At 42.2% G+C, this 101,614-nt stretch overlaps 3 protein-coding genes across 14 annotated transcripts; 2 read left to right on the top strand and 1 right to left on the bottom strand.

Moving 5' to 3' along the window:
* Positions 1-10,021: 10,021 nt before the first annotated feature.
* Positions 10,022-43,655, bottom strand: PARP9 (poly(ADP-ribose) polymerase family member 9). Of its 5 annotated transcripts, none has more exons than XM_072812284.1 (12): positions 43,511-43,577; positions 43,184-43,341; positions 38,337-38,448; positions 37,518-37,551; positions 34,562-35,409; positions 31,706-31,933; positions 30,093-30,311; positions 26,638-26,698; positions 21,967-22,347; positions 17,647-17,783; positions 16,631-16,805; positions 10,022-10,844 (listed from the first exon to the last, which is right to left on the bottom strand). In XM_072812284.1, the coding sequence occupies exons 3-12, from the start codon at positions 38,358-38,360 to the stop codon at positions 10,465-10,467; spliced, it is 2,487 nt and encodes an 828-aa protein (XP_072668385.1). In that variant the 5' UTR covers positions 38,361-38,448; positions 43,184-43,341; positions 43,511-43,577; the 3' UTR covers positions 10,022-10,464. The 5 variants fall into 5 exon arrangements, with proteins under 5 accessions (XP_072668385.1, XP_072668388.1, XP_072668386.1 ...); XM_072812287.1 differs by having other exon boundaries at positions 38,346-38,448; XM_072812285.1 differs by lacking the exon at positions 43,184-43,341 and having other exon boundaries at positions 43,511-43,655.
* DTX3L (deltex E3 ubiquitin ligase 3L) lies at positions 43,241-51,097 on the top strand. 3 transcript variants are annotated; one of them, XM_072812291.1, is made up of 6 exons: positions 43,241-43,382; positions 45,280-45,479; positions 46,502-46,706; positions 47,381-48,925; positions 49,408-49,625; positions 50,703-51,097. In XM_072812291.1, the coding sequence occupies exons 4-6, from the start codon at positions 47,396-47,398 to the stop codon at positions 50,770-50,772; spliced, it is 1,818 nt and encodes a 605-aa protein (XP_072668392.1). In that variant the 5' UTR covers positions 43,241-43,382; positions 45,280-45,479; positions 46,502-46,706; positions 47,381-47,395; the 3' UTR covers positions 50,773-51,097. The 3 variants fall into 3 exon arrangements, with proteins under 3 accessions (XP_072668392.1, XP_072668391.1, XP_072668390.1); XM_072812290.1 differs by lacking the exon at positions 46,502-46,706; XM_072812289.1 differs by lacking the exons at positions 43,241-43,382; positions 46,502-46,706 and adding an exon at positions 43,602-43,819.
* A 5,120-nt stretch (positions 51,098-56,217) lies between these two features.
* Positions 56,218-101,352, top strand: LOC140625202 (protein mono-ADP-ribosyltransferase PARP15-like). 6 transcript variants are annotated; one of them, XM_072812513.1, is made up of 16 exons: positions 56,833-56,952; positions 65,905-65,987; positions 66,842-67,075; positions 73,674-73,899; positions 75,561-75,677; positions 78,895-79,131; positions 80,281-80,502; positions 81,896-81,974; positions 84,361-84,510; positions 87,639-87,701; positions 90,141-90,308; positions 93,192-93,398; positions 93,483-93,629; positions 97,338-97,471; positions 100,049-100,223; positions 100,531-101,352. In XM_072812513.1, the coding sequence occupies exons 4-16, from the start codon at positions 73,828-73,830 to the stop codon at positions 100,818-100,820; spliced, it is 2,061 nt and encodes a 686-aa protein (XP_072668614.1). In that variant the 5' UTR covers positions 56,833-56,952; positions 65,905-65,987; positions 66,842-67,075; positions 73,674-73,827; the 3' UTR covers positions 100,821-101,352. The 6 variants fall into 6 exon arrangements, with proteins under 6 accessions (XP_072668615.1, XP_072668618.1, XP_072668614.1 ...); XM_072812515.1 differs by lacking the exon at positions 56,833-56,952 and adding an exon at positions 73,398-73,507 and having other exon boundaries at positions 65,762-65,987; positions 73,674-75,008; positions 100,531-100,954; XM_072812512.1 differs by lacking the exon at positions 56,833-56,952 and having other exon boundaries at positions 65,762-65,987.
* The last annotated feature ends 262 nt before the right edge of the window (positions 101,353-101,614 follow it).

The raw sequence follows: 101,614 nt of genomic DNA, 5'->3' as shown, positions 1-101,614 counted from the left end.
CAGTAGGCCATTGCTGAAGCATAATCCTTATATATGTGTTATTTTTACAAAAATGTTATCATACAACACAATGTGTTTTATTAGTGAATATCTCTCTGACCTTGTCTTTCTGTAGTTTGAGAAAATTTAAAATTGTGCAATAGTTTTGCTGTTACAAAGAATGCTGCTATGAACTTTTTTGCACACGTTTTCGTGTATACAGGGAAACTGCTAGATCCTAGGATATTGCATCTTTAATTTCACTAGCTGTGGTATGCAGAATTTTAAGATGGTCCCCATGATCTTTGCCCCCTGGACTTGCCATATTGATCCCTACACCTCAAATGTGAGTGGGACCTTTGACTTAATTCTAGCCAATAAACTGTGGCAAAGGTAATGGGATGTCAGTCCCATGATTATATTTGTCTTAGTCGACTGGAGCTAGGCATGCTCCTGCTGGGCTTGAAGAAGTGAGCCATCATACAGTGAACTGCCTAAGGAGAGGGGCACCTGGCAGGGAACCACTGATGGCTTCTAGAACCTGAATGCCTCCAGCTGACAGCCAGTAAGAAACCAGGGCCCTCAGTCCTACAACCATGAGAAAATAAATTCTACCAACAACCAGGGACAGCTTGGGAGGTGACTCTTCCCCAGTCAAGCCACCAGATGAGAAGAGAAGCTGACTTATACCTTGATTGCAGCTCTGTGAGACCCTGAGCCAATGAACCAGTCAAGCTGTACCTAGACTCCTGGACTACAGAAACCGTGAGATAATATGTTTTAAGCTCCTAGGTTTCTAGTAATTTGTTACACAACATTAGTGAACTAGATATTGCTAAATGATTTCACAAATTGGTTGTACCAATTTATACTCCACATGCAATATATAAGATTCTTTTTTGTAAACATCCTTGCTAACATTTGGGAATGTCTGACTTTAAAAAAAACTGCCAATCTGATAGTTGTGAAAATAAATAATAATTATACACATATGTTATTACTTAAATTTAAAAACATGTATTTACTGGAAATTACATATTCTGTTATATTCTTTTCTGTTGCATTAATGCTATTACTTAAAATAGCAATAGGACTATCTGAAAATGGCAACTAGTAATAATACGTAGACTAATTATAATTAAGCAAATAATATATGTGAGAAAAATATAACATTTTTTTAAAGGAGAGAGGGGCAGAGGGAGAGAGAGAGAGAGAGAATCTTAAGCAGGCTCCAGGGATCCCTGGGTGGCGCAGCGGTTTGGCGCCTGCCTTTGGCCCAGGGCGCGATCCTGGAGACCCAGGATCGAATCCCACATCAGGCTCCCGGTGCATGGAGCCTGCTTCTCCCTCTGCCTGTGTCTCTGCCTCTCTCTCTCTCTCTCTGTGACTATCATAAATAAATAAAAATTAAAAAAAAAAAAATTAAGCAGGCTCCACACCCAGTGCAGACCCTGACATGGGACTTGATCTCACACACTGAGATCATGACCTGAGCTGAAATTAAGAGTTGGGCATTTAATTTTTTTCATTTTTAAAAAAGATTTTATTTATTTACTTGAGAGAGAGAGAAAGCATACACAAACACGAGTTGTGGTGAGTGGTAGAGGGAGAGGGAGAAGCAGATTCCCTGCTGAGCAAGGAGCCAGATGCAGGGCTCCATCCCAGGACCCTGAGATCATGAGCTGAGCCAAAGGCAGATATTAAACCAACTGAGCCACCCAGGCGCCCCAGTATTTTTATTCTGTCCTTTGGTACAGCAATTTTTTAAAACTATTTTAACTCTTTTTTTGCATATTTAAATTTTGTGGGTTATATTACTCTATATTCTTAAGATACATAAATGTAAGAATTTTTTAAAGGAGAATGTAAATACAGTAGAACTAATTAAACAGATGTTATCTACATTAAATAGAAAATAACACTGATATGTTTCTTTTATGTTCTATAATACAGTAGGAACTTTTTATTCTTTATTTCCTTTTCCATTAATACTTCTCTGAACTACCTGGAGCCTTTAGGACATCTTTCTTTTTTTTACATAATGATTAAAGTGAATATGTATTCTCTCAACAAAAGTGTTTGAGCACAGAATATTTAGAATTTTATTTACTACCACAGCACATTTCTGAATTTGTAGGGATTCATTTCCAGCTCTCCAAAGTGTCTACAGACTTGCTTTGGTAAGCCAGATATTTGTCGATTAAGCTCTTTGCATCTATAAATTAACCATGTAAACTCTTCCTATCTAAACTGCTCGTCATTTAAAAAACACTCTGAAGCACATTGTCATCATAAGTTAAACCTCTCTTCCCCTTTAAAAATGGTTTTAAAACACAAAAGTAATTTAAACCTGTGAAATTGGAGTTAGCTTCCAAGTAAGTTTACAGTTTTAGTAAAGAAATTCCAAAAGTTCTGCTTAATTTGGTTGCCTTTTTTTAAGATTTGTTTATTTTAAAAACGATGTTTGGACAAGATAGAACACCCTTTGTTTTGTGTGTTTATGGTTTCATTTAAAATCTTAATAAATATTAAGAAGCCAATTTGAAACTCCCATTTTTCAGGTCAAATTGCCTTAGGAGCTAAAGGGGAGGTTTTTTGTTTTTTGGGTTTTTTTTTTTTTTTTTTTAATCAAGAAATGTAACATCATTCAGTTCCATGGAGCAGTCAAAGGTACCATACAGTAATGAGCACTGCTTCACGTGATAGCCCAAGCTAAAGCTAATTCAGCAGCTGCTATTTTGGGTTGAGCATTGGTGTCTTTGAAAAACTAAAAAACTTTTGATAGATTCTGAAGTACTTGTCTCTCTTATCCCAGACTTGTTAAGATTCAGTCTCCATATGTGCTGGAGATATACTCTTCTCCATCCCAAATTCTTCTCTGCAAATTATGCAGTATGCTCTGTTTTTGTTATTTGCCTTCCTAATCCAGTTATATTATCTTCCATTGGTCATCAACATTACATAGTCATTTAGCTTTCTTTTGCAGTGATGTCTGGGTCATGCTGTTGGTAGTGTTATAACCATTCTCGTCTTTATTATCTCTTCTCTTATAAAATTTGGCCACCATATTCACAATGTTAAAAAAAATTCAACTTGTATGAGGCACAGCAGTTAACCCACAGGCAAAGGCAAAGATGGACTGCTAATGCTTCCGATTACAATGCACTTAACCTGCACACTTAACTCATATCCCTTAGAATGATGCGACAGTGGATGATGATTATTGTGAACTGCAAATCATGGTTACCAATATCAATGGCCAGAGGGAAGAAACACAGATAGTAACTACAGACATCAAAAAAATCTATGCTATATCTCTTTGACACGAAAAGCAGCATGGTTGCTTTCATCCCCTATTTTGGGGGCTGTCATATGGATGGGTTTTGTCTTTTCCCCCAATCTTCCATACCCATTGTAGACCAGGATTTTTTTGTGTGTCCTAGAAGGGTTTCCCAGGATGTGGGAATTTTGGCACCAAAACCTGGAAGGTCAGGCAAATCAGGACAATTGTCAGTCTTCCCTACCTGTACTGGCGGGGAAATGAAATGAATCTACTTCATCTATCCAGTATACCAATTCCCCAACCCGATGTGAGTGCTGGCAGATAACTTTCTACTGCCCCCTTCTCTGAAGAAGTACAGGCCTAACAGGAGCCAGCTTGCTAGACGGTGAAAAACTGACATCTCCTCAAAAGGCCAACTGTTGTTACAACATTCAACTTATTCTAACGGTATAGTTTGTGCCCCAAAGCTTTCCTTTGGAATTATACTGAAACTAGTCTTCAGCTGAGCCCATACTCCTGCTAGCTTTCCCCCTGCCCTATGCTGTCTTTATTTCCATATTCCTAAAAGGACTCACCCAATAAGTCAGTTGAACAAGAATCCCCAGCTTAGGCCCTGTCTAGACCTAGAACAAGATCCAAATTGATTATTTTCCATTTCCTTAGCCAGTTGCTTAAGACCATTTATTGAGATTGGTCCATTGTTTTCCCAGTGATCCACAGTTTCACCTCTGTCATTCATATATATATATATATATATACACACACACACACACACACACACACACACACACACACACACTTAGTGCTGTATACAGAGAAAAGTATGTATATAGTCACATGATACTCAGTGAATAAGAACTAGTGAGCAAAAATGCAAGCATCAAATAGCCAGTTTTGACTTGACATGGAAATTTGAATACAAATCAACTATATTCTTTATCACGTGAATTCTGGCTTTTAAATGGTACTTAGCTTCTAATTGCAAATATCTGCTGGAAAATTTTACAAATGTACCAAAAAATATTGACACCATATAATCTGCAATGTGAAAAGGTATGTCATAAATATTATAGAATATATAATTTTTATAGTATATAATAGTATATATAGTATATAATCTTTATAATACATAAACTTGAGGGATATATTTTTCAAATACACATGTTTATAAATTTATATGTATTTTTATATGTATTAGATTCATGTAGAGATACATATATATTTGAGATATATATATGTGTATGTATATATTCAAGATACATGTGTGAGTATGTATATACTCAAGATACATACATTATCAAGTTTCTACATTGGTATAGGTCTGTTTTGGGGCTTTGTATTCTATTCAGTTGGTTTGTTTGCCTATTCCTAAACCAATAACACACTATAATTACTATAGTTATATAGTAAGTCATATGTTATAGCCAAGTCACCGTTACTTTGTTTTTCTTCTTTAAAATTACCTTGGCTAGGGATCCCTGGGTGGCTCAGCGGTTGAGCGTCTGCCTTCGGCCCACGGCATGGTCCTGGAGACCCAGGATCGGGTCCTGCATCGGGCTCCCTACATGGAGCCTGCTCTTCCTTCTGCCTGTGTCTCTGCCTCTCTCTCTGTATCTCTCATGAATAAATAAATAAAATATTTTTTAAAATAAAATAAAATTACCTTGGCTTTACTTGGGCCTTTTTATTTAATATAAATTTGATAATTACTCCATCAATTCCTGTGAAGAAAATCTGTTATGATTTTGATTGACATTGTATTGATAAGATTTGTTTTTGGAGAATAGAGATATATTGAGCCTTCTTTTTGATGACGATATAGTGTATCTCTCCATTTATGTAGGTCTTCCCTAATGCCTTTGAATAACATTTTGTGATTTTTTTCATGAAGTTTTTATACATCTTTTGTTAAGCTTATTTACTTTAGTAACTATTTACTAATTATTTTTCTGGTGTTGCTATTGCAATGGTAAAAAAAAAACCATCATTATATTTATTCTCATGCATAAGAAGGAAATTGACTTATGTATAACTTCTATTGGGAACTTTGCAGAATGCTTTTACTCATTCTCATTATTTGTGTCCAGACTTTCTTGGACTTTCTATAGATAATCATGCTTCCTGTGATTAACAACATTTTTATTTCACCACCATTAGTCATGTTTTTCATTTTTTCTTCTTTACTGTGTTGGACAGGCATTCTAACTCACTGCAGAAGGTACATGGTGATAGAAAGCATCCATTGTCTCATTCTTGATTTTGTAGGGGAATCATTCTAATGTTTTAACATGAAATATGATGTTTGCTCTAGGTTTTTGATATCCTTTTATGAATTTATTAAGTAACTTTTCTCTTTTTTTTTGGAAATGAACATTTTAATATATTTATATGGTGAGTTACACTAATAGATTTTCTTAAATTATCCTAGCATTCTGAAATCAACCCAACTTGACCATGATTTATTTATTTATACAGAGCTGATTATACTTATTAGTAGTTTGATTAAGGTTTGTGCATCTATTTATATAAATTCAATCTGTATTTTTCCTATCTAAACTTGTCTATTTTTGGTATCAAAATTAAACTAGCCTTGAAAAATTTGTTGGGTAATATTCCCTCTTATTTAAGAAGTTCTCCAGAAGATTTTAATAAAATTGGAATTATCTGTTCTTTGAAGATTTAGTAGAACTCACTAATAAAATCACCTTAGCCTGTTGTATTTGTTTACTTGGTAGTTAAAACTTTAGCTGCTGATTCAACTTATTTAATAAATATTAGAAAATTCAGGATTTTCAGTTCTTCAATTATGGTAGATTATATTTTTATAACAAAATCTGTATTTTATATAAATATTCAACTTATTAGCACAAAATTGTTTCTCATATTACCTTGTTACTTTTAGATCTTTAATGTATTTTAGTCACATCCTCTTTTATTCCCCAAATTCTTTATTTGTACCTTTTGTTTTTTCTTTTATCAGCCTTACCAAGTATTTGTCTATTTTTTAAATCTTTACAAAGAAACAGCTAATGACTTTATTATTTCTCTCTGTTGTATGTTTTGGTGTCTATTTCATTATTTTCTGTTTTTATCCTTTCAGGTTTACTATGTTTTTCTTTTCTTACCTTTGGTTGGATGCTTAGCTGATAATTTTTGCCTTTTTTTTTTCTTAATATAAGATTTAAGGTTTAATTTCATTAGTTTATAAAAGCACTATTTTAGCTTTATGTCACAAGCTCACAGGTGTGTGACCATCTCAGCCCTCACATCCAGGCCCCATCCCAGCAAATAGTCACCCTTTAGCCATTCTTGATGCAGACTGTGGCATAGTCGACCCTCAGGAGAACAGACCCAAGAAAGAGGTTCAATTTGAGTCCTGGAAATAGACATGGAGCTGTTTAGGCAAGAAAATTGGGGGATTCCAGGTACTGACTAGGTGTTTAGAAGTGAAGTATGCAGGCTTCAAATGGATACATTGTCTTGACCCTATAGACTACTCACTTTTGTAAAGATGAGAAAACCTAGAGGAAGGCCAGAGTGGGGCCTTCTGAAACTAGAGGGCCAGATCAGGGTCTCTCCTGCCCATATCCAAAGACAGTACCATATGAGACAGAAAGCATGCTTCTTTCAAGAGGAAGAATGCTGCCACAGCAATCAGGCAAGAAAAAGAAATAAAAGGCATCCAAATTGGTAAGGAAGAGGTAGAACTCACTATTCACAGAATGACAGGATACTATATCTAGAAAACCCTAAAGACTCCACTAAAAAAACTATTAGAACTGCTAAATGAATTCAATAAGGTTGCAGGATATAAACTCAATATACAGAAATTCAGTGCATATATTCTATACAATAATAATGAAGTAGCAGAAAGAGAAATCAAGAAAATAATCCCATTTATACTTGCATCAAAAAGAGTAAAATACTTAGGAATAAACTTAACCTAGGATGTGAAAGACTTGTACTCTGAAAACTATAAAACACTGATGAAAGGAATTGAGGACAACACAAACAAATGAAAAGATATTCCATGCTCATGGACTGAAAGAACAAATATTGTTAAAATGTCCATACTATCCAAAGCAACCTACACATGTAATGCAATCCCTATCAAATTACCAATAGTATTTTGCATAGAACTTGAACACTTAATCCTAAAATTTGTATGGAACAACACAAGACCCGAATACCGAAAGCAATCTTGAAAGAAAAGAACAAAACTGGAGGTATCACAATCCCAGATTTCAAGATACATTACAAAGCTGTAGTAATCAAAACAATATGGTGCTGGTATGAGAACAGACACATAGACCAATGGAACAGATTAGAGAGCCCAGAAATAAACCCACAATTATATGGTCAATCTTCAACAAAGTAGGCAAGAATATACAATGGGGAAAAATCTCTTCAAGAAATGGTAGTGGAAATACTGGACATCAATGTGCAAAAGAATAAAACTAGACCACTTTCTTATACCATACACAAAAATAAGCTCAAAATGGATTAAATGTGAGACCCAAAAACCATAAAAATCAAGAAGAGAACACAGGCAGTAATTTCTCTGACACTAGCCATAGCAACATTTTTCTAGACATCTTCCCTCAGGCAAGGGAAACAAAGGCAAAAAATAATATATTGGGGCTACATCAGAATAAGAAGCTTCTAAGGAGCTAAGATGGTGGCATAGAAGAAGGACCCTATGCTCCTTTTGTTCCTAGAGCACAACCAGATAACGATCAAATCATTCTGATCAACCTGAGTACTGATGGAACAAACTGCACAACTAGAGGGAGAGAAGAGGCTACATCAAGGAAGGAAGTGCAGAGAAATGGTTTGGGAGAAAAACAAAATAAAAAGCTTCTGCACAGCAAAGGTAACAATTGACAATTAAAGGGCAATCTAAGAATGGGAGAAGATATTTGCAAATGACATATCTGATAAAGACTCAGTATCTAAAATATATAAAGTTGTATGTATATGCATGTGTGTGTGTGTGTGTGTGTGTGTGTGTATATACAACTAGTCAGCATATATATAACTCAACACCCAAATAATCCAATTTTAACATGGGCAGAAGTCATGAACGACATTTCTTTAAAGAAGACATACAAATGACCGACAGACACATGAAAAGGATGCTCAACATCACTAATAAGGGAAATGCAAATCAAAACCACAATGAGATCACACCTGTCAGAGTGGCTAAAATCAAAAACACAAGAAAGAATTATACGCCTGAAAATAATATTATACTATACCAACTGGAATTTAAATAAAAACTTAAAAAAAAATTTTAAACACCTAAAACAGCAAGTGTTGGCAAGGATGTGGGGAAAAGGTACCCTCCATTGCAAATTAATACAGCCACTGTGGAAAACAGTATGAAGACAAAAAAAATAGTATGGAGGTTCCTCAAAAAATTAAAAATAACGAAAAGATCCGGTAATTCTGCTATTGCCAAAGAACACAAAAACTAATCCAAAAAGATATATGCACCCCTGTGTTCTTTGCAGCATTATTTATATTAACCAAATTTTAGAAGTGTCCATTGATAGATGAATGGATAAAGAAGATGTGAGATATATATAGATCTAAATAGATCTATATATATAGATATATAGATATATATATATCGTGGAATATTATTCAGCCCCCCAAAATAATGAAATCTTGCCATTTGCAACAAGAGCTAAAGAGTATAATGCTAAGCAAAAAGAAGTCAGAGAAAGACAAAACCATGAGTTTACTCATATGTAGAATTTAAGAAACAAAGCCAAAAAAAAGAGAGAAACGAAGAAACAGACTCTTAACTGTAGAGAATAAACATGGTTATCAGAGGGGAGGTGGTGGGGGTGGTAAAATAGGTGAAGGGAATTTTTTAAAAAAGAATGCTGCTTACAGTGAGATGAGGTGGAAGAAATGTTCTGTGCAAGGATATGAGGGCCAGGAAATTGGGGGAGTATAGAGAAATATGGATTTCAGAATAGGCAAGAGATACATGGTAAGATTAGCTGGCCTCTACATTGCAGAACTCTGAAGTAAAATTTGGGCGAAGTCACAGTGGATTCAGCCTTTATAAGACCTATTCTCTCTGCATAAAATACTCTTCCAACTCTGTTCCTGATTTGCTGCATCCTTCATTCACCTAACTCTTATGAATGCTCTACACCTCAGCTTGAGTTTCACTTTCTCTAGAACGCCTTCCTCCCAACCTCTGATTAATTTATCCCTCTCCTTCTTAAATTTTTCCAAAGAATCTGTAATTCCTCTTTTGTTATACTCAATCACATAGCTGCCTTTCTGATTATTCAGGCTGAAAGCTTTCTGAAGACATTTGTCTTGTTCTGCATCGTATCTCCAGCACCCAGAAAATGACTGAAACACACCTGGGAATCAAGAAATATTTGGCAAATTAATAATTTGGCCTTGGGGCACCTGGGTGGTTCAGTCAGTTGAGTGTCCAACTTGATTTCGGCTCAGGTCTTGATCTCGTGGTCCTGGGACTGAGCCCCCCACATCAGGCTCTGCACTCAGTGGGGAGTCTGCTTGAGATTTTTTCCTTCTGCCCTCCCTCATGTGTGCTCTCTCTTTATCTCTAAAATAAATAAATCTTAAAAAAAATAAGTCATTTGGCCTCATGATGCTTGAGTGGCATTGCTTGATATGGCTGATTCCAAACAGGATATCAGTAGAATATCAGCCTTTTGATGTCCTTCCACTTTGAATAATGTCATTTTACATAAAACTTTTCAAAGCCAGTTACTCATACAAAGGTGCTTTATTTTGAAATCTCCAACAACATATAAGATTCTCTGGAAAATCAAAAATCATCAGGCTGCTACTCTATTATTTTAGAAAATAAAAAGGTTTAGATTATATAATAGAAAAACTTCTTCATTATATGTAAAACATTTTTGCTGTTACCTATAGTAAAAGAGATGAAAGAGCATCCTGAAGGAGAGGGAGTGGTTCTGAGAGTGTTTGGATTGGGATTTACCCATCCCAATAGAGATGAAGACAAAGATGAAGACAAAGATGAAAGAATTAAGATGCTAGTTTGTATTGGGTTCCTTCAATAACCTGATAGGTCCATATGGACAACCCATATGACATTTTCAAACCAGACTTTGACTCACTGATGATCATTATTTGGATAGTTCCTCCAAAGCAAGCAAATGTCAGTTGTTAAAATGATGTGGAGCCTAATTGACAGAGCTACCCCTTGAGAATCTTGCTCCAGACTGCTGTGAAGACAGCATCCTTAGTCCTGATGAGTGATCCTGTGGCCGTACATGATCCTGGGTGCAAGTCCACAAATACTGGGGCATAGCCTGAGTATCACTAAAAATCACAAAGGTTTCAGGGCTGGAGACATCATCAACCACACTGTCATGGATATCTATGTCTCCAGGACTCAACGGTGAGGGAAGAATATTTAACTGATGACCCTGACAGAAGGAGCCTGTGAGTACTTCAGCTTCAAACACATATATCAGTTCAGTTGTAGCAGATGTTTTCTTGACCTGGTCTGCTAGGTTTTTCAGGTTCTTGGTGAAGTATATACCAATTCCATATTTTAGGTCTGATAAAAGAAAACAAGTTAAAAGATTATTATGATTATTATGAACCATATTGCCTATGTGGGTATTAATACATATTCTCTCTCTAATCCTCCAAATAATCACCACCTCCTGGTCTCAAGTCTCTGTCTATTGCAAAAACACCTAAAGTCAATCTCTTCAGACAAATCATCATTGATGATGATCAGCATAATAATAGCTTACATTTAAATATACCCACCTTCCTTTTTACTCTCCTTCTTCCCTCCCTATTTTTTTTCTTTACATTTACTACAGATTTAATCGAATATTGTTGTAGGCTCAAGAGCAGCACTGAACCACAGAAGTAAGCCATATCTGCAACTTAAAATTTTCTAGTAGCTACATAAAAAGGTAAAAAGAATCAGGTAAAATTAATTTAATAGTTTTTATTTAACCTATTATATCCAATATGTTATTATTTCAACATATAGTCAATATGAAAAATTATTAAGGAGATATTTTACATTCTTTCCTTCAGGTAGTAATCTTTAAAATCAGTGTATAACATTTATAGGCCATCTCGATTCGGGGAACCACATTTTAAGTGTTCAATAGCCATGTGTGTGGCTGGTGGCTACCAACTGGACAATACAGCTCTAGGGCTTCAAAGAATGACTAGGACATGATCCCTATTCTCAAAAACTCACAAAGGGAGCTTCCCACATGTAAATGGTTAAAGCACAGCACAATTTTATGCGGAGAGAAAAGTATCTTGAGATAAAAATCAAAGATTTCTTTCCTAGAAAATTCTTCTTGATCTTGGTTCCTCCACCGAGTTCTTGCTACTTATTTATCTCTATATATCTCATATATAATTTTTTTAAGATTTATTTTAGAGGGATGCCTGGGTGGCTCAGTGGTTGGGCGTCTGCCTTTGGCTCAGGATGTGATCCCAGAGTCCCGGGATCAAGTCCCGCATTGGGCTTCCTGCCTAGAGCCTGCTTCTCCCTCTGCCTATGTCTCTGCCTCTTTCTCTGTGTCTCTCATCAATAAATAAATAAAATCTTTTAAATAAAAAAGATTTATTTTAGAGAGACAGTGCAAGCAGGGGGAGGGGCAGAAGGAAGGGGAGAGAGAGGCAGAGGAGAGTCCCTGCTGAGTGTGGCACATGACTCCAGGCTGGATCCCAGGATCCTGGGATCACGACCTGAGCCAAAACCAAGAGTCAGAGGCTGAACCAACTGAGCCACCCAGGCACCCAATATACCATATATAATTATTTTTAATCAAAGCATAGATTATGGTCTTGAAAGGTTTTCTGGGAGAGGAAAAGGGGTTTTTGAACCCTAAGTTCAAAAGCCTAAAGGAAGGATTCAGAGCATGGAGTTCATGCCATAGGTAACCGAAGAGAGAAGGATAAAATATTCTTAGAACAGTTTTCACACTTCCAATTAAATAAAAGTTCTGCCTGGTGGGAAGAGAAGAATCAGAGAGGACACGACTAGAACTCTTGGGGATTCTGAGAAGGGACTCACTTCGCCGCCCCACTCCCTCAAGAGAGCCCTCGGAGTTAAGATGGTGCAGAACAAGAATCTCAGAAAAATGGGAGGGAGAGACTTCCAGAGTAGAAGGGGCCATTCATTGCCCAACTCTAGTGGATGCAGGCTCTTCATCCAGCTGGTAGCTAAGTGGAAAGCAGCAGTGCCTGGGGATGATGTCCGGAACAGGTGAGGACTGCCACACAAGACCTTGCCCTTCACCTTGAAGGATGGGCACACTCAAAAATTTCCTGTGCTGCAGGAGGGGTACCAACCATGGTCAAGAGAGGAATAACCTCGGCATGAAAAACAGTGCCCTGTGTAGACCCTGAGAGCAAGGGGCACCATAAATTTAAGCATGGGAGGGTGCCAATGACCAAGCCCAGGGTGGTTTATCTAGCAGAGGACATTGGAAGCCAGAGAACAGACAGCTGCAGAACGAGACCTCCCTCCCCACAATGCCTGTCACATCATCTACAGCACTCTCAGAAGAGAAGGAGGGGAAAAAACTTGCAGGAACTGAATTTTAATCCCAAAGGGGCTGAGACAACTCTGAAAATGACTGAGTTCCTCTTGAACCACCAAGATGGGAGTCTTTCATGTTTGTAGACCTGGGAGCCTCAAAGGCAGGTGAAGTTCCATTTTAGAGCTGTGAAGAAGACAAGCCCCATACTGGATTTCTGGGGACCTGTGGAGTTTGTACTTTGACTTACAGATACAGTAACAAAGGAATGTAGGAAGCAGCCCCCTGGGCCTGCACGAGTGAGGGAGGGTGTCAGCCAGGAAATGCCATCTGAGCAACGTCTGGAAGAAGGAATAGGACTTTGCAGGGATAAAACGGGTAAGGAGGAAGGTATTCCACAGGAAAAGGCATAGAGGCATGAAATATCCCGCACATTTAGGAAACCCTAAGAAGTTCCTGGCTGAAGTGTGGTGGAGCACAGTGAGTGATGACGCTGAGGAGATAATGGGGCGGGGGGGGGGGGGGTGCGGGGGTAGGGCCTTACATGCTGGGCCAACCAGGCTGGAGTTCAACCCTGTAAGCAACTAGGAAGGCAGATAGTAAACAGGCACATGTGTTTTTAGCATGATAATTCTGGTAGCAGAGTAAAGGATAGGTCAACTAAAGGATAGGGCTGTGAGGCAAGGAAAGGACCTGGTCATCGTCTAGGCCCAAGGAAAGAACAGCAAAGGCAGAGGAACAGAGAGGTGAGGCTGGGCTGAGAATGACACTGAGAGGGAACCTAGAAGGACTGTGTTACTGCCTGGACCTGAGAGGAAGGATGGAACAGAAGATGGTAAAGTTTCCAGCTAGGAGACCCGGGAGATAGATAGTGATGGTATTAGCCAGGTTAGGGAGTATCAGTTGGGTGGGTGGGTGGGGCGGAATAAAAGTGCATATTTCTTAGGGAAAAGCATGGCCAAGGTAAGAGTTCAGTCTGAGGTGGCTATAGAACTTCCAGGCAGAAATAATCAAAAGACAATGGGAAATATGGACCTACAGGTCAGGAGAGAAGAAGGAGGTTAGAGATACAAATTTGTAAGTCATCCTAGAGGTAGGAGTTGAGGCTATAGGTATAGCCTCAATCACCCAGGGGGACATTGTAGAGTTAAAAAAAAAAACAGGGGGTGGGGTACCTGGGTGGCTCAGCAGTTGAGTGTCTGCCTTCACCGCAGGGTGTGATCCCAGGATCTGGGATCAAGTCCCACTTTGGGCTCCCTGTGGGGGGTCTGCTTCTCCCTCTGCCTGTGTCTCTGCCTCTCTCTCTCTCTCTCAGTCTGCGTCTCTCATGAATAAATGAATAAATCTTAAAAAAAAAAAAAAACAAGGCTTTCTTTAGAACTTCAGAAAATACCCAACAGATGGACTCACAGATTATAAAGGATAAGGGCAGGAACTCTGTGTGTTTTGTTTACTGTTGTATTCCTCCCACCTAGCACAGGGCCTGACTTATAGAATGCGCTCATTGTGGAATGAATGAATGAACCCAATAAAAAAAAAAACTGCAAGCATGGAGGCTCCTTCTTGCTACATTCAGCCTAGCCCTACAAGCAAGAGATGAAATCAGAACTGGCTGGAATGCAAGTCAAGATAGAAAAATATATATATAAAGATTTGTTAATAGAAGCCCCCTTTGCCTATAGTTGGCCATCTAAATTGACCAAGAGTCCCATAATTCGGAACCTTGCAGGGAACCCCCTGCAAAAAAAAGAAAAAAGAAAAAAGGCCAAGAGCCTTTGTACTCCAAATGAAAACTGAGTGAAAAAAAAAAAGAGTTGCAAAACAATTTCAGTGGTGATAAAATGTCTCCTGGGTTTCTCAAGCACCTTTGGTTAAGCCCACTCACCAGACACGTCAATGCAAGTCACATTATGGGCACTATCTCCCCAATGAGTCTATCATCTGAATTGCCTCAGGCAGTGGCTTTAAGCCTAGAGCTAGGGATGTGGACAGAGCACAGAGGCCAGTAGGTAAAAGACCAGGATCTTGAGGCTTAAAGACTAGATGGAGACAAGACCTTTGGCTGGGTTTTAAAGACAGAAACTTGACCAAAAGTAAACAGGCTTCATGCCTGCAGAGGTTTTAAAGGAACTGTATTGCTGAAGAAACTGCAAGCCTGGCTGTCAGTAGCCTGGGAGCATTCTGGTCCTGAGGCAATCCATGGACCCCTGGTAGGGAGCCGGCCTAGAAATGACCAACAGCACCAACGCATATGGAAGATTCTTCCCAGAGTGCAAAACAAGGAAACAAGGGTCTTAATCCACTCCCAGAATAGAGTCCTCACTATCCATGTCCAGCAGCAGGTGATTAGTGGTATGGACCAGTGACTTTCCTTCTCTCCTTTAGAAATGGGAGTTTTTATTGCACTTTTCCTGCTCCTTCTCCTGGCACTATATAATGAGTGGGTTGGGGCAATTACCTTGCTTTTATGCTTTAAGAGAGGACATTTTGGACTTGAGGCTGATGATGAGACAGGGTGAGACTTTGGGGCTGTCTTCCTTGGGAAGTGGTGTATGTGTCCTTTAGGAAGAAAGCTCTGTATAGATGTCAGGCAACTAGCAGCATCTGCCACAGGACCAGAAAGAAGGCACTAGAGGAGTTGAAAAACTAGTGATGGTCTTAGAGTAGTTTAAGTAGGGGCAGGGGGTGGGGAATGCAGGAAAGCCAGTTATGATGGGTTCAGGAGCAAATAGAAGTTGTGAATTTTTAAGACTTTGTCAATAACCCTCTTCAGGTTACACTCAAAGACTTCTTGGTAGGGATTCATTTACCTATTTTTGTCCCCAGGAATTTTCCATGTTCAATTTTTACTTCAGGTATTGCTTAAGTTCTTCTGTCTGGGGCAAAGAGATGAAGATTACCAGACCCTGTGCTTTCTAGAAATCAAGACTTGGAGTTGGCTTCACAGCAAGGATCATGCTATATAGTTTGAAAGGTAAAGGTTCTTGCTCTTTAGCAGGAACATAGTCAATGGATCAGGTAAAGCCACATTGCTAGGTATTCTCCATGATTATTACTAAATTTCTTAGCCTCCTTTGGAGAGATCTAAAGGGGACAAAATGGCCATTAAGTATGCACTATTGTTGTACAACTGAAAAAAGACACAGAAGCTACACATAGTAGAACTCCCATAGCTGAAGGATCTCAATATGTCATTCACTTCACCTGCCATAAGATATCTAATTCATTCACTAGCTGTCTATAGGAAATGAAGAAGATGAAAGAGAAAAGTGCAACTTAAAAAAAAAAAAAGATTTTATTTATTTATTTATTCATGAGAGACACAGAGAGAGGCAGAGACACTGAGCAGGGAGCCCAAAGCAGGACTGGATCCCAGGACCCTGGGATAACGCCCTGGGCCAAAGGCAGGTGCTCAACCACTGAGCCACCCAGGTGCCCCAGAAAAGAGCAACTTAATACTAAGTTCAGGAAAATGCCCTTTTAATTAAGGGATGAGGTTTGGTAGTGGTGATAATAATTTTATGGAGATAACAACAGCAACAAAAAGCTTCAAAGTGTTCTCTGCAGATAAAACACATAACCACAGAAAAAACCAGTGAACTGTAGATCTTACTGCTAACGTTTTCATCAACATTAAACCCATCAGCAACAAAACATATGAAGGACAAAAAATATGACCCTTCCCAAATAACTTTATCACTATATGCCAGCTGCAAGTGATTCCCCTCACCACAGCAACAGATACTATGCGTGGTGAGTCACTTGCTGAGGTCTGCTCACCCATCCCCACCTACGGAGGCCCTGAAGATGAGGGGCCGACACCTACCGCAGGGCACCGAGTACATTCTTTGAAAGCCAACTCTGCATACTGCTTCACAGAACTGGTAAGGAACTTGCTGAAACAACCTGCAGCTCACAGGTTTCCCATGTGTTCTCTCTTCCATCACTTTCTTCTTTTTTTGGAAGACAGCCATGAGAACGGAATTGTCTATTTTCTCCACCTATGACCCAAGGATATGAAAAACTGAAAAAAACTGGGAAAAAGTAAGAACCACTATTTACATTGCTTGATACCCTGCTTCACAGATAAAGGCTCGTATGTGCATATGGCTGCATGCAACTTGCATTTCATGTAGAGTGTTTTAAGAGTCTCTCCTGGCCCAACCCTCTCCTGCTTTGACTTGTCTCTTTAAAATTCCCTGTCCCTTCTTTGATAAATCCACTTAATAAAAATTCACTGAGCAGGAATGCCTGGGCTGCTCAGCGGTTGAGTGTCTGCCTTTGGGTAAGGCGTGATCCCAGGGTCCAGGATCGAGTCCACATCAGGCTCGCTGTGGGGAGCCTGCTTCTCCCTCTCCCTGTCTCTCCCTCTCTCTCTCTCTCTATGTCTCTCATGAAAAAATAAGTAAATCTTTCAAAAAAAAAAAAAACATTCAGTGAGCAGTCACTCCGTGCCAGGCACTGGTAATGAAATGGTCAACAGTGTAGACACAGTTGTTGCCTTCTTAAAAGCTCATAGTTTAGTGAGAGGTAAAACTAGGTAAACAATTATAATATGGTGTGATAAATGCTATTCCATTTCTTTCATTTTGCTTCAAGACAGGCAGATAGGTTTGCCCTGAATCTTGATTGGTGCTTCTGTACATCCTGGCATCATCTCTACCTCCTTTCCAACTACACCCTTTGTGCCTGCCCACACCCCTGCCCCACTTTCTGTCTTAATCCCAGGGTTTTGGGTCAACAAGTAGCTGGCTTAGAGTCATCAGCAGGTGAATTATTCTTTTGGCTACAGAACCAAGTGATAGCAAGACGAGTCAAATCTTTCCCTTAAATTAAGTATACCTTTATAACCTGCAAACCACAGTTTTCAAACAGTTTCTTCTGATCCTGAATTTCCTCAGCTGAAAGTTTTAGGCATCTCAGAAACTTATTCCTTTTCATTTCATCCTGATTTTTTGGTTGCCCATCAGTCCATTGTCCTAAAAATAAGTAACACAGCACTTTATCTCAATGCTCTGTGAGAGGACAGAGGGTTGTAAAGAAATTCAATAAAACAAATTATAGAAAGTTAAAGGGGTGGATTAACCAGTTTACATTGTGTGCCTTACATGTTCAGGACATGGTAGGAAAGTACAACCTAATGAGAAGTCATAGGCTAAAAGAGGGGGTTAATAAATTTGCCCTCACATGGTTTGGATTATGAGGCTGAAGGGTGAGAGAAAAAATATCATTAATGTATAATTCCCCCATCAATGTTGTAACAATGATATATAATTGTGTTGCTTATAGAAAATGTTTATATTTCTACCCAGGATGCTCATCAACAAAAAGATACAGGTATGACAAAACATTAAGGAGTGATGAAAAATAGCATGACATTTACATAAAACTTCAAGATTTTCAAAAAAGATCTCATATCTCAACTTCATTTGAACATCACAACACTGCCGCTGGAATAATTCACACACTTTTACCAATAAGGAAATTGAAACTCAGAGAAGTTAGGTGACTTGCCCAGAATCACACTGGGCTTTCGCCAGGGCTTTCTATAAGTGGCAAAGCAGAATGTTGGGTATATACATCACTCCTATGCCACCCAGCCAGAGAGAGGAGAATTTGGAGATTAAGAGTTTATGGTGTCCTTTCCTTCCTTTTTTTCCTTCTTTTGTTCCTTCTCTCTACTTTCCTACCTTCTTTTTTAAATTCAAGGGACACCTGTTATTGCCTAGCAACTCCTTATTGGAATAAATATACATATAGGTAGACAAACAGAAACCCCCAAAAGACTTATTTTCTTTCAGTTTTTCTTTTTCTTTTTTTTTTTTTAAGATTTTATTCATTTATGAGAGAGAGAGAGAGAGAACCTAGCAGGGAGGAAGGGACAGATGGAGAAGCAGACTCCCAGCTGAGCAGGAAGCCCCATGATGCCAGGCTGAATCCCAGGAACCTGAGATCATGACCTGAGCCAAAGGCAAACGCTTAACCAACTGAGCCACCCCAGGGGCCCCTCAGTTTATTTTCAGTTTGACTTAAGCCCAAGTATATGAACATGACTGATTCCTAGCACATTATTTAATTGAATGGGCTCAATTTAACCACAAAAAGCAGATAATAAATCCAAAGAATTTCTATAGGGGCCAAGTTATACATCTGGAATGCGGGAGGGACAAAATTCCATAGCAGAGAAACTCCAATGCCAGGACATTGCAAAGGAAGAGATTATAAATTAAACCTCGAGAGCAACAGCTGACATTCATAAAGTATAGTAACAGAGTTCAGTTTGCTTGAGTTCAGCAAACATTTACTGAGCTCTTATCACCTGCCTGGTGCTGGGTTGGGCATCAGAGACTCAAAAGATCCACAAACCGCTGCTGTCAGAAGCGCTCCTCAGGAAGCATTACAGTGGCAGCATCAAAGAGGAAATACCTAACTTCTTGTAATTTAAAATTTTATTCTGGTGGATAGTTGATGATCCTTGTAGTAAAAACTCATTACAAATCTATCCATTTTGTTAATGAAGGTCTTAATTTGATTGAGAAGAGGGTGTGTAGGAGACTGTGAAACACTGCTGTGGAAAGATATGCTTAGTCATCAGCTATCAAAAATGCCACCTTGCAGCAGAACAAGGGACTGACAGGACTAACTGCCAATAGCTGGGAGAAGGAGTCAACGGTATGAATGCAGTTAGTTTCAAGTAATGCCACAAGCTTCATAGACCAGTCTTGTCTCTCGTTCTCCTGGGGAGCATAGTGCGGTCAGTTTAAATACCCACAGTCCTTAAGTTTCAAAAGCTAAATAGAAATCATAATCTTTGGCCTCATCCTTATGTCTTATTTTTGTCGTTTTTTGCCCCCTGAATTTTTCTAAGGAATGGAGATACAATATTTATTGTAAACTCCAACTGACTTTGACCATGTCTGCCTGAATTATTTTTACAAACAAGGTGCAAGTAAGGTGTTCTTTGAAATTTTACATCTGAATTTTTGTGCCAAACTCATCAACATTTCAGTGATCTTTCTACAGTATGAAACTGACCTTATCTCTGCTAAAATCCTTCAAGGCTCCCCCTTGTTTCAAGAAAAACTGAAATCTCATGTGATTTACAAAGTCTTGCTTAATCTAGACCCTGGTCCGATTGCTTGGAGGTTTCTTTATCTTATTAATTGCTATTTATTCTTCACTCACCATTTGTGACACCTCCTCTGAGAAGGCTTCCCTTGACCTCCCACGTCTGGGTTAGGTGTCTTAATAGGTATGCTGAGACCCAATGCCAATGTCTGTGTGTAGGAGGGTTTCCCGTATACACAAGCAAGCAATTCTGCTGCTATCTACCCAAAGATAGCATCAGATTCCACAGGTTATGGGTTCAATCCTATAAGACTGCCCCCCAACACACATACACACACACCTCAGGCACCAGTCAAAAGCCAGGTTGTTACCTGTGCTTCTGGCTGACTAGCTACAAACTAGAGGTTCCAATGACCTTCTCCTTGGATTCCAGACACCAGTTGCAAGTTCCGATTGCTACCTGTACTTTTGACTGGCTGACTATAAATCAGAGAGGTTCCCATGAGCTCCTCCTTGGGTTCCACTAATTTGCTAGAGAAGCAACACCTGGGTGGCTCAGTGATTGAGCATCTGCCTTCGGCTCATGGCATGATCCTGGAGTCCTGGGCCTGTTTCTCCCTCTGCCTATGTCTCTGCCTCTCTCTCTGTGTCTCTCATGAATAAATAAAATCTTTAATTTTTTAAATAAAATCTTTAATTAAAAAAATTTGCTAGAGCAGCTCACAGAACTGAGGAACATGTTACTTACTGGATTGCTGGTTTATTGTACAGGTATATTACTCAGGAACAGCCAGACTGAAAAGTTGCATAAGGCAAGGAAGGAATGGGAAAAGGGGGCGGAGCTTCCATGCACTCTCCCAGCAAGCCACACTCCCTAGCTCTCCATGGGCTCACCAACCTGGAAGCTCTCTGAACCTGTCTTCCTGGTTTTTTTTTGGAGGTCTGTTACCTAGTCACGCTGATTAAATCATTGACCATTGGCAAATGATTCAGCCTCCAGCCCCTTCCTTAGATTGTTGGGCTGGGGGATACCAAAAGTTCCAATCCTCTAATCATAGATTGGATCTCCTGGTGACCAGTCTCCACCCTTAGGTGCTTTCCAAGGTCCCCTCCTATATGTAACAAAAGACACCTTTATCACTCTCAACACTTAGGAAATCCAAGGGTTATGAGAGCTGTAAGCCAGGAATGTGGACAAAGACCAAATATACATGACAAATATGTTTTGATCACCTGAATGACCAAATATACATTCTAAATGACAGCATCACAGTGCCTGTCTGAGGTGCTCTCATAGAGCACTTTCACCCTCTTTCATAATGAACCTGCTTGCATCTCAGTATCCTCAATTAGATTTTGGGTAGAAACAATGTCCATCTTATCACTGTATCTCCAGCAGCCACCAGGATGCTTGGCACATATCACAGATAAAATATACATAAGTCAAGTAAATAAATGAAATAAACCTCTGTTTCCCAAGGTGGCATTTACAACAGTATAATTTTCCTATTTAGCTCTTGGGTTATGTTAAAAGGATCTCTCCAGACCCAAATTCCCAGTCATCATGATGAATTTTGCCCCACTGAATGGGAGATCCTTGAGTGTACTTCACGGTACAAATGAATAATTTACTTTGGTGAGCTCAAAGTAATTTCAACTTTCCTAACGCTGCCAGCAACAAATACATAGCTGCAATAAAACTCAAAGAAATGAATTAATCAAATGGAATGTGTCCACATTTGAATGCTCCATTTGTAGAATTAGGGATGTATTCCTCACCCCCCCGCCCCCCAGCCTGGGCTTGCATTGCCTGAGGCTTTCCCATTTAATTGCCTCTCAGACAACCCATGTCCAGTAAATACAATCTTGCGTGTGTGCGTTGTGTGTGTGTGTGTGTGTGTGTGTGTGTGTGTGTGTTCATTTACCAAGTAACCTTGCTGGTAGAAAGAGAGTTATAAAAGTTTATGGCCTAACACAGAACCAGCATGTTTGCTCTCACCCCCATACTATCTCTGACCCACATACATAGAACAGATGCACTCACACCATAAGGAATAGTTGCAAGAGCTGACTTTCCGATTTAAAGTTACTCACCTGACAAGCTCCAAAGGGCTAGCTCCTTTTTTCTTGCCATTTCCTCTTGGACTTCACACAGCATATGTTCAATGTTCAGAACAACCTCAATAACATCAGCTTGGGTTCCTTTGATCTCTAAAATTGCCTTTTCCAGACTGATAATCTCTGAGATAGAGACCCTTAAGGTATTCTGAAGCTGAGTCAAAACGTCATGTTCCTTTTTCCCGAGGTAGAGGATATGATTATTCTCAATGATATGTGGATTCTGGGGGCTCAGTATCCTCTGGATCCACGCTTGGGCCTCCTTCATCTTTTCCAGGTTGGATCCCATCAGACTGATTGCAGGAGATTTAGGTTTGAGCCCATTTTCTCTTTTCTCCTCTCTGGTCAACTTGGGGACTGAAAAGAGTATCATAAACATCCACAGAAGGCAGGTGGGTTTTAAACCAGAGCAGAACAAAACACTAAAGCGAACATTTGTTTCGAGGATATTGTGACTGTTGCCAGCAGCAGCAGCTTCAATTACGTGCCTACCTCTGAGAGCTGGGCCAGATATGAAGGAAATCTAAATGTATGGTTTACAGCCTCCTTGAGAACAGAATTTAGCCTGTAAGGGGTCGGCTTTATCTTGCCTTGCCCCTGCTATGTTGCTTTTGTCAATTCACAGGTGAGTTCACCTTGTGATATCAGCCTAGATGTTAACCATCATAGTCATACCTCAGATCCGTAGATTGGGTTCCAGACCACTGCAATAAAGTGAATGTTGCAATCAAGCAAGTCAAATGAATGTTTTTTGGTTTTCCAATGCATATAAGAGTTATGTCTACACTATACTGTAGTCTACAAGTATGCAATAGCATTATGTCTAAAATAACACTGTACATAGTTTTTTTTTTTTTTGTACATAGTTTTAAAATACTTTGTTGGGGATCCCTGGGTGGCTCAGCCGTTTAGCGCCTGCCTTTGGCCCAGGGTGTGGTCCTGGAGTCCCAGGATTTAGTCCCACAGCGGGCTCCCTGCATGGAGCCTGCTTCTGCCTCTGCCTGTGTCTCTGCCTCTTTCTCTCTCTCTGTGTCTCTCATGAATAAATACATAAAATCTTTAAAAAAAAATACTTTGTTGCTAAAAAATGCTATCATCTGAGCTTTCCGTGAGCCATAATCAGGATCACAAATCACAACAAATATAACAATGAAAAAGTTTGAAATATTTCAAGAATCACCAAAATGTTATATAGAGATATGAAGTGAGCAAATGCGGCCGGAAAAATGGTACCAACTGACTTGCTTGGTGCAGTGTTGCCACAAACCTTCAATTTGTAAAAACAAAACAAAACAACTCCAAACACAAAACAGTATCTGAAGCACGATAAAACAAAGTACCATAAAATGAAGTATGCCTTTATGTTCCACTGAGATTTTCCTTAACCTCTGCTCCTACCAACTTCGAAATCAAACATCTCTGAAAGCCGTAGAGCTTAGAGAGTGAAAATTCTTTTAGAAAAATATGTATTTCTGATTATAAAAATAACACATTTATTTTTGAAAAATTAGAAAATTATCCAAGTATAATGAAGAAATACCCATAACTCTACTCTCTGGGGTTCCTCTTCATGTCTTATCTGTATGTAACAGGACATTTTACACCACAGAATTTGGAGCTTACCAGCTCCTGCTGCTTGACATGGTATATCCCAGCAGAAAATGTCAAGGAACTTGATTCCAACCCACTCATGTGTACCCCTCTCTATAACTCCCCTCCAAAAGGAGCAAAGATATATATAAAGAAGTAGAATCTCTGATGGACTAGAGTAATTCTCAACCCAAATAGAAAAAAAAAAGGTTAGAGGGCAATAGACTAGATGAGAGGAAATTCATAGGTGAGGCAGTATCTAGAATTATATATCGAGAATTCTCTCGGGCGCCTAGGTGGCTCAGTGGGTTGAGTGTCTGCCTTTGGCTCAGGTCATGATCCTGGGGTCCTGGGATCAAGTCCCCCATCTGGCTCCCTGCTCCACAGGGAGCCTGCTCCCCCTTCTCCCTCTGCCTGCCACTCCCCCTTCTTGTGCTCTCAGTCTCTGTGTCAAATAAATCTTTAAAAGAAAAAAAGAATTCCCTCAAATTATCAAGAAAAAGGAAGAACACAAATGGCCCATATATGTGTGAAAAGATGCTTATCTTCACTGGTAATCAGGGATATGAAAAATTATCCACCAGACTGGTGGCAAATTTGACAATATCAAGTGTTGGGAACACTTGATATAGAGCAACTGGAACTCCTGTATGTATCTATGATGAATGTAAAACTGGCACCACTACCCCCACAATTATATATTGTGTAAAGAGATTTTTGTACATGTGTTTCGGGAGGTATGTATAAGAAAGCTCACATTTTTGTTTCTAACAGCAAAAAACTGGAAATGACCCAGACGTCCTTCAATAATGGAATATTGTTATACCAATGAAAAGGAGTAAACTTGAGCTATTTGGTTGAATCTCAGAAGCATATTTTGAAGGGGAAAAGTAAATTGAGCACTTACTATGTTCTAGGCATCGTTCTAAGTGCTTCACATAAATTATTTTGTCCGCTTTTCACAATCTTATGATATAAGTACTATGAATAGCCCCATCTTGCAAATGAGGAAACTTATTCAGAGTTATTAAGTTACTTGCCCATGGTTATTAGGACTAATAAGTGGTGGCCATGGAGCTAGCAGGGGTGGGCACTCTGCCTCTAGCACTCATGTGATTCTGCTCCCCGTAAGCAATCTGAGGTTAGTAGTGGAAATTAGCATCCTTCCCCCTGATAGAACAGTTGGGGGGTATCGGGAACTGTGAAACAGTATCAGGAGAGACCTAGAAGTAAGAGAGGGTCTGAGAGAAAGAAAAAAAAAAAAAAAGCCAATGGTTTAGACAATAGAAATGACAAAGGGTTCTTAAATTGAAGGCATAGGGGTTTTGTTTGTTTTTAACCCTTCTTCTGCCCGGGAATTTATATTACTTTTTAGGAAAAAACTAGAAACAAAATATGGTGATACTTCATTTACCCATCATTACTGGGAAAAAAAGAATTGTTCTTCTGTGTAACTCATTCTTCAGATCACTAAAGGATACACTTCTAGCACCAAACACATTAGTTAAATATTTATTAGTTAAATAACTTTTTTAGTTTATTAGCTAAATATTTCTAATGAAAACACATTTCCCTGCCTTCCTAAATAGTTTAACTTTTCCTTGATAATCTGAGATCATCATCATTAACCGTTATTGTCAATTATTGTCCTATGCTATAATTACAATTCTTTTACAGGTGTCCTTAAAAATGACTGAAGTCAAAGGTAATGCCTGGCCCTATTATGCAGACCAGTCACATAGAGACATTTGTATGTTTCTTTTCCATATTATCCTCACCTAAAACTCCTATCTACCTTTTCTCCTAGATTCAGGGTGGTTCTCTACCCATGCACTGCATTTGTTAGCTGCTGTGGGTTTTCTTCACCTTCGGTGCCCCAACCCACCAGCTCTAGCCATTGAAAATCCGCCATCCTCAAAGCCCAACTTAGAACCACTTGTCCAGGAATTTACTCTTGATCCCTTCAGGTCTGAATCTCTCCCTCCTCTGGGCCCCGTGGGTCCTCTCATTCATTATTCTTTGGCCTTCATTTAATGCTTTGCAATTTACAGAACATTTTTACATACATAATCTCCAATTCTCCTCACAAAAGTCTGTTATTATCATTGTTCTACAGATAAACAGATTCATAAGAGGCACAGTCACAGACCACAGCTCTTCAAGTATCCTCCTCCTTCATATCTAGCACTGCTGGACCACTGCACATCCATAAGTGAAGTCTTCTATTAAAGGGTATAGCAAATCATTGGGATCCTAGTGGGAAATATCCTAGCAGTTTCTATTGCCGGTTGAATGTCTAGTGTTTTTAGAATGTTCTTAGAATATTGTAGAGTAAAAGACTATTATTTCAGAAGTATACATCCTAGTTGTCATGAGGTATTTCCAACTCCATGGACTCAAACTTCACTAAAGGATAGGAGTTATAAGACAAAGTTAATCTTTCTCCAACATCAATCAGGATTAGTTTAGTCCAGTGATCCCCAAACCTAGTTCAGCAGCAAAACTGATTAGGGAGCCACTGAAAAATATACATGCTTGACCCAGATGGAGAGCTCCCGAATCAAAATCTGTAGAGTTCGGGCCTATCCATATTTCTGTTTGTTTGTTTAAAGTTTCAGTTATGATCCCAGGGATTACTCAGGTATGGGTAGTGTCAGGTTAATCCACTTATTATTATCTGGTATTACTGAGATATGTTTTCTATCATGGCTAATGAGTAATCCTATTTAGATGTAACCTCATTTAGAGCAAAAAGAGTAACAGGCTTAGCTTACGGAGGGCAGAACTTAGAGAAAAATTATAGACCTCTATGAATGAACTACCCACACTGTGGATTACTCACTGTGGCTTAGCCTCTCTATTCATAACATGAGACTGGACTGGGCAAAAGTAGAATCACGTTCAGATACTGAGCCAGTTAGTATCTGAATAAAAGCACAGTGAGATATATTTGGCTTATTTCTTATTCTTGTCCCTTCCATTAGTTCAGATGATGAAAAATAGAATGAGACTCTGTTGGGTGGGCTCTACTTCCAAGCCCATGAATTTCTTACTCACCACTGTAATTATTGGAATGATGTGGCTTGGACTTATTCTTTGCCATTTCAGCGCTGAAAGTCTATCAGAAGCAAAAGAGAGCAGAGTCATAAGTGGGGATTTCAGGCAAAGTCAACAAAATCCCTCTTTCCACCTGCATATACCACACTTGGCCTTATCCACTCTGTCAATCCCCATCCCCACTGCCACAAATCTACAGCAGTCCTAGGGAACAGCAGTCACAGCATCAAATTACGCAGTACCACGAACTATTAGAACACCTAGGGGAAACGAGTATAGGAAAACCGGAAAGAAAACCAAAATCTGGTATAAAAGAAAAAAAGAATGCATATCCCAAGGCAAAATATAATCATTCACTCATTCCACAAATATCAATGCTCTGCTTATTACATATTAGACACTGAACCAAAGGTGTGGCTACGTCACTGAAGACAAAAATGGGCAGATGCTCTTGTAATTAATAAAACAGAGACTTATTTAAATAAGTTATGTGCATACCAAGCTTTGTCTGTAGATTGAATAAATGATCAATTCTTGTTAAGTGCCTAACAGTGAACCTGGCACATAGTAAGCATATGTGAGCTATTGTTGTAATTATTTTTTTACGGCAATCAACAGACAAAGATTGGTATGTGTTGCCATGCAGACCCTTTAACATAGAGTCCATTTGAAAAAACGAAATGTCTGCTAGGGTTTGGAATGACTATACCTACTAACTCTTTTGTTTAAAGTTGGTTCAGTTGGCAGTGATTATTTCATTGGAAAGATGGTAAATAACGAGGGGGAGGCTAGATTTTTCTACAGTTTCTCCTTAGCAGTGCCTGGCTGATGCAATACATGGCAGATGTTTTTATTATCAATGCCTAGGGGAGCTCTCAGATTGTGGGTGATCTTTATAATTTTTTGAATCGCCACATACATTTTTGTTTGTGTATTGAAGAGAACAGAACTTCTTTTCTAGATGCAGTTAATTTTCCCTTGTAGGAAGATGCCACTTCCTGAGCAGTTCAGGGATGTGCTCAGGGCATCTATCTGGGCCCATCAATAGTGCTTTGTTTTGTCTGGAAGGTGAGCTACTTTACTGGGTAGATTTTACAGGTAGGTCAGCGTGGATGAGACACAGTGGTGTCCTGGAGCTGGCTGACATTGGCTAATGAGAGCTCACCATGAACATCTCTTCCCAACTCCACCTTCAGTGATGTCACACTCACAGCTTGAAGTCAGCAATGAATTCCAGCAAACACTACAAACCTCCCTGGGTCTAGTCAAGCAGCAAAAGGAATAAGAACCTATACACTTGTTCCAGCAAAGAGCAAAAGCTAGAACAAGTATAAGTTCATTTTCTTGTAGGGAGAGATAAAAATGGCATCCACTGACCTCGAGACAGACTGAGAGGTGGAAGAGTGAGAAGTCAGAGGACTAGTGTTCAGAGCCACTCTCTCTGCCAGACACTGAGCAAGACCCCTTATATCCAAACCCCAGACATATGCCTGGAAAATTGTCCTAGCCCTTGGATGTTGCTACTGGCAGAACCAGAAATCTGTCTTGAAAACCTATTTTAAGCTGCTGTAACTTATTTCATTTCCTTTTTTTAGTCTTCCTTAACATCATGACAATCCCTTCTCAAAGTGCCAGCTAAGCAAGAAGAAAGCACAGAGATGGTACTTCAAAGGCAGGACAGCACAGCGCCACATACTCATTACGGGGAATATATCAGGGACCTTTTCACACGTTAGAAACTCAGCTTATGGGTGCCTGGGTGGCTTCGTGGTTGAGCATCTGCCTTTGGCTCAGGGTGTGATCCCAGGGTCCAGGGATCGAGTCCCACATCGGGCTCCCCGTGGGGAGCCTGCTTCTCCCTCTGCCTCTTTCTGTGTCTCTCATGAATAAATAAATAAAATCTTAAAAAAAGAAAGAAAGAAACTCTGCTTACTCTGCCCATTCTAAAACCAAAAGCTAAGATGAAGCAAAAACTAAAGAAGCTAGACACACAGACGTCTGCCCTCAGACACAGGGACCCACTCTCCTACACACAATCCCTCAAATTTGTATCAGACCACGATGGACTTCCCTCTGAGGTCACCTACAGAGAAGTTAAACAAGAGATTGAATTTGGGGACAGTACTGGGGACACAGCGAAAGTAGCCAAATGTACCTCTGCTGTGAAATAATCTAATTGGGAAGAAAAGATAACAAGTCACTTGGTTTCGTACTCAGGTCAGCATTCCGTGAATCACAGTTCATTACAGCTGATACAGTGGCTCCTCTTCACGGAGGGCTTACCTGTGGGCCACGTAACGTTGTAAGTGTTTTATGTGTATTAACTCATTTAATGCTCACAACAGCTCCATAGGATGGTGGTTATTATTACCACTTTACTTTTTTTTTTTTTGCAAATAAGCTCTGTGCCTAAAGCGAGGCTCGAACTCACGACCCCAAGATCAAAAGTTGCATGCTCTATGGACTGAGACAGCGAGGGGCCCCTCTTATCCCACTTTAAAGATGAGGAAACTGAAGCACAGAAAAGTATATTAACTTGCCCCAAGAAGTTGATTGATTGAAGAGGAGAAGACAAGGAATTTGTCTTAAATATGTTGGATTTAAGAGGACAATCAGATAACCAAGTGGAAATGAGGGAGGGTTAGGTATATGGGTCTGAAGGTGGCTCACAAAACAGAACTTTGCAGAATCTGTAAGAATACTTATATTGTCAGAGGGGAAGAGAAGAGAGAAGAGCAGAGAACCCCACATTGAAACTGGAAGGTTAAAAAAAAAAAGAAAAAAGAAACTGGAAGGTTGCTTACCTTTGAGGAGCAGAGTTGAGAATGAAGGCGGCCAACAAGGGAAAAGAGGGAAGTTAGGCAGCTGGGTAACATGGCTTCTTCTTCTTCTTCTTCTTTTTTAAAGATTTTTTATTTATTTATTCATGACAGACAGAGAGAGGCAGAGACACAGGTAGAGGGAGAAGCAGGCTCCATGCAGGGAGTCCAACGTGGGACTCGATCCTGGGTCTCCAGGATTACACCCCAGGCCGAAGGTGGCACCAAACTGCTGGGCCACCAGGGCTCCCCTCTTCTCCTTTTTTTTTTTTCAATTAAGATTTTATTTATTCATGAGAGACACAGAGAGAGAGGCAGAGACATAGGCAGAGATTCTGAGAAGCAGGCTCTCTGCAGGGAGCCTGAATCGGGACTAGATCCCAGAACCCCGGGATCACGACCTGAACCAAGGCAGATGCTCAACCACTGAGCCACCCAGGTGCCCCAACATGACTTCTTTACAGACATTCTTCACTAGGTTGGAGGTGGGCAATTTAAAAAAAAATTAAATTTACCAAGTTAGAACATCACTGTGCTGTAAAGTGCTTAGCTCACGTCTTAGGCTGGCGATATACATAGATGTTATCAAACGACGGAATGAATGAACCATAGGACATTTCTCAAATATTAACTGACCTTATAGGTCTCCAGTTCTTCTGGAAAGATCACAAAATTTACAGTTAATTGTTTTTTCAAATGGCGCTTGGCAAAATTTAAAACTTCACCAAACATGATCTTGGCTGCTACATAGTTCGGAATACCAATGTTTCCAGTCCCCAGGGCGGGGAAGGAAATAGAAGTTTTATTTAGTTCAAGGCATTTCTCCAAACATTCCTTCACCGCAATTCTCAGCACCTGGAGGAAAAACAGATGAGCCTTTGAGTCCAAATAAAACCTCCCTTGCCCCTTGGATCCTGCCCATACTTTGCAATGCCGACCTCTATTCTCCCTAACAGTCGTGTCCATGCCTCCTTAGAGAGCAGGGGAAGTTCCCCTCCATGGGAACCCACTGCAGACTTAGGTTAGATGATAAGCAACAGAAGTAATTTAGGGCTCTGTCTTATGCTCTTCAGGGTATTGGGGTCCGATGATTTCTCCCAGTTCATAAGGCCTTGCCCATCTCCCTGCGTCAGAGAGCCAACCATCAATTTATCGCCACTTACCGGCTGCTTCCAGGTTGAAACAAAGAGCTCTTGGAAAAGTTTAATAAAGGAGACAGAGGGTAAAGTAAGTAAGCAGCTCTATCCAGCATCTTTAAGATATGTCCGAATGTTCTATGTGATTGCTTCTCGAGAAGTGCTAACATATTTGGCAGACTTACACTTTGCATCAATGTTTCAACATCCAAACTGAATTCTAGTACAGGATGGTTGCCTGTGAAAGGGCCTTGGAAAACTCAGGGGCAGAGAGTGACTAGAGGGCCAGTGTGGGATTAGAGGGCTCTCAGTCAAAGGAGGGCCAGAAACGGTGGCAAAATAGAGAGAGACAAAGGTAGAGAAGGGGACTGTCTCCCTCTCTCCACATTTGAGTGGGTCCCCCCTACTCTTTTTCCGGCAAAGTTAGCCAGAAAGCCAATCTCTACCACAAGCATAGGTAGGAAGACACCCCAGGTAATAGATTTACCTGGAGTAACACTGGAAAGGGAATCCCAGGACCTCCTGGCATTTAACTGATGGAGGGAAATAGGGAGAGGTGAAATTCCAGGTCTGCTTAGGGAAAGGCCAACAGGGTCACAGAAGGGTGAGGTGAACAGGTGTGCAAGCTGAGGTAGCCCCCACCTTTCCAGGTCTATTTACAATATGCCGGCTTAAATTTTTTTTGAATTTTTATTATTTTTTAAAGATTCTATTTATTTATTCATGAGAGACACACAGAGAGAGAGAGAGAGAGAGAGGCAGAGACATGGGCGGAGGGAGAAGCAGGCTCCATGCAGGGAGCCTGATATGGGCTCTATCCCAGGACCCCGGGATCACGACCTGAGCCAAAGGCAGATGCTCAACTACTGGGTCACCTGGGTGCCCCCAGCTTACAATTTAGACATAAGTTAGGTAATATTGTAAGCTAACTTTCTTAAGATAATTTGGGACAACAACACTTTCTCTGCTTTTCAGAGTGGTAAAAAATGAGGACTAACCCACTTACCAACCTTTAAAGGTTGGTAAGTTAATAAATGTAATGACATGATGGGAACTCAGCAAAGACTACGCAGACGGTGGAACTACGTAAAGATACACTTATTTTGAACTTACCTGAGACTTTTTGAAACATCTTGAGTCCCACAACACATGGTATACACATTGACAGGACAATTTAAATCCTTTTGTGACCAGTACCAACTGAGAACCTTGATGTATCCCGGTAATTTTATTATTAAATTCCAGTTCTAGTTCATCTCCTGCTTGTTGTAGAATTGATTTCGACACAGGTCCTAATCTGAGACCATGTAGCGGATCTACAGAATTAACAATTACATCCGTCTGAAAAGGAAAAAAAGCAGAAAACAAAAAACAGATAGGATTCATTGTTAAATCACTTTTTCTTAAGTCTTTATTTTGCTGAGGAGCTTTGAAAACTACTTTTGAGGATCCTAAATTCACAAAACATCATTTGTTTGTTTTGCACAAAATATCATTTAACAGGAGATAGAAACTCATAATTCCAAGGAGGGACCATTTAATTGCCATGAGTCCATTTGGCCTATTCAGAAATTAGGTAAAGTATGTGGATGATACAATTCTGACTGCAAACGTCCGTGAGCCCCTTGCTGCTTAATACCCCCCCCCCCCATTCCAAGATTCTGAGCATTCCCTGGGATTTAACCTTTACCAATACATGGTTTCATTCCTTGCCCCACTGCCATCACTTTTGGCTATTTCTGTGTGAATTTTCTGTTTTGTTTTAAAGAGAGTGCAAATAAAATTTCTTGAGAAATTTCTACCTCCTAATTATTTTTCTTTTTAAAGAAAGCAGTACATGATTAAAGAAAGTACAAATGAGACAAAAAAAAAAAGTCTTCAGTGGAAATAGGCCTCCCTCTTGCTGGGTCCCTTGGATGCCCCACGCCCCCACCTGTCCTACAGGCAACTACTTTTACCAGTTCTTCATCTGTCCTTTCAGAAATAGACTGCATACACACGGGCTGTGTTTTCATTAATATTAGCTCCTCATTAGCTCTCAGCGCTGGGCTACAGGGAATGGTATCCTTCCACCACCACCCCCCTTCACCCTGCTCAAACCCCTATAAATCATCCTGATGGCTTCGGCTCCCTTTGCAGGCAACCCAGGTACTTCTTAATTTTTTTTTTTTAAGATTTTATTTATTTATTCATGAGAGCCACACAGAGAGAGGCAGAGACATAGGCAGAGGGAAAAGCAGGCTCCCTATGGGGAGCCCAGTGTAGGACTCGATCCCAGGAGCCCGGGATCATGTCCTGAGCCAGAGGGCAGACACTCAACCACTGAGCCACCCAGGTGCCCCAATCCAGGCACCAGGCACTGCTAATAGATGTTAATGAATACTTCACTTTGAAAGCGCAATCAGAATTTGCAATTTGGAAGCATTGGCACCCTTCAAACATTTTAAAGTTCCTAATGTTGCTGGCCATAAATAAATATAATAAAGGTTTAATTAAAGAGTAAGTTATTCAACTAGGATGTTTCTACTTTAATTTTAAAGTGGCATATTAATAATGACTTAGTGAATCAACGTTTCATCGTGTGGGGTCCTCTAGTCTTCTTTCCTAATTGTCTTGTAGAAAATAAGTGGTATTTTTTCACTTATAACTAAGTCTATTTGATTGTGGCCATAGGAGAAAATTAAGTGTGATATCACTGATCTAGGAATAAAAAGAATATATAACCTTATATGTTTTCTCATCCTCTGTTGCAGCCCTTCTTCCCACTGCCCCCTTCACTTTTTCATCAATAATTTGCGGAACACCTAGATGCGTGGCTAGACTGGGCCCTAGGGCTACAAAGATGAACAAGACATGATCTCCATCCTTAAGGTGCCTCTGCTGAGCTGGGGAGCTGCATCAACCCTGATTCCCTCTCAGGCTTGCCAGGGCCCTGGTCTTTGTGCCCAAGAAGCAGTGGATAAATGCCAAATTATCATTTGTATTCTCTACAACCCCTGACAGAGCAGTATATTAAGCACACAACTTACAGCTCCATCTAGATCCCCTGACTGGTCCAGTCTGTGATTTTCAGGCTGTCACCACTTTTGTGTGTCTCCGATCGAGTCCTTCTAAAGCCCACCCAGGCCGTGACTCCTGCCAGTTCATACCCATCATAACTTGAGATCAGATTCAAAACTCTTATCTTCTGAACTAATCTTTCTAGGTCCACGGCACCACCCTCTTGTCACAAATGTACATACTCTTAGATATTGTGAATTCATTTTGTATTAAGACTTTTTTTGTGGGCAGCCCGGGTGGCTCAGCGGCTTAGCGCCGCCTTCAGCCCAGGGCATGATCCCGGAGACCTGGGATCGAGTCCTACATCAGGCTCCCTGCATGGAGCCTCCTTCTCCCTCTGCCTGTGTCTCTGCCTCTCTCTCTCTCTCTCTCGAATAAATAAATAAAATTTTTTAAAAAGACTTTTTTGTTGTTGTTGACTATTGATAGGTTGCTTTAGAAACGTTCAGATGGGTTGTTTCCCCAATGAGATTTTTCAAATGGAGAATTTCTTCTTATATATAAAGAGTATCATAGATGTTAAGTTCCTTGGAATCAAAGAGTGTCTTACTTCCTCATAGTGCCTAAGAATAAATATCAATAATAATCATAAATAGTTATCACGTGCCGAGCTCTATTCTAAGTATTTTATGTGTATTGATTCCAGCTCTTTGATATAAGTGCTACAATTATTCTCATTTTATAGATGAGGAGACCAAGGTCCAAAAGATAACTCGATTCAGATCACCCAGTTAGCACACGACAAAGCTAGCATTCGAATCCAGATGGTCTGTCTCCGAAGTCCATACTCTTGGCTCTAACAAGATGCTTTCTAAATAGCATCTGAAATGGTACACATTTAAAAAATATTTGGTAGGTGGTAAGCAGTTCAGGGATCTCCTTTGGCAGTATGAGAGAACAAAGACTTACCTCCTGCAATTCAATGTAGCCCTGGACAATCTGGAGAGTCACATCATTCACAGTTAGCGTCTCAAAAGGAGAGGTGGCTTCTTGACTCATCCAGGATCCCAGTTTGTTCAGCCTTAGGGTTCCTTCCAAAGCATTTTTAAAGGCAACAACAGTAGGGTGCTCATTGCTTACCAGGTGAATTTCTTTCAAATTACTGTCCAGTTGCTTCCCTTGGTAATACAAATAGATAGTTTTCACAATGGTCTGTGTGCACAAGTCCAGAGGAAACTGGAAAATCCCAGAGCTAAGGGCTGGAATTGCTAGTGTCTTAATGTACGGAGAGGCAAAGGTGGCATAATCCAGAATATTTACAATGGCCTCCTGCAGCTTATAGATACATGCATCACAATCTGTCGCTGTCCACTGAGGCCCAACTGCATGAATAATGAATCTGCAGGGAAGTCTCCCTGCATTTGTGATAGCTATCTTACCAGTTGGTATTTTCCCAAATTGGGAAATGAATCTTCTGCTCTCCTCTTGGATTTCAGGGCCGCCAGCATTCACCAGGGCCCGGGCCAGCCCTCCTGCATGAATAAGGTCTCCATTGGCTGCATTCACCACAACATCAACAGCGTGCCTGGTGAGGTCATCCCACCAAACAGATAGCTCCAGCCCAGGAATGAGCATTTCTCTGAAGACTTGCTGAGGTCCACTGTTACCTTCCGGGGATGGCAAGACCAGGGTACAGACACAATCAAATTTATTCTGAAGGACTTCACACAGCTGACTCTCATTATTTTTTAAAATTGTGAAATGACTGTGATTAATGGGAGTTTGCCAACTGTGGCCTTCTTCAAGAGTGGCAGTTTCTGTAACAGGAGAGAAGATTTAAAAAAAGAAAGAAAGAAATGAGCAAAGGGTTCCTTTGAAAAGGATGTAATTCCACTTCACATCAGGAAACTGAGTTTCCCATGTGCAAAAAGTGAGATGAGCTTCCTCTCATCCCCTTCTGATGCTCTTTTTCAACCAGACACGTAATTAGACTAAGGATATACAAGAGTTTTTCGTGGTAGGTCACCTGTGAAGTGCCTAATTCTGTGCCTGGCACACAGTGAGCACTCAATAAATGGTAGCTGCTATGTTACAGAGATGGTGGTGAGAAAACTATGTGTATGGGGACTCTTGAGATTTTAAAAATTTGTATAAAAATGATGACTCTGAGAGCATCCATACTTAAGGCCCATGCATTGGAAATGACGGAATTATGAGTCAAACATGTATGGAGGCTTTCTTTTATTCATAACTTGTTTGCTTTGGTCAGTGTCTCAGTTTGGGGTTCTTTAAAAAGCAGACTCTGAGGTGACGATTTGAATGCAAGTTTACTTGGGAGGTGATTCTAGAAAACACCAGGGGTGGGTGCCAATGACCAGGGTGGAGTGGGAAAGTAAGACAGGACTAGGAAGGAAAGGAGTGTGTTATGGAGCAAAGGAAGCTGAACTCCACTAGGGGGCAGTGCAGCTCACGTGTCTCACAGTTACACCACTAGTGGAGGGGGAAATTTATCCCACTGCCTTGAGTCACTGGTTGAGGATGCTCCTGTGGGGGGCCGGGTCCAGCACGTGTGTGGAGCACTGATAGTGCCACAGTAAATAATCCTTCATCATACTCTAGTTTCATGGCACAATTCTGGTGGAATTAAAACCAGCTGAAAGTTATATTTATTGTAGGTGGCAGACAAAAAGAGGTGCTGCTCAGACACCCGCCCCCCCACGCTCCACCCCACGCTCAATGCAGTTATAAAGGGGCAATTTGGCTAGGCAACAGCTTCTAGCTGCTAGCCAATCAGGGTCCATTTCAGCTTTCCAGCCAAGGTCCACACTATCCTCAGGGTGGCACCCATCAATGGCTGAGCAAGGCCATTTATGCACAATGTGGGGTTCCTGCGAGGGGCAGAGCTTTGTCAGGTGTTCATTATCGTCTGATGGCTCCACCCACCCAATCTGGTTTCTCTTTTCCTTTCACAATAATTCCCGCGTACCTCTAACTCCATGTCAGTTTCTGCTTCCTAGAGAACCCCACCTGTGACGCTGTATTTCCTGGAACCTAAGGCATCATTATTATATGCCACTGAGAGAGGGGAAATGATGCCAATTAAACCATGGCACTTTAGTGACTGATAGGGAGTAGCCCTATTTCAGGGATGGGAAGAAATATGGGTCCTAAGATAGATAAAATGGGGTAATTAATTACATTTTACTTCAACTTCCATTTCTGATCTGAGCCACTTAGAAAGATCTCTGGTGGCCTTAAAGACCTAAAAGAAGCAGCACATGGGGGCCTGGGTGGCTTAGTCTGTTATGAATCTGCCTTCGGCTCAGGTCATGATCTCAGGGTCCTGGGATGGAACCCACATAGGACTCCCTGCTCAATGGGGGCCTGTCTTGTCCTCTCCCTCTGCCTGATGCTCCCCACCTTGCGTTCTCTCTCTCTGTCCCTTCCTCTGTCAAATAAATAAATAAAAACTTAAAAAAATAAAAATTTAAAATTAAAAAAATAAAAGAAGCAGCACATGAATAGACAAATCCAGTTGGCCTGTGCTTTGGTTGAAAATCGCAAGTTGGCCACTCCTATGATTAGGCAGGTTCCATTTGGCTCAAACAACCCTTGTTAAACAAAGGGACAATCAGTAGGTCACTTGGCCAATATCATCAGCTCTAGGGCCAAAGTTGGAAGATTCTCACATCTTGTGGGCAAAGGCAAGGATCAATGGGAGGGCTAAGAGAACATGTCTCTTGGTGTCACACTGCACCTGAGGCAGTCTCCCTGGCGAAGCATGTGCTGGGTGGCCACAGTGTCCTGCAATCACACACCTGAGCACCTGGGGAGGGGGGGAGACATTTTGCTTCTACATTCCCCTTTCTCCACAGTGGAAAGATCTGATCAGAGATCCTCTGAAACAAAAGTGAGGTGATCCTACCTGATTTCTCATTGGAAGCTGCTGCTCTGGAACCCTGCAATAAATAAAAGTGGTCTTAAAAAAAAAACGCAACTCAACAGACTGGAGACTACTGATGACAAACACAGTCTAATAAACACAAAGCAACAAAAACCCCACAAAAAACTATGAGGTTTGAAGGGGAAGGGGAATACGTGTTCGTTTGTTTAATCTTTGTACCTGACATACTTGAAATACTACACGTCCCAGCAAACCCTGACCTGGAGGCCAGTGCACTTCTAATTTGGGATGAGGTGAAGAGTGGAACATTTACACTTGCTTTTCAAGGCCCAAAGGTCACAGACCAAAATGATCCCCAACTCCCTCAAATCTCCAAAGGCTTGTGGGGTTTCTCCAGACAGAACAGGACACATGGGAACACGAACCTCACCAGTTACGCCTCCCCATCCACCAGTAAGGACCTAGTTTCAATTGCTTATTTCATGACACAAGCCCAAACATGGAATATTCAGTTTAAACAAATGAGGTGCCTTTTTCTCCGCTTCCTCCTCCATCCTCCTCCCCTCATCCTGCGAAGGCAGATTGTGGAATGAGTAGACAGAATCAAAATGACACTGAAGTGACATTAAAAAAAAAAAAATCACCCATCCTCATGTTGGTTCTGTTGCTTACATTAGCAAATTCTTAATTCCCCATCCCTCACGTGGTGCAAGATGAAAGCTTTCACTGGGCTATTAAACCCAAAGAAGAATTCCAAGTAAAACTAAAGACCTCAGGTTTCTAGCTGTTATAGGAAGAACTCTGTGTGCTGATCAAGGTTCATCATTTATATGTACTTACGTTTTTTACCTGGGAAAAGTCCATCCTCCAGGCTCCTGGAGTCTTCAAAGGTTTGTACTCTATTCTGCGTTTCCAGATATAAGCTGTTATGCCCAGATCTGGTTGCCCGCTTCTAGGAATGAAGAGAAAGGTTCCAGTAAGCACTGACTAGTGTCTTAGGGAATTTGGTAAGAATACACTGAACGAAGAGTAAACATGATTTCTGACCTTAAGTCGTTTTTGTGAGTTTTTTTTTTTTAAGATTTATTTATTTATTTATCCATGAGAGACAGAGAGAGGCAGAGACATAGCAGAGGGAGAAGCAGGTTCCCTGGGGAGCCCGATGTGGGACTCGATCCCGAAACCCCAGGATCACGCCCTGAGCCAAAGGCACCCAGGTGCCCCTCTTGAGTCGTTTATAATTTCGTTGGTGAAGATGCACACATTGTTTTTGCTGCTATTGTTGCCGTTCACCTTCCATCCTTACAGAGAGGTTCTAGTTGAAACTGTAAGGACAGTTCAGAGAAGGAAACCGTAAGGACAGTTCAGAGAACTAGTTCCCTGAACTACAGCAGGGAAAGCTTTGTGGAGGAGGTGAGGGCAAACCCATGCCTTGGCAGACCGAGCGAGCTTTGGCATTATCTAGAAGAGGAGGATGATACCAAGAGGTACTGAGCACAGCATTCAAAAAAAAAAAAAAAAAAAAAGAGGGAAAACTGGCCTTAAGAGTGAGTGAAGTCCCTGGAGGATATTATTTGAAGAAAGAGGGAACTGTGCTCATGCCAGTGGAAGGTGTGTGTCACCGAGTTTGTGATAAATATCCTTGATCAAATTATAAAGGAGAATATCTGGAGAAAAATCAGAAACTCTGTGAAAACATATCTTAAGATTATCCATCTAACAGGGAGGAATTAAAGATTGAATTTTTAGGAGAATGCTGATGAAAATGCTTAAACACACAGTTACCTTCCTTTGTTGCCCACACAGCTGCCTTGAGCCCTCTGAAATGGTTTCTAATGCCTTTGCTGTAGAAAACTTCTGGGGGGCGCCTGGGTGGCTCAGTCGGTTAGGCGGCTGCCTTGGGCTCAGGTCATGACCTCGAGGTCCTGGGAGCCCCACATAAGCCTCCCTGCTCAGCGGGGAGTCTGCTTCTCCTTCTCCCTCTGCTCCTCCGCCTTGCTCATTCTCTCTCTCTCAAATAAATAAATCTTTTTTATTTTTTTAAATTTTTTTTAGATTTTATTTATTTATTCATGAGAGAGAGAGAGAGACAGAAAGGCAGAGACACAGGCAGAGGGAGAAGCAGCCTCCCCATAAGGAGCCTGAGGTGGGACTTGATCCCAGACCCTGGGATCACACCCTGAGCCGAAGGCAGAGGCTCAACCGCTGAGCCACCCGGGCATCCCAAATAAATAAATCTTTTAAAGGAAAAAGGAAAAAAATAAAAAGCTTTGCTCTATCTACAGCAGCAGAGCACTATTATTCTTACAGGTCAGGAAAAGCAGCAATCCGACAGAATCCTAAAATGCAAGGACGGGATACATTTTTGCCACCAGAGGGCACTCCTGTTTTCACAAAGGAAGGATGACTTTTGTGTCGCCTTCGCTGGGGTCTTCCGGGGCTTTGCTTCAGAGGTTATGGCATTTGTTTTTTCCTTCAGACCTAGGGATGTTCCTTGAAGACCTAAGGATAGACTTGGCCGTGGGGGCGGCATTCATTTAACCCCAAAGAAATAAGAAAGAAAGAGCATGTTGCCCCATTCAGTCTCTTTCCATTTTTTTCTCTTTTTTGGGTGCAGGGGGAGAGAAAGCAAGCATAGGCATAGGAAGAGAAAGGGGCATAGGAAGAGGGAGAGAGAGAATCTGAAGCAGGGGCCATGCTCAGCTGGGCGCCCCACCTGGGTCTCCAGCTCCTGAGATTATGACCCTGAGATCATGACCTGAGCCGAAATCAGGAGTTGGACACTTAACCTGACTGAGCCACCCAGACACCCCAGTCTCTTTTGCGTTAAAAACAACAGAAATAAGAACAAACACCTTCCCAATTTTCCATCACCGGCTCTGATTCTTTCTGTCCGTGGGTAGCATGAAGGATTGACTCTCCTCACGCTCAGCACACGGTGGTCTGGCCCCTTGTCTCACCCCACTCCTCCATGGGGTTAATCCCAGCAGTCTATCTTCTGTCCTAACCTTTACTTGACTGCTTTCTACAACATTTCCTTCTTCGATTCCTACCTTCTTGGCTTCCACTATGCCCCTCCCGTGGGTTCTCACCTTGCCTTTAACCTTTTCCCTGGATTCACCTCCATGGTTTACTCCTTAATCGATTGCCCCAAGACTCTGTCTGAAAAGTACTTCTCTGCTTATTTGGCCCACCCTCCGAGGGTGATCTCATCCATCCTCAAAGCTCCAGCTCACCAGCTGCAAATATGATTCCCAAACTATCCTTAGGCTATACTTCTCCTGATCCCCAAGTTTCTTTTTTTTTTTTTAAATATTTTATTTATATATTTATGAGAGACACAGAGAGAGAGAGAGGCAGAGACATAGGCAGAGGGAGAAGCAGGCTCCATGCAGGGAGCCCAAGGTGGGACTCCATCCCGGGTCTCCAGGATCACACCCTGGGCTGAAGATGGCGCTAAACCGCTGAGCCACCCAGGGATCCCCTGATCCCCAATTTTCAACTCCATCTGGATGTCCCACAGTCCCCTTGCACATAGACTCTGCAAAACTGGACCCATAATCTATCTCCACTCCCTAACTCTCTACTCTCACCAACTCCTCCAAAATCCACACTTTATCTCCTGGATACCACAGTTTAGTAAACCGATAGACCAGTTACCCACTGAAGTCAGAAATCTAGAATCTTCTCCCTTGTGCCATATCCAACCCACATCATTGGGTCCTGACCAACTAAATCACTTTCTTTTTTCTGTTCTTTTTTTTTTTAGTAGCTCCATGCCCAGTGTGCAACCCAATGCAGGACTTGAACTCATGACCCTGAGATCAAGGCCTGAGCTGAGGGGTACCTGGGTGGCTCAGTTAGCTAAGCATATGACCCTTGGTTTTGGCTAAGGTCATGATCTCAGGGTTGTGAGATCAAGCCCTGCATTGGGCTCTATGGGCAGTGCAGAGTCTACTTGAGATTCTCTCTCTCTCAAATAAATAAATAAAATCTTTAAAAAAAATTTTTTTAAGGGACACCTGGGTGGCTCAGCAGTTGAGCATCTGCCTTTGGCTCAGGGAGTGATCCTGGAGTCCCAGGATCAAGTCCCACATTGGGCTTCCTGTAGGGAGCCTGCTTCTCCCTCTGCCTGTGTCTCTGCCTCTCTCTCTCTCTCTCTCTCTCTCTCTCTGTGTGTGTCTCGTGAATAAATAAAGTAATAAAGTATTTTTTAAAAATTTTTTAAAAGGGGTGCCTGGGTGGCTCCGTTGGTTAAGCATCTGCTTTCAGCTCATGTCATGATCTCAAGGTCCTGGAATCGAGCCCTGCATCGGGCTCTCTGCTCGGTGGGGAATCTGCTACTCCCTCTTCCTTCTCCCTCTGTGCTCTCTCTCACATACGTACTCTCTCTAATACATTAATTAAATTAAAAATTAAAAAAAAAGACCTGAGCTAAGACCAAGAGTTGAACACTTAACTGACTGAGCCACTCAGGCACCCCTAAATCACTTTCAAATATGCCCCTACCCTCCTTTCCTACTGACACCATTTCATTTCAGAGCTTCAGAGCCTCTTGCCTTGAGGCAATACATTCTTCTAAAGGATTGAAATATATTCAATTTTACATTTTACTGTTTGAATAGGTATAATATTTACTGGTTCAAATTTAAAAGAATGTGAAAGGCTCCCTCCTACCCACCTCACCACGTTTCCTTCCCAGAACTAATCAGTGTCAATAGCTCCTCCTGTATCCTTCCAGAGGCATTTCCCCCACACAGTAGCATCGTCTACACACTCTTCTGCATCTCACCCTTTTCATGTCATGTATCCTAGAGATCTTTCCGGGTTTGCACCTCAAGAGCTTCTTCATTCGTTTTAATGCTCTTTGCATCCCATTATATAGATGCCCGATAAGCTATTAAACCTCTAGGTCTCCCTACTTAGGGACATTTAAGGCGTTTCCAATGTTCTGCTGTTGTAATAAAAAGGGGGTGCAGGGGATCCCTGGGTGGCGCAGCGGTTTGGCGCCTGCCTTTGGCCCAGGGCGCGATCCTGGAAACCCGGGATCGAATCCCACATCGGGCTCCCGGTGCATGGAGTCTGCTTCTCCCTCTGCCTATGTCTCTGCCTCTCTCTCTCTCTCTGTGACTATCATAAATAAATAAAAATTAAAAAAAAAGGGGGGGGGTGCAGAACAACTTCGTGCATAGGCCACTTCCTGCAGGTGTTAACTGATCAATGGGCATATCCTTTCTAAACCGTGGCTTCTAAAACACTTGAAATTGCACCTATACCTCCCACTCTATCTATATTGGTCAGCACTGGTCTAGACCCTTCCCCCGTCCCAATTCATCTTCTCCAAGGCGGATCCCAATGCGCTTTGGGTCTCAGGGGTTCTAGTGCCTCAGATGCTCCCCACCTCTCACTCTTTTTAAGATTCTGCTTCAGGGACGGCTGGATGGCTCAGTGATTGAGCGTCTGCCCTGGGCTCGGGGCGTGACCCCAGGGTCCTGGGATCGAGTCCCACATGGGGCCACCCACAGGGAGCCTGCTTCCCCCTCTGCCTGTGCCTCTGCCTCTCTCTCTGGGTCTCTCATAAACAAACAAACAAATAAATAAATAAATAAATAAATAAATAAATAAGTAAATAAATAAATAAGTAAATAAATAAATCCTAAAAAAAAAAGTTTCTGCTTCAAACTTACTCTTGGAGGCCTTAAGAGACTTTGCTTCCTTACTCACTCAAGTCCGCCTGCCTTCACCAGCAGGGCCTCTGCGCTCATCTTCGCCCCCTGGCACCCGGGTGGGAGCCCCGAGCCCCATCACCGCTGCGGGGCCCGAGGGAGGTACCTGGCGCCCCGTCCTAACGCAGGTGAACGGATTCAAATGTCAGGAGACACGCAGGTAGGTTTTCCCCGGGAATTCGAGGGAGTCCCGGCCGCCGCAGGTGACAGTAACGAGGCACGAGCGGAGGAGCTCGGGGGCCTCACCTGCGGGCCGTCCCCCCACCTGCGGACCCCGAGCCGACCTACCTGCTCGCCGGGAAGGGCGCCCCAGGGAGGAGGGGGGCGGGGGGAGGGGAGGGAGCGCCCGGGCAGGGCTCGGGGAGGGACTTCCGAGAAGCGAAACTGAAACTTTGCGGCGGGCGCCGCGGACCCGAGCCATGGCCCTCCGCCCGCCGTCCCCGCTGCTCGTGCGGGTGCCCCAGGCCGGCCCGCGGACGCGCTGGAAGCTGGGGGTCTACTTCCAGAGCCGGAGCTCGGGCGGCGGCGAGTGCAGCGTGCAGCCCGCCCACCCCGGGGACCAGGTCACCTTCCAGGTGAAGTTCTTGGAAAGGGCAGGTGAGCGGCGGGTGCAGAGCGGGTGCAGAGCGGCCGGGCCCGCGGGGTCCCCCCACCCACCCGGTGCCCCCACCCACCCCCCCCAGCTCCGCTGACCTACACAGGATGGCACCCACTGCTGGGGACCCGAACCGGGGCCCCCGCTGCCTCCAGAGGGAGGCCGGAGCCCAGGAGGCCCAGCCAGGGATCTGCGCTGACCACATTTTAGAGGGGATGCTTTGCAGCATCTTCACCCGCACTCAGAGTTCTCAGCTCTGGGAAGAGCACCTTTCCCTCCTCCAGACACCTCTAAACTCCTGTCATTTAGGTATTCCACTTTATTTCTTTTTAATTTATTAATGGGGGGTGGGGGGTGGGCAGAGACCCAGGCAGAGGGAGAAGCAGGCTCCATGCAGGGAGCCCTATGTGGGACTTGACCCCGGGGTCTCCAGGATCAGGCCCTGGGCTGAAGGCAGGCGCTAAACCGCTGAGCACCCCCCCCCCACGCCCCGGGGTGCCCTAGGTATTCCACTTTATTTCTTTTTTATTTACTGAGACATACACACACACACACACAGAGAGAGACAGAGAGAGAGAGGCAGAGACCCAGGCAGAGGGAGAAGCAGGCTCCACGCAGGAAGCCCGATGTGGGACTCGATCCTGGGTATCCAGGATCGCGCCCTGGACTAAAGGCGGTGCTAAACCACTGAGCCACCGGGGCTGCCCTAGGTATTCCACTTTCATATTTTAATTATTCCATTGATTTGTTTTCCAAGAATTACAAATAGTCATATATGCTCACTGTAGAATAGAGAGAGAGAAAAGAATAAAGAAAACCACCCTGGAGCCGATCTGGTGCATTTCTTTGCAGCCCTTTTTTTCCTACGAATGTCAGGCCATCGACCTACATTTGCGAAATTCTGAGGCTGTATCTTTGATTCCTGCTCTTTTCGTTTGACTTTGTAGAATGAGTATTATTCCATATCATTGAAATGGGAAACTGGAGACAGTTTCGGAAGCCTGACTTTTAAAGAATGGACTTAATACCCTTATCATGAGCTTTTCATTTCTACAGTAACACGTAAGCTGGAGGTGCCCTGTGGCTCAGTCGGTTAAGTGTGTCTGCCTTCCTCAGGTCGTGATCTCAGGGTCCTGGGACCCAGAGCCCCAAGTCTGCTCCCGGCTCATCAGGGAGTCTGCTTCTCCCTCCCTGCCCCCTGCTCATGCGGGGCGCACATGCGTGCATTCTCTCTTTCTCCCTCCCCACCCCCTCTCAAATAAATAAATAAAATCTTTAAAAACAAACAAAAACATAACCTGCCCACTTTGGAGTTTGACAGTTCCCTGTCACCAACCCACCATTCCAGGATGCAGGGAGTGGCCTTCTTGGGAAGCTGTTGGGACAGGGTACAGATGCATGAATAAGAGGTTTATTTGAGTCTTACCCGTGTGTATGTGTGTGTATAATGTCTCCATTGAAGCTAAAGAGAGAGTCTTGAAGAAAGAAAAACATCAAATTATCGTTGACAACAAACTTCTGACTATTTTTCTGGAGCCCACTGAGAATCCAGTAGATTCTGGAATGTCTTCGCTGACACAGTCACAGAAAGAGGTGAGGTCTGATGAGAAGCATCCAGAGGGAGAAGGTATTCCTAATGCTATGGATTCCTGTCTCCAAAAGGTAAGGATTAAAAGAGGGGGCGGACAGATAGGTCCCTGTACCTTCCCCTCCGTTGGCCATTCCTTTCATTATTGATCCAACCACCACTTGCTGAGGACTTACTAGAAGGCAGGTACTCTTTTAGGCATTGGGACACAGAAGTGAACATAATAGACAAGATCCCTCTGGGTGGGGGGGGGGTACATAGAAAGACAATAAGCAAGTAAACAAAATAAATGAAACCATTTCAGGCAGTGAGTGATATGTACTGAGAAGATAATATGATAGGGTGTTGCCTTAGAGGGTGACAGAGCCAAAGTGAGGAAGGAGAAAGAGGTGGTGCTGCTTCTCACCAGAAGTCAGAAGCAACTTCTCTGAGGAGGAGACATTTGTCCTGAGACAATATCACCTGCTTATTGTGTGCCAGGCACTGTCACAGGAGCTGGGAATACAGCCAGGAGCATAGACCATGCTCTCAGAGACCTTACATTGTAGTGAGAGAAACAGATAATAGGAAAAATATATATATATGTAATAAAATATATATATAATATATATAAAATATATATATAAATACATAAAATTAAAAAAAAAAAATATATATATATATATATAAAATGTCTGCCAGAGGTGCTAGGAAGAAGAATATGATAGGATAGATGACAGATAATGACAGGCCATTATTTTAAACAAGATATCAGGGAAAACCTCTCACATGAGGTAATGTCTGGGTAGAGACATGAATGAAGTAAGGGAGCTACTAGCTAAATGAGGTAAGAATGTTCGAGGCCGGGGGAAGGGCAAGTACAAAGGCCCTGAGACAGGAGCTTCTATCCTGAGCCCCAGGATGGGTTCTAACCCCCAGTGTGGCTAGCAGGCAGTGGGCAAGGGAGAGAGTGAAAGGAGAGGAACTCGAAGAGGTAACCGAAAGTCAGATCCCTGGGGGATGAAGGTAGAAACTTTGGGTTTTAACTTCAGTCTTAGGGGATTCACCTGATGGCTTTGAGCCAGGGAGTGGGCTGATCTGGTTTACGTTTCTAAAGGCTCACTTTGGCTGCTGTGTGGAGGGCCGAGTGTAGGAAGGGGCCAGAGTGGAAGCAGAAGGTGAAGGGTTGCAGCAGGCCAGGAGTGAGATGACAACAGCTTGGACTCAGGGTGGCCCTGATGAAGGTGTGAGAAATGGCGAGATTTGGGCAACACCTTAAGGATGATCTGGACCAAGGATGTTACGTGCAGAGGAAGTAGCAGGTACAAAATCCTTGAGGGGAACAGAACAGAGAAACCTTGTTTTTGTATTACATTCAATTTGCATGTCCTTTTCTCAGCTTCAGCTGGTGTTTTTGTCCTATATTTGAGCTTCTCAAGGACAGAATTTAGAGGGCCCAGCAATACCTCATGCGGTTAGGTACTCAGTTTAAGAAAAAAAAATGGAGGAGAATTGAAGAAGAGAAAACACAGTGAATAGGGAAAAACATCCTCTTCAGATTTATGGCTCCTTTCCAAGCTCACAGACTCTTGTGAGAACCACAGCAACTTGCCCAGAAAGCGGAAGTGCCTTCCCTCCCCCCCACTCCCCAGTAGTGGAGATAGCAGAGGGCTCTAGAAGCCCAGCTTTTTGTCCACATCACTTTTTGAACATGCTTGTACCCAGGCTCTACATTTACAGTGGACTCTCTGGAGATGTCCCTGGGCCTTGGCTTGTTGGTTTGTTTCCTTTCCTTTTGTTTTGTTTTAATTCCCCCAAGTGATTCTAATGTGCAGACAGAGCTGAGAACCTCTGGGCGCAGCCTGCTACAACCTCTGCAAAAAGGATTTGAAAGAAGTCACCTTCTGGTGGTTTCTCTGGTCTTTAGGCGTTGTCCTGACAGGAGAGTGTAGGGCTGACATCTGAGAGATTTTATTTATTCCTTTTAAATTTTCAGATCTTTCTTTGTGTCATGGCTGACCTGAATTGTAACCTGTTCTCTAAAGAGCAGAGGGAACAGATAACCACTATCTGCCCCGAGGTCAAAAAGATGGAAGGGCATGATGGAATTGAGAAGGTGTGTGGCACCTTTGGAGATATTGAAAAAATACATCACTTCTTGAAAGAGCAACTCCAAGAAAGCGGGCACAGACATGAGTCTTCCCTTTGGACAGGGGAGAGGGAGCTGCGCCCTCAGCAGGACCAGAACAGCTGTGTTTCCCCCTCCCAACCAACAACCAGGGCAGAAGAAAAAAGCAGCCATCTTGAAATTCCCTTGCCTTTCTTTGAATACTTCCAATATATCTATCCTGATACAATAAACTCAATACAGAAAAGATTTGGTGTAAAAATAAGAGTTCAGGAGAGTTCTCTGAATACTGTCAATTTAGACTTCACCTCCAATCAATCAGGTGACCTCGAAGCTGCTAAAGAGTCTTTTTTCAGTGAATTTCAGAAAACTGCAGGACTGCTGGAGCAGGAATGCCTTGCTTTTGAAGACAGTAAGCAGGCAAATAAGATCAAACAGGAATTGAATCAACGGTTTACAAAGCTCCTTATAAAGGAGAAAGGAAGGGAATTAACTCTCCTTGGGACACAAGATGACATTTCTTCTGCCAGATATTTTTTTACCCTAAAAGACCCTGAAAATCTTGTCATGGGACCTGTGAAAATATCGGCTCTCACATGCCTGAATAATGGGATTGAAGTTGACACCGCTCAGTATAAGCTTGTAGAAGCTGAATTACTCCAGAAGGTGAAAGAGATAGAAGAAAAGTACAACACTCAATGTGAGATTTGTGGAAACATTAAGAAAATGCGCATTCTATTTGAACCTAAGGACAAGGAACTCGATCTGTCTGTCCATGCTTACGGAAGTTTCATCGAAGCCTATCAACATGTGTCAAGTCAGCTGGTAAGAGAAGTTCTTTCGCTGAAACATCTGGGCAGAGAGAGAAAGCTCTTACATGGGACCAAGTTCGCTGATGACTTTAGAACAATGCATCCAGACATACACTTCGTGCTAAATCAAGAGTCCATGACTCTGATTGGGTTGCCAAGTCACCTGGCAAAGGCCAAGCAGTATATCTGTAAAAAAGTGGAATTGTCCCTGTTGGCTGGAGATCAAGGGAATGAGGACCACGAAACACCCATGGACACTGACAGTAATGATTCAGAAATGGCTTCCCCAACACTCCAGCACTCTGTCAGTTCTGGGGGGTCAGGGGAGGACAAGGAAGAGGACAAATGTAGCATCTGCATGGACATCATCAGGAACAAACACGTGCTCTTGAAGTGCAAGCACGCATTCTGCACCCCTTGTATCGACAAAGCCTTGTCCTATAAGCCGGTCTGTCCCGTGTGCCAGACTTCCTATGGCATCCAGACAGGCAATCAGCCAGAGGGAACCATGACTTTCGCATTCCTAAAAGACTCACTTCCAGGTTATGAATCCTGCGGTTCCATTGTGATTGATTATAACATGAAAGGAGGCATACAAACAGTAAGTGTTTCTGAGGTACATGGGTTTCTTTCCAGGATGCTAGAATTATCAGAGGAAAAGAGACTCTCTTGTCTCTGGATTCCTGAGGAATTATTTCCATAAATGGAAAAATACATGGAATGTATTTTCATATATATTTCTATATTCAAGGGCCTTAAATAATAATAATAATAACAACAACAACAACAACAGTAATAAAGGTACCAATGTTTGCTGATAACTTAGGTATCTTTTGTGTCTGCTAAGGCAGAGAAGAAGTGGGTGGTGACTATGTGTTAGAATGGGGCAAGTCAGAAGATGGATAGTATTTCTGGCAAGAATTTAGGGAAAAAGAGAAATAGGAATTATTGCAAATATATGCAAACCTTCGGTATTTTTTTTTGTATTTACTCCATCTGCAAATGAGTACATCTATCTGTATAGTAAAATTCAGACTTGGGGAGTGTTTTCATGTGATATTTTTTTTTTTTGTCTTCACACAGAAAGAGCACCCAAACCCAGGAAAGAAATACTCTGGAGTACAACGAACAGCATACTTGCCTAATAATGAAGAAGGAAATAAGGTTTTGAGACTGCTTTGTAGAGCCTTTGAGCAAAAGCTGATTTTCACAGTGGGAGAGTCTCGAACACTAGGAGTCTCAGATGTCGTTACATGGAATGATATCCACCACAAAACGTCCCGTGTTGGAGGGCCACAAATGTGAGAACCTTCTGAAACATAATGATTGCTAAGCGGGATTTAGAGGTTGTAAAATATGGCAGTTTGAGGAGGTGGCTGTAAGGAGACTGTAGAGCAGTGGGATTGGATACAGTAAAGTATTTTTTTGAAATATAGTTGACATACAATGTTATATTAGTTTCAGTTGTACAACAGTTGATTTGACAATTCTACACATCGCCCAGTGCTGACTATGATAAGTGTAGTTACCGTCTGTCCTTTATTTTGCAACTGGTAGTTGCACCTCCTAGTCCATCTTTTGCCTACCCCCCACCCCATCCCTAGCCCCCTTCCCCCAGCAATCACCAGTTTCTTCTCTGTATTTATGAGACTGTTTCTGTGTGTGTGTGTGTGTGTGTGTGTGTGTTGTATTTTTGATTCCACATATAAGTGAAGTCCTATGGTATTTGTCTTTCTCTGATTTCACCCAACATAATAACCTCTAGGTCTATCTATGTTGTTGCGAATGGCAAGATTTCATCCTTTTTCGTGGCTGAGTAATATTTTATGTATTATTTACTTTGCCTTCTTTTAAAATCACCCTTTCTTTTACCCTCCCCTCCCGAATGGTCCACAGAGATCCTAAAATCAGTTGGCCAATAGTACTCTAGGAAAAGTCTCAGTTAGTAGTGGTGGAAGTTGTATCATCAGCAATCCAGTTGTTCTTTACTTGCCCTTTATGAAACCCAAATAGAATGCCTCAGACCCTTTAGTGTTCAAAAGGGAATGCATCCTAAGCTTTTCAAAAATGTCCCAAATTTGAAAATTCTTCTGTAGAATATGGTTGCCCTCCATAAAAATGTAGTGTAGTTATTAGACTTTAGGAGAGTCACTGCTTACCGTGAGCTGAAAATAAAAAGTCTTGTTCAAGGCCAATCCTGGGCAGACAGCTAGGCTCACTTACCAGGCAGAGCACTTACATCTGCACACTTACAAGTGATTATCAGTCATCTGTCTTCAGGATTGTTTTTGAATGTTTGCAACACTACATGTTAATCTACTGTACAGATTTTTTTAAGACCATTTGTGAAGAAGTTAAGGACCTTTTTCCTTCTGCAGGTATGGCTACCCTGATCCCGATTATCTGAAACGTGTCAAACAGGAGCTGAAAGATAAAGGAATTGAGTAAGAAGACTGCAGGAAGGATGTCTTGAGCCAAGCTATCAAAAGACACAGTTGAAGAAACATCTTTTTAAACTTTTCATCTCCGAAAAAAAAAAAAAACTTTTCCTCTCCGGACGCCTGGGTGGCTCAGCGGTTGGGCATCTGCCTTTGGCTCATGATGTGATCCTGGGGTCTCAGAATCAAATCCCGCATTGGGCTTGCTGCCTGGAGCCTGCTTCTCCCTCTGCCTGTGTCTCTGCCTCTCTCTCTCTCTCATGAATAAATAAAATCTTTTAAAAAATAAATAAAAATTTTAAAAATAAATAAAATAAAATTTTTCATTTCAAGAAGTCGTAGATGTAAGAGTAAGAATCTCCTAGTCTGTCATTTCTGGAGTGTTACTTTTTACGGAAGATAAAAGCTCCAAATATCTGTGTAATTTTATATGTATTGTGCCTCATTCTTGGGTCATCTTTGGGGGAGCAGGGGGTGGAGTGTCGTGAGTCTGAAATCATCTTCTGTGTTCTTCAGTTGAAATAGTAGCTGACAAGTGATACTCTTTTTTAAAAAATTTTAAATATATTTTATTTATTTATTCATGAGAGTCACAGAGCGAGAGGCAGAAACACAAGCAGAGGGAGAAACACAAGCAGAGGGAGAAGCAGGGAGCCCAATGTGGGACTCGATCCCAGGACTCGGGGATCATGCCCTGAGCCGAAGGCAGACGCTCAACCGCTGAGCCACCCAGGCGTCCCTGTCAATTGATACTCTTTTTTATTGCCATTTCTGAGGTAGCCTTTTGTTTCTTTGTTTGCTCCTTAAGTACCCTGTAAGTAAAATCCTAGTGTGGATGGGGGTGGGGAGGAAGGCTTTGATTATGGAAAATTAGAGACCCACATTCCCCACCACCACCACCCTCACCATGGCCAGAAAAGGGGCCAGAAGCAGAGATTGGGCAACCTCTGGTAATAAATGGAATAAGGCTATTTTTCACAACACAGAGCTTGATACACAGTTGGTGCTTCATAATTTTTTGCTGCCTGACTCAGGTTACTAATAGCCCAGCATAGGGATTATGTTCCCTACATCTCTGACAGAGGCAAGTAAGGAAGCCATTTCTGGAGACCTCACCACTGATTAGGAAAACTGAGTTTCTTACTCCACAACACTTAGCCTCTGAACTCTGGCCTCTGAACAGGCCTCTAATTTGGTCCTTGCTCCCTCCTGATTCTTAAAATCTGCCATATGGGGTGCATTTACCCCGTCATTATAATACTACATGTTTCTGAACACTCTTCCTCTGGATATTACTGTACTTTTTTAAGTGTACCCTGCTTCCAGTGTAACAGATAAATAACCTTATTTTAGTTTCCATAGACATCACTTTCTCAGTAGTATAGCCCCCACCATAGCAGTTTTTCCATTCTTTTATTAAGTCCCACCAAGTCCTATTTTCTCCCTCATAATCTTTCTCCGTGGTGCTCTCTCTGGACAGAGACAAGGTAAGTTGGATCTACTATAAGAAATATATGGCATGGCAAAACGTGCTTTTAAATTTTAAATTTTCTGAAGAAAATTATACTAGCCAATTATCTGGTTATCCACGTCCCAGCCTCTCTCCGAAACAGATGAACAAGAGGTCTTTTTCTTTTCCTAAAAATACACATATATATGGGTATACATTTGTTAATCAGATGGCAATAGCTAATATTTATTATGGATGTATTTTATCCTCTTGATTAAGGGCTTTGCTTCTATGATTGAGACTATTAATGCTATCCCCATTTTATAAATGAGAAACTGATGCATAGAGAGAAGAACATTGACAAAAGTCACATAGTTTATAAATAGAAGTGCTGGGATCCGAAGAAGGTAGTCGGGCCTTAGGGCTTCCACACCCCCAGGCTACCTTGCCTCCTGCAGGAGACTTCTCCAAGGAGCAGGCTGAGGAGTTCCCATTATCCTGGGCTTCTCTCAGAAATGGATTCCTGCACAGTGCTCAAAGTAGATTTCCTCCAAGGATGATGTCCTATTTGAAGAACTTAAAAACCCAGGATCTTTTCCTTTATCCAAGAGTTAAGAAAGCTTAAGTGATAGGTCTTTTCTTAAAAATCAGATTATTCATTTAGTTTTTGATGATTCATGAAAGTCTTTACTGTTATGATTGTTGGGTCAGCTAAATTTGCTTCAAGAAAGCAAAACTGGGTCCTGCTAAGTTCTGGATCCTAGCCTTTGGATTACTGCTCTTGTTCTGTGGAAGGTATTATCATCTGTATCTGCTTTAAATAAAGTTATATCCAGGGGCGCCTGGGTGGCTGAGTCAGTTAAGTGTCTGACTCTGGATTTCGGCTCAGGTCATGATCTCTGGGTCCTGGGATGGAGCCCTGCATGGGGTTCCAAGCTCAATGTGGAGTCTGCTTGTCCATCTCCCTCTGCCCCTTTCCCCACGCTCTCAAGCACGTGTGCTCGATCTCTCAAATAAATCAATCAATAGTATCTTAAAAATTAATAAAGTTTTGGGATCCCTGGGTGGCGCAGTGGTTTAGCTCCTGCCTTTGGCCCAGGGCGCGATCCTGGAGACCAGGGATCGAATCCCACGTCGGGCTCCCAGTGCATGGAGCCTGCTTCTCCCTCTGCCTGTGTCTCTGCCTCTCTCTCTCTCTCTCTCTGTGACTATCATAAATAAATAAAAATTTTTAAAAAATTAATAAAGTTTTATCCATATTAGGAACATATTTTCTGTGTTCCTCTCCTGCTCCTTTTTTCTCTTCCCTTAGGATGAGATTCTGGGAGTTCTTTACAACACCAGCAGTGTAGAGGTATATCATGTGCTGTACAGATGTCTGCAGCTGATTTTGTGTGTAGCTATTTGCTAAATAACATCACAGCAAAATGGAACAGGACTGACTTCACTGTTGCCACTTTGGGTGGTGGAAATCACATTGCTTAGTATTGTTTCTCCTTAACACAGAGGTTATTACAAAGATAAAAGTAGGCTACCAGCTTCATCTCTTCTCTCCTAGGGAAAGCGGATGTCATACCCTATCAAACCACACTTGCCCCCTCTTTGCTCCTACAGTTTCTTTTTCACCTTTCCAGCATCAGTGTTGGATTACCCAGATGCTTCACTGGGTACCAGCATATCAGGTCACCTTCTCTCCAAAGGAAAAAAAAGAATTGAAGCTGGTATTAAGAGGGGCGCCCTGGGTGGCTCAGTCGGTTAAGCATCTGCCTTTGGCTCAGATCATGATCCCAGAGTCCAAGGATCGAGCCCTGCATCAGGCTCCCTGCTCAGCAGACAGCCTGCTTCTCCCTCTTCTCTGCTGCTCCCGTACTTGTGCGTGCTCTCTCTCTCTGTCAAATAAATAAATAAAATCTTTAAAAAAAGAGAGAAAATAGTATTAAGATATTTGATGTTTTCTAAAGATAGAAAGCTTCTGCACCCAATTCCCATGTGTGGGCCTCCATACATCCAAGCAATTCTCTAACATCGGTTGGGTGTCCTATACTTCAACTCAATTCTGACACTACCAGGCCAGGTTACCACCCTGGCCACACAGAGCCTTGCAAAGATCTATCCTATCACTCAGAAGCTTCATTCACTTGACATATGGATTGAAAGAGAGTGTAAAAACCATTTCGTTTAAATGTCTTATTTCATAGAGGAGAAAACTCAGTTTTACTTCCTGGGAAAACAACAGACAATGTAAGATCTATTACATTTATAGCACATTAAAATGTGGCCTTAGTGGCACCTTTGACTTCTCCCCATCCTGTTTCCTGCATATCCATCATCACCAGCCCTGCCTCTCCTTCACTTCAACTCTCACTGTCTACCTGGCATGTCCATAGTTCTCTCACCAGAATGAATAAAATACCCTCTAAAGACTCTCTGTCTCCACCCCCCTCTCCTCATGTCACTTCAAACTGCCTTTTAAAAAACAATAGCTCTGGGGTGCCTGGGTGGCACAGTAGGGTAAGCATCAGACTCTCGGTTTGGTTTCAGCCCAGGTTGTGATCTCAGGGTCGTGAGATTGAGCCCTGCGTCAGTCTCTGTGCTGGGCATGGAGTGTGCTTCAGATTCTCTCTCCTTCTCCCTCTGTTCCTCCCACTCATGCTCTTTCTCTCTCTAAAATAAATCAATGAATCTTAAAAATATATTTTTAAAAAAACAATAGCTCTGATCTCATTATTCCTCTGAAATACACCTTCAGTAACTCCCTGATGCCTAGAGCAAACTTGATCTTGGATCAGAATCACTGGAGGTGTCAATAAAACACTGATTGCTAAGACACCCCCCCCCCCAAGAGTTTCTGACCCTATAGATGTGAGATTGGGCCCCAGAGTTTGCATTTCTGATAAGTTCCAGGTGATTCTGTTGCTGCTGATCGGGGCATCACATTTTGAGGACCACTGGCCTAGAACATAGAGTTCAGATGCCACAGCATGGCCGTCAGGGATTTCTCATTGTTTTGCTTACCTCATGCCCCTTCCTCTCTCCCAAGCCCCCACTCCCCACTCCCAAGCCCCCACTCACAGCAGACTATCAGCTTTTCCAAGCCACGATCTATACTTTGCTTCTTCTGGCCTTTGCTCTGTTCTCTCTGGAATGCCCCTCTGCGTCATTCTCCACTTAGAAATGTCCTACTCTTCATTCCAAGTCTCACCCAAATGCCACTACTGTGGAAACTTTCCTTCAATCTTGTCTTAAAATTATGAATCCTTTATTTACTTGTGCTCCTAATACTTTGTACATATCTTTTTAAAATGCAGATGTGATATCAAAATCCACTGCCTGGGGTGCATCAGCTCCATTCTGTGCCCTGATGGCGGGCTGAGTTCAGCAACGCAAAGTACCAGCAAGAGACAGGAAGGTAGGAGGACTCAGTGGGAACTGATTTGGGAAACGTGCTTCCCTTGCTGAGTCCAGAACGCAGCCAGGGCTCCCAGGCAGGGCTCTCTCCTGTAGGTGTATGGCTCTTACCAGGTTTGGAGCTGCCGCCTCCACCCCTCCCGCCAATCTAGTAGTCTTCAAGTTTTAGCAAGCACCTTTAGGCCACATAATTGATTAAACCTTTCTTTGCGCATCTATATCATGCATTGTTTCCTAGAAAGAATGGGGAGGGAGGGGGGGTGCAGGGGGGGACCAATACACAACCTCTCTGCACCCAATATGGTAATAACATCACACCTGTAGCTGGCACCATTTAAGTCTCCATGAAATTAAGAAGTGTTGCAGACCACTGTGCTCCCCCTTTTTGCTGATTAACTGCTTTTTTGATTGATTTTCTTTAAAAAGAAATATTTAAGCTGGTTTTTAGATAGGAGTCTGCTTTTTCCCCAGGTGGCCGGCCCCTTGGATAAAGCTCATACTCCTTTCCACCCCAAACCCTTCCCTTGAGCATTGGCCATTCTAGCAAAGGACAGCTGGACTTGCCTTGGGGTAACACGTTCAGTCCGCACCTACCCGGGCCCCTCCAGGCCGGATGGTAAGGGCGAGGGGAGGGAAGGGAAGGGGAAGTGAGGGGAGGAGAGGGAAGGGGAGGGGAGAGGGAGGCTGCTTTGCCATTTCTCACTGATTTCCCTTAACCCTTTGCCTCCACCCAGAAAGATAATTCTTCTACTAAACCCTCTTCAATTACCCGTGGTGCGTACACAGGTTGCCCCAAAACTCCTTTTCAAAAGGAGGTTTTCGTGCCAGGCCGACAGTAGTACTTGTTTTCAGTAACGGAAAGAAATCCGAGGAGTATTTCTCTTCTATTTGCCTCCTTTAGTCCCCACGATAACCTGAAGCCTCTCAGCACAGATTCCACCGACTGGGGTCACACACCTGGGAACCGCAGAGCCCAGAATTTGGACCCCAAAGTGGTCTGACACGAACATCTGTCCCAGAGGGGTGATACAACCTAGAGGCGGCTGTCTGCGCCCCAGGCAGCTGTGGTTTTCAGAGAAAAGAAAGTGAAAGAGGAGGCCCGGGCCCGGGGGCGGTCGGGCGGCGCGAGCGGAGCAGCCGAGGCAACCGGAGGGCCGCGCCCCGTCCCCATCCCCGTCCCGGTCCCCGTCCCCGTCCCCGCGCCCCGCGCCCAGACGCCCGCTGCCCCGACCTTCGCGCGCCCACTCGCGGCCGGGAGGCTGCGTGACCCGAGCCCGAGGCCGCCGGGGAGCGGGGGAGCCGGACTGGAGGCGCGCCCGCGCCGGGAGGATGGTGAGGGGCGCGCGGGCGGCGGGGCGGGGGCTCTAAGCGCGGGGGCGCGCGGGGGGGGCGCAGGGGGGCGGGGCGGAGCGCGGCGGGGCTCTAAGCCCGGGGTGGGGGGGGTCGGGGCAGAGCACAGCGGGGCTCTAAGCCCGGGGGGCGGGGGGCTCCAAGCCCAGGGCCCGCGGGGCTCTAAGCTGGGGGGGGGGGGTGGGTCGGGGGTCGGGGTGGAGCACTGCAGGGCTTTAAGCCCAGGGGGCGGGGGGGGGGGGCTCCAAGCCCGGGGCAGCGGGGTTCTAAGCCCGGGGGGTGGGGGGGGTCGGGGGTCGGGGCAGAGCGCGGCGGGGCTCCAAGCCCGGGGCAGCGGGGCTCTAAGCGCGGGGGGCGGGGGGGCTCTAAGCCCGGGGCAGCGGGGTTCTAAGCCCGGGGGGGGGGGGGGTCGGGGGTTGGGGTGGAGCGCGGCGGGGCTCTAAGCCCAGGGGGCGGGGGGTGGGCTCCAAGCCCTGGTCAGCGGGGTTCTAAGCCCAGGGGCAGAGGGCTCTAAACCCTGGCGGTGGAGATCCAAGCCCGGGGTGGGGGTAGGGGCGGAGCGCAGTAGGGCGCTAAGCCCAGGGCCAGCGGGGCTCTAAGCCCGGGGGCCGAGGGCTCTAAGCCCGGTGTGGAGGGCTCTAAGCCCGGGGGCTCTAAACCTGGGGCAGCGGGTCTCCAAGCCCGGTAGAGGGGTCGGGGCGGAGCGCAGCGGGGCTCTAAGACCGGGGGCGGTGGGGCTCTAAGACCGAGGGCAGAGGGCTCTAACCCTGTGGCAGCGGGGCTCTAACCCCGGGGCAGTGGGGCTCTAACCCCCGGGCAGTGGGGCTCTAACCCCGGGCGGCAGGCAGACCCAGCCCCGCGCCTCCGTCCCTACAAGGCGGCTTCGTACTCCCCAACTTGCCCGGAAGACAGTGCAGTGTGGGGCATCCTTGTCCGGGCAAATCTTTGGTCTCTTTTCCCTCAATTTTTGAAAGTTCCTTGTAAATCAGGGATCTTAATCTTTTATCTGTGATATATGTTTAGGCTGTTTCCTCTCAATTTGTCGTTTGTCTTCTCAGTTTGCTTATGGTGGCTTCCCACCCCCTCCGCCAACCCCCACCCCCACCCCCCACCCCCGCCCTGTGTGAACGGTTTTTATTTTTATAGTGAAATCGATCAATTGTTTATTTTACTGTATTGGGGATTTTGGTCATGTTTTAAAAGCTTTCCCCATCACTGAGGTTACAGTCACCCATTTTATTTGTAATGCTTTCTTTTTTACTTTTAGATCTTTGATACATGTGGAATTTATTCTTTATGATCTGAGGAATGGATAAAATGTTATGTTTTTTTTCCAAATGATTATCCAGTTGTCCCAACACTATTTATTAAAGAGATTAGCACTGCCTTAGTACTTGAGATACCACCGTTATCATATACAGACTAGATTTTTAGATGTACTTTGTTTCTGGAACAGAGAAGCTTTGTTAAATTTTTTAATGTCAGGGCTACTTCCCCTAAGAGCTCTGCCTTCCCACCATTTTCCTAGCTATTCCTGTGTGCTTATCTTTACTTAGGAACTTTAGGGTTGACTTCCAGTTTATGATCTGTGTCCAAAAAAAAAGTTCATTGGGATTTGTATTGGATTTGCCCTAAACTTATAAATTGCAGACAGCTGACACCTTGACATGGTGTTGAGATACTGTAACCAAGAACAAAGAATGTCGCTTCTTTGTTCAGGTTTAGTTTTGTGTCTTTAAAGAGTGTTTGTAGTTTCCTTACATAGAATAGCTCCAGTTATGTTTGTTTCTAAACATTTTTTTTTGCTATTGTACATGAGGTTTTTTCATTCACTGTATCTTCCAATCATGTACACTATTTGTGTATATGAATGCTATGGACTTTCTTTCATTTTAAAAATTAAGGTATAATTTATATACAGCAAATTCATACTTTTTAGTTTACAGTTCTGTAAGTTTTGACACATGAATACAATCGTGTAACAACCACAAAATATAAAAAATACAAAGATATAAAAAAGTTTCATCACCCCCCAAAATTCCCACCAGTTCTTTTTTTTTTTTTTTAAGATTTTTATTTATTTATTTATTCATAGAGACAGAGAGAGAGGCAGAGACACAGGCAGAGGGAGAAGCAGGCATCATATAGAGAGCCTGACGTTGGACTCGATCCAGGGTCTCCAGGATCACGCCCTGGGCTGCAGGCGGCCCTAAACCGCTGCACCACTGGGGCTGCCCTGGCCAGTTCTTTTGTAACCAACTTCTTCACTCAAAGTGAGTCTCTGTCAAATACTGGTCATATTTTGGTTCCCATAGTTCCAGAATGTCATAGAAATGGAACCATACAGCACATGGTCTTTTGTGCCTTGCTTCTCTCACTTAGCATAATGCAACTGAATTTCATGTATGTAATTGGACCTATTGCTAATTTGCTATTACTTTCTAATTTAATTCCACAATGATTAGAGAACATGCTTTGTGTTATTTGAATACTTTGAAATTTACAAACTGAGATTTGTTTTCTGGACAGAATATGGTCTTTTTTTTTTCTTAAAGATTTAAAAAATTTATTTATTCATGAGAGAGAGAGAGAGAGAGAGTGAGGCCAAGACATAGGAAGAGGGAGAAGCAGGCTCCTCAAGGGGAGCCCGACCTGGGATTCCATCCCAGGATTCCTGGACCACACCCTGAGCTGAAGGCAGACACTCAAACTGCTCAACAGCTGAGTCACCCAGGCGTCCCCAGAATATGGTCTATCTTGATAAATTCCCATGGACACTTCAAAACAAAGTGTGTTCTTTTGTTGTTCAGTGAAGTGTTCTGTCAACATCAGTTAGATTAAGTTGGTTGAAAGTGTTGTTCAAGTCCTCGTATCCGTACTGATGTTATGGCTAGTTGTACCATCAACTACCGAAAAAGGATGCCGAAATCCCCAAGTATAACTGTAGACTTATATCTCCTTGGAGTTCTATAAATTTGGACTTCATATATTTTGAAAGCCTGTTATTGGGCGCATAAATATTTAGGATTGTTAATTCCCCTCAAGGAACCTATTCAGTTGTCATTCCAAAAGAAGTTGAATAAAAGTCGTTATATTTATAAGAATTTATAAATATATCAACGTAGAATGTATACTGATATACAGAAATTTATAATATTATGTATTATAAAAATTTACAGAAATACAGAACTTCTATTATTTTTGTAGGGTCTTTTTTTTTTTTGAGAGAGACAGAGAGAGAGAAAGAGAGAGAGCATGAGCAGTGGGGAAGGGGCAGAGAGAGAGGGAAAGAGAAAATCCTAGGCTGGCTCAATGTTCAGCAGAGCCCCACATGGGGCTTGACCTCACAACCCTGAGAGCATGACCTGAGCCAAAATCAAGAGTTGGGTGCTTAACTGCCTGACCACCCAGGTGTCTCTGCCTTTGGAGTGTTTAAAGTTAACATTTTTAACCCATCTAGGGTTAATATTATTGTGGTTAGGTGTTGATTATGAGGTGTGAATTTATATCTAATTTTCTTCATAATGAAAACTAACATTCCCAACAATATTTATTAAATTATCATTCATCTCTTCACTTTCTTATTCCCCTTAATACTTCATGTTAGGCTTTTTGATGGATTAAGGTTTATATCTGGAATTTTTGTTGTACTTTTGTCATATCATCTATTCTTAATTTAGAACTATTAGGTTTATAATTACTACTTAATGATGCATTTTAAAAAATTGGGTGGAAGGTACAGAAGGTTCCCATATACCACCTCCTCCCCACCAACTCCTCTATTGTCAACATCTCACACCAGAATGGTACATTTGTTAGAATTGGTGAATCTACATCGATGCATTATTATCACTCAAAGTTCATAGTTTACATTAGAGTTTAATCTCAGTGTTGTACGTTCAATGAGTTTTGACAAATGTTTAATAACATGTATCCACCATTACAGCATCCTGCAGAACAGTTTCACTGCCCTAGAAATCCTGGGCTCTGCTGTTCATCCTTCCCTCTCCTCTATTCCTTGGTACCCACTGATCTTTTTACTGTCTCCATAGTTTTTTGCCTTTTCCAGAATGTCATATAGTTGGAATCATACGTTAGCCTTTTGAGATTGGCTTGTTCCTCTTAGTGATATACATACAAGTTTCCTCCATGTTTTTTAATGGCTTGAGAGTTCATTTATTTTTAGCATCGAATAATATTCCATGTCTGAATGTACCATATACTTATCTATTTATCTGTTGTAGAACATCTTAGTCGCCTCCAAATTTTGGCAGTTATGAATAAAGCTGCTATAATCAACCATGTGTAGGTTTTTGTGTAGACATAAATTTTCAACTCTTTTGGGTAACTACCAAGCAGCATGATTCCTGCTTTGGGTAACTTCCCAAGCAGCTTGGGAAGAAACCATCAAACTGTCCTGCAAAGTGAATATCATTTTCATTCCTACCAGCTACATAAGAGAGTACCTATTGCTCTACATCCCTTGCCTGCATTTGGTATTATCATTCCACTAGGTGTGTAGTGGTAGCTCATTGTTATTCTAATTTGCATTTCCCCAAAGGCTTAAGATGTTGAGCATCTTTTCATATGCTTATTTACCATCTGTATATTTTCTCGGTGAGGTGTCTGTTGAGATATTTTGCCCACTTTAAAATCAGGTTGTTGAGGAATCCCTGGGTGGTGCAGAGGTTTGGCGCCTGCCTGAGGCCCAGGGCGCGATCCTGGAGACCCGGGATTGAATCCCACGTCGGGCTCCCGGTGCATGGAGCCTGCTTCTCCCTCTGCCTGTGTCTCTGCCTCTCCCTCTCTCTGTGTGACTATCATACATAAATAAAAATAAAAATAAATAAAATCAGGTTGTTTTCTTATTGTTGGATTGTAAGAATTCTTTATATTTTCAGATAACAGTTTTGGTGTGTGTGTTTGTTTGTTTGTTTTTTATCAGTTATGTCTTTTCAAATATTTTCTACTAGTCTGTGGAAGACTGCATTTTAAAGTGTAGCATGCTGAAGGGCGTCGGTGGCTCAGTCGGTTAAGCATCTGCTTTTGTCTTGGGTCAGATCCCAGGGTCCCAGATCAAGCTCCCAGCTCAGTGGGAAGTCTGCTTCTCCTTCTGCCCTTCACTCTGCTCATGCTCTCACTCTCACATACACTCTCTCTCTCTCAAATAAATAAAATCTTTTAAAAATAAAAAATTATATATATATATATATATATATATATATATATATATATATAAAATGAAGTATAACATGCCAAGTCCCTTATCATTTCATTTGGTATTGCCTTTTTTTAAAAAATACATTTTGCTTTCATTTTGTCAAATTTTATTTTTTAAAAGGATTTTGTTTATTTATTTGAGAGAGGGAATGAGCGAGGGAGAGAGAGAGAGACAGTGCACATGAGCAGGGAGAGGAAGAAGCAGACTCCCCGCTGAGCAGAGAGCAAGAGGCAGGGCTCTTGCTCCCAGGACTTCCTATCATGACTGAGCCACCAGGCACCCCTCATTTTGTCAAATTTTATAAATTACCATGTTGTATCTTAACTGGACTTGAATTAAGAGATTTTGTATATCTATAACTTGGAGAGTATTGTCATTTGTAATGTATTTATGCAAAGGCAGAGAATATCGAGACTTTATTTTTGCCACTGATATTTAGTAATTCTCTTAAAGTGATCTCATATGTTCTTATCTACATTTTCTCTAAGAATTGATTTATTGATTCTTGTTTTTTAATAAGAGTTTTATTGAGATATCTTACATGCCATAAAATTCACTCTTTAAAAGGGTACAATTCAGTGGTTTTTTAGTATATTCACATTGTTTACCATTACCTATTTTTATTTTTATTATTTTTTTTTAAAGATTTTATTTATTTATTCATGAGAGACACAGAGAGAGAGGCAGAGACACAGGCAGAGGGAGAAGCAGGCTCCATGCAGGGAGCCCGATGAGGGACTCGATCCTGGGACTCCAGGATCACGCCCTGGGCCAAAGGCAGGCACTAAACCGCTGAGCCATCCAGGGATCCCCCCATTATCTATTTTTAGAAATTTTTATCATCCCAAAGAAACTCCAACGTGCATTTGCAGTCATTCCCCTTTCTCTCCTCCCCACAGACCCTGGTAACTACTAATATACTTCAGTCTTTGTGACATTAATTATTTTGGACATTTCATATAGATAGGATCATATAGTATGTGGCCTTTTGCCACTGATTTCTTTTACTTAACATGTTTTCAAGGTTATCAATGTTGATGAACATATCAAAACTAAAAAAAAAAATATCAAAACTTTGTTACTTTTCATTGTCAGATAATATGCCATTGTATGGATATACTACTTTTTATTTATCCATTGGTCAATTGATAGACATTTGGTTATTTCTACTTTTTATTTTTTATTTTATTTTTATTTTTTTATAATATTTAATTTATTTATTTATTCATGAGAGACACAAAGAGAGAGAGAGAGAGAGGCAGAGACACAGGCAGAGGGAGAAGCAGGCTCCATGCAGGGAGCCCAATGTGGGACTTGATTCCAGGACTCCAGGATCATGGCCCAGGCCAAAGGCGACGCTAAACCGCTGAGCCACCAGGGCTGCCCATATTTCTACTTTTTGACTATTATGAATAATGCTACTGTAAACATTTGTTGTCTCAGTCAAGTGGGCTGCTAGAACAAATACCATAGACTGGGTGACTTAACACTTATTTCTCATAGTCTGGAGGCTGGAAGTGTGAGGTCAGGATGTCAGCATGATAGTGTTCTTGGTGAGGACCCTCTTCCTGATTTGCAGATGACTCCCTCTTGCTATTTTCTCACATGGCAAAAAGAGAGCTCTGGTCTTTTCATCTTCTTATAAGGACACTAATCCTTTCACATAGGTTCCACTTTCATGACCTCATCTAAACCTAATTAGTTCCCATCTGACCCCATCTCCAGATACCATCAATCACCTAAGAATTAGGACTTGAACACCTGAATTTTGGGGGTACACAAACATTCTGTCCATATCATTTGTGAACAATTTTTTTGTGGACATACGTTTCACGTCTCTTGGGTATATTCATATTTGGGTGTAAAACATATGGGTCATATGGTAACTCTCACTTTTTGAAAAATTGCAAAACTGTTTTCCTAAGTAGTTGTACCATTTTATATTCCCACCAGCAAGATAGGAGGATTCCAATTTCTCCATATCCTTGCCAACACTTGTTATCGTCCAGCTCTTAAAATTTTACTTACTCTAGTAGATGTGACGTGATATCTCATTGTGATTTTGATTTGCATTTTCTAAATGACTAATGATGTTCAACACTTTATTATGTACTGGCCATGTGTTTATCATCCTTGGAGAGGTGTCTATTCAAATCCTTTGCTTATTTTTAAATTGGATTATTTGCTTCTTTGTTGTTGTTGAGTTGTAAGAGTTCTTTATATATTCTAGATATAAGTCCTTTATCAACTATGATTTGCAAATCTTTTCTCCCATTCTGTGAGTTGTCTTTTTACCATCTTTTTTTCCCCTAAGATTTTATTTATTTCTTTGAGATAAAGAGAGAGGGAGCATGAGCAGACTGAAGGACAGAGGCAGAGGAAGAAGCAGATGCCCCACTGAGCACAGAGTCCAATGCAGAGTCCATCCCAGTACCCTGGGATCATGACCTGAGCCACAAAGCAGATACCCAACCACCTGAGCTACTGAGGCACCCATGTCTTTTCACTTACTTGATGGTGTTGATGATTTCAAAAAATGTTCACAGTATGTGGGTGTAGTATTTGTAAAGAATGACTTTTTTGGGGCAGCCCGGGTGGCTCAGTGGTTTAGCCCCGCCTTCAGCCCAGGGTGAGATCCTGGAGACCCGGGATCCTGGAGTCCAGCTCCCTGCATGGAGCCTGCTTCTCCTTCTGCCTGTGTCTCTTCCTCTCTCTCTCTGTGTCCCTCATGAATAAATAAATAAAATCTTAAAAAAAAAAAAAAGAATGACTTTTTTGGTATCTTTTCCATTTCTAAATTTATCCTCATTTCTTTTGGCCACCTTATTTTTATGACCCAGAAGAATTCTGAAAAATATGTGAAATAGAAATTATAACAGAGTACATTTTTAGTTTTAGTTTTTTTTTTTTCATTACTTCTAAGGAAAGTGACTGACCTGTTTCTTCACTGTAAATACTGTTAACTTCTGAGTTCAAAGTAAGCTTCTTTATCATGCTTAAAGTTTCTTTAGTTTTCTTCCAAGGGTTAAAAACAATGAAAAATTAAAATAATAATCTCTATTTTCCCCATAAATGGCTACCCCATACCCAATCTTCTTTGTGAAAATGCAGCGTTTTTTATTTTGGTTATCTGTAGAATGCCCTTTCATTATATAGTAACAGAAACTTCTTTCTTTTCAGTAATAAGTTGTGGCTCTAGAAATTTATGTCAGTGGATGAGTGTTATCATTTATTGTCATGTTTGTTATTTTTTTCCCCTGTGATTTGGTGGGTAAACTTGATTTTACAAAGAATAATGTTTAACTTTATACTATCATTTAGCCAGAATTATGATTTTTTTCTCCTTTCTTTCTTTCTTTCTTTCTTTCTTTCTTTCTTTCTTTCTTTCTTTCTTTCATAGGGCAATGAGTTAAATCTCTTTCCTTCCAAAGCATTTAAAACATCAGAAAGTAATATAAAGGCCAAATCTTTTCAGATCTTAAAGCAGATATGAAAACTAACATCTTAAGTATTTCTGTCTCTAAAAATTGCTAAGTTGGAAGACCTCAGTACAAAAGTAATACTTTTCAGAAGAGTGGATCAAATGGATGAATTGGAAGTGGATGAAATAGATGAATTTTCAAAAGACCATTCACAAGCATCCCTTTTGGTTGTATTTCACAATATCCAAGACCCCATGACTGAGAATGTACTTTCCTTGCTTGTGGAGTCAGTGACCTGTCAGAAGCCAATGGTGACTTCAGGGTGGAATGACCAATACTCAAGTTGCTGTCATGACTTTTCTTGAAAAATACTGGTAAGACAGACATTATCTATTAACCTTTCATTTGCAAATTGTGGTTGTATCCTACTTTGAGATTCCAGGCATCCCACAGTGGGTTTTGATTAAAAGTTGCGCTCTCTCAGTAAGACAATTGCCAAGGGATTACATATTATTACTTTCAGTACTACTAATACCTAACATTTATCAAGTGCCTTGCTCTATGCTAAGCACTATGCTAAGCTTTTACTTACTTCATCTCAAGTAGCACTATGAGACAGTACATTATTATCCCTGTTTTACAGATGAAGAAATCTAGGTTTAGAGAAAATTAAATGACTTGGTCACGGTCACACAGCTAGTAAGTATTTGAATCAGAATTCCAAATTAGATATTCTTACTTCTGAGTGTATTTTCTTAACCACTGTGAATGTGCCCCCAAATCTCCTGTGAGCTTAATAGTTATAGGAGTTTATTTGTATGACAATGACATGTCCAAAGAGACTGAGATAAGGTGAAATAAGGTAGGGGGGAAGAGAGAAATTAGATTTAGAAAACAATATTGTTTTATAATCATCATCATCATCATTATTATCAGCTTAAAGTGGCTGCACATATCTGATTTCATTTAGAAAGGTAGCTGTTGATCCATGTTCCCAAAATGGTCTTAACTGGAGGCCACCATTAATGAGAGCTGTGTACTCATGCACTCCCAGTAAGCCATGTGGGATAGGTTGAAGTTGTCACCGTGAAATGTAAATTTATGTAGAAATATAGTATATAAATTTTAGTTCTTAGTTATAGCCTCTAAATCAAATTATTTCTTAAAATCTGTTTTCTTTTGCCATGAAATGAAATTATAGTACCAATAAACTGATTTTTATTTGTAGATGTCAGGACATCTGTTAACGTTTGTGTTGGACACAATAGAGTTCAGCAATTTCAGATTTTCCCAAGACTTCTGGAACTGAACGAACCATTAGGGTTGAAAATCTGCTGCCTCATGTGGATAACAGTTACATAACAATTTTTTGAAAACCCCACAAATGGAAGAGAAAGGGTAACCGATGTGCAGCTTTTCCCAGAAGAGAGGTCATCCCTGGTTGAGTTTTCTAACTACAAAGGTAATCAATTTCTCTTCTTTCTTGACCTTTACAGTTATTATTAACCATTTCATGCATAAATGAAGTTAAAGTAGAGACCACACAAGTGTTTAGGAAATCCATCAAAGCTACTCATTCTTACTGGAATATACCATGATTTAACTCAAGGCTTTGAACAGGTCTCTGAAGACCCAGCCAAAAGAATAGTTTTTGTGCAGTAACAAAAAAACGTACAACAAAACTTCTCTTGATCTTAATTTCTCTGTAGTTACTGGTTCATGTCTTTGTTTACCTTTGCAGGAAAATTTCTCAAAAAATTTGTCATTACTCATCCCCATTTCCTCTCTTCTTACTCTCTTAAATCGATTTGTCTAGAAGAGGCTTTTACCTCCATCATTCCATCAAAATTGCTCTTGTCAAGATCACCAATGGCCTCTATGTTGCTAAACTCACTAACCACTTTTCAATCCTCATTTTACTCGATCTCTTAGTAGCATCCGACAAAGTGATCAATGTCTCCTTCTAAATGCACTTTCTTCACTTGCTGCTAGGATGCCACATTTTGGTTTTGCTTCTACCTTAGTAGCTGCTCATTCCTATTCTTTCATTTACCTTCTTTTCTTCAACTCTTAATGCAGAGCTCAGTTCTCTTCTCCTTTTTATCTTCACTCAATTCCTTGGAAATCTAGTGGCTTTATATACTATGTATCCACGCCTCTTAATTCATATCTGCAGTCAAGACTGTCTCATGAACTCCCATGTCTATACTTACTGCCTCCTAGACTTCTTCATCTGATTGTCTAAAAGTATATGACATAAATATAACATGTTCAAGACAAAACTCCCCGTCCTCCTCACCCTACACCACCATCTGCATTATCCACAGGCTTTCCCATTTCAGTAGATGGCAACTCCATCCTCCCAGTTGCTCAGTTCAAAACCCGGGAGTTTCTCATATCCCATACCCAGTCCTTTAAGAAACCCTGTTCATTCTACCTTCAAGATGTATTTAGAATCTCATTACTCCTCAAAGAACACAATAAGAATTTAGAAAATTAAATGAACCATTTTAATGGTGGTAACAATCTCCCAAAGAACCTATACCACAAAAACAGTTTATATTTTAGATAATATGACCAAATAAATACCGTTTTTAATGGCCATACTTCACCCGCACATCTCCTCTCCCAACTTTGATCCTTAGGAAGTGTTGATGAAGCCAAAAAGTCTCCCTGAAACTCTTGGTGGGGATAGAAGACTGGGGGGGAGGAGGGGGGGAATGAATGAAGTCTAGAGAAGAGAGGCAGAAATTAGGATCTTCCTCTTAGAGCTTCGAAGGAAACCAGTCAGGAAAGCTAGAAATTGAGATGCTCTCTGGAGAGAAAAGGAGTTCAGCTTTCAGTAGTGGTTTAAGAAGCTAATAGTGTTAGGACCAGGCTGAAATAATATCTGATTCTTCATACAGCAAGGAATAGATACTACTGGACATTTTTAATTGGTATTTTGTGAGAAGCCAAACATTTGGTAGTAGACTTCTACATTTAAAACTATCATTCTTAGGACTTATACCAACCTCCCAAAGCTGCAAAATATCTCTCGCTTACTTGTCACCCAGTCTTTAATGCTAGTGTTGACATATGAAGAGCTATTTTTTAAAAACAGTTTGTTATGGTTATACTCTGGTAAGTAGTTAATGTCTAAGCATACATATTCAGTGTCTCTGGAGATAACATGTGCAGGGTGGGATAGCTAAGAGCCTCAGCCTGCACTCCATCCATTGTGAGCTAAAGGAGCCAGCAGTGGAGGCAGAGTGATATAGAGTACAATGAAAGTTTACAAACTTTTTGTAAACCACAGTGTACCATAAAAAATATATTTTATATCTCAACCCATACCTTATATAAAAAACAAAAACATTTGTTGCAGTTTGGAAAAAAAGTTTTGCTACAACACTTATTTCTTGCTAAGGAGCTGACACACTCTATTCTATTTTGGTTTTGTTTGGTTAGGTTTTGAGGGGGTTTTTTTGTTTGTTTTGCTTTTTGTTTTTAATTTTTTGTTAAGGCCTTAAAAATGTATATTCCTGGCATAGTCATTAGAGGTTGGCTTTCAGCAATGACTTTGACACAAAGGGTTAGGAAACAGGGGTTTTAACCTTGTCGCCACTATCTCCACCAGCCTGCCCTTCAAGCCATCCAAAATAAGCATAGAATCTGTGTTAGTTTTCTATTGCAGCATACCAAATTTAGTATGCTTTACATAGCAAACGTTTGCTGTCTCATACTTTCTGAAGGCCAGTAATTTGGGGGCAGCCTAATTGGGTGATTCTGGTCGAGGATCTCTCCTGAGGTTACAACCTGTTCACTGGGGCTGCAGTCATCTGAAGGCTTGATGAGAACTGGAGAGTTTCTTCTAAGTCCACTCACATAACTGCCGCCTCAGTTCCTTGCCTTGAGGGCCTCTCCATATGGCTGTTCACGACTTGGCAGCTGGCTGCCCCCAGACTGAGTTATCTGAGGGGGAGGAGAGGGCTGCAGTGCCTTTTTTGTCTAGCCGCAGAAGTGCTGTGGTATCACTTGTGCCATATTTTGTTGGTCACAGAGACCAACTCTGATACAATATGGAAGGAAAATATTCAAAGGTGCGATTACCAGGAGGTAGGGATCATTAGCTGCCCTCTTACTTACACAATCCAAGAAAATGCAGCTTCAAGACAAGTTCCATTTACTCTTTGCTTCTAGTCAGATTGTCACACCTAAGCCTTCTATATAGAAATAGAGGACCACTGGCCTTTAGAATCCCGAAGGTATGTGTGTGTGTGTGTGTGTGTGTGTGTGTGTGTATATATTTTAAAGATTTTATTTATTTATTTATTTATTTATTTATTTATTTATTTATTTGAGACAGAGAGTAAGTGAATGAGCAGGGAGGGGGATAGAGAAATAGAGGGAGAGAATGACCTTGAGCAGGCTCCATGGGCGTGGAGCCCAATACAGGACTCAATTTCATGACCCTGAGATCATGACCTGAGCAGAAATTAAGAGTCAAATCCTTAACCGACTGAGCCAGCCAGGCACCCTCCAAAGATATAGATTTAAATCCTCTAATTTACTAGCTGGATAGTGTGGCAATGTTACTTCCTTGTTCCTGTTTCCTCACTTTAAAAAGTGGAGATAAAATCTATCTCACAGGGTCACTGTGAAGGTTAAATTAAGTAAGATAATATTTGTAAACTGACATATAATGAATGGGTATTCAAGCAGTAAAGCTATAATTATCAAAATAAGAAAGAATGGAAAACACAAATTACTAATTTGGTGATAAATACTCGATGTGAATCATGCTTTCCATAGCTATATGTCTCAGCGGCTACAGGGGAAAGTGTTATTATTAAGTGGTGTTTGAATAATAGTTCAGTGCCCTCATTTTGATACTGTTACGACTTCTGACATAAAAGGATTATAATAAACTATTTCTGCTGGATAACATGAATTTGAAAATAGGCTAGTGAATTTAATTTAGAAAAAAAAACCTCCCCCTGCTCCCCCAAAGCAAAATAGTTGGCTTAGATGTAAAACCAGACTACTAAGTCTGCTTGGCTGCAAACTCAATGTCCCCCAAGTTGATCCATTCCACCTTAGGGCAGTTCTAATCACAAAAAAAAAAAAAAAAAAAAAAAGAAATTTAGCAATGTATGAAGCCCAAACATGTTTTACTTATTATCTTGTTCTTCCTTATAGAGTTGTAGAAATAAATCCTTTATAAGATAGTCCTTTGGATGTTTAAGGACAACTATTATGTGTAGCTCCCTGCATTCCATCCTACCTATTATTTGGACTTCTGCAAATTATTTTTTTTTTATTTTTTTTTATTTTATTTATTTATTTATTTATTTTTTTATTTATTTATGATAGGCACACAGTGAGAGAGAGAGAGGCAGAGACACAGGCAGAGGGAGAAGCAGGCTCCATGCAGGGAGCCCGATGTGAGACTCGATCCCAGGCCCGCAGGATCACACCCTGGGCCCAAGGCAGGTGCTAAACTGCTGAGCCACCCGGGGATCCCCTACTTCTGCAAATTATAGATTCAGTTCCTTTTATATATCCTCATGTGATGCGGTTTGGAGTCCTTTCACAGCTTCACTTTTCCTCTCCTGAACACCATAGCTATTTTCATAATCCCTTTGCAAAGTTTTGTACCTTGAACAAAATACAATACCCCAGGCATTGCCGGTTTTCACCAGTGAAAAGTAGAATAGGATTATTATTCATTATGCATATTCTCGTTATCATGTTTTTCTTCTTATAGCCCCAAATCTCATTACTACCTTTTTAAAAATGAATGACTATTTTTAGAGCAGTTTCAGGTTTACAGAACAATTGAGCGGGAAGTAAGGAGAATTCCTTCTACCCACAGTTTTCCCTCATACTAACCTCTTGCATTAGTGTGGTACCTTTGTTACAACTGATGAAAAAGTATTGCTACATTATTATTAACTAAAGTCCATTATATTAGAGTTCACTCTGGTTGAATGATTCTCTGGGTTCTGACAATGCATGACGTCATGTGTCCTCAAAGACTGGAATAATTTCAGTGCCCTGAAAATCCCCGGTGCTTCACCGATTTATCCCTCCTCCCCTCCCTCCTCCAAACTGCAGGCAGCCACTGATTTTTTTTTAATATTTTTATTTATTTATTCATGATAGTCACAGAGAGAGAGAGAGAGAGGCAGAGACACAGGCAGAGGAGAAGCAGGCTCCCTGCAGGGAGCCCAATGTGGGATTCGATCCCGGGTCTCCAGGATCACGCCCTGGGCCAAAGGCAGGCGCCAAACCACTGCACCACCCAGGGATCCCTGATGTTTTTTACTGTTTCCAGAGTTTTGCCTTTTTCAAAATGCCATGCGGTTGGACTCCTAGAACATGTACCCTTTCAGATGGGCTCCTTTGCTTAGTAATAGGCATTTGGTAGCTTGATGACTCATTTCTTTTATCTCTGGATAATATTCTATTTTATGGAGGCATCACGCCCATTATTTTCCATTCACTTATTGAAGGACATCTTGGTTGCTTCCAAATTTTGGCAATTATGAATTAAGCTATATGGCTGCTATAAACACTCATGTGCAGGTTTTGTGTGGACATAAATTTTCGACTCATTTAGGTAAATACCACAAAGCACAGGCGCTGGATCATATAGTAAGAGTATGTTTAGTTTTATAAGAAACTGCCAAAAATAAAAGAAAAAAAAACCTGCCGGACTCTCTTCCAAAGTGGCTGTACCGTTTTGCATTCCCACCAGCAGTGAATGAGAGTTCCTGTAGCTCCTTCTTCTTCCCAGCGTTTGGTGACCTTTATTTTTTTCTTCTTAAATAGCTACATCACTGTTGACTTATACAGAATTTATCATCCATCAAAATTCCTTAGATATTTCTCTATGACTTAGCTACTGTGCCACATACTCTTTCTCTCAAACTTGTGCAGTTACTCTTTGGACCTCCTTGAGTGTCTTTCCTTTCCTTTGATGCTTCTCCAGATGTCCCAGGGCCTCTTTTATTTATTAGGTTCACCCATAATCCAACTGCTAAAGTATAGCTGGGAAAGACTCACACTTACAACCTTCTCCAGAGGGATTGTCTTCAAGAGACTAGCGGTCTGGAGACTGGAGGTGCCTGGGAATTTACATTCATCACCCAACCAGGATGACCCACAGACAGATAACCGGCTGGTGGGGAGGTATAAAATCCCAGCTCCCCGTCTCAAGGTTGGGACAACAATGTGATGCAATTTATGTACTCCAGAGTCCCTTGCAGGATCGGTCAGAAGCCAGCTTTAACCTGAACCCCATTCTCTGTCTTTATTTCTTACTTCCTACGTGTTTCTCCTGAGGGTACAACTTTAGCAATTCAGTTGCACATGAATCCTTATCTCAAGCTCTGCTTCTGGGAATCAGACCTAATTTTATTACTTTTTTTTTGGTTACAGCACACAATTGTTTTTAATGTCTTTTACTATTATAACTCTTCCTTTTAAAAAATTGTATTTACTTCTTTTTTTTTAATTAATTTATTTATTTTGTATGAGAGAGTGCAGGGGGAGGGGCAGAGGGAAAGAATCTCAAGCAGACTCCTTGCTGAATGTTGAGCCTGACACACGGCTCCATCTCATAAGCCTGAGATCATGACCTGAGCCAAAATCAAGAGTCAGACGCCCAACTGACTGAACTACCCAGATACCCCAATGTCGTATTTACTTTTAACAGTTAGCTTTTAATTGCTCATGCATAATTGTGTGCATTTATTGAATCTTTAAGAACCAGAGTCTTGTTTTTCTCTTTTTTCCAGAAAAAATATCACCTCTCCAATAATATAATGAATGTTAATGGGAAAATCAGATTACTTGTACAAACCTTCACTGCAAAGTAAACATTATTGGGATAGATCTATTCCATTAGGTGAGGATTAACTCCATTGCATTCATGAATATCACATCTTTCATTGAGCTGCCTGACAGTGGTACTATTTTAGGCAGACATTCTACATTTCAGAGTCTCATTAGTTTCAGGACTTCTTTTTATACTAAAGATTTTGTCTGAATCCTTACCTTTTACTTTATTTTAGTGGTGGACACCTACTTGGCCAAAGAGCTTGTCTTCAATGAAAGGCCCATCTCTGTGTTTCCATATTATGTGACTTTGGGCCTAGCCTTGCACAGAAAGGAGAAGCCCCTGAGAAAGTTGGCTGCACCATTTCTAGTGGCTCTGGATCCTCTCATATGGAAGATCTTGCAGAAGAAGCATCACCTGATTGGAATGATAAATTACAAAAGGGAAAGTGTCACTGTGAGGTAACATGGCCCCAAGTCAGCTGAAAGGGAGCTAGAGGTAACATTCAGATCTGTGGCGACTGAACCCAAGGAAAGACAAAGATCAATGTCATCAAGACTTGGAATGGGGACTTTTCTAAAAACTTCTGCCATATAATTTCTAAATATCAAATCACCAAATTGAATGTGAAGCCAACAGCATGGGAAGACATAAAAAACAACATAGATTGTTTTTTATTTTGATTGAGTCTGATATATTCAAGGAGATGATCATAATAACAGGTTGTTTGGAGGATGTGAAAAGAGTCCAATTAAAGACACCAACCATAACACTGAAAATGAAAAAACAAAATTTGACAGAGAATGTGGCTGGTTCTTCTAGAAGGTTTTCTGGTCTTTATATCAGTGCTTTGAGAGAGTCTATACCCAAGGATTTCTCAGGATGGGAGGCCATTAATAATGCTTGCACCAAACATACCAGAGTACATGCAGGAGAGTATAGGGAAAAGGACTGCTCAAGGAGCCCATTCCCGGTCCTTCTGGGGTTTTCTATTTGTTATAGAGAGTAGAGTGTGGAAAATTCTCTAAGATTTTTTTTTTTTTTAAGATTTTATTTATTTATTCATGAGAGACACAGAGAGTGAGAGAGGCAGAGACACAGGCAGAGGGAGAAGCAGGCCCCATGCAGGAAGCCCGATGTGGAACTTGATCCTGGGTCTCCAGGATCACGCCCTGGGCCGAAGGCAGGCGCTAAACCGCTGAGCCACCCGCAGATCCCTCTAAGACTGTTTTAAGCAAAGAAAATTCATAACCCTTTTGAGTTAGATCAGTCATGAAAAATACATTTCATTTCATGGGTTACTTCTGATCAAACAATAGTTGTTGCCTGGAGCTCTATGTTGAGCAAGGTTCTGAACCTCTACTTGGATTGACTGAAAAAGAGTGTTGATACCAATTAATGTCTGTCATGGGTGTGGATGATGAGGTATATGGGCAGGGGGAGGTGATGTGCGCCATGTTTTTACCACTGGGTTTAAGTGTGAGATGACCATCAGGAAGATCAGCTTGTCTTCCTAGAGTCTGTGCAGATTCACAGATGGTGCCTTTCTCAGCTGATATTTTGACTTTGAGTAAGTGGTTTCATCTCTTTGTACCTGGGTTTTGGTTTTGGCTTGGTTTTGGTTTTAAAATTCTTTGGCTGATTAATAGTCAAACTACAAATGCTTTATTGTGGAGAACTGAGGGGTGTGTCTTAGTTTGAGTTTCCCCAGGAGAGTACTTGAGACAGGATTCAAGTGCAAATGATCTAAATAGGGAAGTAAAAGATACTGATAGGGTGTGTTATTAAATCAGTTACCACTTACTCCCACTGGGGAAACGTAGAGTGAGTCCTACCTGGGAGGCAAGGGTGATGGGTGGTTTTACTTATTCCCCTCAGCAGGGTCTACTAATCTAGAATTCTTGGGGGGCATAAGTAAAAAGAGCTCACTGGCATATGGAGTATTAAATACAGTTGGTACTCAAAAATTGTGATAATAAATTATTTGCTTTTGAATCTTAGGGTGGGATTATGAGTTGAGTTAGAGAGGTGTGGAATCTACTAGTTATTTTCTGTTTGGGCACCTGTGAGTAAGGCTCCAGATAGCATTGACTGGTCAATACTTTTACTGTTTTCTCCACAGTCAAGAGACCAAGTCAGCTGGATGAATTGTCTTTCAAACAGAAATGTGATAACCTCAACCCAAACCAAAGAAGGTCTAAACCTCGTGTTGATAAGTGGAGATGTTATTTGTTTCCAGGTAAGTGGTGCTATTTAGTAAATCCGATAAGAAACAGTGGGGTCTAGTTCACTGGTTCTGTGATTTGAGGTCAAAGATTAAGATCCTATAAATTTGAGGAGCTGAACCTACCTGAGGTTCAAGCAGGCTATACTTAACTTTCCCCTGTATTCCACATGTTCTCATGTGAAGAAGTTGACCAAGTTGACCACAAACCCGGGCGTGGCATCTACCTCTTTTATTTCTCTGTAACTCATCTTGACCTACTTTCAACCCAGTTCTGTTCCAATCAGCATTTATGGGGAGGAGATTTGTACATAACTTTGTAATATCACCCTTTACAAAAGTACCCCGTTGCTCCTGTCTGAGCACTTTCTGAGACACAGGCAGAATGAGAAAGGAGAAATATTACCAGAGTGGGTACTAAAAGCTCAGCTTGGCTTTTGCCTGCCTTCACTCCTATTGCATTTCCCCTCGTGGAATCACCAGTTAGCAGGAGATACAGGCCCTGTATTCCATCTAGAGTTAACATCCATGGTATTCAGTCCTGGCTGCACGTCGGAACCATCTGAGAAGCTTTTAAAAATACAGGTGCCCAGGGACACCTGGGTGGCTCAGCGGTTGAGCATCTGCCTTTGGGTCAGGGCGTGGTCCTGGGGTCCAGGGATGGAGTCCCACATCGGGCTCCCCGCAGGGAGCCTGCTTTTTCCTCTGCTTATGTCTCTGCCTCTCTCTCCTTCTCTCTTGCCCCCCCTCACCCCGTGTCTCTCATGAATAAATAAAATCTTAAAAAAAAATGCAAATGCCCAGACCCCACCCCTAGAAAATCTGATTTTAATTGACCAGGTATGTGGTCTAGGGGGTCAGTAGTTTTTGAAAGAATTCCAAGTGATTCTAATATGCAGCTAAGGCTGAGAATTACTGATGTGAATTCTTCTTCGGAATTCTGTAGTTTCCACCATTTTGACACTTGGTGTTTACCTTCAGATGGCATACACTCAAGATCAATGGAAAGAGAATTCTTCTGAGAAATTTAGAGACTCATGGCTTATGAGCCACTGGAAATATTCTTTGCCGTTGCTGCAGCTAGTGAGATAGCAGGAGGGAGGCATCCAACCACTTTCTTCATGTTCTTAGAATGGCTAGAATCCTTAAGCTCCTTTGTTACATGGTTTCAGGGCCTAGTTCTCAAATCTTCAAGTTGAAAAGTTGAATCTTCTAGTACTAGCCAGACTTAAACTGGCACTAATCAAACTCAAAAGACTTATTTATGAAATTGGAATTGTAATTCTTTAATTTGCAACAAGGAAGCCAAGTGCCATGGCTACGGGCCATGGAGGGCCCTGTAGCTGCCTATCAGGAGATTGCTTGGTGAGCGAACTCAGACCAGAAAAGAACTGGGTAACATCCAAGTACAGTAAGTTTCTTTGTCACTTTAGGAGTAGACGCAGTGTGGTGGTTACACAGACCAACTCCAAAGCTCGTTCAGACAGAGTTCAAATCCTACTCTACCACTGACCAGCCGTTCACCTTGGTCAACACCCCCTGTGACTCATCCTTATCTACAACTATGGATGATGATGATATTAGGGTTGTTGTGAGGTTTAAATAAAATAATCCACATAAAACATTTAGCACCTCCCTGGCACATAGTGAAAACTCAAAAAAAAAAAAAAAAAAAAAAAGGTATCTATCATTGTTATCCACTTAAAACAGACCACTTCAAATTTTACCCTTCACCCAAGTTGTGTTACAATCTAGTTGAGATAGATTTTCTGTACCCTCATCTTGTAGACGAGGAAAAAAAGACGAGGTCTTTTTACTACATAGTCTGTTATTAAACTCGTGTCAACCCTGTCAAGGTACCTATTCTCAGGGGCTCCCTGCAGCCTGTAGCATAAAGTCTGAAAAAAAGTGTGAGCTTTTGGAGCCTTCCATCATTTGACCCCAAATTTCTTTCCAGCCCCGTCTCTCACCATTTAGCTAACACGCTCTGTTAGCTAAAGTGGGCTGATTTCTGACCTTTCTCAAGTCTTTGTGTTTTCTTAAATATTCACCTACCTAGAATGCTTACTGCCTTCTTTCTCCTTGTCCCAGCTTCATGCCTTATCCTCTTTGTAAAGACTTTACTCACCAGTCCAGCCTAAAGGCTTCCTGCCTTTTAAAAAATTCTATAGCAATTACTAATTGTATTTTTAACACAGAGTTTCTTTTTATCATCTTGAACTGATTTAAACATTCAGAATATTTCACTGTTTTACATGTTAATATATTACTTCTCCAAACTGTGTCGGAATCAGTAAGCAGAGAGTGGGATGAAAGTGGGCTGGATCTTGGTTTTTTGGCAGGCTCACTGACTTTTGTCCCTGCAGGGAACTTCTCAGGTCCTGAGATTAGTTTATGTTAACTAATCTCCTGTAAGATGGAGATGGACCCATGAGAGTGAGAAATAGAACTGTTATGTGGCCCAAAGACATAGATACCTTTTAATTTACAATGAAGAAGGGCTGCCTAAGGAACCAGGATACTCAAAATTCACATGATCAAAGCATTCTCCTCTCCAAATTTGAATATGAAATCCGAGTAAGTGGAATTGGATGAATTGAATATTACTATCTACTGGCCTCAAGTCATGACGGCATCTCACCAAGAGATGGCCTCGGCAGGCATTGGAGAACTCTTGATACCACTGGACAGGCTTGAATGTAGGCAGTCCTACATTCACCTCAGTGACCTTCCTTTGTCAGGGCCTTCCGTGCTGACCAGATGCCACCCATCCTGCAGATGGACTCATTCTTTCTATAGGGATGTTCATAAAGTCTGAACAATTACTCTCAGTGCCAGCCTAAAAGCAACTTTCTCCCTCTTCCTCGGTCTCTCTCCAAGGTCTGTGTTTTTGTCTCATCTGGCTAACTTTCTTTTTCTGCTTCTACCTTTCATTCTGACTTTCCTTCTTTGCCGGTGGTCTCTGGTTTGCTCATTTTCATAGCCCTAGTCTGAGTCATTACATTACAATAACGGGTGATGTATTTCCTTAATTTCTAAGTTTTGGAGCTCAACTCACTGTGGTATTTAAGTACTAACAACAGATCGTAAGCTCCTTGAGGGTAGGGCTGGCAGGTCAGTATAATAGACAAAACACATCTTATGCCTTACCCCACAATACTTGGCAAGTCATAATTGGTTAATCATGATTCATTGATTCAATCTCTAACAAATTGTTGCTGTTTTCCTCAAGGCCGATGTCATTGTCAACACCGTTCCCATGAATCTTCAACTTGGAGGCGGACCATTATCTCAGGCTCTTCTGCAGAAAGCTGGCCCAAAGCTCCAGAAAGAGTTATATGCCACCAGGCAGGGAACAGAGGAGGAAGTAGGTAGCATATTCATGACAAGTGGCTGCAATCTGAACTGCAAAGCCGTTCTCCATGTCGTGGCACCACACTGGGATAATGGAGCAGGGTCTTCTCAGCAGGTAGAGAAAATCCTTAGTTCTCTACTTCATTGGTAGCTTTGGTAATCTTCGGGCACGGTAGAGATCTGTGGTTCTCAAAAAAAGGGAATCTATTCCCCAGGGGACATTTGGCTTGTTGCCACAGTTACTGATAACTAGGAAGTGGAGACCAGGGATGCTGCTAAGCATCCTTCAAAGCATGCATCAGCCTCCACAACACAGACTTTTCTGGCCAAAGTTGAGAAAGCCTAGTATTGATCAAACTTTGTCTGTTTATTGAAATATTTGTTGCATTCCACGAACAGTCCATGATAGCTACCAGTTATTTCAGAATAATTGACCCTCGGAAGTAGTAACAATCCTTGGGGTTCTCCAGGGATGATACCTGAAGATTAGTGTAATAATCTTTCAGTAGAACAAAGAGAGGCAGCCAGAGCTGTGGTGGAGAATGGGGGTCATTGCTCTTCTTTTTTTTTTTTTTTTTTTAAAGATTTTAATTATTTATTCATGATAGACACACAGAGAGAGAGAGAGGCAGAGACACAGGCAGAGGGAGAAGCAGCTCCATGCAGGGAGCACAACGTGCGACTTGATCCCGGGACTCCAGGGTCACACCCTGGGCCGAAGGCAGGCGCTCAAACCACTGAGCCACCCGGACTGCCCGGTCATCGCTCTTCTTGTGATGACTTCTTACCTCTACTCCCAACTTTTTTTTTTTTTTTCAGAATACAGAAGTAATACATGGTATATTACAGACTACAGAAACTATAAAGACTAAAATAAAAATTATAATCCAGCCGCCTAGAGATAAATTTGGTTAACATTGTATTATATTCTCTTCAAGTCCATTTTATACGTACTTGTTTCTTAGTTGAGATTCTCTTCCCCTTTTTATTTTTTTCCCTTCCCCTTTTTAATCCTTTTTTTTTTTAACTTGATACAAACATCTCCCCAATGTCCATAAACATGGCTTTTGATTGCCATAAGACACCATTGTTTATATAGCCATTCCCATACTATTGGAGACTCCTTCCTGCATGGGTTGGAATCTCTCTGGAATGTTCTCTCCCCTCTGTTTCCTCTTTCTAACTCTCTCAACCCAGACAATAGCCAACAATAGCAGAGGAAACCTCAGCCCTAACTTATACAAGTGTATTTTATACATTTCAGATCATGGCAAATATAATCAAGAAATGTTTGACAACTGTAGAGGAGTTCTCTTTTTCATCAATCACATTTCCCATGATTGGAACAGGAAGTTTGAGTTTTCCCAAAGCTATTTTTGCCGAACTAATCCTTTCGGAAGTGTTCAGATTTAGTAGCAGTCTATGGCAGAAAAGCTTACAAGAAGTTCACTTTCTGGTATATCCAGGTGATGACGAAACCCTTCAGGTATGGTGACATGTCTCTTCTAGTCATTCTGGCAAGTGAACCTAAGTGCAACCAGATGTCTTTATAGATCCGTAAATAATAATGTTTTCACTTCTCTGTCCATAAGTATTGATTGCTGTTGAGGGGTTTTATATGATTCTATGAGATAACACTGACGACTGACACAGTCCTTCCTAGACAGTTTAGCCAGAGACAAGGTACTGTGTACTTAATAAATTCTTAGGAAGAAGCAGAAAGTTAGTGGCATAAAAGTGGCCCAGGTATTTTAACACTGAATGAAAGCCAAATCATGGCTTTATTTATAGGGAAAAGACCAGATAAGAGAAACCTCAAGACTTTAGGTGTTGTTTTTTTGATATAGAATAAAACCAGTCTATCCAAGACTATGAGGGTCTAAAGCTAGAAATAGCAGTACAATATTCAGTAGTAGAGAAGCAGCCAAAGTACATGTACTAAGCACTTAACCACTGACATCGCCCTGGTAAAGTGCACCCATTCCTAGAGATGCAGTTCTTAGTTGGTTGGCCCAGTCTGAGTGCCAAAATCTGTTTCTAATTCTTGAAAAGTTATGTTGACTTTACATAAATTGTGCATGGTTATAGCAAAACCACAAACAATATAAAAGTACAAAGAAGAAAGGTACAGCTTGGTTTGAATTTCAGTTTTGCCATTTATTTTTTTTTAAGATTTTATTTATTTATTCATGAGAGACACACACACACACAGAGGCAGAGACACAGGCAGAGGGAGAAGCAGGCTCCATGCAGGGAGCCCGACGTGGGACTCGATCCCGGGTCTCCAGGATCAGGCCCTGGGCCAAAGGCGGCGCTAAACCGCTGAGCCACCAGGCCTGCCCTCAGTTTTGCCACTTAAAGGTTGAGGGAGGCCATTTCTCTGAATTTCAGTTTTATCACATGTCAAGTGAATGTGACAAGAACACTCCTCAGAGTTGCTGTGAGACTTCAAAGAGGATGTATTTGAAGTGTTTTTGCATGGTGTCTAGCACATAGCACACCTCAAAACTGGTTGCAGGAGTAGTTATTATTACCTTTTTGTTACCTGGCTTTAAGGGCTATTGCTACAAGGTACTAACATTAGCACTTTAACAAGATATCAACTATAATGTTCTTTCCTAAGTTCTTAGTTACTCTCAGGCATTTGGGATAGAATTGTGGCCTTTCCACAAAATAAACTAAATCAGCCCTGGAGTTCATTGAGAAAATTCCTAGTTTGAACTGCAATCATATAATTAAAAAGTCTCTGGCCAAGAGAGAAATATAGGGAGAACTATTGTTCCTAATATGATGTCTGGTGATCATTGCTCCAAAGAATTGGATTAATATATTTATAGAACATTGTTATAGTCGGTAACCATATTTCTTTCTATTTCCAGGCATTTTTAGATAAGTTCACTACATGGTCAAGTGTTAATCCCAATGAGGACAAGAATCTCATGGCTGGAGGTAGCCAAGGTCTGGCAAAGTTGTTCTGCTGAGAAATATTTCCCTCTGTTTAGTGGCTCTTCAGTGGTAGCTGAAGTCCAATAGAAGGAGACAAAGCGAATTCACATGAGGCACAAATCAGTGATGAAGGAGGTGGTGGGGCATGTTCCATTGTCTGAGCACACAAAGAATAAATTATATGGATGTTGTGCTGCTGCACCCCAGCAGACTCTAGGGTGGGCCATGGTCTGGTGAGGCCAAAGAAAAGACCCAAAGACACTGATCGAGGTATAGGTTTATTGCGGGAACTTGTACAGGGAGTCCAGAGCGGCCGGGTGGATGAAGCCTCCACTGCCAGGATCCACATGCAGCAATTTTTTTTTTTTTGCAATTTTTTATATCATAACAACGTACCCTAGCAGCTGTCCCTGGCCCCTCCCCTCCTTGCATGGCCAGCGTTTCCAAGATCAAGGCCTGCCATGGGGACAGTCTTCATTATAAGAGAGACATACAGGGTTGGTCAGCCCCCCACGCTCAGCCCCTGACCTTGAACACTGACCAACATGCTCTTCTGCACATTCCACTTGGTGGGAATAAGAGGCAGGACAGGATCTCTACGTTTTCAAGATAGTGATTAACAGGGGCACCGAGGCTCTGCTTGGCCAAACTAGCCATCCAGCAGGCATCATACCAGATGTGAACAAAATCTGGTAACAAGGCCAGAGTTTCTAAGAAATGGCCATTAAAGATAACTGAGGATGGAGGAGTGAGGCAGTGGCCAGGGGTGGGACCAGTGACCGCCCTGTGGCCCCCTTCATCGTCCCCCTGCACTGCTTCACCTGCCGCAAGGTCCTTGTAACAAGCAGAAGGCCTACCTGGGGCTGCTGTGGGCCGAGTAGATGGAGGGGGATGCCCTGGCCATTCTGGGCCCGAAGCACTGCTGTTGCCTCCACATGCTGTTGGCTCACATGGATCTGATCAAGAAGCTGTGCCCCTGGAGAAGTGACTGTGCCGGAGCCCATCCACCATGCTGACCACAGGCAGCCAGTGTCTCACCAGGAGTCATTCTATGGAGGTGTGGGTAGCTGGGAGCAGAGCCCAACCACAGCTTCCTGGGTGTGTGTCCTCCCATTCTGAAGGGATTATCCAGAAAAGGTCTTTGAAGACCCACACACATGCACATAGATAAATGAAATGTGGCTGACACTAAACTTCACCGATTGCTTTCATATATATATATTATTTAATCTATACAGTGGCCTCCTAGGCACGTGGCTCTGTTGCCACTGCTTCATGTGGAAAGGGAGGCCGAAGGAGCTTAAGGGATCAGTAGAAATAGCACAGCTGCGTTGTAAAGCCCCAGAGCGTAGAGTGGACAGCAATGTTATACACCAGGTAAGGGTGATTTCCTCAGAGCAGCCTTCCTACTGCTGCCCCAGTGAGATGGGAAGCTACAGGAAAAGCTCATATTTGGAGTTAGTGAGCTGTTATTTAACGTTGGACAGGGGCGCACAGGTGGCTCAGTCAGGTGAGCGTCTGACTCTTGATTTCGGCTCAGGTCATGATCTCAGAGTCGTGAGGTCGAGCCCCACGTCGGGCTCCACGCTCAGCGCGGAGTCTGCTTGAGATCCTCTCCCTCTGCCCCTCCCCCTGCTCCAACGCGCTCGCTCTCTCTCAAATAAATAAATAAAATAGATCTTCCCCCCCCAAATTGGACAAATGACCTAGTCACTGCGACCATCTCTGTTTCTGTAAGATAGTAATTAAAGAGTCACCTGGAGGCACAAACTTCCCATCACAAGATGGATCCAGTCTGGAGACCAAGCATACAACATGGGGCTGGGGTTCATAAGAGTGTTTCGTATTCTTGAAGTTCACTAAGAGAGGCGATCTCGGGTGTTCCCACCAGGCCCGTGTGCGTGTGCATCCACACACTCCCACACACAAAATGGTGACTCTGGGGGGCGATGGCTGTGCTGGTAGTTCAACTGGAGAATCATTTCGCAGTGCATGTGGAAGTCAAGACATCACGCTGTACATCTTAAATATTTACCATTGTCCCGTGTCCTACTTCAACAAAGCTTGAAACAGAAGTCTCCCAGCGATGCCGGCGTGCCTTGCCCTCTGTCCTTCCTCACGCCTTCCCCAGGACTCCACAGCAACCTGTGCAGACGAGCGGACGGTCCAATGAGATGTTTTGGCCTCATCCTGTTTTACTGAGAAATGGATACTCTTCCTGCCACAAAGCATTATTTTCTAATTTCCTTAAAAAAGGAAACCCAGCGACTTGGCAGGCGGGGAGGCATGGCACTGTTTGGTTTATGGAGGCAGAAAGCCAGAGGACTGGGAAGAGAGGGGGGCACACTCTTTTCGTTCTTTCTCCAGCTCCTCTTTCCTTCGCTTGCTTTCTCTCCAGGTATGTTCACGATGGTCTCCAGCCCTGGGTTCGCGACATATGAAATGAAAATTGGTGCAGTTACTTTCCAGATTGCTACTGGAGATATTACCAAAGAAAAGGCAGACGTGATTGTAAACTCAACCACAAGGACATTTAATCTGAAATCAGGTATTTTATTTAAGCACTACGCGTGATTGTCACTATTAGCGTGACTCACTCATTTCTGGGAGGGAAATCGTGGCTAATGTTGCCTGGGTCTAGAGGCAAAGTGTTGCAGAATGGAAGCGGGCCCTGGAATCAGAAAGACCTGGGTCTGAATCCCAGCTACGCCACTTAACCTTTGTGTGGCCTTGGAACCATCACTTATCCTTTCTGAGCCTCAGTTTCTCTGCCTGTCAAATGTTGATTTCTCAGAGTCATGAGGTCGTGAGGTTAGGTGGGGTGTAGCAATGTCAAGGCACGATGCATCGGGCTTCGTCTATGTTACCTCATCCCCTTGTTAGCACTGAACTGTCAAAATTGCACACTTCTAATTTACAAAGCTTAAGTTTTGTTTTTATTTCCCTTTTTATGGAACTCAGTGGGCACTCGTATCTCACTTCTTGTAACTGTCCCCTATGTTACCCTGACCCAGAAATGAAATTCAGACCCTTTTTCTTGTTATTTTATTTTATTTTTTTCTGAAATGTCTGACCACCTCCATCAATGGAGCACCTTAGGGCATGCCTCCCCACATGTCTATTTGTGTATAACTTGCACACATATACTCTTACGTTAATATATTTTTCATTACAAAGCATTAAATTTTGAAGTAAAAGCATAAGATAAAACATAAATAGAAGTTTAAATATTTTCTAAGCTGCAAGATATTGTGGAACTCACTATGTAGAAGTAAATATGTAGAATTACCATCCAATGTATCAGTTCTTTAAAATGCAGACATAAAGAACATCCAATTATGTAAAATGTGGTACATTGAACATATGTATTTGTCCCTGCCTGCCTTTAAAATTCCATTAAAGCAACAGGAAAGGAAATAAATAAACCCACAAGGAAAAAGAGAGTTGGAGGGAAACCAATCATGAGCAAGAGGCAGCAGTGTATTTTTAGAATATGAGAAGCAGCTAGCCAGTGGTGAAAACTTCGTATAGCAGGCGAGAACAGTAATCCCTAGAGACGCAAGAGTTGGAGGCAGCAGGCACCTGGGAAGGGAGGGCACAGGTAAAGGGATGAACGTAGAATCAGATGCAGTTCTGTAGGAGGAGCTCTTATACCCATTTCTTCGTCCTCCATCCATCCAATGCACTAATAACTTCCCTTGCTCTTCCCTGGCCAGAGATGGGAGGCTCATTCTGTACAGAAACCACGCAGAGATTCTGGACTTAGAGCAGCAGGCCCGGTGAGATGAGGGTAGGAGCTAGACCGTGTTCCAGGGACAGTTTCTGTACTCAACAGTGAGTGCCCAGCCCCCGTCCCTGTGGAGCTCCCAGAACAGAAGGGGCCCTATGCCCTCCAAGACAGGAGATTGGAGGAGCCTGCTGGAGAGAACCCAACTGCCCTGAAGTCTAGTATTTACCACCTGCTTACCTCACACTAAAGTCTGCTGATCAAATTGAACACCAATACAAAATATATTTATAAAAAATAAAAAATAAATAGAGTCTGCTGGTCAGTGAGCTTCCCTTACGTGGTGCTCCCAAACTCCCTCTAAATGTGGATGGACTAAAAATAATTAATTAATTAATTAAAAATGTGGATGGACCGATGAAGATCATCTGATATTTGAGGAAAACCTCTATTATTGCAAAGTCAGACATCATAACAAACAAAAAGGGATTTTTTTTTTTAAAAGAGACAATTTGGCTTCTAACTCCCTTATAAAAAAAAGTGAATAAATAAAAGAGACGATTCACAGCACACACATAATCAAGGAGACACAGGTGGGTAGATGGATGATAGAGGACAGATAGATCCTTATAATGAAAAAATAACTAATAATTATTCAATCCCTCTGTGGGCCAGATTCTATGCTAAGCCTCTTTTATCCACTCTTTTAATGTTCAGATAACCCTGTGAGGGAAGTACCGTGCTACCCCCTGTGTAATAGTTGGGGAGCTGACCAGGCCTGTGTTAGCCAGTGAGCGGCGGGGGCCACCCTAGGCCAGGCTGCCCGAATCATGGTCTGTGCCTTCAACCCCGCCACTGAGCTGCATCAGCAGTGACCAAAGTGGTGAAGCTACAGCCTCGATTGGAAGGCAGCCAACTGTCTGTCTACCTGTGAAAAACAAAACATTAAAACCAAAGAACTTGGGACGCCCGGGTGGCTCAGCGGTTGAGCGTCTACCTTTGGCTCAGATGAGCCTGGGGTACCGGGATCGAGTTCCGCATCGGGCTCCCTGCATGGAGCCTGCTTCTCCCTCTGCCTGTGTCTCTGCCCCTCTGTGTGTCTCTCATGAATAAATAAATAAATAAAATCTTAAAAAAAAAAAACAAAACCAAAGAACGTAAGTAGAATGCTCAATTTTATTTCAGTTTTGAGATCCATGCTTCTCATTAATATCAGAACTTTCATTTTTATGGTTTTCCATTTTATAAAGTAATCAGGGTAGAATGCAGAAAAAAATTCAAATACCTGCAAAAATATCTCTGTACAAATGGAGTCTGTAAAGCTGCAGACACCGGCCTGTCAGCTGTTGGGCGGTGCCGTCACGCAGCAGCTCAGTGTTGATTATTCAGCTACTGAATGAAGGTTGCTGTAGAAAGTTGAGAAGAAGGTAAACCATAAGAGACACTGAACTCCAGGAAGCAAACTGAGGGTTTGCTGGAGGGGGGTGGGTGGGAGGAGAGGGAAACTGGGTGATGCGCAGTAAGGACGGCACATGATGTAGTGAGCACTGGGTGTTGTATGCGACTGATGAATCACTAAATTCTGCTTCTGAAACTAATTTCAAAAGGTGGGCATTTCTGTGGGGGGCATCAATGAGTTGTGCTTAAAGGGATGAGCTGAACAAAAGTAATGTATAAAAGCTATAATCATGCATTGACTTTTTTTTTTAAGATTTATTTATTTATTTATTTATTCATGAGAGACACAGAGAGAGAGAGAGGCAGAGACACAGGCAGAGGGAGAAGCAGGCTCCATGCAGGGAGCCCGATGTGGGACTCGATCCCGGGTCTCCAGGATCACACCCTGGGCTGAAGACGGCGCTAAACTGCTGAGCCACCCGGACTACCCAATGCATTGACTTTTAACTAATGTTTTTTACCACTAACATGTCTTAACATGTCTTATTTAGGGGTATCTAAAGCAGTTTTAGAAGGTGCTGGACCGGCTGTGGAAAATGAATGCGCTGTACGAGGTATGACCACCTGTTACTTTCGGCTACAACCTATTGCAGATCAGAAGGGCCGAGAATACTATCTCACAGGGCCTATGGGGGTGAAAGTGGTGAGCGCTTTGGGAAAAGGTTGATTCCCTGGGAGAGCAGATACGGGTGCTGTGACTTTGTGGCCATGGGGAGGTGGTCCTTTTCCCCCCCACCTTCCCACCTATTAAAAAGAAACTAGGCCTGGGTCCTAATTGCCCAGGCTCTGCCACTTAGAGTCGATCCTACTCTAGTAGAGTAGGAGGGATCCTGGGCATGCCGTCTAATCTACAAGAGCTTTGTTTCTCTTATCTGTTAGACAGTTCTAGACTCTACTAACAAGGGAGGAGTATGGGAAGGCTGTCTCACAGGTGGTTTTGACGATCAGGACAATGAATGTGAAAAGCTCTGTAAAGTGCTGTATAAATTATCTTTCACTTTTCCCAACCTTGTTCTACTTGCTATAGCACCTCATCTACTGACACGAGTAAATGTGGAGCCTTGGTGGGTCTGAGGTGTTTTCTGACACCCAGCAATTCTTCATTTCTAACACTATCTACCTGTAGAAATAACACTCGATCCCATAGGTTAAAGGGCTCCAGTCCCACTTCAAATGCCAGGCACAAGTCCCAGCGGCCACCTGTACTACTGACCCATCTCCTATAAATTGGGTCATTCACAAAACCCTTTCTCAGGTTTGACAATACCCTAGGATGACTCTTAGAACATCAGGAAAACACTTGTCTTACATTTACCAGTTTATTATGAAGGATACACCTCAGGAGCCGCCACATGGAAGAGATGCAAAGGGGAAGAGATGGAAGCCCCATGCCCTCTCCAGATGCTCCACCCTCCCAACACCTAGGTATATTTACCAACCTGAAGATTCCCAAATCCAGTTATTTAGGAGTTTTTATGGAGGTTTTATTGTGGGGGCGGGATTAATGAAATCATTAGATTTGTGGTTTAGGTACCCGGAGGCCAGGGGCTGGGGCTCAAAGTTCCAATCCTCTACCCTTGGCGCGGCCCTTCTGGAGAGCAGCATCCATTCCGAAATTATCCAGCCCACAACCCTCAAGAACCATCTCATTCGCTCATGAATGACACTCTCATCACTCAGGAGATTCCAGAGTTCTTGGAACTCTGAGCTCAGAACCAAGGACAAACATCAAATCCTTATTTTTTATTATATCACAGTGAGGGAACCTGTAAGAGTGATTGTAAACTCTTTATCCTCCAAAACCGGGACTCCTGCCTTGCCCGGCAGACAGTCAGCTAGGAGGGTGATTTAAAGAAGTCACAGGTCCCATGCTTGACAAACAACTGACCTGCTTTTGCCGGAAAGTCCTATCTTGATGGCTCTCCTCTGATCGAGACATTGTCTCCCCAGTCTATTCCTGGAGAGGGATCAGGGGAAGTAATTCTGATCACCAACATGAGGACGTTCGCTGGAATTTATGGGCTGCAGAGCTGGCCGTGCCTTGGAAGGCAGAAGCAGGGAATGACGTGAGGTTGGACAAGCTGCCAAAGCCTGTGACGCTACCTGGGAGGGGGCGGCAGGGAGGGCCCGGGCAGGGTGGGTGGCTGGGCCCACTCTCCTGAGTTGGCTGGAGCCCTGCCTTCCTCAGGGGCCTACTGGGCGCCTTAAAACAAGCCCTGGTCATTTCCATGTGCTCGAGAGCTCCGAGCGTCCTAAGAGAGGGAGGAGTTTTCACCCTTTCGTGTCTCCACACCACCGGATGCATCACTTTTCTCTCCTTGAAAAATTAATCTATAGCATATGAATTGCTCTTCTGGACAGCAGCTTGGGGGGGTGGGGTAAGAGCTCTGGACACTGACTGCTTGGGTTCAAATCCCAGGCAGTCTTTGCTACTAACCTTATATCTCTGAGCCTCTGTTTAACCTGTGAAGTGGAGGAAATAGTACCTGCCTGCTAGCCTTGTTTTGAGGATTGGGTGAATTAGAGCAGGTTAGAGTGCTTTTGAGTAGCACCCCGAATATTCATCAGTGTAGGTGTTGAGTTAGAGAATCCTGGTCATGGGACATCTGGGTGGCCCAGCGGTTGGGCACCTGCCTTCAGGCTAGGGTGTGACCCAGGGGTCCTGGGATCGAGTCCTGCATCGGGCTCCCTGCAGGGAGCCTGCTTCTCCCTCTGCCTGGGTCTCTGCCTCTCTCTCTCTCTCTCTCTGTGTCTCTCATGAATAAATAAATGAAACCTTTAAAAAAATAAAAAATAAATAAAGAATCCTGCTCATAAAGAAACTGAGCCTTGTCACAGTCCCCGTGGGTGAAGCCAGCGAGATGGAGGGACGCTGGACTTGGTCAGGAATCATCACAGGCTTTCCTGGGGTCGCTCTTTTCATTTCTCGGTGGTCGCCTTGTTGCTTCCTGTGAGTAATGTGCTGTGTTTTCCTTTTCTTCCTTCTGTTCTAGCTGCACAGCCTCACGGAGAGTTTATAATTACACAAGGTGGCTACTTAATGTGCAAGATAATCATTCATGTTCTTGGGGACAATGATGTCAGGAAAACTGTCTCCGCTGTCCTAGAAGAATGTGAGCAGAGGAAGTACACGTCTGTTGCCCTTCCAGCCATCGGAACAGGTTTGCAGCCTCTCACCACTCAGCTTCTGGATAATCCAGATTCCTTGAGGCTTAGCCTCACGGCTGGGCCCTCGGTGCTGAGTGCAGGCAGGGGCAGTGATGTGTCTCAGGCAACCCAGCAGCCCCTGGGGGCCCTGTGTGGGGCCCAGGCCTCTGTCAGGCATCTCTGTTCTTTACTGTATGGTCTCCAGGTATCTCTCCACGTTTGGCCCTTAATACCATGGTTTTCTTGCATTTCTCTCGGGGCGTGCTCCGTTTCAGCCTGCCCTCTGGTTTCCAAACCCTCACGACCTCCCCCTGGGGTTTACTGCCGCGTCTCCCACTGGCCCCTCATTTGTGCATTCCTTAGATGGAAATGCTGTTTCCCAGGCCCACCGCGAGTTCCTGGGCATGAAATCCTTAGTAGGATGCAGTCGCTGTGCTTAAGCAACAAGCTCACGTCTAGGGGCGCCTGGGTGGCTCAGGCCGTTACGTGCCTGCCTTCAGCTCAGATCGTGATCCCAGGGGCCTGGGATCGAATCCCACATCCAGCTCCCTGCTCAGCGTGGTGTCTGCTTCTCCCTCTGCCCTTCCCACCACTCCTCACCCCTCCCCACAGCTCCTGCACACGCTAGCTCGTGCTCTCTCTCCCTCTCTCTCCCTCTCTCTCTGGCAAAAAGAAATAAATAAAAATCTTTAAAAATACATGAAACTGTCAGAATCCAACTCCGAGTTTCTAGGAACACTTTCCTCCTCATCTCTATCCTAGTGTACAATAATTTGCTCTTACTTGAAGGTGATACTAATGACCCGCTCCCTGATTCATTCACACTCAATTGCACAGGCTTTTTAAAAGGGCCTGGAGGGCAGCTTGAGGCGGGGGGGGGGGGGGGTGGGGGGGGTGGGGGGGGGCGTTGCTCAGCGGTTTAGCGCTGCCTGTGATCCTGGAGACCCTGGATCGAGTCCCACGTAGGGCTCACTGCAGGGAGCCTGCTTCTCCCTCTGCCTGTGTTTCTGCCTCTCTCTCTCTGTGTCTCTCATGAATAAATAAATAAAATTAAAATAAAAGGGCCTGGGAGGGCCTTAATAATGCCGTCACATGATTATATGGTGTAGTAAAGCTTCAAGAGCAAGATATTTTAACCACTGTGGGTTCGAGTCACTGTTTCTTCCCACTTTGACTTCTCAGACTTTTCCTGGCACTGAGCATTGGAGAGACTGCAAGTATTTTTAGAACACAGCTAAGGAAACTTGATTTGGGAATATGATTTTCAAAATCTCAAATTTTATGCTTAACTGTGATTTTTTTTGATCAATGTTTGCTTTTACATGTAACTTTATATTTTTATTTTGTATTCTTTTTCTGAGATGCATACATTTCAAACCCTACAAAATCTAGACCTGCTCCTGACTCTTAGTTTCCCCATTTTGCAGATAGGAATTCGAGGTTTTAAGTACAAGGTGATATAGCTAGTAAGCAACATTCAAACCCAGGCAGCCTGGTCTGCACATTTCAACCATTACATTTTTTTTTTTAATGTTATGTGGTTTTGGTTGCCATTATGCTCTTAATTACTATGTTCTTAGCTGCCACATTCTTATCTCTATTAGCTATTACCTTCTATTATCACCCCCGTTTTATAGCTGAGGAAATTGAAGTTTGGAGGTACTGTGGGCTGAGTTGTATTCCCCTGCCAAAATCGAGTGTTGAAACCCTAACCCCCAGTACCTCAGAATGTGACTGTATCTAATGAGAGGGTCTTTTAAAAGGTAATTAGGTTAGGGGCACCTGGGTGGCTCAGTGGTTGAGCATCTGACTTTCACTCAGGTTGTGATCTTGGGGAACTGGGATTGAGTCCCGCATCAGGCTCCCTGCTTCTCCCTCTGCCTATGTCTCTGCCTCTCTCTGTGTTTCACATGAAAAAAATAAAATCTTTTTTTAAAAAAGAGGTAATTAAGTTAAAATGAGGCCTAGTGAGTGGGCTCTAATCCAATATGACCAGGGTCCTTGTTAGTTAGGAGATTAGAACATCCGTAGGTACAGAGAGAAGGCCATGAGAAGACACAGGGAGAAGACAGCCATATACAAGTCTCAGAGAGAGTCCTCAAAAGAAACCAATCTGTCCAACACCTGGATCTCAGACTTCTAGTCTCCAGAATTGTGAGAAAATAATTTCTGTTGCTTGAGCCAACAGTCATGGCATCCCTAGCAAACTAATATAAGAGGAATCAAATGATTTACCCAAGATCACACAGCTAATCAGTGGAGAGTCAGGACACGAACCCAGATCTTCTGCACCAGGTCACATGCTCTTTTCTCTGTGCTGCCAGCATCCTTCAGTTAAAGACCAGCAGGAACACATGGTATGAGGAACTATGCAGCATCTCACCAAGAGGTCTTTAAGGACTTATTAATGGATTTGAGCTTGCGCTGGGTGGCTTTGTGGTGGTCTCAAGCAAGTTGGGGCTTTGCTCTGGCTTGGATACTTTGAGGAAGCAGACATGGTTCTATGGTTGGGCATCTTACCTGGAAGGGGAGAAGAGTATGGCTGATGCTGTGATTATGAATGAAGCCGCAATTGCTCCTATTAGCCAGGATGGGGAAGGTTGGGCCATTTTTGTGGTGTGGATAGTGTTCATGTTTTTGGCTGTGGTCAGACATGGCTATTCAGTAGTTGTGTTTGACTTAATTGATCCCAGCCACAGAGTGGTTGCATCGGATGACGTCCTATGACTTTGTGTTCAACCAGCGTACACGGAGACCCAGCTCTGAGTGCCGGACCCGCTTCTGGCCACCGGCTGCTTTCCTCTTTCTCAGCACCAAAAACTGCATTTGCCAAATCTCATCACTTGCCTAATACCTGCAAAAGCTTCTTTTGAGCGCTTTAAGTTTTTCTTTTTCAGGCAGTGCTGGAAAAAACCCAACCATCGTCGCTGATGACATGATCAGTGCTGTTGTAGACTTCTCATGGAAACACTCCACCCCATCATTAAAAAAAGTTAAAGTTGTCATCTTTCTATCTGATTTGCTAAATGTATTCCATGACAACATGAAAAAGAGAGAAAATTCTACATCACCTTTCTTTCAATCCACATGCTTCGAGAGTGCACGTAAGATGATCTTTAAAAAATCATGTGGTTATTGCTCAGATTACTGGGCAGATGTTTAGATATTAATGGTCACTGTTTTATCAGTTTTAGGATTCAACAGACAGCCTCCTATAATATGTGGGAGAAGTACAGGAACTATGCAGCCCAGGCTCCCGTCCACCGATTATTCTTCTGAAAGGCAAAATCACTCCTGGGAAACAGGAATTGCGAAGGAACAAGAAGAGAATAGAAGTAAGGATGCAGAAAGAGGGGGATAGGCTTTGAAAATCCTAGCCAGTTATCTCTTTATGTACTTATGGATTAGCATCGATCCTCAGTGCCCCTCGTAGCTGTGAACTGGCTGACCGATACTGGTTTATTGATTATCCACCGCTAGACAAGTTAGCCCAGGAATAGAAGCAGATGGAAGAAGGGAGTGGTCAGAGTCATCCTGCTGTACTACTTCATGAGCAAGCAGAGTCCCAGTTGCTTCTCTGTACGATGTGTGGTTATGCATTATTTTTAAGTGTCTATATTGACCTGCTCCTCTTTCCCCCATTTTGTGGCTTCTGTACTGCTGTGAAAGTAACTAGAAAAGCAGCCTCCTCTTTGCAATCACTGTTCTTGCCCATTTTGAGCACTCACTCATAGAGCACTATGGGTTTTACTAGTGATAAGGTGTGCCTGTCATCAGAAGCCTGTCTAAACTGGAAATTGTTGTCTGAACCTGCCAGTGGGAATTTTGGTTCTCTCTACACTTATTTCCTGACAACCATTCTTGTCAATGTGTGTTCATACACAGCACATATAAGAGCTACGCGAATACACACACACAGTAAAGAAAATTGAAGATAATAGTTGGATCTGTTAATGCTCTTGCAATAGCAAATAATAGAAAATCCAGTTTAAACTGGCTTATAGAAAAAATTGAAGTTGACTCACATAACTATAAAGTCCTAGGCATATGTGGCTTCAGGTCCAATTTGATCCAGGTACTCATATTATATAATCTAGACCCTGGCTTTCTTCATCTCTCACTCTCTTCTCAGCTGTGTTGCCTTTATCTTCAGGTTTCACATGGTGGAAGAGGGCTGCCAGCAGTATCAGGCACATATCTCCCAGCAGTATCAGGGTGGGTTCAACAGGAAAGGGTATATCCAGGGGCAACGTATACTTACCATCAGGAACATGATGCCTGGGAACAGAGGTGTTCACATAAGGCTGAAATTCCTTCTGATTGAATCAGCTTAGCTCATCATTGCAGTTAGGGAACTGGAATTTTGTGTGTGTGTGTGTGTGTGCTGTATCCTTGAACCGAAGGAGATCACTCTCTGAAGCAATGGGGAAGAGTTGTTCATCCAAGGAAATTCAGGAAAGAAAAAGGGAAAAGGCTGCTGGAGAGTTAAAAATAATACATATCTACTAGAGTACCTCAGGGTATATAAATTAACATTTTTCCCCCTTTGGTCTTTGTAGAGGAAAATTTTATTTGAATTTAAGAGCAATAAGTCATTATAAGTAAAGTGAAAAATTAACTTAAACTGGTTCATCTACTCCGTGTATACACCAAGGATTTAAAATGACTTATGAAATTTTAAAAATAGGAAGGGGTGCCTGGGTGGCTCAGTCAGTTAAGCATTCAACTCTTGATTTCGGGTCAGGTCATAATTTCAGGGTTGTGAGATCGAGTCCCTTGTAGGGCTTCACACTGGGCGTGGAGTCTGCTTAAAAGTCTCTGCCTTCTTCCCCCTCTGTCTGTCCCTCCCCTTCCCATTTCTCTTTCTAAACAAACAAACAAACAAACAAACAAAAAAAATATATATATATAAACAAACAAACATCGGAGACAAACAAAAGATAACTAAAATGAGCAGACCAGTGACCCAATGGCACTTGGGGCAAAAATAAACAATAAAACTGCCTTACATAATCTTTGTTAGTAGATGAAAGTAATAATGCAGATGAAATGTTAGATAAAAGGACATTTGTTGGCAGAGATAAACTTGAATTTTAGTAAGAATTTATCATGTGGACTTCCTTAAAAGAGAACCGAGTTTCATTTGAGCCGATGATACACAGTTGCTTTTCCAAACTATTCATTGATTCAGAGTGCTTTTACTGAGCATGGATTGAATATCAGACCCCAGCAACAAGATTGGGAGCCATGTAAGGAGGTGGGAGTTAAAGCCATTGAGTGTGGATCTGATTATCCATGCAGACTGTGGAGGTAGAGAAGGTCAAGACTGAAGGCAGAGACAGGATTTGTGGTGCGTCATCCCACCTCTACTTGTAGAAAGGAAACTGAGGCAGGGTGCACAAGTAGAGGTGCAGGAGGGCATTCATCCAGAACATCAGGAATGGGAAAATAAGGACACCTGGGTGTCTCAGTGGTTGAGCATCTGCCTTCAGCTCAGGGCGTGATCCCGGGATCCTGGGATCGAGTCCCACATTGGGCTCCCCAGAGGGAACCTGCTTCTCCCTCGACCTGTGTCTCTGCCTCTCTCTGTGTGTCTCTCATGAATAAATAAACAAAATCCTTAAAAAAAAAAAAAGGAATGGGAAAGTAGAGTGACATTTATCTTTTAAAAGAGATTTTTAGGAAAAGCACTCAGGAAAGTGCCTGGTACATGGTAAACACTTGAAGAAAGATTGCCATCTCGTGTTACCTCCCAGGAAACTCTGGGCTGTGAGGCACTAGAGCACAATTCTTTTCCTTCTTTGGACAGTGGCCTTTCATGTAACGTTGGATGTGTGAATACTTAGCCTTCCTGGGACTTGGTTTTCTCATTGCTAAATTGTCCAGCCAAGGGTCACCTTTTGTCCACAGGCAGAGTAAGTAGCACAATTCGGTGTGGCTTAAGGGTGTGATTTAAGTTGTTCCTCTCAAGAAAATACCATTGTCTTTAAGCTTTACTCCCTCTTTATTTATTTTTAAGATTTATTCATTTTCTTTTAGGGAGAGAAAGAGAAAGAGAGTATGGGTGACGAGGGGGCAGAGAGAGAATCTCAAGCAGACTCTACACTGAACACAGAGCATGCCAGGGGGCTCGATCACACAACCCCAAGATCGTGACCTCAGCTGAAATCAAGAGCCAGACGCCCAACTCTCAGGCTCCCTGCTCAGCAGGAGTCTGCTTCTCCCTCTGCCCTTGCTCGTATGCTCTCTCTCTCTCTCTCTCTCAAATAAATAAAGTCTTTTTTTTTTAATTTTTTTTTAATTTTCTTATTTACTTATGATAGTCACAGAGAGAGAGAGACAGAGAGAGAGAGAGAGAGAGAGAGATAGGCAGAGACACAGGCAGAGGGAGAAGCAGGCTCCATGCACCGGGAGCCCGACATGGGATTTGATCCCAGGTCTCCAGGATCACGCCCTGGACCAAAGGCAGGCGCCAAACTGCTGCGCCACCCAGGGATCCCAAATAAATAAAGTCTTAAAAAAAAAAAAGAACCACACTAAATAAAACTGATAAACATGAAAACATCAATAAATCAGTTTTCATATTTATACATCAGTTTTTTTTTTAAGTAGGCTTCACACCCACTGTGGAGCCCGTCATGGGACTTGAACTTATGACCCTGAGATCAAGACCTGAGCTGAAATCAAGAGTCAGTTGCTCAACCAATTGAGCCACCCAGGCACTCCCACACATCAGTTTCTAATGGAATTAATTCCATTAAGTTTTCTGGGGAAATTCTCATTTCAAGCTACAGTGAACCTAAGTATACCTAAATATTTTAGCTAGGCCATTACTATAGGTCATACTAGCATCAGAGCTATTCATTTCGTCATTGTTTACCAAATTGAGGATGACAAAAGAAGCAGTTGTGAAATGTGTAGCTTTTTGGTTTTTTTCAAAGACCGAGATTAGATGACTGTGAAGCAAGAGCATAGGAAGTGCCTTGATTTTCAGAGGTCCCTGGAAATGGATATTGTGTTTTCACCAAATGCTGACTTCCCAGATAATATTCCTGAACACTGGACCAACATGAATCAGCAGCTGTCTTGTGTGATTGAGCTACATCCTGGACAATCAGAATATGATTCCGTAAGGGCCTTGTTCTCTGAGACCTGTTTCTTCTACAAAATAGAGAAGGTAAAATTGTGTTAAAAAATCGCTTCTTTTAACTATCGAAGAGCTAACATGAAAGCCATCTGTTTTATAACAACTCTTCCTTCTTTTATGCCTTACTGTATTTATTTTAATTAGACTTACTCAAGCTTCATAGACTTTGAATCTCATGGCTCATTCATTAGCAATAATGAAGGAGATTCCCAAAAGTAGCATATATATGTCTGGATGCTTTCCCTTACAATTTACAAATAAACCTATTCAAACTGATTAAACAGGAAGAAATGTATTAGAAATTAATGGAAAGTTCAGAAGTAGGATGGTTTTTGGAACAGTTGGATCCACTGGCTTGATGACATCATGGATCTAGTTTCTCTGGCTTTGCCATCCACAGGGTCAGCTTCATCTGAAGGCTGGACTCGCTTCATAATTGTAGGGTAGCTCCTGGTGGCAATCAGGGGGTCTCCGCTTCCTCCATTCACATCCCATGGAAGAAACACATCCACTGGATGAGAGTCTCAGGCTTTGTGTTGAGCGGACCACTCCAGCCGGGCTGTGTCAGGAGAGTACTATATGCTGATTGACTTCGACCTGGACTGTCAAATGCCATCATTTTGTGATCCTATCATGAGACGACCCTGATTGGTTAAACCCTATGAGTCTCCCCACTGAGAACTAAACATGAGTCCAACTCCACCCAAACCAGCAGTTGCTGTACAACAGAGATGAAGTGGAATAGATGTTCAGGGATTCCCACAATGTCCACCATGCTGCATAAAAAATTTTAGTCAGTAAAGTATAGGAGTTTAGTAGAAGGTCATTATCATACCAGGTATATCAGAGCAGGGTGCGACATCCTAGTCCTTTAAAAATCAACCACATTATAGCACTTAAGAAATTGTGCTTTCATAAGCTTCCACATGGCTGACTCACTCTTGAGCAGTGGGCTTCTTAAGGTAGCAGTTGGATTCCTAGTACCTAGCACGGTTCCTCCCATATCATAGGACATAATACCTATTGAGTGAGCTTACTTCCTGAGAAAGGAATCAGAAGACAGAGACTCCTGCAGAAAGGACAGAATTTAAAGGAGGGGATGCTTCATGGATGTTCAACACTGTTGAGAGTACGAGAACCTTCCTTGTTCAGTTGTGTTTTACAGTATCCGTAACTTTCTTGGCTCTTATCCTTCTAGTATAACCATTTTGAAACACCTCATTTTTGGATTAATTCCATAATATACTTTCTTTCCTGCTGCCTCTAGATAAAATCATTATTAATTCATGGCCCCCAGCCTCTGCTGGACTCTCCAGATGCCTGGAATCCTTTATTGCTTCCTCCAGTCAGTTCCCTCATGCATTCCCCATTGCAAAATTTCAACACTCTGCTTGAGGTCTTCATCTCTCTCAAAACAACTTTCCCTCCTTCTTTTATGTCTCGGCTTCTCCTCAACTTCTGCTACAGGTAACCACTTCGTTCTTCTTATTTATGTATTTATTTTTAATAAATAAGATTTTTTCTTTTTAAATTTATTATTATTATTAATTATTATTATTATTATTATTATTATTATTAAAGTTGGCTTCATGCCCGGCATGGGGCCCAACACTGGGCTTGAACTCACAATCTGTCAGTGGCTATTTGACTCTTGGTTTTGGCTCAGGTTGTGGTCTCATGCTTGTGAGATTAAGCCTGCCTCTGGCTCTGTGCTCAGCATGGAGTCCACTTGAGATGCTCTCTCCCTCTCACTTTGCCCCTCCTGCTTGTGCTCTCTCTCTCTCTAAAATAAATAAATAAATCTTTAAAAAAAATAAAAAAGAGTTGGATGCTTAATTGACTGAGCCATCCAGGCACTGCTTATTTATTTGTTTGTTTTAGAGAGAGACAGAAAAAGGGAGGTAGGTGCAGAGGGAGAGGGAGACAGGGAATTTTAAGCAGGCTCCATTCCAGTTTGGAGCATGACATGGGGCTCGATTTTACAACCTGTGCCAAAATGAGATCATTGTGCCAAAATCCAGAGTTGCATGCTTAACCAATGGAACCACCTAGGTGTTCCTTGAGTAACAATTTTTTGTTTTAAGATTGTATTTATTTATTCATGAGAGACACACAGAGAGGCAGAGACATAGGCAGAGGGAGAAGCAGGCTCCATGCAGGGAGCCCAATGTGGGACTCGATCCCTGGGATCACGACCTGAGCCAAAGGCAGACGCTCAACCACTGAGCCACCCAGGCGTCCCTTGAGTAAGAATTTGAATATGAGTGAATCTCCAGGGATTCCAGGGAACACACACACACACACACACACACATATAATATTTACATATATAGGTAAATATTTTTATATAAATTATAATTTCTGTCTTATAAACTATAGTAAGCACTATTACAAAGTATAGATACTCTTAACCTAGCCTTTTTCTAAAGGCAGAAAACTACCTATTCTCGGAATTTGCTGTTTATTTGCAATTTTTTTCCTTCTCCTTCTCCTCCTCCTTCAGTCCTCCTCCCTCTCCTCCAAACTGCTATTTTACAATCCACAACAAGCACAATATACTGATCTCTAAAGTCATTTTCAAAATGTTTTGCTTTGTGTCATTTGCAGATTGAGAGGATACAGAATGTGTGCCTCTGGCAGAGCTACCAGATAAAGAAAAAGCACATGGACATCAAGAATGGCTATAGAGATAATGAGAGAGTCCTGTTCCATGGGACAGATGCAGACTCTGTGCCGTATGTCAATCAGCATGGCTTTAACCGCAGTTATGCTGGGAAGAATGGTAAGGAAGCAAGCAATCCGGTTGACCAGAAGGTAGCTCTGGGGTTGGCTCTCCACACCCAAGCAGTGTAGAACCATAGATGGCAGCTGTCTGGTCATTGCCAGGGTAGGGGTCTTTGTGCTTCATCAGAAAGGAGGTTGGCAACTTTCTGAGGCTAGAGGGAGTAGATTTTGGAAGTGATGACAAGTGGCTTTGGTGGGCAAGAACTGCATGAAAAAAAAAAAAACTTGTGTCAGGTTTTGGTCATGGTTCTACACACTGTGATGATTTTATGTTCTTAGGAAGGTTTCTATCTTTCTCTTTACAGCTGCAGCTTATGGAAAAGGAACCTATTTTGCTGTTGATGCCAGATATTCTGCAAATGATATATATTCCAGACCAGACAGCAATGGGAGAAAACATATTTATGTTGTACGAGTACTTACGGGAGTCTACACACTGGGACATGCAGGATTAGTTACCCCTCCATCAAAGAACCCTCACAATCCCACAGATCTGTTTGACTCTGTCACAAACGATACACAACATCCAAACCTGTTTGTGGTATTCTCTGATAATCAAGCTTACCCAGAATATCTCATAACTTTCAGGTCTTAAAAAATAGGGTTTTTTTTTCAATCTCAAAGAGACGATTTAGTTGTCTATTTATGAGAACAATTTATAGAGTTTTTGTCTTTGCCTTTGGCTTGTTTAGTAGATAAAAATCTGTTAGACCCCAAAATGCTGAAAACAGCCTTTTGAAGATGCTCTATTGCCATTTGTAGCATACGTCTTTTCTCAGCATATTGATGAGTAGAAGTTAAGAAATGTAGATGACATAATTATAGCTACAACTATTTACAGACACCAAATCTGTAGGAGAACAAAAAACACATTGCTTTTTTCTAGCAGAGAAGAAATAAGATGAATCACTTTAAAACCAAGATGTCATTGTTCTTACAGAACATGTTAAGACATCAAACTGTGTTGAGCTCAACTGTACTGTTAAATAACGAGGCTGCTATTGTGCATCTGTAACAGCTGGGAATTTTGCTTCCTGAAGAAATACTTATTAGCTATAGCTCAGCTTGAATGACTGAATCAAAAGGTATCACCTCAAATCTGTTGTGAAATAAATCAGGAAAAAATGTGTTGTGTCACTGTCTAATGCTACATAACAAATTCCTACAAAATTGAGTGGCTTTGTGGGTAAGGAATTCAGGCATGGCTTAGTTGGTCATTCGGATTTAGGGTCTCTCTCATGAAGTTGAGTAAAGGTGGTGGCAGGGGATGCGGTCTTCTGAAGGCTTGACTGAGGCTGGGAGATCTGCTTCCAAGGTGGATCACTCAAATAGCTAAAAAGTTTTTGCTGGTTGGCAGGAGTCCTCAGTTTTCCCTCCACATGATCCTCT

Source organism: Canis lupus, chromosome 35 (assembly GCF_048164855.1).
Source record: "Canis lupus baileyi chromosome 35, mCanLup2.hap1, whole genome shotgun sequence".
Classification (NCBI taxonomy): Eukaryota; Metazoa; Chordata; class Mammalia; order Carnivora; family Canidae; genus Canis; species Canis lupus.
This window is presented reverse-complemented; position numbering and strand designations above follow the sequence as displayed.

Excerpts from the sequence above, each read along its gene's own strand:
- PARP9 (XM_072812285.1), bottom strand. The coding sequence starts at position 38,360 with ATGGACTTTTCCCAGGTAAAAAAC. Across the intron at positions 31,934-34,561 it reads GCTACATTGAATTGCAGGAG|ACGGATGTAATTGTTAATTC; the intron begins GTAAGTCTTTGT and ends TTTCCTTTTCAG. Across the intron at positions 26,699-30,092 it reads AAGAACTGGAGACCTATAAG|ACTTTCAGCGCTGAAATGGC; the intron begins GTCAGTTAATAT and ends TGCTTCTGATAG.
- DTX3L (XM_072812289.1), top strand. The coding sequence starts at position 43,642 with ATGGCCCTCCGCCCGCCGTCCCCGCTGCTCGTGCGGGTGCCCCAGGCC. Across the intron at positions 45,480-47,380 it reads TGGATTCCTGTCTCCAAAAG|ATCTTTCTTTGTGTCATGGC; the intron begins GTAAGGATTAAA and ends TTAAATTTTCAG. Across the intron at positions 48,926-49,407 it reads TGAAAGGAGGCATACAAACA|AAAGAGCACCCAAACCCAGG; the intron begins GTAAGTGTTTCT and ends GTCTTCACACAG.
- LOC140625202 (XM_072812513.1), top strand. The coding sequence starts at position 73,828 with ATGGAAGATCTTGCAGAAGAAGCATCACCTGATTGGAATGATAAATTA. Across the intron at positions 75,678-78,894 it reads GAGATGTTATTTGTTTCCAG|GCCGATGTCATTGTCAACAC; the intron begins GTAAGTGGTGCT and ends GTTTTCCTCAAG. Across the intron at positions 81,975-84,360 it reads CATGGCTGGAGGTAGCCAAG|GTATGTTCACGATGGTCTCC; the intron begins GTCTGGCAAAGT and ends CTTTCTCTCCAG.